At 46.8% G+C, this 105976-nt stretch overlaps 1 protein-coding gene across 1 annotated transcript; it reads left to right on the top strand.

Annotated features, from left to right (window-relative positions):
• Positions 1-8454: 8454 nt before the first annotated feature.
• NIN (ninein) lies at positions 8455-97076 on the top strand. The gene is made up of 31 exons (XM_044272724.1): positions 8455-8576; positions 25365-25558; positions 32703-32784; positions 46296-46465; positions 56120-56156; positions 59611-59801; positions 63050-63196; positions 63589-63756; positions 64067-64203; positions 64809-64949; positions 65939-66113; positions 66206-66316; positions 66676-66765; positions 66851-66989; positions 67936-68057; positions 69081-69604; positions 72095-72595; positions 73108-75018; positions 76041-76166; positions 76682-76751; positions 76869-77063; positions 78250-78348; positions 79370-79502; positions 83064-83167; positions 83350-83496; positions 84962-85141; positions 85367-85516; positions 86335-86436; positions 89175-89339; positions 95096-95209; positions 95523-97076. Exons 2-31 carry the CDS (start codon positions 25385-25387, stop codon positions 95901-95903), a joined length of 6786 nt encoding a protein of 2261 aa, XP_044128659.1. The 5' UTR covers positions 8455-8576; positions 25365-25384; the 3' UTR covers positions 95904-97076.
• The last annotated feature ends 8900 nt before the right edge of the window (positions 97077-105976 follow it).

The raw sequence follows: 105976 nt of genomic DNA, 5'->3' as shown, positions 1-105976 counted from the left end.
AATACGGTGTGATTGATTTCATTATTTTTGTATTTTTCTATGCCACTGTCCGTGACCTCGCCACCTAAAATACTGTGCTGCCATCTAGGTCTCCCACCAGGTAATGCAAGAAACCCTTCCTAACAGTAGTGGCCTGACCCTTGGCATACCCTGACAGTCTGTGGCTCTTCAGCAGGTGGGGGTGCTATAACTCCCATCATGTCCTAGCAGCCCAGTGCTGTCATGGCAAGCTGGGGGTTGTAGTCTCCCTCCTGCCCCTGAGGCATACATTGCAGACCAGTCCTGTCCAGTCTCTCAGCAGTTGTTAGGGGATGAGTCTTGGTTCCCCTCTGAGTAAAACCGCTGGTTCATACGAGGTTACAATATAAGCAGACAGCGGCTAATCCGGTTATGAAGACGCCTATAGTTCTTCTCAGTCACTGCGGATGCAATTTTCGGATGAGCGTCCATCAGAAGAAATATCTCGGTGCATTAGCAGGACACGTAACGGGATTATTATCCGGTATAAGTCTCGAACTGGTCTTCTCTCTGCTTCTTAGTGAATTACAATGCGGTAACGCAGAGGATTGGGCAGCGGTTCCCCTGGTGCTTGGCACAGCAGCACCGGGGTTTACAGCAGAGGGGCATTACTAATAGTGCTGTTACAAGGGGTCTAACTATTGGGGGTGCAGACTCACACACAGACCCCAAAGGTCCTCTGTCCTAGTGAGGAGACCAGTGCCATCAATGATGGTAGTTGGGGGGGGGGGTTATGATACAGATTTTGCATTAGTTACCCCTAGTGACATGGAGATGAAGAGGTTTCACCCAGGGGGCAATAGACATGCCAAATAACTAATATTATAAAAAGCTTCAGCCTACAGTATATGCCTGCTACACAGGTTAATTACCTGCATTGTATTTCAGGCAGCCATAATAGGGCTACATTTTATGGTTACAGCATCCATAGGGGTCTGGCTGTTGCAACTGTAATATGGACCTTAAAAATGCAGTCGTAATAGAGCCACCTGAGACAGAGCGCCACTCACACCCGGCAGTATGTTTGGGGGAAGGGAGCCACAATGTGGCACAGGGTACTGCACCCCGTCAGGCACCCAAAGTTTCTTGTAACCCTTTTACTGTCCCGCTGATGAACATAAAACTTCCCATGTGTTTTTACAGATTGCCATTAGATGGCAGCAGAGAGCCTATAGTGTGAGCTGGTGGTAAGCTGCCCAGGGGTATAGCTTTAGGTGGTGCAGAGGTGGCACTGGTACCTGAAGGGCCCCTATAAGAATACGCCGTTATTATAAATGGGGGCCCGTTGCAGATTTTGCATTGGCGCCCAAAAGCTTCAAAGTACGACTTCAAGTCAACGGTCTTCTGACTAGATCCAGTGATTTGACTATAGAAATTTTCAGCTCATACAGATAAACGTGTGCATCGCAAAGTGCGGTCCACAATGTACGGGCACCGAGCGTGTGCCCACCATCTGCGCATGTGGACCCAAGCACTTGAATGGGGTACACGATCTGCATCCAATGGTTCCGCAGTGCAAAAAAGTAGAGCATGCACTACTTTTTCGCTGTGCAGAGCCACGGAAACACTCCGTAGTGCATCCGTGGGCTTCCAATCCGTGCCTCTGTTCTGCACCACACCATATATTGAACGTTACGGTGCATACACGGCCAGTGCCTGTATATTGCGGACCCGCTGTTTGTGGGCTGCAATACGGGCACGGTCATGCACATGAAGTCTGGAATTGTCATTCAAGCAATTCCCCAATGTATCGGTTCTACAAACCCCCTGTGATAAATCCAGCCTGTATAAAGCGGCTTTGTCGCTGGCGGCGGGGCCCATCCAGTGAGAGGCCGGCGGACCTGCAGAACAGGATAATGATGGGAGAATGCTGCAGACATCGTGCGCTCATAATCTGCCCGTGACCTTGATTTTAGCCAGCGTCCTGTCTGTCGGATAGTTTGCTGGGAAAATCCAGGAATGGCAGCAGCGTACAATGGGGGAGGGGGCATTTATAGCGGAGGTCTCCTCATACGGAGCAACTGGACCTCCGGCTCCAGTGCCCAAGTACAAACACAACCTCTACATCTCCTATAGTAGCGATCAGCAACTTTTGGCACTCCAGCTGTTCGGAAACTACAACTCCCAGGAGCCTCATTTCTCTTCTATGGGAGTTACAAAAACAGTCGATTATGTGTGCATGCTGGGAGTTGTAGTTTCACAGCAGCTGGAGTGCCGAAGGTTGCTGATCCCTGTCCTATAGCAATGCCCCTGCCAGACCAAGCTACTGCGACACACGTTGGAGGCTTGGGACAGATTTTGCACTTGACCCCCCTGTAGCTATTTTTCTCTACTGCCCAGAATTTTGTAGGGGTTGCTCCAAGATTAGAAAAACATGGCTGCTTTCTTCAAAAAAGTTTGGGTTGTGTCTGGTATTGCAGATGACCATTGAAGTGATTGAAGCTGAACTGCAGTACCGGACTTAACCCGTGGACAGGTGGGGTGCCATGTTTTTTCTACTCCAGGACAACCCCTTTAATATCTGACTGTGTTTTATTATATTATACACTTTGTCTCATCGCCTCAAGCCCCGACACAACGCTTCCCCTCCTTTGTGCTGCAATTAATTGCCCTGCTTTGTCAATGCAAATATCCCAGAAAGTGGCCATATGTTGTGCTTCAGACATACAAGTGTTTTGTGGATTTTTGAACACGATGTTCGAGGCGGCATCCATCCCAGCCCCTCCTTTCGTATTGTTCTGCGGGAATCCATATGTTTCTGTCTTAATGGGCTCAGAGTCTCCTGGATAACATTCATCATCGGGAGAAAAGCTGCGATGCCATCACAAGCTGCCCCACGAGACGCACCAGAGAAAGCACATTGCCACAATAGTAGGCAGCCAGCAGAAGTTCCTCACTCAATGCCAGGAAGCTGCAGCTAAAGCAGATCCTATTTTAAGGTGCATATTGCAACATTGTTGCGGGTCTCTCACTGTCAGTCTGCATTGTGGGGTCCTAACTAGAATCCACTGCAGCCTGAACTGGAACACAGCGCGGTCGCATCACAACCTGACTGCACCATGTGGTCATAACTGCTTATAGTCCCATTCCTTTAAGATGGCAGAGCACTTTATTCTATCCTTTTATTAGCTGGTTAGACTGGTCCATCAATGGTCTCTCTGGAGGGCCCAGCTTCTGACATAGTAACAGGGGCTCAATTACAGACAAACAGTGTTTAAGGCCTCCTTCACACGAACGTGTGCGCCCCGTGGCCGTGCTGCGGGCGGCAATGCACGAACACTGTCCGTGGGGCAGCCGCAGCGGATCGCGGACCCATTCACTTTAATAGGTCCGCGATCCGGCCCTTCTGCAAAAAGATAGGACATGTTCTATCTTTTTGCGGAACAGAAGTACGGGATGAAACCCCACGGAAGCCCTCCGTAGTGCTCCCGTAGGGTTCCGTTCCATGTTTCCGTTCCGCATCTCCGGATTTGCGGACCCATGGAAGTAAATGGGTCCGAATCCGTGATGCGGAATGCACACGGAATGGTGCCCGTGTATTGCGGATCCGCAAATGCGGTCTGCAATACGGCAACGGAAACCACAAGTTCGTGTGCAGGAGGCCTAACTGCTGGACTTAAAAATGATCCCATTAGGCCTCAGGCACAAGACCGTAGCAGGTCCATGCCCATATTGTGGCCCCGCAAACAGCTGGTCCCAGTGTCGGACTGGGGTGCCTAGGGCCCACCAGTAGAACAGACTCTAGGGGCCCACCCTATAGTTGTAGACAAATATTGCAAATTCATTTTTTCATCCTTTAGAGTGCTGTTTGTTTTTTTTTTAGCATTTTCATCATAGCATTTCAAGATCCATCAAGGATAGGCCATCAATATCAGATCAGTGGCGGTGCTGGGTGTCGGACTGATCAACTGTACTGGGAGATTGAGCGAGCGTGCGCGCAGTGCACACGTGCTGTCGCCCTTCTCTCTTCCTGACCGCTGCTGCTGTCCCAAAGACAGAGAGAAGGGAGACGGCACGCGCACACTGCTCGCGCCGTCACCTTATAGAGCTGATCGCCGGGGGTGTCGGAGCCCCACCGATCTGATATTCATGACCTATTCTCAGGATAAGTCGTCAATAGAAAAAGGCCGGACAACCTCTTTAAGGTAAACTAAACTACCAGCAGGTCCTGAAGGTCTGCAGCTGGGACGTGGAGAGTGACAAAGTTTTTAAATTGAAAATTAAAGTTTGTTATTAAAGTTAAATACCTAGTTTTCTTTGGGGACTGGCCTGGGGAAATGCCCACACTTTCTCCTCTTGCTTGCAGCCCGATAGGTTTCTTATTTGCTCAGTCTCCTCCACACTGTCAGTGAGAGAGAAGTGCACACTAAGTGCAAGTGTCTGCCTGCCTTTCAGACTGTAGCACACAGATGCCTCCATCACTTGTATCACACAGCCCAGCTCTGCAGAGCCAGAGAGCACCCGGATGTAGGCGGGCAGGCAATGTGTAAAAGCCGTCCAGCAGAGAGAAGCTGCGAGCTAACAGGATGGGGGGCCTGGTCAGTGGAGCCCATGACTGGAGAGGATGTGCCTTATTGTTGCAACTACACAGGATGCAAGTGGAAAGTTGTAATGTCATCCTGCTACTTGCTTTCCCTGACATGGTAATTGAGATTGAATACCACACTGCTGATCCTTATAGGAACTCGAGCAAGAGGGGTCAGGGCAGGGGAATACAGTGGCAGCTCTTCCTTGTGCAAAGAGAAGCTCTCAGAAAGACTCCTTTACTGAATAGATCAGAGGCCCACCGAGGGATTCACCGGCTCCCCGGTGGGCCAGTCCGAGCCTGGCTGGACCGCAATATACGGGCACCAGCCATGTGTGCACCATATCGCAGATGCAGGCCCATTAATTCGAATAGGTCCGTAATCTGGAAGGTGCGGTGCGGAATGGAGACAGGAATAATAAATAATGGAGGCTGAAGTAATAGGGAGATTCTGTCGCCCAAATAATAATGCTATACAATGTTTAACTCATGGTACCATACAGTGCATAAATAATAGTGTCACACAGTACCAGGTAATAGTGCCACACTGTGCCAACATAATATGGTGTCAAAAGGGGCTCACATTATAGGGACATACTGTACATTGACTAAATAATAGGGCCATGTAGTGCCCAAATAAAAGTGCCACATAGTTCTTAAATTAAATTAAAGGGTTATACAGTGCCCAAACTATAGCACCAAATAGAGGCCATAGTACCATCCAGGGCCCAAAGTATAGCATTAAACAGGACCCAAGGTACAGCACCAAACTACATGGAAAACCGCAACAAAACCAAACTCATTACATGAAGTTTTTGCTGTGGAAAAGCCGTCAGATTTCATGGAAAGAGTGAAATCCGCTGTATACATGACATGTTGCAGATTTCAAATTCTCCTCCACTTTGCTGGTACTGCACAACGCTGCGGATTTGCCCCATGAAAATCTGCGACAGCAAATCTGCAGCTACTCAGTCAAGTCTGGCCTAAATTCTGAATGCTGGGAGTTGTAGTGTCACAACAGCTTTAGAGCTACAGACCGGAGAGCCCGGATGCCTACAGACACAGCTTGCTGAGAGGGATGTGCTGCACCTGCAGTTCTATGGCTACCGAGGCCCGATCCTCCTCGCCATTTCCCAGTGAATACATTTCTGCGCAGACAGTAAGTTTAGTGGCTGCTAGAGATGAGCGAATTTCATATTTTGAAATTCGTTCACACTTAGTTTGCTGGTTTAAGGTGAATTGCGTTACCACGGACCGTAAGGCAATTATATGACGGAATCCATAACGGATCCATTATAATAGAAGTCTATGGGCTGCAAAACGGATCCGTCCCGTTTCAGTTATAGCGGGAAGTGACTGATGGCATCAATGATGGGAGGAAGCAGAGCTACAGGATATGTCACAAATATCTAACGGGTCCTTCTGCTTGAACTCCAGCAGCGGACTAGAGTTCCTTGGGCCTGGGACCAGTGGGACTGATACTTGGGGTCCACCCTGTGTCTATGCAGAACATGTCCACATCCACCTCTAATTACATTGTAATCATTATATCATTGTACAGGAGACATATCATCAATAAGAGCAATAGGTTATTTACATAGACCCTATGGGATTGTCTAATGCTGGACTATAATGGAGATGAGGTGGCCGCCAAACACCCTTGTTCCGGGGCTCATGAGTGTGGGTGTCCCTTTCATCATCACCTAATGATTGGGCATCAAATATATAAAGAATTTTCTGCTGCTATTTTTCCTTTACTAAATAAATGATTTGCAGATGTTCAGGAGGTGACCAAGTCTTACACATATCTGGCCTGGACCGTAACCGAATGCAAGTCATATCCACCACTGGTGAGTCATGGAGATATGACCTCCCATCATGCCGCACGGGGCTGACTGTCCCACCTACATTGTCCTCAGGAGTCCCTGCATCTTTTCTGCTGGATGCATTCACATTCATGCTGCGGATGCAGACAAGCCACCCTGCGGGCGAGTACTGGACGGACGTACTAATTAGGACCGCATTGTCTAGTTCAGGGATCAGCAACCTTCGGCACTCCAGCCGTTCAGAAACTACAAATCCCAGAATGCTTCATTGACATCTATGGGAGTTAGAAGAACAGTGAAGCATGTTTGCATGCTGGGAGTTGTAGTTTCACAGCAGCTGGAGTGCCGAAGGTTGCCGATTCCTGGTCTAGTTGGTCTTCATTGTTCACCTGCAGAACTTCATGACCATGTGAAGTCTCAACACTGGAGCCTGGCATGGCTCATATGGCCACCCTGCAACCATGGCATGACTATGCCATGTTGTTGTGCCCAAAGGCAATTTCACACAAGCATATTCAGCGCAGGAAACACGCTACATGTGACAGCAGTATGATTTATAATGCTGTGTGTTCCTGCCCGACCTCGGCTGTACTGAATTGTACTGATGGCTTTCTGTAAAGTACAGTTCAGTACATACACTGTCTGAGAGGAACACACAGCATTATAAATCATTATACCGCTGTGAGTTCATGTGTCCAGCCCAGGAAATACTGCTGTCACACCGACTGCATTTCCTGCACTGAATACACTTGTTTTTGCATCACGGGTGCGGACCCATTCACTTAAATTGGTCCACAATCCGAAAGGCGTGGTGCGGAACGGAGGCACGGATCCCCACGGAAGCACTCCGTAACCTTTGCCTCCGCACTGCAAAAAAATACAACATGTTCTATTTTTTGCGGTGCGGACGGATCATGAAACAATTGAAGTTGTGGTCCCCAATGCACGTAGCGGCCGTGTGCATGAGCCCTATGTCCACATAAGTCGTAAAATGTCGTAAAAATATCTGCACGAGTTACATGCGGATTTTGACTCGGACTTTGCTGAGGATTGGCCACGAATTCGAGCTCTTGCATTGCAAAGGATGAAATCCGATATAGAAATGCACAACACACGGCCATACATTCTGTCCGCATCCATTTTTTTGCGGATCAGATGCGGACCCATTCACTTCAATGGGGCTGCAAAACATGCGGAAAGCACAGCCGTGTGCTGTCCGCATCCGTAAGTCCGTTCCACTGGCCCCACAAAAAAATAGAACATGTCCTATTCTTATCCGTTTTGTGGACAAGGATAGGACATTTATGCAGGGGAAAAAAAACATGGCGGCAGGCACTCGGCTGGTATCCGTGTTTTACAGTCGTGTGCAGGAGGCAGGAGCCCTAAATGACATTCTGTGGAATTAAAATCCAGTATCTGTGCAAATTTTGTGAAATTTCATCCGCTTTGCTGCTACTGCATAAGGCCTCGTGCACACAACCGTTGTGTGTTTTGCGGTCCGCAAAACACGGAAGGCGTCCATGTGCGTTCCGCAATTTGCAGAACGGCACAGACAGCCATTGATATAACTGCCTATTCTTGTTCTTTGCTGACCACGGAATGGAATAACGGATGCGGACAGCACACGGAGTGCGGCCCTATTGAAGTGAATGGGTTTGCATCCAAGCCGCAAAAACTGCGGCTCAGATGCGGACCAAAACAACAGTCGCGTGCATGAGGCCTAATGCGGAGGATTTTCCGCACAAGTTCTAAAGGTTCATCAGTCTGCACGGAGACTGACGTGATTATAGACGTCTCCTCTGATAAAATGCTATGTATATGAATCATTTTATACATTTATGTGGTAGCGCTGCACCGAGATTTTCCCTCACATCTGTACCCGTCCCCACTGTTCACTATATTTTAATATAGGTGTATAATAATAGTAACATAATAAAAAACATCAATATTTGTAAATATTCCATTTGTTACATTGTATGCATTTCCCAGCGCTGTAGTGACCAGTGTCGGCCTCCAGAGGGCGCCTGGTCCATTCTCCGGCCTCTGTGTATATCTGACGCCTGTCCGCGTCACATCCCCTCCCCCTCCCCCTCCTGTACCAAACCATTCAAACCTCTCAGTATCAGAGCAGAGCTCGGGGAGCTGGCATCTCCCTGTGCCCCTCAGCACCCCACAATGAGAGCCCTGCAGACACAGTGACTATTGGGGTAAGTAGCGGGCTGGGGGCTTGTGGCATCCTGTCCTGGTGACCAGGCTCCATGTTCTGGATGGTCACTAGGAGGGCAGACCCGGTGCCTGCTGTGCCCATCTGTCTGGTTGCTGGGATTGTACATGTTTTTTTTTTGGAAGTGAAGTGTTTAATGCAGCGCAGCGGGCACAGAGCCTGCCTGGCAGGGGGCATTGCTGAGCTAACATGCAGAAAAGTGACTGGCACTGAATTGGTTAAGTGTTTCTTGGTGCAAACAGGGCATCGCTGTGCTGCAATACAGAGCGGGTGGCACAGAACTGGTCACAGGCCTTGTGGATAAATGCTTAATAGAGGGCACTAACCTGGTTAAGTGTCCCTTGACTAGTGCCCTGTTTGGTACTGATCTGGTTATACGCTTGTTGACTAGTGCCCTGGATGGTACTGACCTGGTTATGTGCCCCTTGACTAGTGCCCTGGTTGGTACTGACCTGGTTACGTGCCCCTTGACTAGTGTCCTGGATGGTACTGACCTGGTTACGTGCCCCTTGACTAGTGCCCTGTTTGGTACTGACCTGGTTACGTGCCCCTTGACTAGTGCCCTGCATGGTACTGACCTGGTTACGTGCCCCTTGACTAGTGCCCTGGATGGTACTGACCTGGTTACGTGCCCCTTGACTAGTGTCCTGGATGGTACTGACCTGGTTACGTGCCCCTTGACTAGTGCCCTGGATGGTACTGACCTGGTTACGTGCCCCTTGGCTAGTGCCCTGGATGGTACTGACCTGGTTACGTGCCCCTTGGCTAGTGCCCTGGATGGTACTGACCTGGTTAGGTGCCCCTTGATTAGTGCCCTGCATGGTACTGACCTGGTTAGGTGCCCCTTGATTAGTGCCCTGCATGGTACTGACCTGGTTAGGTGCCCCTTGATTAGTGCCCTGCATGGTACTGACCTGGTTAGGTGCCCCTTGATTAGTGCCCTGCATGGTACTGACCTGGTTAGGTGCCCCTTGATTAGTGCCCTGCATGGTACTGACCTGGTTAGGTGCCCCTTGATTAGTGCCCTGCATGGTACTGACCTGGTTAGGTGCCCCTTGATTAGTGCCCTGCATGGTACTGACCTGGTTAGGTGCCCCTTGATTAGTGCCCTGCATGGTACTGACCTGGTTAGGTGCCCCTTGATTAGTGCCCTGGATGGTACTGACCTGGTTACTTGCCCCTTGGCTAGTGCCCTGGATGGTACTGACCTGGTTACTTGCCCCTTGGCTAGTGCCCTGGATGGTACTGACCTGGTTACGTGCCCCTTGGCTAGTGCCCTGGATGGTACTGACCTGGTTACGTGCCCCTTGATTAGTGCCCTGCATGGTACTGACCTGGTTAGGTGCCCCTTGATTAGTGCCCTGCATGGTACTGACCTGGTTAGGTGCCCCTTGATTAGTGCCCTGCATGGTACTGACCTGGTTAGGTGCCCCTTGATTAGTGCCCTGGATGGTACTGACCTGGTTACTTGCCCCTTGGCTAGTGCCCTGGATGGTACTGACCTGGTTACTTGCCCCTTGGCTAGTGCCCTGGATGGTACTGACCTGGTTACTTGCCCCTTGGCTAGTGCCCTGGATGGTACTGACCTGGTTACTTGCCCCTTGGCTAGTGCCCTGGATGGTACTGACCTGGTTACTTGCCCCTTGGCTAGTGCCCTGGATGGTACTGACCTGGTTACTTGCCCCTTGGCTAGTGCCCTGGATGGTACTGACCTGGTTACTTGCCCGTTGGTACTGATCTGGTTATGCGCTCGTTGACTAGTGCCCTGGATGGTACTGACCTGGTTACTTGCCCCTTGGCTAGTGCCCTGGATGGTACTGACCTGGTTACTTGCCCCTTGACTAGTGCCCTGGATGGTACTGACCTGGTTACTTGCCCGTTGGTACTGAACTGGTTAAATGCTTCACACAGGGCACTGATGTGGTTCTTGCACCTGGTATTTAATTGGGGGGGTCAGGATTTTTGGGTTTTGCATGTTGTGACATGTGGTCACAGGCTCCGCCCCCTGCTAATGAGGCTGAACTCTTAATTACACCTGGGGGTCTTTGCAATCAGCGCTGACCAGGGCCCGGTGATTGCGCGGCCGGAGCCTCCGCTCAGTGGTTGCAGCTGTTCACCCTTCTTGTTTGTCTATCTCTGTCTGAGAAAGCTGGGTGACAACAAATAACCAGGCAACTGTATCGTTCAGGAGACTGGGAAAGCTGGGTGACAACAAATGGGTGACGCAGCTTTCCGTGAAGTCTCAGGGGTAGGTATATGGGGAGTGAGCGCGCACAGCTGAGACCAGAGGTGACGGCAGCCACTGATTGCCACCCAGCTTTTCCAGGAACAGATAGAACAATGAAATGTCAGATTTTTATTTTGCAGTGAATACCTGCTTGTGTCCTGGGTGCGGGACGGCTCGGGGCGGCTGGCGGTCTGAACACGCCCCTGCAGGCTGTCATGTGCCGGCTCTCTGCCCGGGGGGAAACAGCCGTCACCAGGCAGGAGGTGTCTCGTTGCCCGGGCTTGTGGATGATGAGATTCCTTGCTCAGACCTCCGCTATTTTCAGCACACTGTGAGGCCTCGTGCACACGGCCGCAGTTTCAGCCCACATCCAATCTGCGTTTTTTACGGATTGGGCGCTGACCCATTCATCTCAATGCAAAAAAATAGGACATTTCCCATTCCCCGCTTTGCAGACAAGGATAGGACGTTTCTGCAGGAGAAGAAAAAAAAATGTCGCCATGCACCCGGCCGGTATCTGTGTTCTGCGGCTCCGCATTTTGCGGATTGCACAATGCTTTTTACAGCTGTGTGAATGAGCCCTGAACCAGGTTGCAAAATTACAACTCCCAGGATGCCCTGATGGTCATGGGCTTCTGGGGCATGCTGGGATTTGTAGTTTTGAGAGTCACAGGTTGGACACCGCTGATCTTCCACCCAGCATCAGGCGTGAGATCTGTGTCACCTACAGAGGATGCTGCCTGTTGCTAAGCAACATCCCAAACTTCTCATCGGACAACCCCTTTAACATCCCCCATAGCAGCTGTCGCTGATGGCAAAATCAGCTGGTTACTGGCGGTCTCGGGGGCAGATCGCTGCGGCGCCACAGCTATCCTCGGCATTACAACTCTGCGCCGTTCACTTTAGTGCTTATAGAGTTCCATGCGACCCCCTTTTAAATAGTGTGTTTCCCTTTAATGCCGGTGCGTTGCCGCTGATCTCTGTGGATCGGTGAAGGACGCCCTTTGACACGCTTCGTGCCGCTCCTCTATATTCGGGTTACCTGCAGCAGAGACAGTCCGCTGAGCCCCTGACAACGGCTTTAGTGCCTGTAATTAAGCCCTGTGCTCCTCGGGCGGGGCGTGTAATGTTTGTGTTGCCGCTCTCGGCCTTGTTGTGGTTCTCCGGAGCATCGCTCCGTTGCTAGGGGAGCCGCTGCATGACTTTGTCTCTCTAGGGAGTGACTGTGGCCCCGATTATCCTCTCCAGGGGCCTGTATCCAACACGGTTCATGCTGCGCTGCCATGGGCACGGCGGTCGCCACCCTCGCTTGTCTGTACTGCGGGAACGGGGCAGATTTCAGGCCTGTGATGTTTGTGTCCAAGGGCTTCTGTTCTGTGGAAAGATGGGTGACAAAGTATGGCTGACCCCGTAAGGGCTAGTTCACACACAGTATTGGGGCTCAATCACACGAACGGGTGCTGCCCGTTGCTGTATTGCGGACTGCACTCACTTCAATGGGTCCGCAAATCCGGAGATGCGGAATGGAACCCTACGGAGTGCTTCCTGGGGTTCCGTTCCGTGCCTCCGCACCGCAAAAAAATAGAACATGTTCTATCTTTTTGCGGAACGGAGGGATCACGGACCCATTCAAGTGAATGGGTCCACGATCCCCATGCGGCTGGGCCGCGGTCGGTGCCCATGCATTGAGGACCGCAATTTGTGTTCCACAGCACGGGCACAGGCTTCACACGGTCATGTGAACGAGCCCTTGGTCTTGGCACAAAAAAAAAGCCTCCTAAATCGCCCAATTTTTTTTTTTAAGGCCCCTTTCACACGAGCAAGTTTTCCGCGCGGGTGCAATGCGTGACGTGAACTCCTAGCACCCGCACTGAATCCTGACGCATTCATTTCAATAGGTCTGTGTACATGAGCGTGAAAATCGCAGCATGTTCTATATTCTGCGTTTTTCACGCAGCCCTGGCCCCATAGAAGTAAATGAGGCTTCAGTGAAAAACGCATTGCATCCGCAAGCAAGTGCGGATGTAGTGCGTTTTTTCACTGATGGTTGCTAGATGTTGTTAGTAAACCTTTATTTATTTATTTTTTAGCACAGACGTGAAAAACGCATTGCACTCGCGCGAAAAAAAACTGAACAACTTAACATAATCGCAGACAAAACTGACTGAAAGAGAAAGTGCCTGTTGCCCCTAGCAACCAATCACAGAGCAGCTTTCATCTCTTGTTGTGCTCCTGAGAAATGAAAGCTGCGCTGTGATTGGTTGCTATGGGCCACAGAGCATTTCAGAGCTCGGCTCCTGTGTGTAAATGGGGCCTACAAGGGCCATCAGCTTTTCCAGAGTTCAAAATGTGAACAGGTTCTTATCGCATCTAATATGGTTTTCAGCAGTGGGGGAAAGCTTGTGTCAACCCTTCCCAGGAGGTGTAATGGCGGCCATTTTGGTTGTTAATTATCCATGTCTTCATTGAACAAATATAAGACACTTTTTTTAATAGTACTTTATTTTTATTAATTTTTTCAGTTTAACCCTTTAAGGAATCTATAAGCATAATTACGTTGCCATGTATGACCCGACTACGCGTTGTAGTCTGCGACATGCCTCCCATTTTTTGTAAAGGACTGTTGACAAGGAGGCTGAGCTTGTGTGAATTTATGGTCTAATAAAGGGTTAATTGGTTGACCGGACTGCGGCGGGTCAGGATATTAGACTGTAACCTCTGCTGGGGGCCGGATAATGGTAGCGATTGTTCCGTGCGGCGTAATATACCGGCGCTTTATAACTAACGGGATTGCGGTAAGCCAATTTGGAGACCATAATAAAGTCTGGGGCTGGCGAGATGGCTCGCCCCCCCCCCCCCAACCGGCTTAACCTGGGTGACTTCATATGGGCTCTTGAAAAAGGCAGACGTGAGTTACAGATTACGCGGCACGAGTCTCCGCGCGCTGGATTACCGGATGTTCTGAATTGTTGGATTTATTTTTTATTTTTGTGGTGTTCATCCGAGGCGATCTCAAGTTGTCAGATTTATGAAAAACTGTCTGGACGCAGCAATAAGTCCTGCATTTTTCTAATATTTGTTTCATTTCTTCACCGTTTTCATGCTCTTTGCTTGCTGTCAGTGAATGAACACATTACTGTTTACATCCAGAGGTTCACAAAACATTATGCACCTCGGCCTGGTCACAGCTGAGAGTTTGCTACACAGGCCGGGGAGGAGCTGCGGAGGTAGCGCTGTTGTCCAGTAGTCGGTGGGGAGCTCGGTTACAGATCATACATTAGGGCTCCTCCGCTCGTGCTGCACTGGTACATAGTAGCAAACACTCTTCACACGAGAGAGATGAGCTGTGAGGTGCTATCCTCACAAAGTATTGTCTAGACTGCATAATATTGTGCCAAATCTTCAGCTGTGAGAATTATTTAGCATGTGTGGGTTGTCGTCCTTTTATGGAAATGTTTCCACTCACCGACAGCAAGCAGACGTCTTGAAAATGGTTGAGTTAAACCCCGGAGAATGTTAGAAAGTTGCAGAAGATTGTCTAGACTTGATGCGATTGCGCCAAACCTTCAGCTGAGAGAATTGTGTAGTCTGTACGAATGTTTCCACTTGCTAAAAGCAAGCAGGTGTCTTGCAAACTGCGGGGCGGGGGCAGGATTCCTGGATTATTTCTAATGGCCACAGTGTCTGTAAACCTGAGAGCAGCGGCAGTCACATGGCGCCGCCTATCATGTATACATATGGATCATCTCACTAGTGACACCGCCTGTTGGTGGCTGCATCTCCACTGCCGCTGTTGTCTGCCCGTTCTGTGACTGACGCGTTCTGGGGTCACACTATAGCACTGCATTCACACGTGGTTTATGGTGCAGATTTTTTGGAACTAGAGCCAGAAGTTACGTTTGGGGGAGTTCGGATCTTGTGCCACAAAACTAACTTTAGCAGCATTAGAAAAGCATGGCCACATGTGGTATTGCATTCACTTCAGTGGAGCTGAGCTTCAGTACTGGACGCACGGACTGGTATGGTGGTGCAGGACACATGAGCTGTCTGGACAGAAGAGGGTAATGCACGTATTTTTTATTTTTTTTGCATAATACCAGTGCTAGACAGTGACGGGTACCGCCATACCGCTGCTTGGTGTTCTCTCTTGTGACTGGATTGGCTGGTTCATCTGGGATATAGACGGCGGTATGCGTCAGTGGTATTAATACATTTCATTGGGCTGTGAGCAGGGCCGTCTTTAATATTGATTGGACTCTGGGCAAGAATTTACTTGGGCCCCCTGGATCCCGCCTTATCGCACTCTCGCAGGCAATCACGCCCTCCACCACAACACACACAAAAACAAACAAACAAGTAATATATATATATATAATATAGCTTACAGCAAATGACTGTGAATACTTCCAGTTCTGAAGACTCTAGCAGCTCAGGATCAGTGCTCTGGGCTGGAAGTGGGCACCGCTCCGCAGTTCAGGAAGGAGACCGGGGCTCGGCTCACCCTAGTGTTGTATAGCACCCCACAGTATGCAGTATAGCACCCTATAGTATACAGCAGCCCACAGTATGCAGTATAGCACCCTATAGTATATAGCACCCCACAGTATGCAGTATAGCACCCCACAGTATATAGCGCCCTGTAGTATACAGCACCCCACAGTATGCAGTATAGCACCCTATAGTATACAGGACCCCCCACAGTATGCAGTATAGCACCCTGTAGTATACAGCACCCCCCACAGTATACAGTAGCTTACAGTATATTAGTATAACAGCCCCTGTCACCTTTTCCTGATGTAATATTCACAAAAAAAGCTCCACAATTCTGGCAAACTTCTCCTGCAGCAACACTCCTGGTAGAGAAAGAGGACCTTTGATTACCTCATAGTCATGTGACCAGTAATATCGCTATGTTACTGGTCACATGGTGATGTCATCAAAGGTCCTTTCTCCTAAAAGAATCACAGCTCTCGCTCTCTCACAGTTTGCTGCCCGCAGGCAGACAGACATGGCAGCACCCCCCCTTTGAAGCTGACAGCCTGACACCCGGGGCGGACCGCCCCCCCGGCATGTCACTTTGTCATTGAATCTGTGGGCAGTGGCCAGCGGGGCTCAAGAGGAAGCTGCCCCTTTTGCCCTCTGCCAAAGACGGCCCTGGCTGTGAGAGCGCCATTCACACCGCTGCAGATCCTATACGTGTCCATTGAACCATTGATTGCACAGCTGACCTTACAGCGACTATGCTGCATCCTCTACAGATGTAGGACTACTTAAACGGATTGTCCCATGACGAATTAAAAAAATGAAAATCGGACATCACATAGGAGATGGCAATCTCTTTCTAACAAAGCTAGAACCAGCCCTGGACCTCACGTGGATCCACAGATCTCCCCATTCATTGCTCTGCTAGATTCAAGCTGACAGCTCAAGGCCTGTGTCCCTTCTGCTGCAGCTTAAGGCCTCGTGCACACGACCGTATGTATTTTGCTGTTCGCAAAAAACGGATCCGCAAAAAATACGGATGATGTCTGTGTGCATTCCGTATTTTGCGTAACTGAACAGCTGGCCCCTAATAGAACAGTCCGATCCTTGTCCGTAATGCGGACAATAATACAGACATACGGAAACTGAATGCACACGGAGTAACTTCCATTTTTGGACCCCTTGAAATGGATGGTTCCGTATATGGTCCGCAAAAAAACGGAACGGACACGGAAAGAAAATACGTTTGTGTGCATGAGGCCTAAGAGGTGTGTCCTTTTTGCTGCAGCTCTCCTGATCACCCCAGCTACGTGCTCAGCCCACCCCCACCGCGCCGTCCTTGTCTGGTGACTCTTTCTGGTATTGCAGTAGGATGTTTCCACAATGGACATTTATTGCTTTCCATAGGATCGGTGATAAATGGCTCATCACAGGGGGCCCCAGCACTAGGGCTCCTATTGAAGACTGAAATGGGGGTCCCAAGCAGTACTTCTATGAGTAGAGATTAGAACGAAGCAGTGGTCGTGCTTGGAGACGAAACAGCGGATAACTCTACTCTGCCGTCTCCATCATGTTGCAGAGCGTGTGTGACCACCGCTTCATTCAAACCGCTCCTCACTGTGGTCGTGCAGTGAGGAGGGACACTCCCCCCATTCTAGTGATCAGTGGGGGTTCCAATAATCACTTATCACCTAAATGGCTGCAATACCAGACACCGACACTAGATAAGAGTGGCGCTGTATCTGGAAGAATTAAAATAATCCTGGACAACCCCTTTAAGACAACCCACCATGATATTACCTGGTAATCGGGAACGTATCCGCGATCTGCCATCTCCCCGGAGCGATCTGCTTATTGTTCCATGTGACAATATTTTCCTTTTATTGACACTTTTTATCCATTCGGTAATTAGATATTTTTGTTGCGTCCCTCGAAGCTCTTAAATCTGACTAATTGCTGCGGCGGACGCCTCCCGTCTCTGCGCGGTTTGCAATTATTGGCTATAAATATTCAGTTGATGATTATTTAGACTTTTTTTTTTTTTTTTGATCCGCCATTCATATTCTTCAGGGTTTTAAATATTCACGAGATGGCGGTATAATTCGCCGCTATTAGCATCTGTTTGTTTTGCTGTTTGGGCCTCGGCTGCCGAGGGGGTAAATCGCTTGCAATGCTTCCATTTGTAGGGAAAACGCTTCGGATAATTTAGCTTTAAACGTAGACGGTAATTTGGTCCTTACAGCCATTGTTAGGGGCGGGGATCTGTAATAAGCTGAATATTTGTGTGGGGGCAGGGCATTGTCAGTATCACCCCTCTGTCCTGATAACAGGGCTGCAGTTTGTGCTCCAGAGCTGCTCTTCTGCAGAATACTCCTCTGTCCTGATAACAAATCGCAGGGCTGCAGTTTGTGCTCCAGAGCTGCTCTTCTGCAGAATACTCCTTTGTCCTGATAACAAATCGCAGGGCTGCAGTTTGTGCTCCAGAGCTGCTCTTCTGCAGAATACCCCTCTGTCCTGATAACAAATCGCAGGGCTGCAGTTTGTGCTCCAGAGCTGCTCTTCTGCAGAATACTCCTCTGTCCTGATAACAAATCGCAGGGCTGCAGTTTGTGCTCCAGAGCTGCTCTTCTGCAGAATACCCCTCTGTCCTGATAACAAATCGCAGGGCTGCAGTTTGTGCTCCAGAGCTGCTCTTCTGCAGAATACCCCTCTGTCCTGATAACAAATCGCAGGGCTGCAGTTTGTGCTCCAGAGCTGCTCTTCTGCAGAATACCCCTCTGTCCTGATAACAAATCGCAGGGCTGCAGTTTGTGCTCCAGAGCTGCTCTTCTGCAGAATTAGCACCATGGTCATCCAGCTTGCTTCAAAAATGTTCACACAGGCGCGGTTTTGTCTTTTGCTTCCCCTCATGCATGTAGACCAGGGGTCGGCAACCTCCAGCTGTGGTGAAACTACAACTCCCAGCATGCTCCATTCACTTCCATGGGAATTCCAAAAACAGCCAACCAAGTTTGCATGCTAGGAGTCTTCGTTTCACCACAGCTGGAGTGCAAGGGGTTAGGTAGATCGGCCGAACCCGCCAACTGCAGGGGGGCCAGACGGCGATCTATGGGGCCCTAAAGATCAGGCTGATGGCTTTCAGCAGGCCTAATCTTTTTGTTTTCAGTGGATAAGGTGCTGGCAGAGGTGTCTGTCTGCAGCCCGCTCCCATCTTGGCCGAGTGTGCATGTGTATAGGTGTCTCTAAGGGTAAGGCCAGGTGTCTCTACTATACGGAGCCATATGGCGGTTTTTTCATGGCGTGTCCCATGGGATGCTGAGATGTTGTACTCGGAAGCTTTGTTTGGTTCACATATTATATATGGCGGCACACTAAGGGACTACGACTCTACAGCAGGGGCCTCCGCTCTGTATACCGCCCCCTATGCCATGACTTTGTCCTGTCGATGAGCCCCTTTACACCTTAGTCTCCTGTATGTTCCCCCCGATCTCCATGACTGCAAGGGGCCAATCCCACTGAATGTCAATGTCCACACGACAGCCCCCATAGCCAGAAATGTGCCCACCCCCCTCACTGTTGTGTTTATTAAAGGGGTTCTCTGGGATCAAACATGGCTAGCCTTCACTGTTGTATGATCTGCCAGGGCCCGACCTCCAGCACCAGGAAGGGGCCACTGTGCTCATATAGTTTACACAGGAGCAGCCAGAGTTGCAGTACCAGACGCAGCCACCAGTCTGAGGACCCCTTTAAACTATAATCAAAAGCTGGTCTCCACCATGTAGGGGCGTTCTACCAACTGGGACCCCGACCAGTGCCCTAAAGGAGCGATTGATATCAGCGGGAGTTAGGAAACCTAGGATACTGGTGGAGACAGGAGAGGGTCCTGCGGTGGGAGTCCCCCTTTAAATAGTACTGGCTGATGGCTGTAGCATTAAAGGGCCGGTCACATGCGCAGTTTAGTCACCAGCACAAAGCCTGCAGCTGACGAAGCCCCTGAGATTACCGCCAGGTTTCCAGTGACCTGGATACGCCTGTAGTTGGCAGGAAGCCCCCCCGTACCAGCCGATGTGAGCAGCAGCCCCCCGTAATGCCTTCATTTCTATTCCGCTCGTGTCCGCCATTGCTGAACCCTCCTGTTGGTTTCTAATTTCTGCAAATGCCATTTATGCAAAGAAAATTGCTGTCTCCATAAATGTTTGATGCTGCAGGGCTTGTTTGTGCTCGTAGCGCGGGGCGCTTGTTGTCATGTGCCTCTAATTGATGTGGAGCGTAAAATTTGGCAATATGCACGGAAGAGTCGCCTTTGGGGGGGAGGGGGGCAATGGCGGAGTGTTGGGTTCAGTGCGACGTCTAATGGCCGATAATCGGGAAGAGCGATCGGACCGGTAATCCAGAAAATGCTATGATATGGGGGATGTCTGCTCCAGAATGGCACAGGAGATCTGTACAGTGGGTGCAGCTTTGGATGTGACTGGAGTAGAAGGAACAGTCAGAATGGTGCATGGAGAGAAGGGATAAGGTGGAAACTTTCTCACAGTTCCTCTTATTTATGGCTCGGGACCTTTCTGTTCCTACGACCAAGTCACAGGATTTCACATGCACCTTCCCCGTCTCGCCCCGGGGCGGAGGAAACAACGAGGGTGTTGTGTGCGGCTCATAAACCTTCGCTTCAGTGTTCCTGATTAAGGCCTCGTGCACACAGCCGTAGTTCTGGTCCGCATCCGAGCTGCAGATTTTGCGGCTCGGGTGCGGACCTATTCACTTCAATAGAGCCGCAAAAGATGCGAACGGCACTCCGTGTGCTGCCCGCATCTGTGGCTCTGTTCCGTGGCCCCGCAAAAAATATATTAACCTGTCCTATTCTTGTCCGTTTTGCGGACAAGAATAGGCATTTCTACAATGGGCCACCCATTCCGTTCCGCAAATTGTAGAAGGCACACGGACGGCTTTTGTTTTTTGCAGATCTGCAGTTTGTGGACCGCAAAAAAAACCTGAACAGTTGTGTGCATGAGGCCTAAGGCTACATGCACACGGCCGTTGTTTTGGTCCTCATCCGAGCCGCAGTTTTGGTGGATCGAATGCGTGCCCATTCACTTCAATGGGGCCGCAAAAGATGCGGACAGCACTTCACGTGCTGCCCACATCTGTTGCTCCGTTCCGTGGACCGCAAAAAAAAATAACGTCCTATTCTTGTCCGCGCTTTGCAGACAAGAATAGGCAGTTATAATAAAGGCTGTCTGTGCCGTTCCGCAAATTACGGAATGCGCACGGACGCCTCCATGTTTTGCCGATCCGCAATTTGGGGACCGCAAAACACACAACGGTCGTGTGCATATAGCCTAAAAGACATCTGTGTGTCTGAGGCTTTTTATGATAGACTTTGTTTCGATTCCTCACTGTTTTTGCAATCTCTGCTTGCTGTCAGTGAATGAGACATTCTTCTTCACCTCTACAGACAGACCTCATCATATCCGGGTCACACAGGAGCATCAGGAAGTTCTGATAGTCTTGGGCCTTGGTCATCCCGGTGGCATTGTTGGATTGGGTCGGGCTTCATGTGCCCCTATGTTATTGCATATAGCCACGTGTAGCTTGCAGGAGAGAACTATATTATAGTGCCTGCTGATTGGTTGGCGGAGTTCTTGTTAGCACTGGGGGGGTGACTTGGTGGCCCTAGTGTGGGTGCGTTATTGGTATTCCTAGGTCTGTGGCCCCTATAGACGGGTGATTATATACTAGTAAAGGTGTTTTTCAAGAATTATTAAACATGGCTGCTTTCTTTTGAGAACAGTGCCTCCCCCATGCACAGGATGCACTTGGTATTGCGGCTCAATTCTATTGAAGTGAATGAGGCTGATCTATAAACCGCACTAAAGCTATGGACAGGAATGGCGGAAACCACACATTTTTCTAATCCTATACAGCCTGTAAATTTACCACCCCCCCCCCCCAAGAAATGGGGGACACCATCCTCCCCTGTTTAGTGTAAATCCTTCATGGATGGGGGCGACGTTTTCGGTAAATATTCCTGCTTTGTTTGGCATTTGGTTACTAATTATTACATTAAGCCTCCGCCAATGGCCGGGACAGAAGAATGAACTGGTTACTTTGTATCTGCCGGTGACAATGACGTTAGACAAAGAGGCGGCTATTTCAGGACAATGACTTAATCGTGATCGCTAATTACATTGTGCGCGCTGGCGGGCACTCAAGTCTCGCTGGCACAGGGCTGCGTCGTGTAACCATAGGGGGAGCGAGTGAGGAACCGCTGATCATCTTTACTGGCGTTGATCGCGTTAACCCTTGAAATGCCATCCACCTGACCCTTTTAAAGGGGCATAAAACCTCACAAAGATGAGAAAAACTATCCTGTTATTAAAAAATGGACGCCGCCGAAGAAAATTATGACCTAGGGAAGAAGGCATCGGTGTGGCCACCTCCACATATCTTCTGTAAGATCCCCAGTATGTGCCAGTCCTTGTGCTCCTCTTCTGTCAAGTCTGTAGCAAAAAAACATTCTATTCTGCAGTTCCTTGTGTCTAGGAAAGCTGGGTGGATCCATACGACTGTCATGCCCGCTCCTACATAGGTTGTAACCCGGCTTTCCTGATGATGGAAAGGCACGTACTCCTAGCTTTGCAGTGATAACTGGGTGGCAGGGATGTATCGCTGCAATAGGCCTCATGCACACGACTGTGCCGTTTTTTGCCGTCCGCTAACCGCGGATCTGCAAAAAACGGAAACCGCCTGTGTGTCTTCCGCAATTTGCGGAAGAGAACGGGCGGCCCATTGTAGAAATGCCTATTCTTGTCTGCAAAACGGACAAGAATAGGACATGTTATATATATTTTTTTTTTTGCGGGGCCACGGAACGGTGCAACGGGTGCGGACATCACACGGAGTGCTGTCCGCATCTTTTGCGGCCCCATTGAAGTAAATGGGTGCGCACCCAAGCGGCTCAGATGCGGACCACAAAAACGGTTGTGTGCATGAGGCCATAGGAAGCAAATGTGCTACTCAGGAGTCTTGAGAAGCAGAGCGGTGGTCCGCACGAACGCAGTTTATCACTTGAAGGCTCATCCACATGACCGTAGCTGATTTTGTGGTCCACAAATCGTGGATCTGCAAAACACAGATACAGTCCTATCCTTGTCCGTAAAACGGACATGTATAGGACACGCTCTATTTTCTTGCTGGTGCAGCAGAACGTACATACGGATGCGCACAGTCTATTGTCTGCATCTTTTTACGGCCCTGTTGAAGTGAATGGGTCCGCCTCCGATCGGCAGAAATTGCGGATCAGATCCGGACAAAAAACACGGTCATGTGTCAGATTAGCAGTAGGGCTCATGCACAAGCGAGTTTTCTGTCTGGATGTGATCCGTTTCACTGCGTCTGTGCACGCGAGCATTGTTTATCAAAAATCGCAGCGTGTTCTATATTGTGCGTTTTTCATGCAGCCCTGGCCCCCTTAGAAATGAATGGGGCATGCGTGAAAAAACGGAAGGCATTCGGATACAGTGCATTTTTCACTAATGGTTGCTAGGACATGCTGAGTGTTACTGTTACGTGCGTGAAAAATTGATGCAAAAACAGATTCAATCCGTCCGAAAAATTGGAAACGCTGAACGTGCAAAACTGATTCAACGTGCATGCAAAACCACTGGTTTCCACTGGACGGACCCTGACACATTCCATGTCGCTCATGTGAAAGAGGCCTAAGAAAGGGGACCTCCGGACTGGTGCGTCCACTGCAGAAGAAGATCCGCACCGTATCTGCTGGAATTCCACAGTGATTTCAACCTCTGCATTGCGAATAAAACACTATCTCAAGAATCGTGCCCCCCCCCTCCCCCCCCCCCCCCAAAGAGAAGAAGAGTACATCATGCATGCGTGGCGTGCTCGCTAGTCACTTGTATGGGAGTTCAGAAAAGAGCTGAGCGAGCGTGCTTGGCTATTTCCGGAACTCCCATAGAAATAAATGAGGTTGCACCGAGCAAGTGCAACCACCTCTCCATTCACCTCCTATGGGAGTTCTGGAAATAGTTGAGCTGGTGCACAGCTGTTTTCAGCACTCCCGTAGAAGTAAATGGACGGCGGCCGCGTTTGCGTGGTGCACCCTTGTTCACTTTGGGGACAGGTGTTGGTCACACCCCTTTTGGTGGCATATCCTAGCGATACGCCACTAGTGTGTGAGATGAGCCAACCCCTTTAACAAATTCACACACTGGAGAAAATGTCAGCACCAGAATCCGCACAGAACGACCCGCGGTGCAGATTTGAAATTCACTGCATTTCCAATTATGCTGCGGGTTTCACCCTTTGAGATGCAGGAGGGTAAATCTGCTGCAAACCGCACCATTTGCTGCTGTGGAATTATTACCGGCAGATACGCTGCTGGTTTTCCACTCTCAAGAATCTGCAGAGAGAGGACCCATCCCATGTGGACGCACCCGAAGTATTCACGCCTGGCAGAAACGTGCGCAACTGTTACATTCCCGTGACTTGGGATTGCAAAAAATCCATGCACTTGATGCAGAAACAACTCCATCCAGATGAACAGAACTGCTTTGCAGCTGCAACATTTTCTGCGACAAATCCGCCGCGTGTAAATTCACCCTCAAGAATAACATTGTGCAACCATCCCAAGAGATCAGGCGTTCCTGTAAGAAAATATTGCAGATGCCCAATATTACCATGACTGGGGCCCCTATAGTGGCCGAGTAGTGGGTCTGTCACTGTGTCCACCCCTCCTCGGCCTCCTACGTTTCGTCTGGGGCCCGTGTTTCACAGCCAGCCCAGGTTGCTAAGCAGGATTGAGTGCAGATTATCAGATATTTTAAGATTAGGATTTTCCTGATGACAAATAGGCGGTTAAAGATTATATAGGTCAGTCCGCTCTGTCCAGGTGATTTACAGAAGACCGGATTTACGTGTGATTGTTCACGTGTACATTGTACGATGGGGCAGAAACTAGTAATTGGGTGCCGATCAGACCACCCGCTGATTCCTTCATAGATACATGTCAAATAATTTAGCATAGTGAGCGTTCACTGACTGGCGACAGCTGGGAGTACGCCACCGCGTCCATGGTCAGAATACGGAAGGTTTTCTGGATGTGAAATTATTGTGCATCTTTCTAATACAACTTTGTTTTAATTCTTTACTCTGCTTGCAAACCTAATAGTAACAATAGTAATAATAATATTTATAATATATAGCGCCACCATATTCCGCAGCGCTTTACAAATTCAGAGGGTTTATGTACAAAACAAAAGACGTCACAACGTAACTGGCCAATATGCAACCGAAACGCTGCTCGCAAGAGTTGACTATCAGAACTGTACATTGGAAAAACCGTACTTGTATTTGTGGTGGAATCCGTTGCAGAAATCCAAGGCCGAGTCCTTTTATACATTTTGCAAATCTGTACGTGAATTAAGCCCCATTCAATTCGCTAATTTGTGTGTGGCCACCATTTTTTCCAGCTGAATAGTCATGTCCTCCGCAAAGCCGAATCTGTGCGTGGAAAAATCTGCGCTGTATAAACGTCGCTGCATTTTTGCATTAAAATTAACAGGACCTTTTTTTTATTAAAAGGTGGATTTTGGTGTGAAACACATTTAAAAAATTCTACCTAAGAAAAACTGCTGTGAACGGACCCCAGGCTGAAAGCCTGATACATTTGTGTCCAGTCTGCGCAGTCCTGTGTGATCTAAACAGTCTGGACTCCAAACGGATACATTGTAACAAGTTATCAGACCAGGAGCGAGAGTTGCGCAGCTAATGGGTTTGGCTGAGGATTGTCTAGACTGGCTTCACTTGTAACAAACCTTCAGCTGTGAGCAGCTCAGGACAAGTCCAGGCGAGTTTTCAGCCTCTTCTGAGTCCTTGTCCAGTTGAATAACCTCAAACCGGACTTATTGCCCAGGGCGATCTGTCGGACAGGAGCCGACAATGGGTGTAATTCCAGTTAGATGTTGATTGATGACATCACAGCTGTAATATTATACCATTATTATTCATGCACGTTTCTGAATCTGCCTAACCTCTATGTTCCAGGACACCGTGGTGGCTATGGGATGGAGCAGGACCAGTATGAAGCTCGTCTCAAGGAGCTGTTTGATAGTTTTGACACCACGGGCACGGGGTCTCTGGGACAGGAAGAGCTGACGGACCTCTGTCATATGCTGCAGCTGGAGGAGGTGGCCCCCTCATTACAGCAAGTTCTGCTTCAGGACAACCCACATGGCCGGGTAAGAAATCACATGATGCAATTTGGAAAGGGGGGGGGCGGGGGGACTTACCAGGCTGGCAGCCAATTTTGTGGAGCAGCGTGTGCCAGCTATGTCTGTAACTTCTCAATTTTTGCAACCATGTAAATCTGTAATTAAGGTCGGTCTAATGTGTATGTATGGTGCACCCGTCCCCAAAATGTGTCCTGACTGCGGCCATTACAACATCGATGGTTTCAGCTTAAGGCAGTGATTGAAATTTACTCCTTTTGGGCTACAAATATTTTTTTTTCTAATTGTTCTTTATTTAAATAAAAAATATTCAGCTGTTTCTGAGATCTAAGAGTTAAAAAATCAGTCTGTCTGCAATCTGTTACTTTGTGTGTTCTTTGAGTCCTGTCATCCTTTGGCTCATGTGTAGTCCTTATCTCTGATCTCCTGGCCTCTTAAACATTTATTTAAGCCATATTCTTATCAGTTTGATAAGAATTGTGCTATAGAGTGCTTATGAGGTCAGGAGATCAGAGATAAGGGCTGCACATGAGCAAACGGATGACGGGATTCAAAGAACACACAAACTGACAGCTTGCAAACAGACTGACTAACCCTTGTGCCTGAGAAATGGCTGAACATTTTAAATAAAGACCAAGTTAAAAAAAAAATTTTTGGCCGAAATTAGTAAAATGCAATCATAAAAATTCCCCTGAAGGTGTTCAGCCCGTAGACCGCAGGGCGCCATGACTGCTGCACCAGCTTATTACGCATGGGAACAAGGACTTGGCCATGTTGAAATGACAGATGTAGGGGGTCTTTCAAATTACCCCCATACAAAGTTAGTCCTCTGCAATAGGTGGGTCTAGCAATATGGGGGAACTGTGTCCAGCTTTGGTAAAGGGGCACTCCAGGGAAAACTGATAAGACTCGTGCATGGCCTAAGGGTCTGAAAGAGTCTGAGAACATGCACTAAGCAAAGACTGGGCACCAGTTTTTCCTCTAGTGATCCTTTAAAGGGGTTCTCCTGGATTTTAATATTGATGACCTATCCTCAGGATAAGTCCTCAATATCAGATCGGTGAGGGTCTGCCACCCAGCACACCTGCTTATCAGCTCTATGATGGGAAGGCGCGCACGTGCTCTCTTTCTTCTCTCGTCGTTGTCCTTCTTCTCTCGTCGTTGTCCTTCTTCTCTCGTCGTTGTCCTTCTTCTCTCGTCGTTGTCCTTCTTCTCTCGTCGTTGTCCTTCTTCTCTCGTCGTTGTCCTTCTTCTCTCGTCGTTGTCCTTCTTCTCTCGTCGTTGTCCTTCTTCTCTCGTCGTTGTCCTTCTTCTCTCGTCGTCCTCGTCGTCCTTCTTCTCTCGTCGTCCTCGTCGTCCTTCTTCTCTCGTCGTCCTCGTCGTCCTTCTTCTCTCGTCGTCCTCGTCGTCGTCGTCCTCTTCTCTCGTCGTCGTCGTCGTCCTCTTCTCTCGTCGTCGTCGTCGTCGTCGTCCTCTTCTCTCGTCGTCGTCCTTCTTCTCTCGTCGTCGTCGTCGTCGTCGTCGTCCTTCTTCTCTCGTCGTCGTCGTCCTTCTTCTCTCGTCGTCGTCGTCGTCGTCCTTCTTCTCTCGTCGTCGTCGTCGTCCTTCTTCTCTCGTCGTCGTCGTCGTCCTTCTTCTCTCGTCGTCGTCGTCGTCGTCCTTCTTCTCTCGTCGTCGTCGTCGTCCTTCTTCTCTCGTCGTCGTCCTTCTTCTCTCGTCGTCGTCCTTCTTCTCTCGTCGTCGTCGTCGTCGTCCTTCTTCTCTCGTCGTCGTCGTCGTCGTCCTCTTCTCTCGTCGTCGTCGTCGTCCTCTTCTCTCGTCGTCGTCGTCGTCCTCTTCTCTCGTCGTCGTCCTTCTCTCGTCGTCGTCGTCGTCCTTCTTCTCTCGTCGTCGTCGTCCTTCTTCTCTCGTCGTCCTCGTCGTCCTTCTTCTCTCGTCGTCGTCGTCGTCCTTCTTCTCTCGTCGTCGTCGTCCTTCTTCTCTCGTCGTCGTCGTCGTCCTTCTTCTCTCGTCGTCGTCGTCGTCGTCGTCGTCGTCCTCTTCTCTCGTCGTCGTCGTCGTCCTCTTCTCTCGTCGTCGTCGTCGTCGTCTTCTGTCGTCGTCGTCGTCGTCGTCGTCGTCCTTCTTCTCTCGTCGTCGTCGTCGTCGTCGTCCTTCTTCTCTCGTCGTCGTCGTCCTTCTTCTCTCGTCGTCGTCGTCCTTCTTCTCTCGTCGTCGTCGTCGTCCTTCTTCTCTCGTCGTCGTCGTACTTCTTCTTCTCTCGTCGTCGTCGTCCTTCTTCTTCTCTCGTCGTCGTCGTCCTTCTTCTTCTCTCGTCGTCGTCGTCCTTCTTCTTCTCTCGTCGTCGTCGTCCTTCTTCTCTCGTCGTCGTCGTCGTCCTTCTTCTCTCGTCGTCGTCGTCGTCCTTCTTCTCTCGTCGTCGTCGTCCTTCTTCTCTCGTCGTCGTCGTCCTTCTTCTCTCGTCGTCGTCCTTCTTCTCTCGTCGTCGTCGTCGTCGTCCTTCTTCTCTCGTCGTCGTCGTCCTTCTTCTCTCGTCGTCGTCGTCGTCGTCCTTCTTCTCTCGTCGTCGTCGTCGTCGTCCTTCTTCTCTCGTCGTCGTCGTCGTCCTTCTTCTCTCGTCGTCGTCGTCGCCATAGACATAGCAGCAGCGAGCAGGAAAGACTGCATGTGTGCACCTTCCCGTCATACAGCTGATCAGCGGGGGTGATCTGATATTGACGAGAGGTCATCAATATTGAAAGCCCGGAGAACCCCTTTACCTATCATTAAAAAGGGGGCTCCCTTTTGTGAATCGGGGCTATGTAATGATGGCAACCAAGGGATGAAGTATTGGCTTGGCTTATGAGATTGGGGGGGGGGGGGGTGAAGCAGGGGTGCACCCCCAATGAGGCCAGGTGAGGCAGCTGCCTCAGGCGGCGAGACCTAGAGACAATTAAAACTTTTGCCGCAGCCTGCAGAAAGGTGCACCCGTGGTGTGAAGGCATCTGATTTGGGCTGAGGGTTAGGTGCATGCACTAATGGCAATATGGCGGCCCACCACAGCTAGTGTCCTGTGCTCATTTTACCCTGAACTTCGAGGTTCGAGAATGGATGTGGTCCCCTGTGCACTGGGGGTCATTGCTGCAGTCGCTCATCGCTGCAGGCTTTGAAGACCGTTTCCTTACTGTGATAAAGTCGCTGTCAGGTTCCATAAAGTTGAGCCCTAAGTGAGGGGGATGGGAAGGGGATCCGTGTAAATGAAAGCAGAGCTGAAGGGAATGAGAAGTGGTTGGAGCCCGGCCGAGGCAAGAGGCCTTCATTTTGGTGTCTGAGATGTTTGAATAGACATTGCTCCTCTTCCTCCCTCCTCTTCCCAGTGTCCTCATTGTGTTCAGTCATAATGCATATTCATGAGATGTCATGACAAATGCTCGTGGTCGCCTTCCTGGAGGGTGACATGTCTGGAAACAAAGGCGCGAGATTGCAGACTCCATTGCCAGGCGGGCTGAATATTTAGATTGGCTTCTGTCTATCTAGTAATTTAGTTGCAGGCGGGAAAACAGCAATAAGCCATCAGTCACTTTTAGGGGCTACTCTTAATTTAAATTTAAAAAAAATCCCAATTAAATAAAAACATATTTATCATTATTAATTTATTTTTTTAATGTCTCTAAGCTATGCTAGTGGGTGCATGGAGGGGTTGGGGGTATACGTGTAACGAGGTGCTCAAGGGTCGAGGAGATTTACTGACGGCTCCTGGAGGTTGTCTGAGATTGTGAGGACTTTGTAGGGATGAGACTGCTCGGGGGTTAAATGGCTGGAAAGAAGCTCAGGAGAGCAAAGAAAGGTATTTTTGAACTGAGAAGAGTGTGATAAGACGTCTTAGCCTCCAACAGGCGGTGGAGAATGCGGGATCTGTCATTTATAGCGCAGGGACCTGTTTGACCCCAACTGTCCAGACGCCAGCCTGGCATTAAAGGGGCTATCGGGCTGTATCAGTAATAGGACTGTTCAATACAAGAAGAATAGAGGGGTGGCCTGGTTTCTAGTGTAATCATGGCATTACACGTTAGAGAACTGTTGGCAGATCCCATTGATTACATCAAGATCCATAAACGGTCTCATAGGTCAGCTTTATTGTTCCCCCATTTGACAAAGCAAAGGTAGGATGGGTTGTTTTTTAATCCATCCACCCCCCCTCCCCAGATAAGTGATGGATATTTAATGCATAATTATTCACCCCCTGCAACTACAGGTCAGTACTTAGAGGGATTTTTCACAACGTGCATCTGTATGTCGCTGTCCGCTCCATCTTTAGGCTTCCTTCATGTCCAATCAAGTACAGTATCTTGGTTTGGCTGAAAAAAAAACATCTTAATGGTGGCAGTTCTCCTGCACCCCGCAGCAGGTTTTCTCCAAATCTCCTCCATCTCTGCATCAGAAGCTTGTCCTAGGACAGTGATGGCTAACCTTGGCACTCCAGCTGTGGTAAAACTACAACTCCCAAGATGCCCCGCTTGCTTGGCTGCTCTCAGAACTCTATAGAAATAAATGGAGCATGCTGGGAGTCGTAGTTCCACCACAGCTGGAGTGCAAAGGTTAGCCATCACTGTGGACCTAGGTGTTGGCGACCGAGGAGCCTCCTTCTAAGGTCGCCCACGTTTTCCACAATGGAAATCCATAGCATAAATAGACCTGCTGTAGATTTAGAATCCGCACAGTAGGTCAGGTCACGAGCGGATTCTATTATCCACTTTCTGCAGCATATCCACCCCGCTCTTGCCACCTCGCACGTAGATGTTAGTGAGTAGTTAAAAAAATAAAAAAAGCTAATTAGAACAAGCAAAAACAAATGTCGAGTTCCTCTAATTTGCCGTAATTTCCTGTTAAGACTCCGTTGCGCTCCGCACAGTTGCATCTTAAATTAAACTGATTAGCTGGCGAGGCTAATTTATGACCGTCGCCACTTTTATCGGGCTCTCGCCATGTCCTATAATCCCTTTGGGTTGTATCTGATGTGGTCACAGTGAAATTACTCCAGGAGCTGCTGGCACCATCTGTCTTGCCGTGCAGCTGTGTGACTCTGAGCGCAGATTACACCAGAACAATGGCCAGACATTCCTGCGTCACCGGGATTTTTATTTCTCCAAACACGTATTTTTTTATTTTACATTTATTTATTTTCATTTTTACAAAGGCACTTAAAAAGTAGGATTATTATTTTCTTTATATTCGGTAAATAAAGGTAAGACTTTCCTTGTGTAATATTGCATTCAGAAAGCCTACTACTAGGGTTGTCACCCAGTTCATGGATGCGTTTGGCTGGTGGTGACAGCTCCTGCCACCAGAAGTGACCCGTCTGGATCTCATCACCTTCTGGATGACGGAGATCCTGGTCTGCCTCCCGCGTGTCCCGCCTGTCGTGAAATAACCAGCTGCATGTAGTAAGCTGGGTGGTCCTGGGTTAGATATGGACGGCGGATCGCTAGGATGTCCCACCAGCGCCCTGTTGGCGGGGATCTGGCCACAGTGACTGCAGTAACCAGAATGGAGTGGCAGCCGTCTGCTAAGGCTGGTTTTAGACAGTCAGACGAGGTCCAGAAAACTGGGTCTGCTTGACAGCTGGATTTCACGGACCGACTACAGCTAGTCAGACCTGAGCTCGCAGCGTCATGTGATTCCATGACTTTTCGTCGTGTAGGAAGTTGCAGCATCTTAAATCCGTGTGATGCTGTGTGCTCAGGCCAGATGAGTCATGGTTGGTCAGCCGTCGCGTAGATGGCTGATACTAAGCTAAGGCCTCATGCACATGGGGTCATATCCAATTTTTGGTCTGCGAAGAAACGATGGCTTCTGTGGGCATTTAGCTTCTTTTTTTTTTTTCTGTTCTGACTCCCACCAGTAGAAAGAACGATTCACATCTGCACAAATGGATAAGAATGGGAACTACGAAAGTTTTGCGGATAGGGCACATGGCTCCATGATGTAAATGGCTTTGCGTTTTATGGATCAGTGTGGTATCCTTTTTTTATAAGGCCTCATGCACACGACCGTTGTTTTGGTCGCATCCTAGCCGCAGTTTTGGCGGCTCGGATGCGGACCCATTCACTTCAATGGGGCCGCAAAAGATGCGGACAGCACTCCGTGTGCTGTCCGCATCCGTTGCTCCGTTCCGCGGTCCGCAAAAAATATATAACCTGTCCTATTCTTAGAATAGGCAGTTATACTAAAGGCTGTCGGTGCCATTCCGCAAATTGCGGAACGCACACAGATACCATCTGTGTTTTGCGGATACGCGATTTGCGGACTGCAAGACATGCAACGGTCGTGTGCATGTAGCCTAAACCGCAGGAGACTAAAAAAATGACTGTTGTGATCAGATTCCTGAGCCCTCGCAGCTTCTTTGACCATAATGGGCCGGGCATGCAGCCTCTATGGAAAGCGGAACGGCGCTCCTGACACTCCATTCTAGCAATGGGCAGACGGCCAACCCCCCCCCCCTATTGGATGTGCATGGCGTATCCTAGTAAGATGCCCTCTAAGTTGATGTTCCTCAACCGGGGGCTCTCTGGCTGTTGCAAATCTACAACCCCCATCGTTCCCTGACAGCCTGCAGCTATCCGAGCATGATGGGAATGTAGTTTTGCAACAGCTGGAGAGCCCCAGGTTGGCGATCACTGCTCTAAACTGTATCCTGAGAAGACCTAACTAAAGTGCGTTCTCTCGCAGCGATCCTTTCTGCGAGCGGGGGACATCGTTGTTGCCCACTGACGCCTTTTGCTCTCTTTCATTCATTGTGTTGTCTCGCTCCTTTACACCTAATATACAATCTAGAAACGGAAGCAAGTTTGCAAGCAGTCGGGGTTACATCTCCTATTGTTTTACGCTTGCAGCTTGGGTGCGGAGCGATGTCGTTCTGGGTAACGTCACCATAGTGTTTCTTGTGTTCACACTCCTCATTCTGGTACTGATGGGGTTAAACGAGGCATGTACCTTGTGCCTCAGTAATGTCACTAGTTTTTGGGAGCCTCTTGTGTAATGCGCCTTGCTTCCCCGTGGCGACTGTTGCCGTTTTGTATCGCAGTGAGCGCTCTGGAGATTTGGGTTCTTTCCCGTGTGAGGTTTCGCTTCTTCTCTGGTGGGAAATGACTCAGTTTTCTCTTTCTCTCCATAGATTCACTTCGACCAGTTTAAAGAAGCCCTTATCGATGCCTTATCCAGCACCCTGTCCAGTAAGGAGATCTGCCCCGAACCAGGTACAGTATGAGATGGTTTCATTAAAGGGCGTCTATACTTTTGCAAACTTTTTTTGTTTTTTGTTATTGCTCCTGTTCATCCAAAATACTAAAATAACACAACTTTGCAAATGGTCTTGATTTTAAAAAAAAAATCTATAAATCTCCTATTGTGTGTACAGAAGCAATGCACACCTGTGTCTCCATGGTGACAGACTACAAACCCTGTGTAGTCAGATCGTGCTAGTCTAGCTTCTGCTGCTTCTACTGCATGTAGCTTCCTATGAAGAGGGGCAGATGTCTGCGGTATCCGACTATATACAGGGGTGGACACTGTCGGAAAAATATACCGTACTTTGTGACCCATTTATCAAGATGGTTGCAGCAACCAATCGTATTACAGCTTTCATTTCTTCAGCTGCTCTGGAAATATAAAAGCTGAGCTGTGATTGGACAGTTTCATATATGTAGCCCATAGGGACAGATTCATAAGAGTGTCTAACAGAAAAGTGGTCTTTGTTGCCCATAGCAACCAATCACTGCGCCACTTTAATTTATCGTGAGCGCTATGGTAAAAAAAAAAAATTGCCTTTCTTTAAGGGCATGTCCATGTGATGGAAATGCAAGAATCTGAGGCTGATCCTCGTTTTTCTGTTTCGGTTTTCACTGCCACAAAGTCGTCTGCAGATTAGCGCCATTCAGTGAGGCTAATCCACGTGTGACTACCCGCCATGGCGTCTGCACAAAAAACTGTGCCAAAAATTGACAAAATATGTCATGTGCTAATGGGGCGCTCTCCTGCTGAAAGCAATGGGAAGCAAATTGTAAGGATAGGGAGGGGTTAAGTACATGACTGGTGGGGGTCCTGTTGGGGGACCACCGTATAAAGGTAGCAGCAGGGACTATCTATGGGACTGTCTGAAATGGCAAAATAGAGCACCATCCTTTTAATTCCTCTCAAGCATCAAAATGCCTGCTTGCTGTCACTGAATGTAAACACTTGTTTGCTCCCAGAGGTTGAAATCCTATCCTGATCATATTCAACTGACTTAAGGCTCATAATAGTGTATTGGAGCTCTGGTAAGTTCAGGGCTCGTTAGTGTATCGGAGCGCTCATCAGTCCATGGCTCTTTACAGGGTATTGGAGCTCTTATGATTCCGTGGTTCATTACAGGGTATCGGAGCTCTTGTGAATCCGTGGCTCGTTACAGAGCTCTCTTGTAATGACTGCTGTACCTGCAGATGGATCTTCTGCTGAATAGGAATACTCAGTACATCAGAAACTTCAGTTTTTTCTGACACAGTTTGGCGTTCAGCTTTATAGCTGAGTGGATAAGGTCCTTGCTGGTAATGTACAATGTTGGGAGTTCAAATCCCGGAAGACACTTTTCAGAAATTAGATTTAAATACACTGGGTGTCCTCAAGCACTGACTCTATATATGGACATATATATATATGACGCTATATATGGTGTCAGAGCAGGGACTCTTAAGCTGAACTATTGTCCTGACACCCTCCCCTCTTCAGAGCAGGGGGCGCCTGGGGTTCTCACATTGACTTCCATTGTGCTCGGTAGAACACCCGAGCATCGCAAAGTGTTCTACTCAAACACACGAGTACTTTGGTGCTCGATCAACACTAATGGGAAGGAATGGTAAAACACTGGGTAAGGCCTCATGCACACGACCGTTGTGTGCATCCGTGGCCGTTGTGCCATTTTCCGTTTTTTTTCGCGGACCCATTGACTTTCAATGGGTCCGTGGAAAAATCGGAAAATGCACCGTTTTGCAGCCGAGGCCGTGATCCGTGTATCCTGTCCGTCAAAATATGACCTGTCCCATTTTTTTGACAGACAACGGTTCACGGACCCATTCAAGTCAATGGGTCCGTGAAAGAACACGGATGCACACAAGATTGGCATCCGTGTCCGTGATCCGTGGCCGTAGGTTGCTTTCATACAGACGGATCCGAAGATCCGTCTGCATAAAAGCTTTTTCTGATCTAAGTTTTCACTTCGTGAAAACTCATTTCCGACAGTATATTCTAACACAGAAGCGTTCCCATGGTGATGGGGACGCTTCTAGTTAGAATACACTGCAAACTTTGTACAAGACTGCCCCCTGCTGCCTGGCAGCACCCGATCTCTTACAGGGGGATATGATAGCACAATTAACCCCTTCAGGTGCGGCACCTAAAGGGGTTAATTGTACTATCATATTCCCCTGTAAGAGATCAGGGCTGCCAGGCAGCAGGGGGCAGACCCCCCCCTCCCCAGTTTGAATATCGTTGGTGGCACAGTGTGCGCCCCCCATCGCCCCCCCTCCCTCCCTCTATTGTAATAAATAGTTGGTGGCACAGTGTGCCCCCACCATCGCCCCCCCCTCCCTCCCTCTATTGTAATAAATCGTTGGTGGCACAGTGTGCCAACCACCATCGCCCCCCCCCCCTCCCTCTATAGCAGTAACAACATTGGTGGCAGTGTGCGGCCTCCCATTCCCCCCCCCCCCCCATCATTGGCGGCAGCGGAGTTCCGATCGGAGTCCCAGTTTAATCGCTGGGGCTCCGATCGGTAACCATGGCAACCAGGAAGCTACTGCAGCCCTGGTTGCCATGGTTACTTAGCAATAGTACAACAGTATAAGATTCATACTTACCTGCTTGCTGCTGCGATGTCTGTGACCGGCCGGGAGCTCCTCCTACTGGTAAGTGACAGGTCTTTAGCAATGCGCCGCACAGACCTTTCACTTACCAGTAGGAGGAGCTCCCGGCCGTTTACAGACATCGCAGCAGCAAGCAGGTAAGTATGAATCTTCTACTGTTGTACTATTGCTAAGTAACCATGGCAACCAGGACTGCAGTAGCGTCCTGGTTGCCATGGTTACCGATCGGAGCCCCAGCGATTAAACTGGGACTCCGATCGGAACTCCGCTGCCACCAATGATGGGGGGGGGGGGGGAGAATGGGAGGCCGCACACTGCCACCAATGTTACTGCTATAGAGGGGGGGGGGGGGCGATGGTGGTTGGCACACTGTGCCACCAACGATTTAATACAATAGAGGGAGGGAGGGGGGGGCGATGGTGGGCGCACACTGTGCCACCAACGATTTCTAACATTAGAGAGAGGGGGGGGGGCGATGGTGGTTGGCACACTGTGCCACCAACGATTTAATACAATAGAGGGAGGGAGGGGGGGGGGCGATGGTGGGCGCACACTGTGCCACCAACGATTTCTAACATTAGAGGGAGGGGGGGGGGGGGGGCGATGGTGGGCGCACACTGAAGGGGTTAATTGTGCCATCATATCCCCCTGTAAGAGATCGGGTGCTGCCAGGCAGCAGGGGGCAGTCTTGTACAAAGTTTGTAGTGTATTCTAACCTGAAGCGTCCCCATCACCAAGGGAACGCCTCTGTGTTAGAATATACTGTCGGATCTGAGTTTCACGATGTAGCTCATATCCGACAGTATATTCTAACATAGAGGCGTTCCTATGGTGATGGGGACGCTTCAAGTTAAAATATACCATCGGATTGGAGAAAACTCCAATCCGATGGTATAAAAGAACTCCAGACTTTACATTGAAAGTCAATGGGGACGGATCCGTTTGAAATGGCACCATATTGTGTCAACATCAAACGGATCCGTCCCCATTGACTTGCATTGTAATTCAGGACGGATCTGTTTGGCTCCGCACGGCCAGGCGGACGCCAAAACGACTTTTTTTTCATGTCCGTGGATCCTCCAAAAATCAAGGAAGACCCACGGACGAAAAAACGGTCACGGATCACGGACCCCGGTTTTGCGGACCGTGAAAAAAAACTGTCGTGTGCATGAGGCCTACACTGACATGGAAAAGGAAAACTTTAACTGTAGAAACCAGTGTCAGGCAGCTGCTGCCAAGGCCAATAAGATAATGGGTTGCATCAGAAGGGGCATAGATGGCGGTGATGAGAACATAGTCCTGCCACTTTAGACATCACTAGTCAGACCACACATGGAGGACTGTGTACAGTTCTGGGCTCCTGTGAACAAGGCAGACGTAGCAAAGCTGGAGAGGGTCCAGAGGAGGGCAACTAAAGTAATACCTGGAATGGGTGGACTACAGGTCCCAGAAAGATTATCAAAATTGAGGTTATTTAGTGTTAAAAAAAAAAAAAAAAAAAAGACGACTGAGGGGCGATCTAATAACCATGTATAACTATACATTTATAGTTACTCTATTTCTGGAGTTATTCATCCGGGGAGTTTATTCACATGGCGTTGTCTGTATTGCGGATCCACAAAACACGGACACCGGCTGTGTGCACCCTGCATCGCACTGTGGACTCATTGACTTAAATGGGTTTGCAATCCACATGTTGTGGCTGAAGATGGGACATGTCTCTGTCTCCGGGTCCATGTGGCCGTGCCACAAAAAATAGCGCACATCCTATCCTTGGCCGCAACATGCGGATCCCGGACCGACTGTGATTTGGAGTGCACATGGCTGGCGTCCGTGTTTTGCGGATCCGTGGTTCGCAAAACTGACGTGGCCATGTGAAGACACCCTCATTCTGATTGCCAGATTGCAGTCTGGAAGGAATTTTTTCCCCTAAAACGAAGACAATTGGCTCCCATCTCATGAGGTTTTTGCCTTCTCTGGATCAGCGTTGCAGGATAACTGGGCGGACAGATGTATTTTATTTTTTTCTGCCTTACCAACCATGTTAGGCCTCATGCACACAAACGTATTTTCTTTCCGCGTCCAATCCGTTTTTTTTGCTGACCATATACGGAACCATTTATTTGAATGGGTCTGCAAAAAAAAACCGGAAGTTACTCCGCGTGCATTCTGTTTCCGTATGTCTGTATTTCCGTTCTGCAAAAAAAAAAAGAACATGTCCTATTGTCTGCATTACGGACAAGGATAGGACTGTTCTATCAGGGGCCAGCTGTTCTGTTCCGCAAAATTCAGAATGCACATGGACATCATCCGTATTTTTTGCGGATCCATTTTTTGGCGGACTGCAAAATGCATACGGTCGTGTGCATGAGCCCTCACTGTGTTACCTGTGTCAGTAGGACACTATCAGGACGTGTTTTTGGACGCTTATCTTGTCTATAGGTTCTAACACCATTGTCCGCCCCTCCCCCACACAAGACGTTTACGTTGCTGTGTAGCTGCGTTCCTGGCTACAAATGGCTGCTATTCCGTGACACGGTTCATCAGCCTCTGCTGTTTGTTGGATAATCATTGACTCTGCCAGTTGGATGCGAGATGTTTGCTCTGCTCCTCTGGGCCGTACCTGAGTCGGTTTGGCGTACACTGTTGCTAGGCGACGGTGACTCCTCGGCCGTCGATCACACAAGGTTTTGTTCTCAGAAATTAATTGCGTGGATTTAATCTTGTAAGTGTTGGGCTTGTTTGGGGAGTTATGAGGAAGGCTCAGGTGTCCGCAGTGCGACGGCGTCATGGAAGTCAATATTGTTGTATTTGTACTGTAAGAATTACACTGGCGCCCAAATGGCGTTCAAGTCGGGGGAGGATTAGAAGAATACGGAAACAGCCCCCTGTCTGGAGAGAGCTTGAGGTCAGTATTGCTGCTCAGCTCTAGGCTGCAATACCACACACCGCCAGGTGGGGCGCTGCTTATCCCTTAGGGCTCATGCACACGACCATATGCATTTTGCAGTCTGCAAGGGGTATCTCTATTCTTGTGATTGGTGCAGGTCCTAAAGGTAGGAACCCCTCCAAGAACTTCTCAAAACCAGTACACCCCTTAGCACTGAATGAATAGACGAGAAGCATTGAATATTTCCATGGGGTAAGCTGCAATACCAGGCATTTCCAAAAGTGGCGCTGTTTCTAAAAGTCATATTTTTCTAATCTCGTTCAACCTTCTTACATCTAATGAAGACTTCTGCCTCCTGTCCCAATTTAGTGCCAGTCAGGAGGCCAAAAAGTTCTGCTGCTCTTTTTAAGCTTGGGTGTCCAGTAGGTGGGCCCATCACTGACAGGACCTCCCACTGGACTCCTAAGTCTAGAAAGTGCACTGATTTACATGACTTGCATACAAGTCATACTGAACTTTTCCCACAAAGCCCTATATCGCTCCGCTCGGCTCCTCCTGCTCCATCACATGCTAGCTCCATTTTCATGGTGACGGGTTCCCTTTAAGGATCCGTATACGTAAAGCTCTTCTTTCCTAAAAATTAAGGGTTAAAACACTGAATGCGAAGAGCTTCCACTAAACGGTGTCCTCCGTAGAATCCCGGGACTATATCTTCTTATCCCCCTCCCTGTTCTCCTCTTTCTTCTTGCATTAGTCCTACTTTTGAAGTGAAGAGGTCATTGAGACCCGAAGAAGGGAATAGATGAATTCGAAGAAACCATTGAGCTGATGGAAGCGCAGAGATTCTGCACAATAGGCTCCCCCATTAATACAAGACTCTTGGGGTCCCTGAGAGGCGAAGAATAATCGTAGAGTCCCAATTAAACTCTGCGAATGCTGGCCGTCTGCAGCAGGGACTGGTACAATGGCGGGTCTGGTTCCCACTGAATCATTAGCGCGGTGTAGGAGGGGCAGGAGGGCAGCTGTTCGAGGTGCCCTAATGATGAAGTACAGGACCAAAGTGCAAATCCCTTCCACCTGCTCTTTCTGCCCTGGAGCCCCTGTATATAATGTAGGACACAGAGGCCTCGTTATCGGGGTCCGTCCACGCGGGACAAGCGGGAGCGCTGTGGATTTCACCCCGTGTACTGCGAAGCTTCAACATCCATAAAAAGAATAGAAATTCTGGAGGATTTAAATTTTTTCATGATTGCGTTTTAGGCTAAAATAATTTTATCAATTGATCTTTACTATAAATTCTCAGCAGTTTTTGTCCTACGGGGTTAAGTTTTAGCCCAGCTGCAGAGTATCTTACTTTTAGTTTTAGGGCTGTAGTTTTGGTCCGCATCCAATCCGTGTTTTTTTTTTTTTCCTATTCCTCTCAATGCGGACGGCACACCTGTGTGCCATCTGCATCCGTAAGTCCCTGTAAAAAATAGAACGTGTCCTATTCTTGTCCTTTTTGTGGATAAGGATAGGACATTTCTGCAGGAGTTTAAAAAAAAAATGGCGGTATGCACTTGGCCGATATTCGTGTTTTGCAGACAACAAACAAAACCCTTATGGCCGTGTGCATGAGCCCTTAGGCCCCTTTCACACGGGCGAGTTTTCCGTGCGGGTGCGATCCGTGCGACGAACGTATAGCACCCCCACTAAATCCTGACCCATTCATTTCTATGGGGCTGTGCACGTGAGCGTTGTTTTTCACGCATCACTTGTGCGTTCAGTTGAATTCGCAGCATGCTCTATATTGTCCGATTTTGACGTGACGCAGGCCCCATAGAAGTGTATTCAGAATGCTATTATTTTCCCTTATAACCATGTTATAAGGGAAGATAATACAATCTTCAGAACATCAATCCCAAGCCCGAACTTCTGTGAAGAAGTTCGGGTTTGGGTACCAAACATGCGCGATTTTTCTCACGCAAGTGCAACGCATGACAATGTTTTGCACTTGCGCGGGAAAATCGCGCATTTTCCCGCAACGCACCCGGCTCTTATCCGGGCAAAAAAACTGACGCCCGTGTGAAAGGGGCCTTAGTCTCATTAAAGGCAGACCAGGGGGGGCTCAGCATCTGAACGCCTTTCTTTTACGGAGATAAAAACGCTGCATTTTCAGGAAGCCACCACTAGGGGGAGTACAATGGAAAGAGAGTATTTCTGCTTCCATTCCAGTAAATGGTAACTGTAGAAATCCCTGGGCACTGAGCTCCCCCTAGTGGTGGCAGCAGGCAGCCATCTTTGTAATAGAAGAAAACCGGCCTCTCAAGGTATTATTGTCTGGTGTAAATAAACGGAGAAATATGATGCTCAGAATGAGAGCCATATCTATGAAGAACATATTCTACTTTTTCAGACCCCAAGAGCAGTTGGATAAAGTGGGTGAGGCAAAAACTTTTACAGCTCTCTAGTCTCTAATATACTTACCAAATCAGTTCTGTCGGCAGCTGAAAATCTGTACTGAGCCGATGCTTTTTACAACTGAGAGTTTGTCACAATTGCATCCAGTCTAGACATTCTTTCATCAGCTGGAGCCCCACCATGCAGAAACTTTGCAACAATGTGTCAGTGCAGGTAAAATGCAACCTGGAGTCCAGACTTTTTAGCTCACAGAGGGTTGTCTAGTTCGGTTGCAAGATTCCTGTTCACTGCCAGCAATCGGAGATCTAGAAAGTGACTATACATCGAAACTTCATACCTTTCATTACTCTGAGACCATGCTTTGTGGAAGACTCGAGTTGGACTCCACATCTGATTTCCCCCCCCCCCCCCCCCCATGTCTTTCTGTCGGACAATATCTCATTTTTGCAATTAGTCCTCCGAGGCCTCGGCCGCGCCGCTAGCGACAGGTTTTTGAAGCCCTCGTGACGGCTCCGCTTTCATCTTTCCCTCTTGCTCTGAACGTTTAAGACGTAACTTTGCTACATTAGCTTCTTGGAATGTGAAGCCTTTTCCTCCCATATTGAACAGGAGTGAACGTGAGACTGTAGAGACCCCTTGTATAATGACGCCCAAAGTATTGGGGGCATTGCACCGTAATATTGGTTTACAGCTCGTGCACCCTGGCCGATCGCCTCTGCTCACGCCGAGAGGGGCAGCCATGATTATATTTGTCCCTGGCTAATAAATGACTGGGATTAATTGAAGACTTTGGGCCGGGGGTGGCGGGCTTTGACCCCGTACTAACGGCGCAGAATACAAGATTGAGTTAGGATGTGGGGGAGGGGACGTGAGAAAATGGGTAAGATTTAATTTCGTGTCAGACTGTGCGCATCCCATAATTAGAAATTAGGTTGTGGTGCAGCTGCTCCTTGAGTGGCGTGACCTTTACTTCTCTGCGACGATGTTACAGTATGTAAATGATTTGTTACGCGTTTGCAGACAATACACGGATGGCGTGAGTGTATGCGCGGGTAGCGGCTAGACGAATGACCCCCACCCGCCGTGTGACATGTAGCAGGTCTTGGGTGCCGCTGTTACCGCTGTGCCCGTCAGGTGGATTTGGGTAGGGCCTCATTCACAGAACAATATTTCCAGTCCTTGTCTGATCTGCATTTTTTGCGAATCCCACAAAGACCCGTTCAATTCTAGTGGGCTGCAAAAAAAAAAAGCGGACTGCACACCAACGTCATCTGTGCGCTGACCGCTTCTGTGCGGAAAATTATAGGACGTGTCCGTTTTGCAGATAACAATAGGAATTTTGACTGGGGGGGTCACAAAAAGTGTGGGGTGCACATGGGCAGCGTCCGTATCTGCAGACTGCAAAATGGATGCGGCTGTGTGACTGTAGCCTAAGGCCTCATGCACACGGTCACGGTCCGCAAAAAGGGGTTCCGTTGTTCAGTGATCCGTGCCCGTTTTTTTTTCCGTGTGTCTTCCTTTCTTTTTGGAGGATCTCCAAACATGAAGGAAAGTAAAAAAAAAAAAAAAGTTTAGTTTGCCATGCAAATGATAGGGAAAAAAAACTGACGCGGATGACAATCTTGTGTGCATTCGTGTTTTTTCACGGACCCTTTGACTTGAATCACGGACACGGATAACAAACGGTGCATTTTCCGAATTTTTCACGGACCCATTGAAAGTCAACGGGTCCGCAGAAAATCACGGAAAACAGAACAACGGACACGGAACACAACAACAGTCATGTGCATGAGGCCTAAGGGTCTGTTCACACGTCCGTATCCGTTCCGCAATTTTGCAGAACGGGTGCAGACCCATTCATTTTCAATGGGGCCGGAATGTGCTGTCCGCATCCACATTTGCGGATCCGCACTTCCGCACCAGTGCTTCCGTTTCTGCAAAAATGTCCTATTCTTATCCGCAATTGCGGACAAGATTAGGCATTTTCTATTATAGTGCCTGCGATATGCGGTCTGAAAAAGCAGCGTCACGGCACGGCATGCAGCCAGAGTTCAGGGAGGACTGTTTTCCAGCCCAACTTGCAGCTCCTCGTGGACACTCCGTTGGCTCTCCTGGCCGCAGCTCCAGATGCGACTGGAGTATAAGAAAAAGTTGCATGACCGTTGCGATATTACAGATGTCCTTGGAATTCTTGCAGTCGCTGGGAGTCGTTTGCAACTTTTTTCCATAGAGGTTTTTTTTATTATACTTTTTATAACCAAATTTCAGCTATTTTTTTATTATTTATTTTTTCAGCCGGCCTTTGAAAAGGATTTTTTTGTTGTTGTCAACTGCGATAATTAGAATATTCAAATCCCATCTACCGACCGAGGCTTTGTCTCTGAGTTGTGGCCGTTCTGATCTTGGACGGCAAAACGCCAGCGTCTCGTGCAGAGATCAGGCGCGCTCCCCGCCGCTGCTGCTGAATTTACGGACGGGCGCAACTAAATAAACTAGTTCTCAGTGCTGCATGTTAAATAATGTATCTGGAGGGCCCCCAGATAATACACTTCAAGCTCCCGCTCACTACGAAAGGAATACATCTGCGGGAAGATATTTCATGAGGTGTTTTGAAGTGCGCGGCTCAAAGACGTCTTCCCATTGATGTGGAGGCTGAAGATGGTGTTTTTTTTTTTTTGTGTGATCACAATCAACACGTCTCCCCCTCCTCGCCCTGCACCCAGGCTTTTCATCCAAGATCTTATTAATTTCATGTCCGTCCAGACATTCCTTTTGTCCTTGAGCCACATGATGGAATATAAATGAAAGGGACCAAATCTAATGACGAGAGGGGAGCCGACCACCCAGGTTCATATTATGTTCCTGGGAAGGTTCCCTTTGTTCATCTGTGTAATAAAGCCGCCATATGTTCACAACCTGCAGAATGGACAATCGAGGAGCAAAGGACATTTTTTGGGGTGAATTCTCTCGAGCTACAGTGGTTCTTTTAGGTTCATGCATGATGAAAATGATGGGGGAGTAGTAGGCTTGCCACCAGACGTTAGGGGATTTGGGGTAGAACGAAGTTCCTCTGGATCTAGGTATGCATTCATGGTTGGGTTGAGCTCTACGTGTTGATCCAGAATAAGCTTCAAACTCCATCTTTAAAGGGGGTTGTCCACTGAAGCGTCGGCATTGACATGATGCTAACATGGCCCACTGCTTACCCCAGTGCGCCCATAGGTCCATACATAGCATCCAGGTAAGAGGTGGTCATGTGACTTCCCCATGTAACTGCACAGGTGCCGATACAGTCAGCAGGGGGGGCAGTGGGCCGTGGCTGAAAACCCCTTTAATGAGGATCTGTCCCCTCTGCTGACATGTCTGTTTTAGGCCTCTTTCACATGACTGTATGGCTTTTTCAGTGTTTTGCGGTCCGTTTTTCACGGATACGTTGTTCCGTTTTTTTGTTTCCGTTGTGTTTCCGTTTTTCCATTTTTTTCCGTTCTGTTTTTCCATATGGCATATACAATAATTGCATAGAAAAAATTGGGCTGGGCATGACATTTTTAATAGATGATTCCGCAAACAACGGAACGGATAAGGAAGACATACGGATGCATTTCCATATGTGTTCCGTTTTTTCTTTTTTTGTTTTTTTTTGCGGACCCATTGACTTGAATGGAGCAGCGGAATGTGATTTGTGGGCAATAATAGGACATGTTCTATCTTTCAACGGAAACGGAATTCATACGGAGTACATTCGTATTTTTTTTTTGCGGAACCATTGAAATGAATAGTTCCGTATACGGAACGCAAAAAACGTCCCGTAAACAAAAAAAAAAAAGGTGGTGTGAAAGAGGCCTTAGTAAATACTTGTATTCCTCATGTCATAGCAATTGTAGAGCATCTTTACCTAGAACCCTGCATTGTACTGTTACTCTGTTACTCCTGCTGGAAATATATGACTAAACTGCCAGCTGGGTGGTACCATTGCCCTGATCAGCGGGTGTGTCCCTGTACTGCCTGATACGGTTATCACTGATTGGATGATGTCAGAGTGTGCTCGGACCTCCCCCCAAACTGGCAGCACCCAGTGGGTCAATGTATTTATACGTTTTAGGAGGAGTAACAGAGGGGCAGCACAATACAGAACGAAAAGTAACGATGGTTGGGTGTGTTCATTTCTTGACCAGTACTGTATATAAGGAGGGCTGGCAGTCTCCGTCATTCATCAGCGAGGCACAGGTTTAATCCCGGCTACCGCTCTTGGTGTGAACAGATGCAAATGAAGATCCGGCCGGGGGGGGGGCTGTAAATAAATGTAATGGTGTAATGCGCTCATTATATCGGGTGGGGCTGAGGGCGAGCAGCGGGCTTTACGATACAAGGGGTTTGATAGTCCCATGTCATGTTGTAGAAAATGTTTAAAAAATTATAATAATAATAAAAAAATCTAATTAAATTAAAATGTAATTTCTGGCTTCACATTCCAAGAAGCTAATTTAGCAAAGTTACGTCTTAAACGTTCAGAGCAAGAGGGAAAGATGACAGCGGAGCCGTCACGAGGGCTTTAAAAATTCTGTCACTAATGGCGCGGCCGAGGCCTCGGAAGACTAATTGCAAAAATGAGATATTATCCGACAGACAGACATGAGGGCGGGGGAACCAATATCCGAAAAAGAGCCGAACGGCACGGAGGTCTGCGTCTTCCACGAGGCGTCGTGGTTCTAAATTTCAAGGCTATAGACAAAGGATTCAGAGTAATGAAATGTATCCATGTAGTAAAGGGTTAAACAGCATTATGGAAAAAATTCCAAAAGGCTGTGATATGCCGAATTCTGCATTCAGCCAATAGGAACGCTCTACTGTCCACATGTCGACCCAGAAAAAGCTGAAAAGACCTTGGGCACCGCTGCGCAGGCTTCATGCCCAGGACCTGATCTGGGCGTTCGCACCTCCGGACCAGTCAGATGACTTCCACCCATATGGCCCGGCTACGAGGGCAAATTTTAGCTCATTTTTCCAGCTTGGAAATGATTGGGCTCTCCGTAGACGCACTCCACGGGTGGCAGATGTCATGAAAATTGGTGACAAATATCAGACGTGGCAGTTGAGAGATTTCTTGAGGCTAGGTTCTCCGGTGCTTGGCCTTTGCGTGTTGGCTGGAGCCACCCGCTCCTGGTAGGTGATGTCCAGCGGAGGATGCAGATTGTGTTGGTTTTGTTGAAATTGTCAGGAACCAACGCAGATATCAGATGCAATGGGTTTGGGATTGATGATGAGGTCCGACTCCCCTGCCCTTGACCTGTTGGGGGTGAACGTTCTACCAGGACTGTTGTGCCCCTTCTATGTATAGGCTATTTACTGGAGGATCCTGCTGGTACGATGGAGGACATTTTTGAAGGTTGATGGCCCGGACACCTTCAGAAAGTTGCCTTTTTGTATTTCCGCTTTAATTAATCCTCTGTTTGAAGGGATTTCTCTTCATTATCTAAGGTTTCCCCGTTCTGTAAACCCAGCTATCGCAGAAGGCCAGAGGCGCCTCTATCGATCTCCGCGCTGAAGACTAACTCCTTTATCTTGATTTTCCTGACTCTAGATGGCTCCCCCGAAGCCCAGCCTAAATACATCAAAGATGGCAAGCGCTACGGTCGCCGCTCAGTGCCGGAGCTTCAAGACTCTCTGGAAGAGTATGATGAAGAGACGGTAATTGAACCTGAAGATGAAGGGACGAGGTCCTCGCAGGTCAGCTCCAGAAACTGCGAAGAGGTAAGAAGATAAATTAATTTTATGGCTTTAGGGGGACATTATTCTAAGATTGCCACCTGGTGGGTGACTGATACGTGCCCTGGATCCTCCCTAGCGTCTCCTTGTTATCTGTGGTAGGCCGTTCTCCATCTGTGTGGTTAACAAGCTGCATTGATTGCCTCTTGGATGCTTCATCATCATCATGCGTGGTTATGGCTTCAGGACGGATGGGGTTACAGAAATCTGGGTTGATTAGGCTACTTTCACACTTGCGTTTCTGTTTTCCGATATTGAGATCCGTCATAGGGGCTCAATACCAGAGAAAAACGCTTCCATTTCCTCCCCATTCGTTGTCAATGGGGACAAAACATAACTGAACAGAACGGAGTGCTCCAGAATGCATTCCGCTCCGTTCTCATACCGGAGGGCAGCGTGCTGCGGTTTGCTTTCCGTACTGGGATACAGAGCAAGACGGATCCGTCATCACCCTCAATGCAAGTCAATGGGGACAGATCTGTTTTCTTTGACACAATAGAAATCGGATCTGTCCCCCATTGACTTGCCATGGAGCTCATGCCGGATCCGTCTTGGCCATGTTAAAGATAATATAACCGGATCCGTTCATAATAGATGCAAGTTGTTGTATTATCAGTAACGGAAGCGTTTTTGCTGAACCCTGCCGGATCCAGTAAAAACGCTGGTGTGAAAGTGACCTTACATTCTTAGGGTACTTTCACACTTGCGTTGTGAAGATCCGGCAGGCAGTTCAGTCGCCTGCCGGATCCGGAAATACGTGTGCAAACGGATAGCATTTGTAGACTGATCCAGATGCGGATCCATCTAACAAATGCATTGAAACGCCGGATCCGTCTCTCCGGTGTCATCCGGAAAAACTGATCCGGTATTCATTTATTTTTTGCATTTTTAAAGGTCTGCGTTTTGCCGGAACACTTGGTGCCGGATCCGGCATTAATGCATTTCAATGAAAAATAATGCCGGATCCGGTATTCCGGCAAGTGTTCCGGAATTTTGGACGGAGAAATTACTACAGCATTCCTGAAGACATCCTGATGCATCCTGAACGGATTTCTCTCCATTCAGAATGCATTAGGACAGGCATGCTCAACCTGCGGCCCTCCAGCTGTTGCAAAACTACAGCAGCAGGGCATGGTGGGAGTTGTAGTTTTACAACAGCTGGAGGGCCGCAGGTTGAGCATCCCTGCATTAGGATAAAACTGATCCGTTTTTTTTTCCGGCATTGAGCCCCTAGGACGGAACTAAATACCGGAAAACTTTAACCCTAGTGTGAAAGTAGCCTTACATTGAGTGACCGACTCTGAGCAGATTTATGGGTTGCTGTACTGTGTATACAGGCAGCATGGTGGTTACCGCCAGGCTCGTGGCTCCCCTGGGATTCATTTGCTTCCTTAGCCCTGTATCTAAGGACCCTGGTCCAGTCAGATTGGCCTGTTGGGGCCCCACAGCCCCCAGTAGTTTATGTTATCTGAGCGCCATCTGCATGGAGATTGCGTCTTCTCCCCGTGTTCTTCCATAACTACTCCTGGTACATCATTTTCCACCATTGCAATGTTCAGCTAAGATCCCAGCAACATGAGGGGTTTGGAGCAAATCCTTGATGAGACGTCTGCTCCATTTCCTTGTGCGCCAAATTGAAAAAAATAAAAAAATAAAACCTGACCTACCTACTGTCACCACTAGGGGGCCATTCCATACTTTACCACCATTCCGATGGGTCAAATCCATCCCCTAGTGGCAGAAAAGGGTAGCTTAGATTTTTACCATTATGAATATTTAAAAAACACGGAATAAAGAATTGGGGCTCCAGAACTTTTCGGAAGTATTAGGAAACGCCTAGAAATCCTATTCACTGCTGGTTTCTTTTACAACCCGTTATACCGATAGATCTCCTTTAAACTCCTTGGAAATTGGCTTTCTGTAATATTGCTCCTAGTGGGGGCTCCCAATCCTATCCCACCTGGTTGCAGGGATTGAAGGGAGTGCGTTCCCGATGCAGCCTGAATAATTTAGCTCTGTATAAATAGCGAATATTAAGTCGCCATGCAGCCGACGCGCATGTCCTCTGTGGATCAGGTGAGCGCTCTGCACCCCAAGGACTCGGGATTTCTAGCGATGAGCAGCAGACGCACAGGTGGAGGCGGGATGCTCGATTAGACTTCCAGAGGTTTTCTTCTTCTTGGGGATGCACTGCGTGCCTGTTACAAGCTCGGCACAATATGGTTAATGACGTCTCCACTCCCTGTCCACGGATTGTAGATCGCGCCATCGCAGGCAGCGCGCCTCATCACCAGAAGGCTTGTGAGATGCCGGCAATTTCCCTAACGATGTGCACGGCTTTTAATAACCTTAATACTCCTGATGTAAATTACGCTTTGACATGTGTTATTTAATGTCTCTCATTGATGTTATCCTACGCGGCGCTCTCCCTGGTGACGGATAACTCGCTCATCTACATCGCTCATTAATATTCTAGCTTCCGGGAGACGATTAAATGTTCCAATGGCGGCGGCTGGGTACGGACGCAGAGTAAGGATTTGGTCGCGCCTCGTTTGGTAGGTATGTTCAGTGTTTGCACCAGAAGATACTTATGGTTAAAGCGCTGAACATATCCATTGAGTCGTATAGATCCAGGAGAGGAGTGTCCTTTTGGCATACATTTTTCTTCTTTTTACTGCAGTCTCCGTGCTTACAGCGACCGCAAAAAACATAAACCTGAACTATGAGGGTCTATGGGTGACGGAGGGTCAGTCCTGTACATTCGATGCGTACATACCACACACAAGAGGGGAAGCGTGGCGTCTGCACAGCCTAATTCAGCAAATGGAGATGCATCTGATCTGTCATATAGGGTTTATCCGAGAATCTCATATTGATGGCCTTTCCTCCGAACGTGTCCGCAATGCACGGGGCACCGTCCGGGGGGCAGGCGCATGGGGATCGCAGACCCATTCACTTGAATGGATCCGCTATCCTTTTGTTCCGCAAAAAGATAGAACTTGCTCTATCTTTGTGCAGATGCACGGAACAGAATCCCAGAAAGCACTCCATAGTGTTCCGTGCTTCCATTCCACACCGTTCCACATCTCCTCCAGATTTGCTGACCCATTGAAGTGAATGCACACGGAACGGTGCCCGTGTATTACGGATCTGCAAATGGGGTCCGCAGTATGGCAACGGGCAGCACACGTTCGTGTAAACGAGCCCTAAGTCATCAATATCAGGTCGGTAGGGGGTCCGACTCCCGGCACCCCCACCCATCAGCTGTTTGAAGAGACTGCAGCACTCATTGGATTTCCAGTGATTGAGGCGGTCTCCTCACAGTTTGCCAAGCACAGCACCACCCAGTGGATAGTGGCTGTGCTTGGTATTGCATTCACGTGGATAAGACTGAGCTGTGCTTATGCCATGTGACATCACTGACCTAAGTGCTCATGAAGAGCGGAGGCCTCTTCAGACTGCTGGTGAGCGGAGATGCTGGGACTCGGACCCCCACCAATCCGATACTGATGACTTGTCCTGAGGATAGGCCATCAATATCAAAATCCCGAAGAACCCCTTTAATACAAAGTGTGATGTTATAAAACAATATGTATATGGTAGGTTATATATTAAAGGGATTTCCCTTTAGTTGTACTCGGTGCTGTACTTCATCACTGTTGTCAGCATTGCTCTTGCTTTCAGTGAAGGGAACGTTCCTTGTTTTCGTTCAGTGGTTTTAATCCATAAACACCTCATGGTTTCTTAAAACAGACTTTGTTACAATGTGTCCAATCTGGATCATCACTCTGTTGACCTACTCCGATACGTTGTTGCAAATCAGAAGAGATGAGAGATTTGTGCTGCCGTGGGCTTATTGTTGTCTAGACAGCATTGTAGCAAACCCTCAGCTGTGAGGAGCTTTAGGATTCTGCAGGTATCTCAGCCACATAGGTAGACGATCCTTCATTTAGGTCAGTGTGGACTGCCGCGCTGGTCATACTCGGTGGAGGTGATGGAAACAGCTCTTTGTCTTAATTTGGCATTATTTTCAAGATCTCGGCTTGCAGTCAGGGAAAGGAAACTGCACATTGGGGCAGATTTACTAATTCTGTCTGACAGTGTAAACTTCGGCAGCCAGTCTAACTATGCGCCATATTTATCACATTGGCTCAGGCTGGATGATACATTTGGTGCCGGGGTTTGGTGCGGATCCGTCATGGATCTGTACAGACGGATCCGTTCAGATAATACAACCGTCTGCATCCGCTCAGAACGGATCCGTTTGTATTATCTTTAACACAGCCAAGACGGATCCGTTTTCTATTGTGCCAAATTGTGTCATAGAAAACGGATTAGTTTCGTCGTACGGACAGCAAAACGCTGCGGGCAGCCTCCAGAGCGGAATGGAGACGGATCGGAGGCAAACTGATGCATTCTGAGCGGATCCTTTTCCATTCAGAATGCATTAGGGGCATAACTGATCCGTTTTGGACCGCTGAGCCCTGAACGGATCTCACAAACGGAAAGCCAAAACAGCCAGTGTGAAAGTAGCCGTAGATACTTTACACCACTTGGTGTTTACTTTGCACAGTTTGATACAGTTTTGGTACAGAAACCAATATCTGCTCTGAAGTGTGTGTTGACTCGTTCTAATGTATAAACTGATCAGTCAGAACATTAGAAATCAGTAACCGGAATAACGTGGATTATCTGGTGACAGTGACTGAGGGGAAGGGGGTTTATTGGGCTGGAGGGGAACAGTCCGTTCTTATAGCTGATGTGTTGGAAGAAGGAAAATGAGCAAGTGTAAGCGTCTGATGTGTAGACCACTGGGTCAGAACATCTCCAGAATGGCTAGTCTTGTGGGGTGTATATAATGTGGAGTGGTGCATCGCTTACCTGGAGAGGAGATGGCACCAGGCGCACTATGGGAAGAAGATGGCGGCCTGGTCTGATGAATCCCATTAAATCATGGGGACAGCTGGGAGCGAGTGCATCACTTACTTGGAGAGGAGATGGCACCAGGTGCACTATGGGAAGAAGATGGAGGCCTGGTCTGATGAATCCCATTACATCATGTGGACAGCTGGGAGCGAGTGCATCGCTTACCTGGAGAGGAGATGGCACCAGGTGCACTATGGGAAGAAGGCGGCCTGGTCTGATGAATCCCATTAAATCATGGGGACAGCTGGGAGGGAGTGCATCACTTACCTGGAGAGGAGATGGCACCAGGTGCACTATGGGAAGAAGGTGGCTGCCTGGTCTGATGAATCCCATTACATAATGGGGACGGCTGGGAGCGAGTGCATCACTTACCTGGAGAGGAGATGGCACCAGGTGAAGAACACAAAGGCATGTTCTGCTGGAAACCTTAGGTCCTGGCATCATGTAGATGTGACACCTACCTAACCATTGTACAGACAAGTACTCCCTTCATGGCAGTGGTGCCCCCTATAGGCAGTGCCCTCTCTCAGCAGGATAATACCCCGCCACACTGCAGAACTGTTCAGGAATGAAGAACAAGAGATGAAGGTGATGACTCGTCTCCTGATTACCAGATCTCAATCCGATCCTCATCTGCGGGATCCATGGAGGCCGCACCGAGCAACATGCAGGATCCGATACCACGGGACACTTGGGGTCTCGGGGGTGCAGGCCTCCACCATTTGAGGGACCTGCTCTAATGTTCTGGCTGATGGCAGTCTATTACACACCTATAGCGTATAAGCTGCGTGTTTGTGTCTCGCTGCAGGAAACTAATCGCATTTGTTGTGTGAGGACTTAGAAGTAGAAGCTCTCGTAGATCGCTTTGTTGTACCGGCGTAGTCACCAGAGCAGCTCGTTGTGATGACACCCCGCAATGCCGAACCGCACTTCAAACAATGTTGGCTCGGCTCCAGAACGTCTCCTGCCCGCCGTCATTAATATTTCAGGAGCGTGCGGGTTCTCTGCTCATTAAGGTGCAGCCTCAGCCGTCCGCTCTCCATAATCGGAACAGAGAGGGTTTTGTGTAGGAGAGAAGCCAGGCCTCTCCACCTTCAGCCGTCCACATCTAAAAACCCTCCTGACAATGGGCCCCGAACGCCGGGACGCGCTGTCACCGCAGATTATCATCTAAGGACATCAGTCATCAAAAATCCATTTGTAATTCTTGGCACAAAATCACATTTAAAATGTCTTTCACATCTCTGGGAGGTTCCTTTTAATCTGTCACTTTTCTTTGTGCCAATGTTTTATTTCCTTACAATATTTAATTTACGTTTTAGATTTTTAAATCTCTACTTGCGGTCAGTGAACGATAGCATAATTTTAATTTTATTTATTTTTTTGTACTTCCGATATAACACTTGTATCCAGTGTAGACTATCCTCACACCCGTCCTGAAAGTTTGCTACAATGTATCAGTCTGGAGTTTGCATAGACTGCAGCAAACCCTCAGCTGTGAGAGACCTGCTCCATCTGTACACCTTTTGTAGCATCTGAGTGGAAACAGGAATCCCATTCACTGACACCAAGCAGAGATCTTGAAAATAGTAAGAACTTTTGAATGCAAAGGGGGGAAAGTATCAAAACTAGTGTAAAGGGGAACTGGCTTTAGTCTACTTCAGGCATCCGCAAACTGCGGCCCTCCAGCTGTTGTAAAACTACAACTCCCACAATGCCTTGCTGTAGGCTGTTCGGGCATGCTGGGAGTTGTAGTTTTGCAACAGCTGGAGAGCCGCAGTTTGAGGATGCCTGGTCTACTTTCACACTGGCGTTTTGGCTTTCCGTTTGAGATCCGTTCAGGGCTCAGCGGTCCAAAACGGATCAGTTTGCATTCTGAATGGAAAAGGATCCACTCAGAATGCATCCTTTTGCCTCCGTTCCGTCTCCATTCCGCTCTGGAGCGTTTTGCTGTCCGTTCGTCGAAACTGAGCCAAACGGATCCGTCCTGGCACACAATGCAAGTCAATGGGGACGGATCCGTTTTCTCTGACACAATAGAAAACGGATCCGTCTCCCATTGACTTTTATTGGAGTTCATGACCGATCCGCCTTGGCTATGTTACAGATAATACAAACATTCATGTCGGATGCATGCGGTTGTATTATTGGAACGGATCCTTTTTTTCAGGTCCATGATTGATCCACCCAAAAAGCGAGTGTGAAAGTAGCCTTCGTTTTCCATAGCAACCAATCAGATTCCATCTTTCATTTTCCAAAGCTCCGTTTTAACCCTCTGCTCAAAGAATTAAGGGGTTTGGGGGAAACTCATACAAAAAAAAAAAGAAAAAAACTATTTGCTGCCCCCATGTGACTCCCGCCCCGACCCTTTGCATTAAATAATTAGTATGGTTCCTTCTGATTGGAAAGGAACCCTGTGACCTGTACTACAAACCCCATCATGCTCTCTGCTGCTGTGTGATGTTATATTTCCAATCTCTTTGAATTGACTCGCTGACTACATAATGAATGTGGCGGCGGCGCCCCCCGCTGGTTAATATTAATAGATCGCCCAGCCTTATTTAATCAGCCGGACCCGGCGCGCGTTCATCTTGTAGTCACTCTGAATTCCCGCACCCATAGGGAAGATGGTTAGTAATAACTGGCGGAGCGCGGAGACGCTTGCTCCGGCCGTCAGCGCCCCCTTAATTGCTTCACTGTTTTATTTAAGGAATATTTTCTAGTAGGGGAAGATTTATTTGGTGCAACTGAGGCCCTGAAGGAAGACGACTGCTGGAAGAACTTCTCCGTTACTTATTTACTAGGTTAGGGCGGGCGCTCGCTGACACCGGTCAGCCGGCATCGGGTTATGCTTGCTCATATAGATAAAGGCGGACATGTTTTTCAATTTCTTGGGCAGGGGCATTACCTCTGGTCTGCGAATACTCATTGAGCTGACTGCTATCCCTCCTGACCCCCCCCCCCCCCCCCCCCCCCCAATATAACACATGCATGATCAGGTCGGCCAAGTGTATGCATGTTCTCAGTGGGAAGAAGAGAAATGCATGCGATACCTGCTAAAAAAAACTGACTTTTATTCCTCCTGACTTTCCCATACACGCACACCCACATGCTGGCCTTGGCCAAGCATGCATGTGGTTTGAGTTCGGAGAAGGGTATAAGCTGCTGCCAGACACCTCTCCCCCTGAGAACTAAGGATCAGGCATCTTCCCTGATTTCTGTTGTCTGGTGAGGGTCCGGAAGCCCCTCCCCCATACACATTTGAATGGCCAGCTGCAGTCTCATGGGAACCACAGGAGATGAGCTTGACGCTGCTGCGTGATCAGTTCTGGTCAACGCTCCCCCGGAGATGAGCTTGACGCTACTGCGTGATCAGTTCTGGCCCACGCTCCCCAGGAGATGAGCTTGACGCTGCTGCGTGATCAGTTCTGGCCCACGCTCCCCAGGAGATGAGCTTGACGCTGCTGAGTGATCGGTTCTGGCCCACGCTCCCCAGGAGATGAGCTTGACGCTGCTGCGTGATCAGTTCTGGCCCACGCTCCCCAGGAGATGAGCTTGACGCTGCTGCGTGATCAGTTCTGGCCCACGCTCCCCCGGAGATGAGCTTGACGCTGCTGCGTGATCAGTTCTGGCCCACGCTCCCCAGGAGATGAGCTTGACGCTGCTGCGTGATCAGTTCTGGCCCACGCTCCCCAGGAGATGAGCTTGACGCTGCTGAGTGATCGGTTCTGGCCCACGTTCCTCCAGACCCTTGAAGACTATAATGTAGAAGTTATCGGCTGACCCGAGCCCGCTCCACAGCTTGTCCCACGTCTCCATCCTTCCAGAAATTAGGCTCTGCACTGGAGGAGAACAAAAGTCCGCTCCTAGAAGCAGATGGCGGAGCGCAGGAAATTGCTGGGTTATTACACGGCAGTAGCTACAGATGCTACGTCAGGGTCCCGAGCTGCGAGGAGGAGCCCCCTGACCATCTGCCGATAAGCCCTCCATGAATGTGCACAATAGAGCCCCCCACCCTTCCCTCCCGCACCACTGCGTGTTAATTGGTGTGACCCTCCCGCCCCACCGTCCGGCTGCTGCACAATACACCACAAAAGCCCCATGTGATGACCCCCCCCCCCCCCCCCCATCCATTTCGGCATAGTTCTGACCTATGGTGACCCTTAGTCAAATAGAAAAACTAAAGTCAAGGCTGCTCTATGGGGGGGGGGGGGGGTGTTATAGTTAAAGAACAATAGAATCTGGGGTTTGAGGGGACGAGGGTCATTTGGGGGATGTTGACTTTGCGCTGTCCATGGAGCAGGTGTTTGGCTGGACCTTGAGGAGATTAAAAGGACGTTCTGTCCTATCAGAATCTGGGAAAGCTGAGTGAAATCCAACATGGCTGCCGTTACATCTCCCTAGAATCATCCCTGCATGGTACATGTGCCTAGTTATAAAGCATGGGATCCAGTCAATCGGAGACCGACCTGCTGCGGAGCTGACCATGGATTAGCGCCCTTTCCATAGGGACGGTCCGCTCACGGGCAGCCGCCATGGTTTCCGTGCCACCAAGCAGATAAATGTCTTGTGATACTCAGTCCGCAGTGTGAGCGGGCCCTTAGTGGGGGTTCGGCTCATCCTATAACATATGTGTATTGTGTGTACGTTTCTGAAACGCGCTCGTCTGATGACGCGTCTGATTTCTCATTGTTCTGTTTTTTTCTCTTTCAGCTTTGGAGGAATGAAGGGGAAGAATACGAAGCGGAAGGTAAATAAAGGGTTACCCAGGCTTACAAAATTTCAGACTAAGATGCAGCAATACTCTGGAAAGCGGAAGTTTGGCGGGCGCCGCTTCGCACTGCGACCTCATTGATGTAAGGTCCTGTAGGGGTATAGGGCATATGGAGCAGATGGTCTGTAGCTCACAGCAGCCAATCACGGCGCTGCTTCCATTTTACCCCAGCAGTTTGAGAAATGAAAGCTGCGCTCTGATTGGTTACGGAATTTCTTGTAGATCGTTTTGCTCTTGGGGCCTATAGTGTCTGGGAGGCGCCGTGTGATTCTCCTCTGGAGGCTCCGGTTTTCAGATTCCCTCTACCTGCTCTAACCCCCGCTGACGGACAGGCTTCTTGACAAAAATGCCACCTTCTGAATTAAGTGGCCCCCAGTGCTTTTCTAGGAGCGACTCTGTTGGAGGGATCGGCAGGGGCCACAGTGGTCACTGCACAATTCATGTTTTCGAACTTTGTGCATCACTTCCTGACTTTTCTCAAGATCTCTGCTTGTTGTCAGTAGATGTAAATCAGGTGTGTGGCTATGGGAGATAAATTGCACCCTGGCATTTTGGACATGGTCAGCATTTGCATTCAGTGACAGCAAGCGGAGGTCTTGAACATAAAGAGCAATTGAAACACTATCCAGATAGATCTTTATTAGATCTATAATGGGTGCTAATAATAGAGCTAGTAGGTCCAATAACTAAGTATGAACAGCCCCCAAACTCTGAATCTGGGGTCCTGCAAAAAACTGCCTCCCCCCCCCCCCCCCCCGCCATGTCCCGCTCACCTGACGGGGTCCATGGAGTCCTTCTCGTAGCATCGGCAAGGAAATGTGTGTCAGGAGAATGTATGCAGTCACCTCGGCATATAACCGGGTGCTGCCTGCCTAGGGTGTTCACACAGCGCCGCCTGCAGGACTATATGGGTTCTGCATCCTGATTATAAAAACCTTTTATATAATACATAAAAATCCTTTTAATCCTGCATCTGTGGCTTTATCAAATCTTCTGGATTATCAGATGATTATAGAAATGTATATCTACAGTGCCTTGCAAAAGTATTCACCCCCCTTGACTTTTTTTGTATTTTTGTGCCTCACAACCTGGAATTCACATGGATTGTTTGAGGATTTGCATCATATAATTTACAGAACATGCCGACAACTGTGAAGAGGTTGTTTATTTTTTTTATTTTATTGTGAAGCAGACAACAAATGGGACAAAATAACAGAAAAAGTCAATGTGCAGAACTATTCACCCCCCTAAAGTCAGTACTTTGTAGAGACGCCTTTTGCGGCAACCTCTGGGATTGTTGCCCGTTCCTCCTTGCAGAACGGCTCCGGCTCCTTCAGGTCGGATGTTTGCGCTTGTGAACAGCAATCTTTACGTCTGACCACAGATCTTCTATTGGACTGAGATCTGGGCTGTGACTCGGCCATTACAACATTTACATGTTTCCCCTTAAACCAGTCAGGTGTTGCTGTAGCCGTGTGTTTGGGGTCCTTGTCCTGCTGGAAGGTGAACCTCCGTCCTGGCCTCAGATCACGCACAGAGTGGGACAGGTTCTACTCTAGACTATCCCTGTATTTAGTACCATCCATCTTTCCCTCAGCTCTGACCAGTTTCCCAGTCCCGTCCCCCAGCAGGATGCTGCCACCACCAGGTCTCACTGTGGGGATGGTGCTCTTTGGGTGATGTGATGTGTTGGGTTTGCTCCAGACATAGTGTTTTCTTTGATGGCCGAAAAGTCCAATGTTAGTCTCCTCAGACCAGAGCCCCGTCCTCCATACATTTTGGGTCTCCTCAGACCAGAGCCCCTTCCTCCATACATTTTGGGAGTCTCCCACAGGCCTTTGCGCAAACTCACAACGCGCCTTATTGTTTTTAGCTGAAAGTAATGGCTTCTTCTGGCCGCTCTGCCATAAAGCCCAACTCTATGGAGCGTACAGCTTATTGTCGTCCTCTGTACAGATCCTCCAGTCTCTGCTGTGGAACTCTGCAGCTCCTCCTGGGTTACCTTAGGTCTCTGTGCTGCCTCTCTGATTAATGCCCTCCTTGCCCGGTCCGTGAGTTTTGGTGGGCGGCCGTCTCTTGGCAGGTTTGCTGTTGTGCCATGTTCTTTCCATCTGGTTATGATAGATTTGATGGTGTCCTGGGGATCAGCAAAGATTTGGATATTTATTTATAACCTAACCCTGACTTGTACTTCTCAACAACATTGTCCCTTACTTGTTTGGAGAGTTCCTTGGTCTTCATGGCAGTGTTTGGTTACTGATGCCTCTTGCTGAGGTGTTGCAGCCTCTGGGGTGTGTGTGTATATGTAATGACAGATTTATGTGACACTTAGATTGCACACAGGTGACATCTCACTAATTATGTGACTTCTCAAGCTAATTAGTTGCACCAGAGCTTCCTAACAAAGGGGGTGAATACATACGCACAGGACAATTTTCTGTTTTCTATTTCTAAACAATAGTTTTACTTATATATTTTTCTCATTTCACTTCATCGACTTAGACTATTGTGTTCTTAACCATCACATACAATTCAGATTAACAAAACATTGAACTGAAGGCTTTAATGTAACAAAACACGGAAAAAAAGTCAAGGGGGTGAATACTTTTGCAAGGCGCTGTAGATAGACACTGTAACATTTAGATTATTGGATGCCAGAGTAGAGGAATTTCTACAGCTTTATGGTTATGAGAGCTGAATCTCTATTGAACAGCCTCATTGGTGCGGACAGCCCGGACCCCCACCGTATGTGTATGCCCCACCCATGGCGACGGCTTCCATTGTATTTCATCCCTCGGCCTATTGCACACGGCGGAGGTAAAGATCTTGCGTTACACTGATGAGATCTCACGTGGCGTTCGTGGATTTTCACTACGTTGAGATGCTTCATTAAGTAGATGACAAATTAGCCGGTAGGTTACGTCCGGAGCACCGCGCTCTGCAGAACAGCGCGATGTGTATGGAGGGTAATGGAGCGGGAAATGATGGCGTCCCTGTCCACCGCCCTGTACCATATGAAGGTCGGAGGGGGGGGTAAAATGATAATTACTGTGAAATTCCTTTAATCCATCATCAGCGGGATCTGCTGGGCCCCGTCCTATCAAGTATTCCGGATTAGCAGGAGCTCAAAATGACACCTGAACACCCAGTAAAGTATGCATTTTCTCCACCGGAAAATAAAAAGCTATGCGTCTCCATGGTTACAGACTACAAACAAAGCTGGTGTAGTCTGATCCTGTAGTCATGTGTTACTGTCTGTGGGGGCAGATGGTGCAGTGACACTTGATGCCAGTCCACGCACAAGACGAGGGTTTGTAGTCTGAAGCCATGGAGACGCATAGCTCTGCAGAGGAGCTGTATACAGAAAACGGGTGGAGGTTTTTGAGGAGTTGTAGTGACCCTTCATCAATACAAATGTCTCTACCATTAGGGCAGCTCCGGTTTTGGAACCCCGATGACCTCAGCGCTTCGCAGACTGTGCTGTCTCCAGACCAGGACTGGGTGGAGGAGAAGTTGCAGCTGATATGTGAGGATCTCGGCATCAACCGCGATGGTCACTTGAACAGGAAGAAGCTTCTTTCCATCTGCGAACAGTACGGTTTCCAGAATCTGGACCACGAGGTACGGCAGCCATTCATGAGGGTGGAGCTCCCCTTTAATATATGGGGACACTTCCTGAAGAGATGTCTGTGAGTTCAATACCGTTCACAGCTGGCCCCTTCTTCAGAGAGGAGCGGGTCCCGTCAATATGCCACAAATGCCCCAGAAGGAAATGCCCCTTTAACTCTGCACTGTTTTCAAGACCTCTGCTTGCTTGGTCCTGAATGACCAACACCCCCCTTCGCCCAAACCTACACACACTGCTTCCCATAGTGAACAGTATGAGGAGACCTGCAAAGTATGTGAACCCTGTAATAATCATTAGACCATAATAAGTACGGAAATCGTGCTCCGCGTGCGAGCGTCATCCTCCGCTCTGGACACTGCTCGTCTTGCAGGAGCGCAGGGCGTTATACGGATTTATAATGCCGTGTGTCTCTGCATGACCTTACTGCTACAGAATCATACTGACAGCATTATGGCAGTATAATCCTGTAGAAAGAAGGTCATGCAGAGACGCACAGCATTATAAATCCGTATAACGCCCTGCGCTCCTGCAAGACGAGCAGTGTCCAGAGCGGAGGATCACGCTCGCACACGGAATGTAATTTCCGGACTGCACACGCTTGTGCGAAAGAGCCCTTATTGCAGATTACAAGTGATCGCTGGTGGTCTCCGCAATGGGAATCCTTTAATCAGATGTGTGTGTTTTGTTTTTTGTTTGTTGTTTTTTGGGAAACCTTCTAATAAAAATCTAACGTCCAGAGCGGAGAACTCCTTTAATTCAGGATTTGTTGTTTTCTATCGCTTTCATCATCAAGGATTTTGTTTTGTTCATTCTCATCTTTTAATCCCACAGATGTAACAATTGTCAGTTGCAGTCGTTACCAAGTGACCTGACTTTTTTTTTATCTTCCAAAAACAGCGCCCCGCCTGTCCACAGGTTGTATGTGGCATTGCTGCTCGACACCATTCACGTCTCTAGGGCAGAGCTACAATACCACACTCAACCTATGGAGAGGCGTTGTGCTGTTTTTGAAAGAAAGCAGCCATTTTTTTATTTATTTTTTCTAGTACAACCCAGTACTTTAAGTCTGATAAGTACTTTCTTATAAAGTCGAGTTTGGAAAATGCTGCGGTATCTTCTTCTTCCGTCGCTTTTCTTGTAAGTTCCCTTTCGAGAAGACACTTAGACCCAGGATTTCCTCTTTACAGAAGGGGGGGGGGGGGGGTGGCGGCGCTTCGGCATCTGCTGCTTTGTGTTTTTATTTGAATTTAGAAATTACATTTTGTGCGACTCTGCCCCCTAGTGTTAAAAGTAAGAAACCACATCATTATTTTAGTTTTGCTACGTTAATGTAAAATGTAGCAAATGTTAATGTAAAACTAAAATAATGATGTGGTTTCTTACTTACTTACCCTATTGACGTGAATGGTGTCGATCAGCAATGTTTGGGGGAGAATTTAACACGACCTGCACTCATAAATCTGGCTTCAATTTTTTTTTTTTTATAAAATAGATACAATTTTTGTGCAAATATTTTGCAACATTTAGCATTTTTACACCACACACAAACATGGACGTATTTAGCCCTTTGAGACGGATTTATCAACTGCAACTTCTTAAAAAGTCATAAAATGGTCATCTTCTCACTCCAATAAAGGGCTCAGCATAGAAAGCGGAGTAACCTCTCAGGACAGAAGTGTTACCCTTAAAGATGCACCACATTGTGCGACATTTCGTAAGTTTGGCACATATTATGGCAACGCAGGTTCCTGCAAAACTGACTTTCCCCCTTCATGATAATTCCCCCTCTCTATATAATTTTTCTCCTCCGAGCAAATATTTCATCATTTTTTTTTTTCAGTAGTAACTAATGGTCAAAGGGGTTCTCCAGAGAGATACATAAAAAAAAAAAAAATGGGTCAGAAGGGGTTAAAAATAATAATAATCCTTACTGCCTCCGTGGATACCCTGCAGTTACTGGCCTAGAAAACCCCTTTAATCACCATGCACTGAAAGCCATGTAAATTTCAAATATGTTTTTGCCATTCTGGGACATTTTTGGCGCATGGATGGGACCAGCTACTATCTGAAGAATGGATTCCCGCCATGAATGCAGGGCACGCCGCACACACGTGGCCACCTCTCCTGCTATAGGGCGTGCAGGGAGTGGCGAAAGCAGTGTGCGCCCCATTCACAGCAGGACCACGTCCGATCACTAGGCCATATATGTCCCAGATGGGAATACCCTTTAATTGTTTGCTGCTTTGTCATCCACGGGCTGTTCTGGCCTTGCCCTGCTCTCACAGCTGCTGGGATCGTTACAGTGTATCGGGTACTCTGAGACGGGAGAGAGATTTGTTGTAGTGATTTTAGGATTTTTTTGGACTAATCAGTTAGAAAAATCATGGCTGGGTGCTTCCAAAAACAGCGCCACGCCCGTGCACGGGTTATGTCTGGTATTACAGCTCTGCTCTATTGAAATCAGAGGGCTGCGCTGCAATGCCACTCACAAACTGTGGGCAGGAGTGGCGCTGTTATTTTTTTCATCCCGTGCCTCCCCTTCAGGGTGCGTTCACATGAGACAGAAGCAGTACGGATTCTCCATTGTAAATCCACAATTTTGACCTGTGATGCGGATTTTAGTTTTACAGACTATCGGTTTTAAGCCTCATGCACACGACAGTTGTTTTTCTCGGTCCGCAAAAAGGGGTTCCGTTGTTCCGTGATCCGTGTCCATTTTTGTTTCCGTGTGTCTTCCTTTATTTTTGCAGGATCACCAGACATGAAGGAAAGTAAAAAAAATCGAAGTCAAGTTTGCCATGCAAATGATAGGAAAAAAACGGACGCGGACGCGGATGACAATCTTGTGTGCCTCCGTGTTTTTTCACTGACCCATTGACTTGAATGGTCCGCGAACTGTTGTCCGTGAAAAAAATAGGACAGGTCTAGGACTGGAATCACGGACGCGGATGACAAACGGTGCATTAGCCGAGTTTTCCACGGACCCATTGAAAGTCAATGGGTCCACAGAAAATCACAGAAAACGGAACAACGGACACAACAACAGTCGTGTGCATGAGGCCTTGTGCTGCGGAACCTAGGTGAAGCAGGTTGTAACCCACAGAATGTTTGTTTTTATCCACTGACAGCAAGCAGATAAGTCAAATTCAAGCAGCGTATTTTTAATAGATTCTTAAGCTTTATTTGCATGGACCTAGAGTAACTCTAAACCTATAGCGCCTCTTTATCTCATCTCCTACAGGCCCTGGAAGACGCCTTACAGAACTTGGACCAAGATGACACCATAAGCCTCCAGGATTTTTTCTATGAAGCCTCTAAAAATAGCAAACCCCCCACTCCGTCCTCCTCCACGCCTTATCGACAGCTGAAGAGACACCTCTCTCTGCAGGTAACTTCACCTAATTCATCTTCGTGGGTAAGCCATCAATGCTCTGCGGCACTTGTCACGATGGTTGGGTGGTGGCCGGATACTGCGCCATGCATGGTCCCGAAATGTGGTTTTACCCTGGTGACTTTTTCATTTTGTGGTCTGTGCTACTCAGCATGTGGATTTTGATGCTGGCCTTGTGCTTCTTTGCCTGGCTGTCTGGTTGTGTGCATGAAAGTTGTGCGTTCTTGATAGGAGTTGACCAGACGCATCACTGTGAGCGTGGCCAAGACTTTGGTAGACCTTCTAATGTGTCCTACTGGCTTCACAATTATAATTTCATTAAAAACCTTCCCCCACACGTTAGTGTTTGATCCGTACATTGACCCGTACCCCCTTATTTAAACCTGCAGCCTTATGATGAGACCGGGAGGAGGACGCTGACTCCGTCGGCCATGACTGGTACAATCGGGCTCCGCTTATTCTCCAAACTTGACGACGGAACGGGTTACAGCACTGTGGAGGACATCATAGACTTGTGGCATGAAGAAGGACTGGAGAACGGACCGGCCATACTCAAGGTGCTGTTTTACTCGCCTCTTTGTTGTCCTATTAAATGGATGTTCTTTAATCCAACTCTGGGACCCCTAATGAGATTGGGGTCTTTCAGCCCTCAATTCAAGTTGGCTGTCTTTCCAACCTCACTCATCAGAAAGGTCACCATACTGTTTGTTCAGCTCCTTCCAGAGCTCCCATAGACACCTTGATTGTGATGGGTGCAGGTTCCAAAGCTGGTGGGGCTACACCCATCAGGCATTTTCCAAGGATGGAAATCTGCACGATGCCCTTGTGGTTGTCAGTGACTGGTTTTCACGGTTTTCTCCTCTTCAGGCTCTGGATTTTTGCTTAGAAGGGAAGATCAATCTGATGGAATTGACCATGGCGCTGGAAAATGAGCTTCTGATAACCAAAAATGAGGTCTACCAGGCGGCTCTCGTCAGCTTCCGCTCAGAGATCAGGCACTTATTGTAAGTTTGTATTTCATGTTCTGCTTCTAAAATGGCTTACAATGGTTAAAAAACTAGGCCATCCCCTAATCCCTTCCAACCACCGGACCCCCAATGACGCTGTCATTGTTTACAAAAATCCTCCAGAGCCACAGTTTCCCTTTATGATGTCTGCTCGGGAACGGTTTTCCCTATTGGACATACCCTTTAAATTTGTTGTAGTCACTGACTACCTCTTCATGTTGACCACAATGTCCCTGTTGCATCGGCAACTTGCATGTTGTGTCCATGTGAATACAGCCCTTGTCTCTTATGTCTTCGATATCTAAAGAGGACCTTTCACAGGTCCTGACAGTATCAATACTGTAGGGCATGTTTTGATGCGCTGCTGTGTTGGGGCACTGTGCCCCCCCGTTCGGTTTTGCCCTACAGTGGCAGGTATTGATACTGCAATGTCAGAACCTGTGAAAGGTCCTCCTTAATGCGAAGGGTTGTAACTTGTGTCTACCCGGGTGGCCACAAGTAGCAGACGCCCCCAGCCTATGTTTGAAGGCCCGCCATAACTTCTATGTCCCTACTATTCTGTAATGTGCTGTACGAGACTGAAAAATTTCTACCCTCGGTAGAGAACGGGCTGACCAGACTGTACGGGAAAAAGAGAAACTGCGCGCCGATTTGGAGAAAAATGAGAAACTAAAAAGTCTGATGGCATCAGAGGTGGACGACCATCATGCCGCCATTGAGCATCGCAATGAATACAACCTCCGGTTCGTACCTTCTTTGTTTGGTATTTTTTATTTTTTTTTATGGTTGGGTTTTACAAAAGGTTAATGAGGCACTCCCATCTTACAAAGCGATGGCATGGTGCTCCGTCTCTTTATGATCATTTGAAGCTTTGTCTCTGAGACCCCCACCAGTCCTGAGAGTGAAGGGGCCGCGGTGCTGGTGTTAGCATGGGCTGCATCTAAGTTATCCCAGAAGAGCATGCAATAGTACACAAGCGCTAAAGTCTCTTCATGCACAGGGTCAAGATGCCAGACTCCCCCACCATGCAGAAAATTATGGCATACCCTTACGATATGCAAGCACTTTAAAATATGGGAACATTCCGTTAAAATGCAAGGAGCCAGGAAGGCAAATGTCGTCTTGGTGACCTTTGCCTTCACACCAATCTCTTGTCATTCACAAGCATAGCCAACAGTGAACTGATGTCCCGTATCCAGCTGTTGGATGGGATCGCCAGGGGTCCAACTCCTGCACCGTCAGCTGTTTGAGGAAGCCAGGTTGCTGCAGCCGCCTCACAGCTTGGTATTGCAGCTCAAGCCCCATTCTCGCGCTGCACCTAGGCCATGTGACCATTGAACGTGATGTCACTGGCCTAGGAAGATGCCACAGTGCTCGTGGAGCGTTGCAGCCTCTTCATGCTGCTGATTGACGGGTGTTATGGTAGTCAGACCCCTGCCGATCTCATATTGATGACATCTCCTGAGGATAGGCCATAAATATCAAATTCCCGGAGAACACCTTTAAACTTATAAACTATCTACAGAATAAGTGATATGTCATTGGGGATCTGACCACTGGGACACCCACCAGTCACGAAAATGGTTGCCCCCCACCTCCATATGAATGGAGTGATGGTTAAGCAAGTGCACTGCCGTTCCATTCATCTCTGGGGTTCTGCTATGTTTGTGATCAGAGAGGGTCCTAGTGGTAGGAGCAACTCTTTTTAACACTTGGTGTCTGACTGCTGTAGAAAGTTGGACGAGGAGTACAAGGAGAGGACTACGGCTCTTAAAACGGAGCTGAGAAAAGAGCGGGAGCAGCTATTACAACAAGCCAACCATCAGCGGCTGGAGCTGGAGCAGGAGCTCGATAAGCTGAAGCTGGAAGAGAATTACCTCCGGGATCGGCTTACATTGTCCATAAAGGTATGAGGATTTTTTTTTTTTTTATTTTTTTACCAAATATTGGATCTATGAGAGCTATTGAACCCATGTGGATATTGTCCCCGTCTTTATAGGAGAACAGCCGTATGGAGAATGAGTTGTTGGAAACTTCTGAGAAGCTGGCGGACTGCGAGGTCTTGACGGCCAAACTGCAGAAGACTCTTGACAACATACTTCGTGAAAAGGTTGGTGAAGCTCGGTGGTTTGATCTTGGCTCTTCCCGGAGAGAGAGATGTGGAGCAGGGATCACTATTTGCAGCTCCGCACCTCCATAGTGTCTAATGGTGGAGTGGCCTCACACTCTCCACTGAAGTCTATACAATGATTGGCTTTTTCTGGTAGCAGCTTCGTCGTAGCTCCATTGGACTCCATGGAGACTCTTAGGACACTGGACTGGTTCTTCAGTACCTGATGGTTGATGTGTATTTGCTGTAAATGCCTAGGAGAGTAGAAGACCTCTTTGATTAGTTAAACCAACACTGTAAGGGATTTTTGAAAGGGAGTTGTCCATAAATAAAAAGCTGATATATTTTTTTTTTTGTAGTTTGGGGATCTGGATCCAAGTTGTGTTGAGTTTTTCCGTCACGAGGAGAAGTTGATGCAAGTGCGGAATGAATACGAGCGGCAGCGCCGGGTGAGTGTATGAGTTGATACTCGTCTGCTGCAGTAAAGGTCGGCATGTAGATCCCTCATCCTGACCCATCGTTTATTTCTCCCAGGAGCTGCAGGATCGTATTGATGAATTACAGCTGGAGCTGGAAGATTATAGAGCTCAGGGCATTCGGGGCTTAAGATCGCCTCTGAAGACTTCATTATTTGATGAAATGGATAATAAAAATGCTGTTGACTATGACCAAGGTAAATAAAATAGCAGCCATATAAGAAAAGCCAGAATCTGTACATTGTGAAGGAATGTGCACATTGTGGTCTTTTTGGGCTGTAATATGCAGGTATAGGCTCACCCTTCATGGAAACAGTCAGAAGTTAGGTCCGCCTTGTACTGGAAGTCAGTCGACCTACTTGTCCAGGGTGTTTTTGGACTGTGATGAAACCCGAGATCAAGACTAGACAGTCTCTGTGCATATTAATAGACAATATGGCCAGTTTAATGCCCATAACATGCCTCCTGAAACAGAAGATGTATAGTCACCTCCTCACTGCCTCCGCTGTGTCCATGTGCCGATCCCAGGAGTGTTTACATCTGGCAGTGCACGGTTCTGGTCACGTGCTCTGCTGCAGCCAGTAACTGGTTTCAGGGGTGACATTCTTCTTATGGGCATATCCCCTCCAGAAGTCATTTATCGGCTGGAGCGGTGCATGTGACCATACCCACCTATTAACACCTATTAATGATTTGACCCCTTTAGACTTTCTTGGTTAACCCAAACCAGACATTTAGTCAACCTGTTTGTAGTCACCATGTTCCTCCATTTTGGATGGGGGGGGGAATTGGAAAGTTACTACTCAAGTTGGGTAGTTTGATGAGTTAGGTCTTGCCATCTTCCTAAACGCGCTACCAAGCCTGTCAATACAATTGATCTGGTTTTGCAAATAAGTGGGACTAAGCTGCAGTATAACCTACAACCTGTGGAGTGGTGTGGTGCTGTCTTTGGAAGAGAGCTGTCATGTTGTTATCTCAGACTTCCCCTTTAAGTCCCCCTTATAGATCTATTCTCCCGTAGAAGAAATACTTGGGAAGAGGATACATACAGCCATAATATGGAACTGCAGGATCTCCCGGTCTTGTAGCTTCCATGAAGCCTAGCGATGAATGATTTCACTTGTAATGGTCATCCTCATGCAGGTATCGGCTCTGAAGATTGTCCTCCACTGAACATGAGTATCGAGGCAGAGATGGCCATCGAGCAGATGAGAGAACAACACCAAAGGGAAATGGAGCAATTACAGGTGGATCTGGAATCTAAGGTAAGACTTGTCCATTCTACCTCGCTGTGTGGATACCTTGTCAAGCATTCTATGTCAGACACCCATGGGTGGACTAGACCGGACAAAAAGTTTGCAAAATCTTGCCTAGTAACGAGGAATGGGAGCATAGCTCTAGGGATGCAGCAGTAGCAGTCGTACTGGCTCTTCATGCTTAGAAGGAAACCAAGGCCCTGTGCATAGCTTTACACAATTCCCAATTTGCAAGGACTGTCCCTACGTTTCAGACAGACTCTGCAAATTTAGGTTGCCCAGGGCTGAAAATGGCATCCCCGGCCATATATTGGATGGGGCGTTCCCAGGGTGGAGCTTACATGTCCTGACTTTGACAGTTACAATATTGGTATGTAAACCCATGCAACATACTAGTATAAATGGCACATGGTAGATCACGGGCCCTGTGTCCAGAATTTAGCATTAGAGCACAATTAGATTTCCATATTTTTAAGGAGCTGACCTACCCTCACGATAGGTCATCAATATCCAATCTGTGGGTATCAGACGCCTGGCACCTCCTCCAGTCAGCTGTCTCGGGCATCACCAGAAACTGTACAGTTGACGAAAGGCTCTGTCCACTGTGTCGTTTCCATTGCCGGCATAGGGCAAAACCGCTCCTGAGCTGCAGTACTCTAGCATGACCACAACACAGTAGACAGAACTTTCGGTTTTCAGCTCCTTACAATGTATTGTTTCCGCTGCTGGGTGCTCTGACAGTGTTTCCCAACCAGTGCACCTCCAGCTGTTGCAAAACTACAACTCCCAGCATGCCCGAACAGCCTTTGTTGGAGTTGTAGTTTTGCAACAGCTGGAGGCACACTGGTTGGGAAACACTGCTCTATGACACCTCTGATCGGTGGGTTTGTCAGGTGTCGGAGCTCCACCATTCTGATATTGATGACCTAACCTGCGCATAGGCCATCAATATCAAAGTCCTGAAAAACCCCTTTAACAAGATCCGTGACAACTCATGTAGACTAATAATTGTTCTCTTGGTTCCTGACATAGGTTGCACACTATGAAGAAAAGCTGAAGGAGGCAAAATCCATGTTTGAGAAAGAGCAATATGCCCTAAAGCAAAAGCTAAATGAAGAACTTCACAAGGCAGAAGAGCAAATACAAGTCTATAAAATTAAGCACTTAGAATTAGAAGCCAACATCTCAAGGCTTATAGAGGCGCAGCAGAAATCGGAACATGAACATCGCAACCAAATGGACAAAATGGGAGCAGAATTCAGTAACCAGAGAGTGCAGCTGATGGAGCAGGAGGCCGTCCTCCAATTTCAATTAGAGGAGGCCAAGGAAACCTACCACAAGGAGAAGGAGGAGCTGGTCCAGAGGGCAGAAGAGCTGGAGAAGAAGACTGAGAGCAAAATCGTTGATGTGGTATCCACCTATGAGGAGAAGAAGAGTGAACTGGAACAGAGTTTTAATGAAAAAATGTTGACTTTTCAGGAAAAACATGACCTGGAAAAACTGGAATTACAGAAGCAATTGCTTGAACAACATGAGCTGGAAGTCCAAGCGGAAAGGTAAGGACTACGGGGGAATTTATCACGGCCTTTCAGTCAGTTTTCTAACATCAAAAAGTTGTAAAGTATTGAGCAAATTTTTTATTTATTTTTTAAGTTTTTATGCCACTCACACTTAACGTTTTCTGGGCTTAGCATATGGACACCCAGTGCCCCAAAAACGTACTATAAATTACATCAGAAAGTGATGTAAACTACAGTGCAGATCTACACCAGATTTACTTCTATAGAGCATGGACTGCGCCAGATTTATTGAGAGCGCTTCTCACTCCAGACCATTATTATTGGAATTCCTATTTTAATACTTCATTTCTGTGTTATTATATTGTATAGGTGCCTGCATATTGGGTGTTTTTTGTGTCTTAGAAGATACTGTACATTTTTTACAACTAAAATAGGGAAAACATCATGAAAACAATGTGTTAATACAGTTTTATATTGTAAAGTGGCAATTTTTTATAATTTAATGGAACACTCTCAATTTCCGAATCTTCTTTTTTTAATTTATTTTTTGTATCATGTTTCACTATTTTTTTTTCTTTAGCTTGCTGCTTTTGCTTCCCAGCATTACAATTTCTTAAAAGTCAAAATCATAATCTGATACCTTTTCTAATTGACATTGCAAATCAGGCTTTAATTATTTGATCAATTAAAAAAAAAATATCTTAGCTTTTTATTTAATTTACATGATCATACTGCATGGAGATTTCAATATCTATAGAAGTATATCAATTAAATCTGCTTTTGATATCAAGTGCTCCCAGTGGAACTGAAGTTTTGACATGTCGGAAATTTTTAAGGGCTGTTCCTGGATTTTTATGTTGATGGTCTATTCTTGGCATAGACCATGAATATCTGCAACACCGGCACCTCCTCCAGTCAGCTGTTCTGGAGTAGCGCCGTACCTACTCGGCTCTGTCTGTTGCATAGTGGACGGAGCAGGTTACATTCACTTCAGTGGGAGTATAGCTGCAGTAACCAGCTTCGTCCTCTACACCAGGGATCGGCAACATCCGGCATTCCAGCTGTCATGAAACTACAACTCCCAGAATCCTCCTTTCCCTTCTCTCGAGAAGTAACGAAGAAAAAATAGACCAATTCGGCAATGCTCCCCCCAGACAAGGGCTTAAGGACCAGGTGAGTACATATAACCGGTTTCTTTATTCCAGCAACGCTTTTCAAGGTTAACTTGCCCTCTTCGTCAGGCTAGTATGTCTATGCTATAGTTCTGACGAAGGGGCCAATTCGCCCTTGAAATGCGTTACTGAAATAAACTGGTCATATATGCTGACCTAGTCCTTAAGTCCTTTTCAGGGGAGAGCGTCGCCGAATTGGTCAATTTTTTTTTCTTCTTCTTCATTTCTTCTTGCTACAAACACAGCAAATGGTATAACCGAAGAGCCGATAAAAAGCGGGGCCGCCACTTTGGGAAACCGCTTATTGTGCTATATAGAAATACAGCCTATTCTATTTGTTGTGTCAAACACAACATAAAACGGTAAGTGCATTACCAAACCTATATCCGCCATATCACACAGACGATACTGCACATGAAGCGCTGGCTCTGTTCCGTTTTCCTTTCCATTCTATGGGAGTTACAAAAACCGCCAAGTAAATGTGCACGCTGGGAGTTGTAGTTTCACAGCAGCTGTAGTGGCGAATGTTGCTGATCCCTGCTCTACATAATGGATGGAGCTGTGGAGTTCCAACGCCAAGATAATTGACAACAGCTGATTGGCAGGGTGTTAGACCCACCCTTTGCGGATATTAATGACCTATCCTGAGAAGAGATAGTAAAATCCTGGAATACCTCTGTAAGGGCTCATGCACGCGGCCGTTGTCCGTCTGTGAGCACCCCACTTTACGGATGCGGACCCATTCACTTGAATGGGTCCACAATCTGCAAGGTCTGGTGCGGAAAGGAGGCACGGAACCCCACTGAAGCACTACACTGACTACAGACTGCTTCAGAGGGTTTTTTTTCCGTGCCTCTGCACAGCAAAATAAAAAAACATGTTCTATATTATTTTTTGTGGTGCGGATGGATCATGGACTCATTCATGTTGAATAGGTCTGGATCCATCTGCGGAATCCGCACAGATGTTGTCCGTGCATTGGGGACAGCATATTGCGCTCTCCAATGCACGGAATAGCCAACCAACAGCCGTGAGCATGAGCCCTAAGAGTGAAGGAGGGTGTCCAGGGGCAAAGACCTCTTGGAAAGAAGTTTTCGGCTGACCAATTTTGCCTTGTGTTCCTGAAAGAGCAAAGTAGAGCTATGTGCAGCTCATAGAAGGCTTTTAGCTGGGGAGTCTCTGTCCCTTCATTCTCTGGATCATCAGACATGTCAGAGCTTTTGTGAAAATCATTGACCCTTTAATGCTTTTCCAAATATAATCTGTTTATATAAAGCCCTAATCCAGAATACAGAGTGAGATCATCTTCCATGATTGTATTTTATATCATCTTCTATATATTAATCATGTTTAGGAAAAAAATTGAGACAGAGTATAATAGAAGAATCTCAGAAAACGAGGCTCGGTTTGTAAATGACTATGGTCTAGCAGTCAAAAAGTATGAAAAAGATTTAGTTGCTCTAAAGGAGAAGTTTGAGGACGATCTTCAAGATCTCCGGGACCAGCATGCAGAAGAAAAGGCCCAGTGGGCATTCGAAAAAGAAGAGCTCCTTCAAGAGAGCGTCGAATTGCAGGAAAGACTGAAAGAGCAATTAGCTAAAATTGAAAATGAGAAACAAATATCTTATTCTGAGATTTCACTACAGAAAGAGCTTTTAGAGAAGACCTACAAGGAACTGGTCAATAATTTACAGTCTGAAAAGTTTCAACTGCAAAATGAACTTGAAAAGCTTAAAATCGCTGCAAAACAAGTTGAAGTAGCACTCAAGGACAAGATCCTTCAACTAGAAAATGACTTGCTGGAGGAGTTGACAGAGCGAGATGAGCAGCTTCTTCAAGCACAAACCAACATAAAGCATCTCCAAGACACATTAGAAGATCTGGAGAAGAAGTATAAGCATGGGACAGAAGAACTTGGTTCAAAGTTGTCGAAGTCTGAGACTCTTTATAAAGAACTAAGTCTCAGTAATGAGACAAATAGAGTAGAAATGCTTGAGGAAATCGCAAGACTTCAGGCAACTATTGATGAGTTAAAAGATGAACTTGGGTCTTTATCCAAGGTTCAAGCGGAATATAAGTTGGCTGTGAAGGAAAATCTGGACCTTAAAAATGTTGTGTCTCCACTGCAGAAGAGTTTGATTCTTCTTGAAGAGGAAAGAAGCCAAAACAAGAGTCTGAAAGCTGCTCATGAAAAGACTGTAAAAGAGAATGTTGAGTTGTTGGCAGAGATCTCCAGTCTTCAGGAGAAGCTAAATTTTGTGGAGAGGGACATGGTTAATGCTAGAGTGGAAGAAAATAATCAATATGTGACAGTATTAGAGGAGAAATTAAGGATAAAGGCGATAAGTTGAGTGAAGCAGAGAAAAGTAACCTGGTTCTTCAGGAAACCATACAGAAGGTGGAAAGCCACCATGCCACCGAGAGAGAGACTCTTAATGAAAAACTGCTGGAGTCAGAGGCACTGTATAAAGAAATGTGTGATGGGACAGATACAAAGAGGCAAGAAATGCTTGTAGAGATCACTAGACTTCAAAGCACAATCAATGAACTTCAAAATGAGATCTCATCTTTGTCAAAAATTCAGATGCAATACACAGCGATGAAGAAAGAAAATGAAGACTTAAAGAAACTAGTGTCTGACCTACAGAATAGTTCAATCCTCCTGGAAGAAGAAAGAAGCATTCTCAAAAAATTTCAACAAGTGCATGAGCAAATAGTTAAAGAGAATGTTCAGCTATTGTCTGAGATTGCTAAACTTCAGAAGTTGGAGGCAACTAAGACAGATGCTGAAAAAATAAATGAAGAAGATGAACCAAATACTGAAGAGTTGGGTCATAAAGATGTACAGCATCTTCGGGAAACCATAGAACAACTAGCGAGAGCCCATAAATCTGAGAAAGACCAACTCAACTCCAAACTTTTGCAATCTGAAAAGCTGTACAGAGAAATGTGTGATAAGTCCCAAAAGGACATCAAACAAATAGCTAGTCTTCAAGATACCATCAAAGACTTAGAGAAGGAAATGGCTGCTTTATGTAAAACTCAAGGAGACTTTAAGGTGGTTGAGAAACAAAATGAAGAGTTGAAGTGTCTTGTAGAACAACTTCAAAACCGTATGGTAGTTCCCGAGGATGAAAAGGATGTATTTAAGAGTCTACAAGCCGTTCATGAGAAAACTGTCAAAGAGAATGTCAGGCTGTTGTCTGAGATTTCTAGACTACAGAAAAAACTGTTGTGGCTTGATGGCAAATCCAACAGGTGCACCAAAAATGAAGCTGCCGAAATCGTGACAAATTCATTTATGGAGTTGGAAGGAGAAGACTGCCCAATAGTTCTGGACCCTCTATCTTTCAGCCAGTATAAGGAAACCATTGATAATGTGAATTTTAAACTTCAAAATAAAACCAAGGAACTTGAAGACCTCACAAAGGTGTTCTGTAGAGTTGAACAGAGCCATGATGAGGTGAAAACTGAGAATGGCCATCTTAAGACACAGATCATTGTACTTCAGGAAAAACTAAGTGGTTTAGCTTTAGAGTATGACCAAGTGAAGAAGGCAATTAATCTGGAAGTAATTCCACTGCCGGAGCCGAAGGATGCACCCATATCAATTCCTGGCCTTAAACTGCTGTTGGCTGTTGCTAGAAAGGAAAATTTGCAACTAAAGGAAAGCATGACCGTTTTGGAGTTGAAAAATATAGATGCTATTGAAAATAACAAAACTCTGTCCTCTGAAGTTTCATGGTTGCAGAAGGAAATACAAAACATGGAGGAAATCACTGAGGCTTCCCTGAAGCTTGAGCAGTTGTATGAAGAAGCCAAGAAAGAAAACCATGACCTGAAGGCACTCGTTCATGTAATGCAGGAAAAAATTTATAGTCTTGAGAAAATACACTTAAATGTTCCCAAAAAACATAACAATGACCTCAAGACTGAAGTAAGTTTAGAACCTAATCTCAATACTGCAGAACATTCTCCATGTAGTATGACTTTCTCAATGCCCCACCATCAAAGTGAGGTAGAAAATGTCCACATCTTGCAACTGGGACTTAATTCTTCAGCAGGCCAAGAACACACTTACCCTGAAGAACTTCCAAAAAGTAAAAAGCTGCAGTATAATAAAGAAATTGGAAAGCCAGAAGTTAGTTCCACCAAGCTATTTTCTCATGATGCAGCTTTAGATCATAGATCCTTGGTAGGAGGTCTTCAAGAAATGAGTCCGAGACCAAAGCATTTAATTGTGGACCATGAGACCCAGAAGAGGCTGGAACATCTGAGGTAATATATTTAAGCCTTCTACTGATGTCAACTACATGAAAGAACTTTCTTTGCTTCTGCTACTAACATTTCATAACCGTTCAAAGGAACAGATATTTAACAAAGACCACCAGCAGCTTCCTTATTGGCTGGCCTAACAAAGTCCTCCCACAAAGTCCTTAAGAAGAGAACTTTCATAGCTGTAATTTATATGCTTACCTTGCTTCATAATCTTCTTGCTTCCAATGATTTCACTTCTGCTACTAAAAAAAAAAATCATACAAATTTAACCTTTTTGTTCTTTCTAAACTGTACAGAAGTGGTGGACAGCTGGTCAGGTAATTTTGGGGACCGTGTGTTTCCAGATGTTTCGTTTTCTCCAACCTTTGTTTATCCAGGCCACCTTGGGCCCTCCAAAACCAGTAGGCCCTTTTTTAAAGTAGCTGTTGATCTCACTGGTTGACACTTTAAGAAAAGGTTGGTTAAAAAAAAATAAATGATCTTATGAAAAGACTTCTAATAAGGAAAAGTGTTTAAAAAAACATGACTACAGAGCTGGGGTTGCCAATTGCCCACCACTACTGTAGAAACTTCTGTGCTCTTAAGTTTTTTTCCTGTTTAATTTTGATGTCTTCTGCTGATGCTAAGCTTTATCTTTCTGGTTTCATGTATTGTACTGTTATATTGTCCTAACACCAGTTCTGTGAAAAAGGATCTTGATGGATCTAGACATCCATAATAGTAATGGAGATATGAGTGCTAGTCTAGAGAATTACATCGCTGTAGGGCAAAGTTATTTTTCCTGTGCTAATCCAGTGATTTTTGACACAGATTTGGGGCAGACTATAGGTAATCAACTTCATCAAATCTTTTAAATTTAATGGGTAAGACACCGCTCTGGTGTCCTCCTAAACTCTAGCTTAGGGCAACTTTGACACCTTTTCAAAAGGACCTATAGCCAGAATTTCAACCTAGCCCAATGAGAAGGACACCTCCTGTAATTGTTTATATCATGTAATACAATGATGGCTTTTACCTTGTAGATGTGAGAATAAGAACCTAAAGGAGGAGAATGCTTTATTGGTTAGCCAGATAAACTCTTTGAAAGAAGACGTTGAAGCCAATGACCAAAAACATGCTGAGCTTATTGACACTTGTGAAGATATGTGGTAAGTATATTTTCTAAGGTATATGCCTGTTCTATTTTCTGTGATCTATGTTGGATCCCTAGATCTGGTGTACACTTGGAGATGGGGGGCGACATCTTCACTATGATCAAAAACATTGGCTAAGAACTTGGCTAATAACGGCCACCTCCAACTTCCCTCCTGAACACAGATGTTCGTTTTTGTCTGCATGGCCTCTGACACCTTTTTGTGATGCTATTTACCAAGTGTGTCTTTAACTTGCATTTTACAGGCCTATTAGACCTGGATTGATAGTGGCTCTGAAATAAACAGGCTCTAGGACTGACATAAGACTATGGATAGTTTATATTCCTTAAGTCCTGTGTAGATGGGGTACACTCTTATATGTTGGTTCCCATTGCCCATGAGAGCATGGAAGAACATGATATATGTCTATATATCTGGCGACTGTTTGTTTGGACAAAGCTGTGGCAACTTGACATTGTTAAAGTTGAGGGGCCTTCTAACCATTCCTTTGTTTTTCCCCATTTCTGTAGGGTGAACCTTGAAACCACACGGAAGGAAAGACTTGCTATGGAAAAGAAGGTTAATGACTTAACAAGTGAGGTCAGTGGTATAATCAATGAAGTGGGTTCATGAATAGGTGCACATATGGGGCTTCTGCAACAAATCTGGCTCACCAACCTTACAGACTCTAATATTTTACATCTTTCATTTCTTTAGGTAACTGAACTGAAGAGCAGAAATGAGCAGCTGGCTGTGGCAAATGAAGAGTTGTTTTCCAAAAACTCAAAGAACCAAGAGGACATTCAGGATCTAAACCTCAGGATGATGCTGCTCCTCAAACAGAGAGACCGGAAGGACTCTGGTAAAGACCCTCAAAAGTGGAAGGAAGAGATTGAAGGCTACAAGACCAAGGTAAAAATGGAGGGAAAGTTTGCTACTGGTCAGTGTTAACTGCATGTGTAAGTGGGTCCATCGGCAACAGAGAAACAGTAGGCCCTCTGTCTAACCTATCCTCAGCTAGACAAGCAAAGATCAGATCTCAATACTTCCCCCAAGACCTATGGTCTGTGGTAGAGGCGTAGCTAGGAGTACAGCATGGGGGAGGGGTGCGAAACGCATCCGAGTTGGTCCCCAGTGGACCCCCAAAGCGTGTTTTCAACATCTTTTCATCTTTTCATCTTTTTTTATTTATTTTTATCCCAAAACCAGATGTGGATCATAAATGGGGAGAAAGACCTGTAAATAGAACAGGCGCTACTATTCTTCTAAGAAAACAAAAAACCTTTATAGGAAAATTCTGCAGAAAAAAAGATCCTCCCGGATGTGGCAGCTTTGTCCCCTCTAGGATAAAGGACCTGTGATGCCATTGCCATGTGACCAGTAACAAGTGGATGTTATTGGTCACATGGAGATGACATCAGAGGTCCTTTACCTTATCAGCATTCAGCAGTGCGAGGATGTTGTGAGTTTCCCTTCCTGACACTTCCACATCGGGCCAAGTGTATTAATTGGTGGCAGTGTCCGGTCGCGTTAGTGAGGAAGGAGGGAAAATCTCCCTCTTTCTCCACTGTGCCGCTGCTTATAAGAACACTGCGAGCGCTGCACTTTTCCACAGCGTATCCTTTGATAGGGTGCACTATCTTCTTGGGATCGGTATGTGGGGCATATGCCACCCTGGCACCCTGCTTAGCCCACCTCTGGCTCTCTCACCTGCCCTGAAGGGCCCCGTGACAAGTGGATACCTCTGTGTGCTTGGAGGACTCCCCCGTCACAAGGCCCGGAAAGATGGTCCCCCTGCAAGCTACACCTCCGGTCTGTGGCATCTGCTCAGGTTTGCCTGGTGCTCACGTTGGGCCTGGTGCTAATTTTTACAAGACTCTTCTTGCTCCCATCTTCTATTGGGCAGACTAGATGGGCCAAATGGTTCTTATCTGCCGACACATTCTATGTTTCTATGAAGGATATGCTGGTTAACTTTAAGGGCTTGACCATTCAGGTCAATCTTAGTTCATATTCCCCAGTAGGGTTGAGTTTAGAGTCAGGGTTGTCCCATTTTCTCTTATGACTCCCTGTATCCAAACACTTCTTAATTTTTCAGGTAGCGGATGCTGAAAGAGAGTTATCCAAGGTCAAAGCTCACAATCAGCATCTGGAGGAGGACAACACTCTTCTAAAACAGGACGTCGAGACCAAAAAGGTGAGAATTGTAGATATTTCAAGGCACATAACTTATACATTTCTCTGTCAATTCTTTGAAGTCTCCCTTCACTAGCTTAGAGATGTGTTTTATATTGCTGTTGACTGGATGCAATATACGCAAATCCTATAATATTTCCATAGATTCTGTAGAATATTGTTGGAATTCCCCTTTAAGGAATGAATAAAGGACTTCTGATCCCATCAGGTTCCATTATGGAGGAGCTGTCACCTCTCCTGACATGTCTGTAGCAGTAACTACTTGCATTCCCCACTTACTGACAATACTTTTCCTAGTATTCAGCATTGTGTTGTTCCTCTGTTATTCTTCTTGGAAATATACGAATGAATTGGCATCTGGGCACTACCATTTCCCATGATAGTAGGGGGTGTGACTACATACTCCGATATTGTATTGTCTAGTCGATGTTGTAGGATGAAGCAAACTTGTACGGACAAAGTGAATTCAAAAAGACCAGTTGTCAATGTATTGGTGTATTTCCAGGAGACGTAATAGACTAATGGCCCAATATATGTCCTAAGAACTGGCAGATACTCTTTAAAGAGGATTGGATAATGAGGTCTGCCCCCCCCCCCCTCCCTCTCCCCATAAATAGCGCCGCTTTTGCCCACAGGCTGCATCTTGTATAAGCAGCACCATTCCCTTGAATGTGACATGGACAGGCAAAAGTTACAGTAGTAAAAAAAAAAAAATTAAGTAAAATAAAAAGTAATCGCAGCTCTGGCTCCTTGATTCCCATTTTGCTGACTACTCCCTAGACCGGCAGTGTGGAATCAGGGTTGTCAAGCCCTAACGTGTTAATGATTTGTTGATGATTGATCCACAGTAAGCCTTGCTGGACCCTTCAAATGCTCTAATTCTCAAAAAAAATAATATTTTTTACGTTTTTTTTAAAGTTGGGCTGAGGATTCGCCCTGGGTGATGAAGATTGGTGTCAATGTGGTGTCCTAGAGCTGTGTGTATATATGTGCAGTGTGACCTGTTGTTCTTGCCCCTACAGCTCTCCAAAAGCTCAGAGGTGACGGAGCTGAGAAACGAGATTTCACTCATAACCAGGAAGAACGAAAAACTGATGAAAGAAAAGGAAGCTCTGGGAGAGGAACTGAACAGATGTGTGGCCAAGGTACTGCAGGGTGGGACGCACCCGCCATGACACGGGGTGGGGCGCACCCGCCATGACACGGGGTGGGGCGCACCCGCCATGACACGGGGTGGGGCGCACCCGCCATGACACGGGGTGGGACGCACCCGCCATGACACGGGGTGGGACGCACCCGCCATGACACGGGGTGGGACGCACCCGCCATGACACGGGGTGGGACGCACCCGCCATGACACGGGGTGGGACGCACCCGCCATGACACGGGGTGGGACGCACCCGCCATGACACGGGGTGGGACGCACCCGCCATGACACGGGGTGGGACGCACCCGCCATGACACGGGGTGGGACGCACCCGCCATGACACGGGTGGGACGCACCCGCCATGACACGGGGTGGGACGCACCCGCCATGACACGGGGTGGGACGCACCCGCCATGACACGGGGTGGGACGCACCCGCCATGACACGGGGTGGGACGCACCCCCATGACACGGGGTGGGACGCACCCGCCATGACACGGGGTGGGACGCACCCGCCATGACACGGGGTGGGACGCACCCGCCATGACACGGGGTGGGACGCACCCGCCATGACACGGGGTGGGACGCACCCGCCATGACACGGGGTGGGACGCACCCGCCATGACACGGGGTGGGACGCACCCGCCATGACACGGGGTGGGACGCACCCGCCATGACACCGGGGTGGGACGCACCCGCCATGACACGGGTGGGACGCACCCGCCATGACACGGGGTGGGACGCACCCGCCATGACACGGGGTGGGACGCACCCGCCATGACACGGGGTGGGACGCACCCGCCATGACACGGGGTGGGACGCACCCGCCATGACACGGGGTGGGACGCACCCGCCATGACACGGGGTGGGACGCACCCGCCATGACACGGGGTGGGACGCACCCGCCATGACACGGGGTGGGACGCACCCGCCATGACACGGGGTGGGACGCACCCGCCATGACACTGGGTGGGACGCACCCGCCATGACCTCAAATGTACATGGTGCAAGATTTATTCTGAATGGAGTTTTACTGTCTGCCCCGCTGGCCTCAGATGCTCCACAATTGAAGGGGTTCTCCAGGCTTTTAATATTGATGACCTATCCTCAGGATATGTCATCATTATCAGATCGGGGGGGGTCTGACACATGGGAACCCCCGCTGATCAGCTGTATGAGGGGACGGTGCGCACGTGCCATCTCCCCTCTCTTTTCCTGCTCACCACTGCTGTCTAAGGCAAAACAGCAGCCAACAGAAAGGGAGGCGGCACGTGCACCCTGCTTGCGCCATCTCCCCATATAGATGATCGTAGGGGGCGCCAGTCAGACTCCTGCAGGTTCATGCAGCAGACTGACCGCTAGGAGCTAACGTGGATTTGTTATCATTTGCACCAGTTTTTTTGTGTAAATTAGAACAAATGTGCCGGACCACCTACTCCACACTCTGCAGGGCAACCCTCCCCATATTGCATATTTTAGATGCCAGAAAACTGTAGTAAGGGGCTGGTAAATGTGCCCCAGTATATAAAGAGAAATCCCTGATTATCCAGCACTGAGTCGGAGATGTCAACCTGGGCGAGCCCATAACAGGGTGATACCTTGAGAGGTGTGACTTGTATAAAAAGGCAAAAAATTTATACAGACCCCCCCTAAATTAATTTCAGACCCCAGACCACCGGTATATTCAGACCCTCTATATTATCAGACCCCAAGCAGATCCCTGTATTAATATCAGACCTATAAAGTAGTTTCAGATCCCAGAGCAGGAAACATTTGCAGACCCCCTATTATATCAGTCCCCAAACCAGACACTGATATTAATATCAGACCCCAGACCAGACCCCTAAATACAAGGTCAAGTCCCATTATTCTGACCAGCAGATAATCTCCAGAGTAACCGCCATGTGCAGCACGGACAGCAGCTAGATGGTCCAGGAGTGACTCAGTAAGGTCCTGGTAGGTTGTAGCAGGGATCTGGAGCCACGCTGACTGCAGTGCATCCTATGGCTGCTGGAGAGAGAGTGGGGGGATCCATAGAGCAAAAATGATGACTGAGATGGTTCCACAGATGCTCAGTTGGGTTCAAGTCTGGGGAGTTAGGAGACCAGGGTAGTACCTTGGAAGTCTTGGTCATGCTCTTTCAACCAGTGTCGGACATTTCTAGCTTACATGTCGCATTGTCTTGCTGGAAGATCCCATCCACCCCAGGGAAGACTATCAACATGTATGAGTGTATGTGATCTGCAAGGAGGGATTCATACCCAGATCGGTGGAGAGCTTTCCATATCGATGAGTGGCCAGAGAATGCCAGGAAAACATTCCCAACAGTAACAAGGGATCTGTGTGCAGACATCCTATCACACCCCTTATATACCCACAAGGGATCTGTGTGCACACAGCCTATTACACCCCGTATATATACCCACCGAGGGATCTGTGTGCAGACAGCCTATCACACACCTTATATACCTACCGAGGGATATGTGTGCAGACAGCCTATCACACATCTTATATACCCACCGAGGGATATGTGTGCAGACAGCCTATCACACCTCTTATTTACCCACCGAGGGATATGTGTGCAGACAGCCTATCACACATCTTATATACCCACCGAGGGATATGTGTGCAGACAGCCTATCACACATCTTATATACCCACCGAGGGATATGTGTGCAGACAGCCTATCACACCCCTTATATACCCACCGAGGGATATGTGTGCAGACAGCCCATCACCCCTTATATACCCACCGAGGGATATGTGAGCAGACAGCCTATTACCCCTTATATAACCCACCGAGGGATATGTGTGCAGATAGCCTATCACACACCTTATATACCTACCGAGGGATCTGTGTGCAGACAGCCTATCACACACCTTATATACCTACCGAGGGATCTGTGTGCAGACAGCATATCACACCCCTTATATACCCACCGAGGGATATGTGTGCAGACAGCCTATCACACCCCTTATATACCCACCGAGGGATATGTGTGCAGACAGCCTATCACACACCTTATATACCCACCGAGGGATATGTGAGCAGACAGCCTATTACCCCTTATATAACCCACCGAGGGATATGTGTGCAGACAGCCTATTACCCCTTATATACCCACGAGGCAGCTCGGCACACCGGACGTCCTTCATGAGCTACATGCTGACAACGTAGAAAGTAGGAAGTGGTCAGAATAAAGGGACTTGACTGTGTATGTTCAGCCCCCTATATTACTCTCCTATTGATATCGCACCCCTATGTTAAGCTCAAACACCAAACGAAAGTCCGCCCATAGGGAAACAATGTGATTTTGCCGCTACCAAGGCGGAATACTTGATGATTAAAAGAATTTAGCTGTGTATGTAAGATGGGGACATGTGTAAAAACTGTTGTAACGAAAAGTGGAGCAGTTGCCCATGGCAACCAATCAGGTTGCTGCTTTTGGTGGAATCTGGTTGGTTACACTTTTCACAGTTTTGCTACATCTCAGCAAATACATTGCGATGTGTAATCTTCTCCGCTCTACAAGCTCTTTGTTCTCCGTGTTTCCCTCAGTCCTGCTAAAGTTGGCATCCTGGAGAATAAAATAGCAAGTCTAAAGCAGGAGCAGAAGACGTGGGAGCAGCAGTCGCTGTCTCTGAAATCTCAGGTCGCCGCCTCTCAGGAGCAGGTAGGTACAGGACTGCTCTATTAGGAGACATGAAATATTTAGAGAAACAGCACCTGTTTCACATTTGTCATGCCCGGTACTGCAGGTCATCCGAATTCTCTTGCAATACCGGACACAGCGCGTGGACAGGGTGGCGTTGTTTCCATGACCTGTTTAATTGTCACATATTTCTGGTCCTCTAGATTCAGAGCTTGGAGGAGAACTTGCAGAGTGTCAACCTCCAGATGGCTCGTCTCAAGTCAGATCTCCGAGTCGCACAGCAAGAGAAGGAGTCATTAAAGCAAGAAGTGATGTCCTTACACAAACAGCTGCAAAACGCTAACGCCAAGGTGAGAATAATCATTTACTGCAATAGTGAGTGAGTGTGCGGGGCAACGTCAGAATTCCATATATATCTAATCTACTATGAAAGTGGTCACTGTCTACAGACATTACTTATCCTGTACTGATCCTGCGTTACATCCTGTATTATACTCCAGAGCTGCACTCACTATTCTGCTGGTGGAGTCACTGTGTACATACATTACTTATCCTGTACTGATCCCGGGTTACATCCTGTATTATACTCCAAAGCTGCACTCACTATTCTGCTGGTGGAGTCACTGTGTACATACATTACTTATCCTGTACTGATCCTGAGTTACATCCTGTATTATACTCCAGAGCTGCACTCACTATTCTGCTGGTGGTGTCACTGTGTACATACATTACTTATCCTGTACTGATCCGGAGTTTCATCCTGTATTATACTCCAGAGCTGCACTCACTATTCTGCTGGTGCAGTCACTGTGTACATACATTACTTATCCTGTACTGATCCTGAGTTACATCCTGTATTATACTCCAGAGCTGCACTCACTATTCTGCTGGTGCAGTCACTGTGTACATTCATTACTTATCCTGTACTGATCCTGAGTTACATCCTGTATTATACTCCAGAGCTGTACTCTCTATTCTGCTGGTGCAGTCACTGTGTACATACATTACTTGTCCTGTACTGATCCTGAGTTACATCCTGTATTATACTCCAGAGCTGCACTCACTATTCTGCTGGTGCAGTCACTGTGTACATACATTACTTATCCTGTACTGATCCTGAGTTACATCCTGTATTATACTCCAGAGCTGCACTCACTATTCTGCTGGTGCAGTCACTGTGTACATACATTACTTATCCTGTACTGATCCTGAGTTACATCCTGTATTATACTCCAGAGCTGCACTCACTATTCTGCTGGTGCAGTCACTGTGTACATACATTACTTATCCTGTACTGATCCTGAGTTACATCCTGTATTATACTCCAGAGCTGCACTCACTATTCTGCTGGTGGAGTCACTGTGTACATACATTACTTATCCTGTACTGATCCTGAGTTACATCCTGTATTATACTCCAGAGCTGCACTCACTATTCTGCTGGTGCAGTCACTGTGTACATACATTACTTATCCTGTCCTGATCCTGAGTTACATCCTGTATTATACTCCAGAGCTGCACTCACTATTCTGCTGGTGCAGTCACTGTGTACATACATTACTTATCCTGTACTGATCCGGAGTTTCATCCTGTATTATACTCCAGAGCTGCACTCACTATTCTGCTGGTGCAGTCACTGTGTACATACATTACTTATCCTGTCCTGATCCTGAGTTACATCCTGTATTATACTCCAGAGCTGCACTCACTATTCTGCTGGTGCATACATTACTTATCCTGTCCTGATCCTGAGTTACGTCCTGTATTAGACCCCAGAGCTTGTTTCATGCCCCCCTATCTTTGTCCCCACGTACAGAAGCAGGTTCTGGAAATGGCTGTGCACTCCTCAGGGCTACAGAACCAGCAGAAGAAGCAGTACTGGGACGACCTGGAGCAGCTGATGGAGCAGGAGCAGCAGCTTCTACGGCAGGAGAATGACCGACTTCAGAGGGAGGTGCAGCTTACCAAGGGCGATCTGGCCCAAACCAGGGAGAAGGTACAATATGAGGGGTGCATTTAACGCCTTTAATCCCCCCCCCCCCCCCACACAGTCACATGCAGACATAACTCCTGAAATACTCTGTGCTGCTGTTAGACCGCAATCCTTTTTGTATGAATGATGCACCACAAGGACTATGATTGGAGTGACCGTCTGAGCTTGTAACATCAAAGTTAGTGGATGTGTCTTGCAAATTCGTTCCTTTTTGCTCATGAACGGCAGGTGCGGCAGCTGGAGTCGGCCATCATATCCCTGAAGCACCAGAAGCAGCAGAGCCAGTCCAGCCTGGTGAAGGCCCTGGAACAGGAGAAGTCCAGTCTCAAGAGGGAATGCGACCAGCTCCAGACAGAGCTCCTCTCTGCAAACAGGAAGGTCGGTTCACTCGCCAGTATGACGGGGAGCCGCCTTGCTCCGAAAGTTCTCCGCTTATAAATGATGGGGGGGGGGCTGCTCATGTCTGTCTGTAAGGCCCCTTTCACACGAGCGAGTTTTCCGCGCGGGTGCACTGCGTGATGTGAACGGATAGCACCCGCACTGAATCCTGACCCATTCATTTCTATGGGTCTGTGTACATAAGCGTTGCTTTTTTACGCATCACTTGTGCGTTCTATATTCTGCGTTTCACGTCAGCACTGGCCCCATAGAAGTGAATGAGGCTTCAGTGAAAAATGCATTGCATCTGCATGCAAGTGCGGGTGCGATGCGTTTTTCACTGACTGGTTGCTAAGAGGATGTTGTTTGTAAACCTTCAGTTTTTTATCACATGGGTTAAAAACGAATCAAAACGCATTGCACCCGCGCGGATAAAAAACTGAACGCAATCACAGACAGAACTGACTGAACTTGCTTGCAAAATAATGCGAGTTTCACTGAACGCATCCGGACCTAATCCGTCACGCTCGTGTGAAAGAGGCCTCAGGGTTTCATCCCGCTGAAGATCACTACAGTCGGCCTCTTCCATGGCTGCTGGACATAAGGAACAGCGCCACACAGGTTGTGCCCGGTATTACAGCCAGTCCGATTCTGCTTGGCTGCCATACTATATACAGCCCAAGGACGGGGGTGGCGCTGTTCCTGGAAGAAACCTTTTCTAGATCTGGTACCAAATCGAGTCCAGTTTTTGTTCAGTTGGCTTTGGGCAGTGGATTCTGTGAGGCTGTGGAATAACCAATGTCGTTTTTACCTCCTAGATCAGTCAGCTTAGTGCAATAGAACGGGAGCTGGAAACCATCAAGGCCGAGAATGAAGTCTTACGAGCAAAGCAGGGAAAGTTTGACGATCCGTTCATGGAAGTAAGTGTGGAAGGGGCGCGACGCTCGGGGAACCTGTGTCATTTGAAGATTTTCCCTGCTTAAAGATCTAAAGTGAAAAAGCTGTACAGACTGGCTGCTGCCTTATAATATTGGTTAGGGTACTTTCACACTTAGCGGTTTTCTTTTCCGGCACTGAGTTCCGTCCTAGGGGCTCAATACCGGAAAATAACTGATCCAGCATATCCCCATGCATTCTCAATGGAGAGCGATCCGCTCAGGATGCATCAGGACGTCTTCAGTTCAGTCGTTTTGACTGATCGGGCAAAAGATAAAACTGCAGCATGTTACGGTTTTATCTCCGGTGAAAAAAACTGAAGACTTGCCTGAATTTCAAAATACCGGAAGGATGGATCCGGCATTCCGGTCTGCGCACTGCGCAGACTGAATTATTTTTTTCTGGATAACGGATCCGGCATTTCAATGCATTTTTCAGGATTCTGATCAGTCTTACAAATGCCATCAGTTGGCATACGTTTTGCCGGATCCGGCAGGCAGTTCCGGCGACGCAAGTGTGAAAGTAGCCTTAAAAGGGTTCTCTGCTTTGGACAAAGATTCCTTTAACAGTAAGCTGATCAGTGTGTCACACTCTGGGACCTTCAATGATCAGCTGTAATCTGTGATTAGACCTGACAGGAGGCGTTCAGTTTCCCTGCAGTGCCCCCACAGGAGACATGAAGCATTACACCGTGCCCATTTACTGTGTAATACAGGACAGGTCCTCCAGAGAGATGCTCTTTGTAAGCGCTCTCCACTCTGAGATGAGGATCCTCAACATAGAACCCCCCCCCCCCCCCACTAAATCCAAGCTCCTTAATATAGTGACTGAAATTGCTTTTCTAAGCAGAACCGCCTCTAGTTTCTCCCCCTGCCTCTAGTTTTGGCCCCCCCGCCTCTAGTTTTGGCTCCCCGCCTCTAGTTTTGGCTCCCCGCCTCTAGTTTTGGCTCCCCGCCTCTAGTTTTGGCTCCCCGCCTCTAGTTTTGCCTCCCCGCCTCTAGTTTTGCCTCCCCGCCTCTAGTTTTGCCCCCCCCCGCCTCTAGTTTTGCCCCCCCCGCCTCTAGTTTTGCCCCCCCGCCTCTAGTTTTGGCTCCCCGCCTCTAGTTTTGCCTCCCCGCCTCTAGTTTTGGCTCCCCGCCTCTAGTTTTGGCTCCCCGCCTCTAGTTTTGGCTCCCCGCCTCTAGTTTTGGCTCCCCGCCTCTAGTTTTGGCTCCCCGCCTCTAGTTTTGGCTCCCCGCCTCTAGTTTTGGCTCCCCGCCTCTAGTTTTGGCTCCCCGCCTCTAGTTTTGGCTCCCCGCCTCTAGTTTTGGCTCCCCGCCTCTAGTTTTGGCTCCCCGCCTCTAGTTTTGGCTCCCCGCCTCTAGTTTTGGCTCCCCGCCTCTAGTTTTGGCTCCCCGCCTCTAGTTTTGCCTCCCCGCCTCTAGTTTTGCCTCCCCGCCTCTAGTTTTGGCTCCCCGCCTCTAGTTTCGCCCCCGTGACCCCCGCAGACCCATCACACATTAGGTGCTCTCTTGTCTGTAGTAAGGCCGTCTGATTGGTTACCGTTCCCAGTTGCGCCACTTCTTGCCTGCGCAGGTTTAGTATATTCCTCCAGTGCTCCGGAGTTTCGGTTTTTGTCTCTTCTTCGCCGTCATTGGGGAGAATATGAAATCTCTGACGTTTTTGCCTGTTTTCCTGTTCTGTCCTTTGCCTTGTGTCTAGACCTCAGGAAATCTCAGGGACGGGTGCAGCTCTCAGCCTGAGATCTATGGTAACGTTACCCGAGTGCCGACTCCATCGATGCATGTGTGGCCATTGTATTTCCATACTTCATCCTGTACAGACCTTCATCCCTTCACACCACAAGTCTTCTACCCTGGTTATGTTGCCTGCCAGCCAAACAGTCACGGGATCGGCCTCTGTGCCCGTAATGGCACCAAACATACAAATTACTCCGTCTGAGAAGTTATTCAGAACATCGCTCACTTTCTTGGGCCATAGGTTACCTAATGTTTCTGCATGCATTTTTATTCTCCAGTCGCACCCAAAGCTGAATTAAAAAAAACTACCTGATGTTTTGCTTAGGAGTTCAAGGCATCCTGGGAATTCAGGTGGCTGTAGGACAGCGAGGGTTAAACTGTCAGGTCAATGCAACGTGCAGAACGTGTGCCTTCTTGCTTTGGATGTAACTGGAGAAGACCTAATGTGACTAAAATTCAGTGCAGGATTGGTAAACGTATAGCCACACACAGCAGATCAGTTGGGGGCATCAGTCTACATGTCCTCTGGAGAAATAACCCCCCCCCCCCCATTGCAAACACCCAATTCTTTGCAAAAGTATTCAACCCCTATGAAGCAAACAGATTTGCACTTAATGGGGCCCATTCATCTTTCTGCTCCTCTGACAGGTTGTGATACTGCATTGATTGGCCGAGCATCTCCTGTGTCATTCCCGGCCCTCACCAGTTCACCGCCAATCATGCGTTTTTTTTTGTTTTGGTTTTTTTCATGCCATGTCGTTATTGAGTATATTGCATGACTTGAGAAATGCTGTGGTTTTTTTGTGTGATTTGTTGTACGCTGCGGTTAACATTACAAAGCTGCATGTCTGTGGGTTAGTATAATACATGGTCATGCTTCGCCTGGACATCCTTGCATAGGACTGCAGCAGAACCTGGCGAGCCAGAAGACGGGCAGATCCAGAAGAATAGCCTCACTGACCGGTAGGGTGTTCATTTTACAGATGCGGCACCCTTCCTCCGGTGTGACCCATAGCCGCTCTCCGCTCCAGCAGCAAGCTTGTGCCACCTCACCCCGGGAACAGTACCTGCAGCTCCAGGTGGACAGACGAAACCAACAGCATCAGGCAACAGCAGATAACCTCGGCTCCGGCAACAGCTCTCCACAGGTCAGTGCCGGGCCTCCCCTTGGTATCACCTGTTGTATATGTGCAGGGCACCCTTTCTCTGGTTATGCCAGCTCCTATACACCTCATCCCATCATAGCATGCCGTCAGGTCAGTACAGCTACATTGGTGCATCTGATCCATCTGCAAAATGCATCTCACAAGTCACTGGTGCCCATCACCCCATGAAGCTTAAAGGAGTAGTAGTGCATGTTCACCAAGACGAAGTTCATTGTAGCGGCTTTCCTGCTGTTTGAAACAAGCCATCTGCCATTTCTACAGAATGATTTATTCAAGTGCAATTCCTCTTTAAAGGGGATTGTTTGGTCTGAATTGGCTTACATGACTGGTGGCGCTGTTGCATTGTCATCTATGAAAACAGTTTACTGGTGAGAAAGGGTACTGCAGGGGCAAGGAAAACAAATGGGCAACTTGTTATGGAAATATCCCACCAAGATTTGGCAAATCGCTTGTGCTCATCCAGTTATATCGTGTAGATGGTTTTACAGTAGCTGGTAGGTGTCGTTTTGTGTTGTTGCGTGCACACCGGCGGTATAGGAGCCTGTATACTAGTATATATTGTCTCCTCTCAGATGTACCTTTACCTGCAGTTGTGTAATATTTCTGCTCTCCTGTACATAGTGACAGCTCCTCTCTGTACTGGTAGCACATGGGCGGCTACTGTATCATAACGTACCGCTAACTCCTCAATCCCTCAGCAAAAAAAAGTTTGTGTATGACCACTCGTCACTATTGTGTGTGGCCACAAGGGGGCAGTGCACAGACCGCTGTATTGTAGAGTCCTGCATGCTCTCTTCTGCCCCCTTGTGTTCTATCTGTGCCCTCACCGCACATTTACAGACAAAACCCCTGATATATAATTCTGCGCTGCCTCTTTAACTGCTCGCTGCAGTCGATGCGTTCATGTTGTGCTGCTTCAGTCGTAGTTGCTCTTTTGTGTAGTTGTCGTGTAGCTTCTTTGTTTAACCCTTTGCTGTATTAACAGTTGTACGTATATTATTTACTGATGTTGGCATCTTCCAAAGGTTTCCTAACGGAGCTTAAAGGGATTGTCCAAGGGTTAGAAAAACTGCGCCTCTCCTGTCTACAGGTTGTGTGTGGTACTGCAGATTGGCCCGTGAAGCTGAGCGGCAATACAAAAGGCGGCCAGGGCAGAGTGCTGAATTTGGAGGGGCTGTCCCTAATTTTCCCTGCAAATTCGGGCTATCCCAGACCAAAAATGGGCGGCGCTTATGTAAGCCCCATCCATAAATGGGCAGTCCCAGTCCCAGTGGGATAGGATCGATTTGTCCCTAATTTACCAATGTCTGCAATGTTGGTAAGTTTGCCATGGAGGGAAGGGGCGCGTTTTTTGTTTTTGTTTTTTTGCTTTTGTAGGGAGCCGCCATGTTTTTCCAATCCTTTGGTTATCTCACTCCTTCTACTAAATGCAGCTGAATATTTCATACTTGCCAACATTCGTGCTGGTAAAGTTGGGGCCTTTAAGCCCCACCCCTGGGATGCCCCCTTTTGGGGGGTGGTTACATAAGCCACGCCCATTTTCAGGCCGATACAAAGCTCATTTGCCGAGCTCATCTCAGAAAATTCAGGGCAACTAAGATATTTGTCTCTTCATGTACTGGCTCCATACTGCACTTCTGCTTTTATACTGCAGCCAATCTAGGGAAGCAGAGCTGCAGTGCAAAGGATAGGGGAGAGCCTCAACCTAAGTCAGAGTCAGGATGACCCTAGAGTTCAATAGACACTGACCCTAAGCGGCCTTCATTGATCATAGATGTGTCCTAATGGGGCAGAGCAGAAAACGGACAACTGATAACTAGGCTGTCATCTTAAAGGGGTTCCAAAAACAGCGCCACCGCTGTGCACAACCCCTTTAAGACTTCCTCTGAGGTGTTTTACGCTTTGTGCCCCAGCTCTTCCTATCCGAGGAGCGTCTTCACGTTATCTGTACGTGTAGGTGGAGAGAGCCGGGGCCCGTCACGGGGCCTCATTTATCCCTGCCCATAGTGACCAATCGGAGCTCAGCTTTCATTTCTTAACCTGCTCTGGAAAAATTTAATCTGCGCTCTGATTGGTTGCTGTCAGTTTGTGATGATGCCCCTGTGTCCTGACGTGTGGGGTTTTCATGTCTGGAGCCGGGCCTGCGTGGAGGCCTCTTTTTTTAACCCTTTGGAAGATGACCTCTGTAGTAGTGTTACCTTGCTTTGCATGCTCTGTTGTCAGCGGCGGTCTCTTCACCATTGTGGAGGTCCCCGGTGACTGAAGGCTACTTTCACACGGCGCAAATTTTCTGGCTCCGGCACTACCGGATGCAACCGGAATGCCCGCCGGCCCCATTAACTATAATGGGGTCCGATAGAGATCTGGAGGATCGGCTGGACCCAAACCGCTGCATGCTGAGATTTGTGTCCTGGCGATGCCTCTGGGTCTCCGTGCCGCAGGTGTGAAAGTATCCCGACTCTGTGTTGTTGTTTTTGCCTGTTTTGGGGTGAAAAGTACCAATGCCCTTTCTCCCATAGGCCTTGCTTCCGGAACCACGAGCGCTGCATGCAGACTCTTACCGACGGATCGGCCGCCTCTGAGAATGTGTCTTCTCCTAACGAGCACCTAACGTTAACCTACCCTAACACACCGCTGGCATAAGCTGAGAAAGACCTTGCTGAGGGCACGGCGCCCAGCTGCTTGGCTGCTCCTTCCTATATTTAACCTTCGCAGTATTAAAATGCACCCGTTTCCTGCGCAACGCCACGGTGGCCATTTTGTACAATGGACGTGAGAATCCATCTTGTCCACTCACTGGAAATCTCAAGTTGAGGACCTTGCACTTTCCCATTGCTCTATTTCGCTGCATCTTGAGAATCTCAGTGGACGGGTGGGTCTCCGTCACAAAATGGCTGCCTCCAGAATATGTGGCCATGAGGTACACTAAAGAGCGCCCCCCCCCCCCCCTCAAAAAAAAAGAATCACCATAAAATATGTCAAGTCATTAAAAAGTCCTTTCAGCGAGGGCACTTTTTTTAATCATGGCTTTCGGAGGAATCTGGTTGCCACCCAGCTTTCCCAGAGGACTGAAAGGTAGATCTGTACAGTAATGCAATGGCGACTTATCTGACACATATCCGGCATTATGGGTGTTGGGATACTTGGGTGACCGCTGTGGTTGCTGTAATGGCTGACATATTAGCTGGCACCCAGCTTTCCCAGGTGACTGAAGAAGGTAGATATGAGGAGTTATGTAGGGGACAGCATAACATTGTGGGTATGTAGAATCCTTGAAAAGCTGGGCGACCCCTGAGGAAGCTGTTATGGCAGCCATATTGGTAGCTGGCAACCAGCTTTCCCAGGTGACTGAAGAAGGTAGATATGAGGAGTTATGTAGGGGACAGCATAGCATTGTGGGTATTTAGAATCCTTGAAAAGCTAGGTTACCCCTGAGGAAGCTGTTATGGCAGCCATATTGGTAGCTGGCACCCAGCTTTCCCAGGTGACTGAAGAAGGTAGATATGAGGAGTTATGCAGGGGACAGCATAGCATTGTGGGTATGTAGAATCCTTGAAAAGCTAGGTGACCCCTGAGGAAGCTGTTATGGCAGCCATATTGGTAGCTGGCACCCAGCTTTCCCAGACAGACCCGGGAATGGGCATGCAGCTGATTTCGGTTTATGTGGAATCCGATTAAAATCTCATACTTGCCAACAGACCCGATTATCGTGGGAAAATCCCATGAATCGGTTCGCTAAAGGATTTGGGGTTTATGTAAGCTCCACCCCAAAATTGGCAGTCTAGACCTGCTTGGGGGTGGGGCTTTAAGGGCTTAAAGTGACAGAGTATAAAATCTGCTTCCCTGTTGTTTTTATATCTGCGTTGAAAGCCGCGCTGTGGGAAGTTACAAGCAGCATGATCCATTTTGATGCGGATGACCACGTGCGGCTCCCATTTTAAATAGGTTTAATTGGTGTGCGGACCCCCGGAAGCTGCTGTATGCAAATTTTCAGCAGAAATCCAAGGATCAGTCTCGGATTTCTGAAGCGGTTTCCATGGTGGATTTTGTCCGTGGAAGAATCCGCCATGTGGGCATAACCTTAGAAAGTCCTGCATAGCAGAGCATTATGGGAAATCAGCCAGAGCCATAATGGCAAGCCAGCGTAAGCACCAGCCGAATAGAGTTTTTCTTGACTTGACTGGAAAAAGGGCTTAATTTACTGGTGGTCTTTCTTTTATTTTTTTATTTTTTCTCTTTGGAGGGAGGGGGGGGGGCACAAACTTTATGTAATTACTGCTGTAGAAATATTGTGTGTAAAATACCTTATTTAAAGAGAAATGAAGGTTTTGTGTAAAGTTTTATGTATTTATACTATTTATTAGGTTTGGTTTCTGTCCTCTTGATATATTTATATTTTCTTCCTCCTTTTTGTAACGTTTTGGACAAGAAAGGGGGGAGTGACGTTTTTTTTTTTTTTACGTGACTCCCACAGAGTCGCCTCTTTATACTGGAAATTTGTCAGAATTTGTAAGCTACTTTTGGAAGAAAACCACAGATGTTTCGATGCTGGGAAATAAAATTCTTTTAATTACCGAAATGATTTTATGTTGTGTTGATTAATAGATATGACGCTCGTCATGTGGATTCACAGAAAGGGTTAAATGGCTTTATATGTGAATGGGGGACAATTGCTGCATTTCTCCTCCAGGGTTATAGACGTTCCTAAAAGAAAAAAATATATTTATTATAATTTTTTTTTTTTTTTTTTTTTGTATTGATAAGTATTTTTTAGGAGTTTCTATCAACCCTAGAGAGAAGCCAATGGGAAAACATTTAAACAAACAAAAAAAAAAAAATACGGAGTCAAAATAAATCACACCAAAAGTGCTTTGTACCGGTATATTCCCCTATTGATTTCCAGCTAAAATTTGGCTGCTGTATTTAAAAAAAAAAAAAAAAAAAAAAAAAAAAAGCTATGTGAGAGCCCCCTAACATTTATCTAAAATTCCCTAAAATGAGTACTGTATAATGCTGCCATGACTGAGTGAATGTCGCCATGCTCTGACTGACCGCGGCTGTGGCTGGCTGCCCGAATAACACCGCCACACCATGACTGAATAAATAATGGCACAAGAACTTGACTGGTGGTTAGTGCCGCCATGTCGTGACTGTCTGAGTAGTGCCACCACACGGTAACTGGCTGAATAGTGCCGCCATGCCGTGACTGGCTGAGTAGTGCCACCACACGGTAACTGGCTGAATAATGCCGCCATGTCGTGACTGGCTGAGTAGTGGAGCCGTTGCCTGACTGACTAGCGGCTATGCAGGGGTCTTAAAGAGGATAGATGACGTGGTTGGTCAACTCAAGGCCAGAACCTAACATGCTTTGGCTGGATGATCTTCTGTACCGGTTCCTTTGACCTCCAAGCTCTGGTCTGGGCAGTGAATAAGGGGTAGACATCTCATTAGGTCCTACCGAATCTGTGCTTCCAAGCTAGTAAGCAGCAGGGCAGAGCAGACCCGAAATGTGGAGCCTCAGAAGAACCTCGCTGAATGAAGAAACCTTGAGAAAGTGGACTGTAAAGAGACTTTTCCAGAGCAGACTCTAAGTGATCCTTCAGGTAGGAGAGAAACGACTGGTCTACACGCTCACTGATCATATGGCCTCAGAAGAGGACAGACAGGGCACTTTAGGTACAGAGACCCCCTCCACATTTGGACTTGTATGGTTATTCATGGTGCTGTATTTTTCTTAGGGTGAACCAGAACTTCTGCTGAGAAAAATGGAGGGTCGGATGGTGGAAGTGGAGCAGAAGCTAAGAATTGTGAAAATGCTCCTGCAAGAGAAAGTGACTCAACTGAAAGAACAAGTAAGACTTTGCGTCCAGCATTCAGGCGAGGGCGTACATACCATGGAGGCCGCCCGCGTGGCTGCTTTGTGGCCCACTCCATGGTTGGTTCCATTACTTTTGCAAAGTTAAAATTTTAAAATTGTGCCTTTCTGCAGCCACCACTAGAGGGCGCTTGCAGTTTTATCTTTCACCTCCATCTGTAGTTTGTGTGCAGTGAGCTCCCTCTAGTGGTGGCCACAGGCAGCTAGAAATTCATTGTCTACGCCGGGGGTTCGGGGCGCTGTGTCACATGTCAGGGACTCTTTTAACACGTTTTCTCTGGGGCTTTCAGGTCACCAGAAACACAAGAGCAGACGCTAAGATTAAAGATTTGTATGTGGAGAACTCTCAGCTGCTCAAAGCTCTGGAGATGAGCGCGCAGAGGCATCAGACAGCCGAGAAGAAGAACTACTTCCTGGAGGAGAAGATCTCAGGACTGAGTAAAATAGTGAGAGACTTGACACCTGCTGGTCTGGGTGGAGCGCTCACTAACACAGTGGAGATCTTAAACAAAACTGAGACAAAGACACCAACACTACAAGACGTCTGTCTGTCTGTCAGCTCCAGACAGAGGATAAAAGCATGGGGTCTGGAAATGGGAAAAAAGAAAAACTTTGAAACAGCGCCACCCAATTTCATGGCTGTGTCCAGTATTGCAGGCGTACAAAGGTAGTGAAAAAAGCCAACACCTGCTATATGTGACATAAGGAAATGGACATTATGCCTAAAAATAAATAAATAATTGGAACCAAGAAGAATACACTGGAGTGCCGCCATATATGTTACTTCCGCAGTCACTTTGTCTCTATAAAGGAAAAGATCCACACATGTGAATTAGCTTTGGTGGGTCGCCTATTTGCCACTAGTCCAGCAAATGGGGCCATTAAAGGGACTGGGTGCTCCTGGCTGTTCGGAAGCCTCTAGGAGGGACCGAGAGGACAGTGGCAGTTCCCCATATGTGCCGCGTGTCCTCACTATAGCACTTTCATGAGGCCAAACGTCTCTTTACAGTGTTTTTCATATCATCCCACTGCCGACATATAAAGGATATTTATCAACTATTCCGTATGTTTTGACAGAATTTCTAGAATATTAGGTTCTTCACGAAAAATCTGATTACTAAGGCTGTAAATGATGGTGCACGGCCTAGTGTACATCCTGCAGATAAAGACCTAACTAATCGAAGAGCGACTGGTTGCTAAGTGCTGCCTGACAACCCTATTAGGACAATGGTTGTTAGGCTACGTATCCCGGGCAACCAGACTGCCAGACATAACAGTTCAGTTCAGAGCTCCATGCTGCCTTATCAATCAGATTTTCCTACAAATAGATTGAGGATCTTCTAAAGCAAACATTTTGTGTTCTGAAACTGCCATGTTGCTACCGTTGATTGTCGCGGGTCCTCCATTGCACTAGCTTTCTCCACTGCTGCCATGTTTTTTTTAGTGTTTTATTCCCCCCCCCCCCCACATTATTTTTCACAGGATTGTCATAGGAAACTGACTTAGCAAGTATACCCCCCAAAGTGGACATTTTGTGGGAGGGGGTTGAAATGTTGGGAGTTGTGGTCTGGTAAGCAGGTGATGATGCACATTTGTATGTATTTATTTATCACTGCCATCAAGTGGAGGAAGTTCATTTGCAATTATAGTGGTAATTAGGGAATTGTGGTCGGCTCCTAATGGAGGATTGTAACTGCGAATGTGTAATCAACGCTCATAAAATATTTCACACGGTGTCTGATAAAATGTTTTCATGATTTTAAGGTGAAAAATTCTAAGAAAAAAATTTAAATTACAACTTTTTTTTTGTAATAATAAAACAAAGAAAATTCTGTGTATCATTACTTCACATTTCTTTTGCTTTGCATTCCCCCATCAGCTAGTCACATGGGAAGCTGCCTATTACTTTCTTTATTTGATATTGCTGATGACATCACTATCAGATGCCGATGACATCACTCACAGAGACCACAGATGATTTCCATAACTCTGGAGCCTTGATTTTTTCTGGAGTGAATATGTTAGGTCTGGGAAAGCCTGGTTCAAAGCTCTCCTTGACCAATTCCCCCCCCCCTCGACCCCCTAAGTGCTGGATCGGCAAAGCTAGGATGTGTAGAGGAAGAACTTGGAACCATAATGTCCACCAGTCTGGGGCTGGGTACTAGTGGTGTACCATGTCTCCATTATGTAATCCTGGCCGGAGTCATGGGCGGGCACCATGTGATTTGTCATTATTTATCATCTTTTTACTATATAGAAGTTTTTGGACTGGTACACTTTACCTATTTGTCCACCAGGGGGCAGCACCGTGCAATTTATTCATCCAGTAATGCACATTTCTACCTCTGCTGCACCAGTATCCAAGTGTGAGTGAGGCCTTATTGCCCCCCATGAGTGGCATATTGCCCAGCATGGTATATTTTTTTTTTTTTTGCGTTTTTTCCATAACTTTATCCATAGGGACAAAATTGGCTGAAAAAAAATAAATTTTATACATGGGAGAGACTGGATAAAAAAAATCATGTAGGAGCTCTTAAAGGGGTTGTCCAGGGAAACGTGGCTACATTATGCCAGAAATGACGCTACACGCCTGTCCAAGGTTGTGTCAGGGCTGAGCTGCAATACCAGTCAAAAACCATAATTTGTGGGCAATCCCTTTTAAATTATGTATTTTCTGAAGCTCACAGTCTTTAATTCACTCCCCATGTAATAACAATTCGGACCCATCGATGCTCTGCGTTGCACTTTTCCTGTTATTTCTACAATAAATGTATCAATAAATTGCCAACTGGGTGTTAAGATTCTCTTGGTCAAAGTGCAGGGACCCCCCCCTCCCGATCTCCTAGTGGTAGCACTCAATTTATTCATAAACTTGTAGTAGGAATAATAGAGGGACAGATATCATATTTATATGTACCGGTAAGCGGCTCCAGTACTGTCAGTTCATTTGGAATATAATTATTTACTGAAGCAGATGTGTCCGGAGAGGTGAAGGGTCCTGTTTAAATAGGAGAATGTTTTACTACTTGTTTCCCTTTATAATTTAATGTCCAATGTAAATAATTTGTCCAACATCCTGTAATTCCTGAGAACAAAGCCCCTTATTTTACTTCTGGCTTCTCTCCTACTCATAGATATGTGGGCGTCTGTCTGTTTCATATTTCTAGTTCTGGGGGTGGCTCATTCTGTGTGATCTATAATTCCTGTACATAGGAGGCAGTATTATAGTAGTTATATTCTTGTACATAGGAGCAGTATTATAGTAGTTATATTCTTGTACATAGGAGCAGTATTATAGTAGTTATATTCTTGTACATAGGAGGCAGTATTATAGTAGTTATATTCTTGTACATAGGAGGTAGTATTATAGTAGTTATATTCTTGTACATAGGAGCAGTATTATAGTAGTTATATTCTTGTACATAGGAGCAGTATTATAGTAGTTATATTCTTGTACATAGGAGCAGTATTATAGTAGTTATATTCTTGTACATAGGAGCAGCATTATAGTAGTTGTATTCTTGTACACAGGAGGCAGTATTATAGTAGTTATATTCTTGTACATAGGAGGCAGTGTTATAGTAGTTATATTCTTGTACATAGGAGGCAGTATTATAGTAGTTATATTCTTGTACATAGGAGGCAGTATTATAGTAGTTATATTCTTGTACATAGGAGCAGTATTATAGTAGTTATATTCTTGTACATAGGAGGCAGTATTATAGTAGTTATATTCTTGTACATAGGAGGCAGTATTATAGTAGTTATATTCTTGTACATAGGGGCAGTATTATAGTAGTTATATTCTTGTACATAGGAGCAGTATTATAGTAGTTATATTCTTGTACATAGGAGCAGTATTAGTAGTTATATTCTTGTACATAGGAGGCAGTATTATAGTAGTTATATTCTTGTACATAGGAGCAGTATTATAGTAGTTATATTCTTGTACATAGGAGCAGTATTATAGTAGTTATATTCTTGTACATAGGAGGCAGTATTATAGTAGTTATATTCTTGTACATAGGAGGCAGTATTATAGTAGTTATATTCTTGTACATAGGAGGCAGTATTATAGTAGTTATATTCTTGTACATAGGCAGTATTATAGTAGTTATATTCTTGTACATAGGAGTAGTATTATAGTAGTTATATCTTGTACATAGGAGCAGTATTATAGTAGTATATCCTTGTACATAGGGGCAGTATTATAGTAGTTATATTCTTGTACATAGGGGCAGTATTATAGTAGTTATATTACTTGTACATAGGAGCAGGTTATTAGTTATATTCTTGTACATAGGAGCAGTATTATAGTAGTTATATCCTTGTACATAGGGAGGCAGTATTATAGTAGTTATATTCCTGTATATAGGAGCAGTATTATAGTAGTTATATTCTTGTACATAGGAGCAGTATTATAGTAGTTATATTCTTGTACTAGGAGGCAGTGTTATAGTAGTTATAGTTCTTGTACATAGGAGGCAGTATTATAGTAGTTATATTCTTGTACATAGGAGCAGTATTATAGTAGTTATATTCTTGTACATAGGAGGCAGTATTATAGTAGTTATGTAGTCTGTGCTGCCTATGGATTTGAGGAAAGCAAAATTACAGGGTAAGGCAATTTTCACCTTAATCTTTGTCTTACGGCAGCACTGGAACTATACAGCGAAATAATAGGAGGGATTAAGTACATGACAAGGAATTGAGAACTCGAGTGCCAAAGGCTGAACCCCTTGGAGTTTTGTCATAAAGTCTATAATGCTTCACAAATGTGGAGGAGGACATCCAGGAAGCTGCAGATCAAAGGTCCTGTAGATGGACTTGACCTTTCTCTGCCCACAAAGCTGCTGTAGATCTGGTGGAATGTGAGAAGAGTGTACATCTTGGAATCTATAAGTTTCGGAAAAGGTGATTCAAATCCTGTATACAGAAGAAAATGACTTTCAGATTTTTAGAATGTTTTAGTTCTGTCTAAATAAATGTTTAGACTTCAAGTATATATCGATGCGGTCATTGCTCAGATGAAGGATAGGGGTGAAAAACAGGAAGAAACGTCTCTCTGTTAATGTTATACGAGGAAGGCACTTTAGACAAGAAAGATGGTTCTTAAAAGAACTTTATCAAGAATAAACTTAAACGGGGATTAGCCGACAAGGCTTGTACTGTAACTCTCCAATTCGTTTGGCAGAAGTGATGGCTCCAAAGAAGGACTTCCAAAGAGCCATTTTTAAGCTGTTTGAAGTAATGCTTCAAACGGGGGTGACATTAACTGTTCAGGACAGCACATTAATTTCAGGATGAAACGGGATGTCTTATGGGCAGGTCTTATCTGATTCACGGCTTTACAAAAATCTGGAAAGGGGCGGCTACTTACGAAGTCTTAATGGCAGTAAGATGGACCCTTAGCATATTTAGTTTAAGTCCTTTAATTTCCACCTGCAGGTATTCTAAAATTACTAGAAGATCAATTGACTTATAAGATGAGGACTTAAACCGCCTCCTATATTGTTGCATATGAAGAATGTGTAGACCATTTTCTGGCTGCAAGAGGGTTTTATGTAGTCTCTGGGCAGTTAGGTGGAGCCTTTCTAGATGGGGTGAAATAGACCTTTGTTAAAGAGCAGGTCTTCATGAAGAGGAAACTTCCAGTTATTTCACTTTTTGAAAGTTGGAACAAGGTTGGAAACCAAACTCTTCTGGCCCGGGATGAGACTAGGAGGATGACTTTCGGCCTGTCCAGACTAATGTTCACAAGGACCCTGAGAAGAGGACATACTGGTGGAAAGATGTGAATAAAAGGCTCTTCCAGGTGATCGAGAAGGTGTCCATGGTATCCAGTGGATTGCAAAAATTACCTTGCGATTCTGACTTGTCGCTATCATGTCGATCTGAGGAAGTTCCCATTTTCCTTATGAGAAGATTAATGAGTTTCTGGTTGAGTTCACATCCTCCAGCCTAACCACTCAGACGATCCCCTTGAGTATTTGAAGATCCTTTTATGTGTAGTGCTTTTTAATCTGATTCTATTCTGCCCAGGACATTAACAGATTTCACTCCTGGAGAAGGTTCGGTCTCTCAGTGCCAGAGATGGACTGGGAACTTAATGTGGTCCTGGAAAAAACAAAGTGGCCCCATGTTGTAGGTGGGTCCTGATTTACAGAAGGCATGACTTACACAAGTAGGCAGGACCAGCAATATTGTGTCACAAAGTACCACCACAGCAGAGCCAAATATCTCAATGCAACACAGTAAATTGACCCAGCAGCATCAAAAACCACAGTGTAGAACAAAACAATGCCTCAGCAGGACAAAATACCTCCCCACAAGTTGTCCCTTTGTGGTGTCCAGTGCCACCTGCCACGTTGTGTCCTCCTACTCTAATTGCCTCAGGATGGCAATAAGGTTGAACTCAGGAATCAGTAGGACACCCGTGGTCTCCAGCCAGGTACATAACTACAGTAATGGACACCCCCAGCATTAAATTAACTTGGGGAGTGACAGATCATTACTTTTTTGGCTAGCGACCCTGAGGAGGGTTCAGGTGGCCCTCTGGGCATCGGCCCCTTGGAAAATTTCACTGTCTATGGCCAATCGTCCTTTGCTCGTACCCCCTTTCTTCTTTATATAAAAAGCTGCCGTCTTGTCTGTATCGACTAAAACTAATTGGCCCTTCGCCTAGTTTTTGAAATGAAGGAGGCAAGTGTGACTGCCATCTTGGACGATGGGGAAATGAGATTGTTGGCCCATCTGCCCTGAATCCAATTGTTGCCCAGGTAAGCTCCCCAGCCCACCACCAAGGCATCTATAGTTACAGATACTTGATCTCTGAACTGGAAACTCTTCCCTACTCTCAGGTTTCTGGGTTGCAACCATTAGTAAAGATGCTTTTGAGTTGATGGAGATACACTGGAGGTCTGAAGTAAATTGTAGAGGTTCCTGTCCCAGACTTTTAAGACCTCTTGTTGTAGGTCCTGCATATGAGCTTTTTCCCAGGGCACTTCTTCCAAGGCTGCAGAAAACAGTCCCAGACCTCTCATTTCTTGTTGAGTGGGCACTTGAAAGGTTTGGAGTAGATGGGTCACCACATCCCTGATGTTTATCTTCTCTGCTGGAAGGAGTTCACTTGAAGCCTAAAACCATGTTCCTGGAGAAAAGTCTGATTTATTTATATTTTATCTAAATTTTTCAATTGCCACACAGAAAGTTGAAACTGCCTTTGGAGAAGATCTGCTGTTTGGACCTTCAAGAACCAGTCATCTAGCTATGGAATTGCCTGAATGCCCTGATGATGTAACGCTGCTATCTCTACGACCGCCGCCTTGGCGAAAGTTCAGGGAGCTTCAGAAAGTCCAAATGGCATGGCATAAAACTGAACATGGTACACTCTTGCCCTCAGACGTGATAGGAGTTTTGAAGAACTTCCTACTCTGCTTGTCTTTTTGGGATATGAAGATAAGCTTCTGTAAAATCCAGAGAGACCATGAAATCTCCTGGTTAAAGCACTGCGGTAAATGACTTTTTGTCCCTATTCTCCACTTGTTTTCTGTTTAGAGATGAGGGTTCAGGAAACTGAGATCTATTATAGATCACCTGGTTCTGGTCCTGGGAAAACATGTGAGTACATACCTGGACCTCTGCGTTTTTTTGGGACTGGTTCCAAAGCCTCAATCAATAGAAACTCCTTTATTGGAACAGTCATTCTTGGATCTTCTTGCTTAAGAAGTTGTCTGGAATGGAAACTACTCCTAGGCATCTGTGGAAAAACAAGACCTTTGCCTTCAGGATGGTATCTAATGCATCTAGACAGCATGATGGGGGCAGGCAATTATCGGGAAGGGATCGTTCCTTCCCGATAACTGCCTGCTCATCAGTGAAGGTGAAGAGCTGCACTCGCATGTATGATAATGAATGATCCTACATTGAATGATCGCTCGTCTTCATACAGGTTAATTGTTTCTGGTTTAGCAGATCACTGTTCACACAGCACAATCTGCAGCCCAGAAACGACGATTTAATGTGCTGCGTATGTTCATCAGGTGATTGGCGGCACATTTACTGTACATAGGCCGATAATTGGGAATTAGCGTTCTTAGCAATGTTCGTTCCCGATAGTCAAGCTGAAAATTGAGTGTAGAAAGCAGCCATTTAACCTAATAGACCTCCTGGGGGGGTATGGGCAAGGCAAGATTTTTGGAGCAAACGCTGCTCACATCTAGAGGAACCAACATCACTACTGCTAATTGTGTTGGCCATTAAAAGGTATCGCACCTGCACGACACTTGTATCTCTTAAAGGGGCATTAATCTAGTTTTCTACTGGCTACATGGCACCAAACCTTTTCCTTTTAATCTAGAGGAACATCACTCATTAAATCTGCAGGAGGTTTAATAGAAGAGATCGGTTTCAACGTTCACTATGGGAGACTCTTCAATATCAGAACTGAGGTGAGACACTCAGAACTTTAACTGGAATGGCAGAACTGGCGGCCTCATTAAGAATAGCAGAAATAGGATACAAGTCCTATATTCCTCAACATAGGAGCAGTATTATAGTAGTTATATTCTTGTATATAGAAGGCAGTATTATAGTAGTTATATTCTTCAACATAGGAGCAGTATTATAGTAGTTATATTCTTGTACATAGGAGGTAGTATTATAGTAGTTATAGTCTTGTACATAGGAGGCAGTATTATAGTAGTTATATTCTTCAACATAGGAGCAGTATTATAGTAGTGATATTCCTGTATATAGGAGCAGTATTATAGTAGTTATATTCTTGTACATAGGAGCAGTATTATAGTAGTTATATTCCTGTACATAGGAGCAGTATTATAGTAGTTATATTCTTGTACATAGGAGCAGTATTATAGTAGTTATATTCCTGTACATAGGAGCAGTATTATAGTAGTTATAGTCTTGTACATAGGAGGCAGTATTATAGTAGTTATATTCTTCAACATAGGAGCAGTATTATAGTAGTTATATTCTTGCACATAGGAGCAGTATTATAGTAGTTATATTCTTGTACATAGGAGCAGTATTATAGTAGTTATATCCCTGTACATAGGAGCAGTATTATAGTAGTTATATTCTTGTACATAGGAGCAGTATTATAGTGGTTATATTCTTGTACATAGGAGCAGTATTATAGTAGTTATATTCTTGTACATAGGAGCAGTATTATAGCAGTTATATTCTTGTACATAGGAGCAGTATTATAGCAGTTATATTCTTGTACATAGGAGCAGTATTATAGTAGTTATATTCTTGTACATAGGAGCAGTATTATAGTAGTTATATTCTTGTACATAGGAGCAGTATTATAGTAGTTATATTCTTGTACATAGGAGGCAGTATTATAGTAGTTATATTCTTGTACATAGGAGCAGTATTATAGTAGTTATATTCTTGTACATAGGAGCAGTATTATAGTAGTTATATTCTTGTACATAGGAGCAGTATTATAGTAGTTATATTCTTGTACATAGGAGCAGTATTATAGTAGTTATATTCTTGTACATAGGAGCAGTATTATAGTAGTTATATTCTTGTACATAGGAGCAGTATTATAGTAGTTATATTCTTGTACATAGGAGGCAGTATTATAGTAGTTATATTCTTGTACATAGGAGCAGTATTATAGTAGTTATATTCTTACCATAGGAGCAGTATTATAGCGTTATATTCTTGTACATAGGAGCAGTATTATAGTAGTTATATTCTTGTACATAGGAGCAGTATTATAGTAGTTATATTCTTGTACATAGGAGCAGTATTATAGTAGTTATATTCTTGTACATAGGAGCAGTATTATAGTAGTTATATTCTGTACATAGGAGCAGTATTATAGCAGTTATATTCTTGTACATAGGAGCAGTATTATAGCAGTTATATTCTTGTACATAGGAGCAGTATTATAGTAGTTATATTCTTGTACATAGGAGCAGTATTATAGTAGTTATATTCTTGTACATAGGAGCAGTATTATAGTAGTTATATTCTTGTACATAGGAGCAGTATTATAGCAGTTATATTCTTGTACATAGGAGCAGTATTATAGTAGTTATATTCTTGTACATAGGAGCAGTATTATAGTAGTTATATTCTTGTACATAGGAGCAGTATTATAGTAGTTATATTCTTGTACATAGGAGCAGTATTATAGTAGTTATATTCTTGTACATAGGAGCAGTATTATAGTAGTTATATTCTTGTACATAGGAGCAGTATTATAGTAGTTATATTCTTGTACATAGGAGCAGTATTATAGTAGTTATATTCTTGTACATAGGAGCAGTATTATAGTATATTCTTGTACATAGGAGCAGTATTATAGTAGTTATATTCTGTACATAGGAGCAGTATTATAGCAGTTATATTCTTGTACATAGGAGGCAGTATATAGTAGTTATATTCTTGTACATAGGAGCAGTATTATAGTAGTTATATTCTTGTACATAGGAGCAGTATTATAGTAGTTATATTCCTGTACATAGGAGCAGTATTATAGTAGTTATATTCTTGTACATAGGAGCAGTAGTATTATTCTTGTACATAGGAGCAGTATTATAGTAGTTATATTCTTGTACATAGGAGCAGTATTATAGCAGTTATATTCTTGTACATAGGAGGCAGTATTATAGTAGTTATATTCTTGTACATAGGAGCAGTATTATAGTAGTATATTCTTGTACATAGGAGGCAGTATTATAGTAGTTATATCTTGTACATAGGAGCA

The sequence above is a fragment of the Bufo gargarizans genome, chromosome 11 (genome assembly GCF_014858855.1).
Source record: "Bufo gargarizans isolate SCDJY-AF-19 chromosome 11, ASM1485885v1, whole genome shotgun sequence".
Taxonomy (NCBI): Eukaryota; Metazoa; Chordata; class Amphibia; order Anura; family Bufonidae; genus Bufo; species Bufo gargarizans.
The sequence above is the reverse complement of the archived record's forward strand: the minus strand, read 5'-3'. Positions and strand labels throughout refer to the sequence as shown.

Coding starts and splice junctions, on each gene's coding strand:
- NIN (XM_044272724.1), top strand. CDS start 25,385: ATGGAGCAGGACCAGTATGAAGCTCGTCTCAAGGAGCTGTTTGATAGT. Junction 46,466..56,119: donor GCTCCAGAAACTGCGAAGAG/GTAAGAAGATAA, acceptor TTTCTCTTTCAG/CTTTGGAGGAATGAAGGGGA. Junction 85,517..86,334: donor TCCTCTCTGCAAACAGGAAG/GTCGGTTCACTC, acceptor TTTACCTCCTAG/ATCAGTCAGCTTAGTGCAAT.